This window comes from Schistocerca serialis, chromosome 6 (assembly GCF_023864345.2).
Source record: "Schistocerca serialis cubense isolate TAMUIC-IGC-003099 chromosome 6, iqSchSeri2.2, whole genome shotgun sequence".
Classification (NCBI taxonomy): Eukaryota; Metazoa; Arthropoda; class Insecta; order Orthoptera; family Acrididae; genus Schistocerca; species Schistocerca serialis.
In genome coordinates this window covers 387,532,344-387,676,522 of record NC_064643.1, presented here as the reverse complement: position 1 = coordinate 387,676,522, position 144,179 = coordinate 387,532,344, and the positions used below count along the sequence as shown (strand labels likewise).

The 144,179-nt window shown below is 41.2% G+C and overlaps 1 protein-coding gene across 1 annotated transcript; it reads left to right on the top strand.

Moving 5' to 3' along the window:
* The first annotated feature begins 75,805 nt into the window (after positions 1-75,805).
* On the top strand, positions 75,806-129,638 carry LOC126484435 (probable 39S ribosomal protein L24, mitochondrial). The gene is made up of 5 exons (XM_050107952.1): positions 75,806-75,997; positions 107,338-107,520; positions 109,599-109,801; positions 124,498-124,634; positions 128,955-129,638. The coding sequence occupies exons 1-5, from the start codon at positions 75,902-75,904 to the stop codon at positions 129,089-129,091; spliced, it is 756 nt and encodes a 251-aa protein (XP_049963909.1). The 5' UTR covers positions 75,806-75,901; the 3' UTR covers positions 129,092-129,638.
* Positions 129,639-144,179: the final 14,541 nt, after the last annotated feature.

The following is a 144,179-nucleotide window of genomic DNA, read 5'->3' as shown; positions in this document are numbered from 1 at the left end:
CATAATATTGTCCTCAAGTACATCTCCCTTGTACACCATAGACACACAGAGAAATCAGTAGCGGCAGAGTGGCGCATAAACCCAGACCGTGCATTTGACTTCGAGAAGGTCAAGTTTCCATGCCGAGCAACCAGCTAATGGGACAGCATTATTAAGAACGGATCTACGAGAACTCGCCAGTAGACACAAAGATGACCAACATAGTTCGGTAAAGAATCCCGCGTTAGTGCCAATAAGACGAGAGTGCGACCAGCACTGTTCAGCACACAACACGCACCCTAAATAGCCGTGGAGAGATTCGAGTGCACCCAAAAGCCCCCTCCCCCCCACCCCACCACGCACACCACTGCAACCCGAAACTCCTCCACACCCTTCAGTCGCTAGAGGCCCCAGCCAGCCGCCCGTGATATACTGTGTTCACATGTGGCTTCAGTCTTCTATAGGTAGGCGCAGTAACTTGTGTTTTGTTATGCAGAAGCAAGGATCTCAACTGTCACTGTCCGTGAAGGACGACAAGACATTCAAAAACAAACTAAGGTTGTCGTATCGAAGGTACTGAAATTTTTTTGCTGCTCTAGCCAACAGTGAAAAAGCCAGAAATAATATACGGCTCTAAGCACTATGGGACTTAACATCTGAAGTCATCAGTCCCCTAGACTTACAACTACTTAAACCTAACTAACCTAAGGACAGCACACACATCCATGCCCGAGGCAGGATTCGAACCTGCGACCATATCAGCAGCGCGGTTCCGGACTGAAGCGCCTAGAACCGCTCGGCCACAGCGACCGGCCAAAAATAATACAAATAAATAATATAATTAATAGATTAATATAACCAATATAAATAATATAAATCTAAACACTAAGGTAATTCCCAGTCGATTGGACTCCTTATTAACAGTGCAGTAAGAACAGCAGAATCACCAAGCGTGAGCACGTGCTTTGATTCTCCAAGACAGGGACGTAAACAAATAAGGAAGTCTACAGAATTTGACGATTTCAGCAAAAAAGCTAATGTGTAGAACTGTGCTTGGTTACTACGGCTGTGGAGAATATCCGACAGCTAGAAAAATACAGGGTGATCTCCGTGAAAATATTAATTACTCTGGCTCAGTAACCTTCGTTCTTTGTCTTCTGCGCTCGTTTAGTTTTCGGTTCAGACAGTAAGATTCGTCGATGACGGACCTGGCTCATCACAGCACTATGAATATGGGACGGTTCAAGACTCTTCTGTTGGGCTGCTGGTTCGTAGAAATGTTAGAGCCACACACTGGGTGGTTTCCGTCATCTGCGAGGCGGTACGGGCCATGGAAGTTGTAGCAGAACAACCACAGGCCTTCGAGTATTTCTTGTGTAACGTATCCGCATTTCGTGCTGGCGGTCGCAAGTATATGACACCGACATGCTGCCGTGTTCACTGTGGGAAAGTTCAAGAAGCTAACCGTCCGGATGATGTCAGTCACTCTCAGAGGTCATGAGGATTAGCACTATGGTGGGAATGTCTGAAACAATGAGTGGCAACACAGTTTACACAGTATAGCAACCTCTGGCCAGTTAATAGACGTACTGCAAGCGATAGTGGAGAAGTTTTGTAACACCCCACCCTTTGCTTGTCCGATTTTTGCGTGTGTTCGCCCCCGACAAACAACTTACAGAGAAACTGGGTGTGGAATTGTACGCAAAAATGGATAACACTAGATTTAAATGTGGCCCTGTCACCCCCAATTAATCTGCGGTTGTAGTGTTGACGATAAATCACACCTATTTTTACTTCCAAACATGAACGATCACGAACACTCAGGGCGTTCAATGACGTCAAACACAGACAGAAAAGAAAATAAAGCAAAAGGGTGGACTCAGGATCAACTACCGAAAGGAAAGGCTTTACCGAATCACAATAATTTTATTATAACCTTCAGATCACTGCTGAATAAAACAGAATGAACAATTTACAAATTATCCTCCTAACTGGCATTGGCATATAAGAAGAACCACTACACTCCAAAGTACCGTGAAACCTATGTGGAAACAGCAATTGCAATTGACCCAACTATTTAACGTTACTCCTAACACAGGCCGAAGTGGGAGCGATCTCACCGTAATATTCCTGTTGTAGCGGCGGTCTCCGACGGCGACGGCGCGGCCATGCGATCGGCGTGTGGCGTCTTGGAAAGTACAAACCTACAGTATTCAAACACCAGACTGCTGTCCGTAAACTTCTTTAATTGCGACAATGTTTCTGTCAGCAATGAGCTGGCGCGGCTAACGTCCTCTCAGAACGAAAGACCAAGAGGGGAGACGACTTGGCTAACGTCCTCTCAGTACGAGAGCCCAGAACGGAAGACCTCTACCGAGAGTCCAGCAAGATCGCTCTTCACCTTTGTTTTCTCAACTCAACTTTTACCGAGCGAATCACATCACTAGAAGCTCTCAAAATACCCAGTTTGCCAATGCCGACCAATGTACGGCCATGGAATAGAACTCTTTTCTACAATTCTTTTATTTCTACAAAATTTCACAAGTAAACTCCGCCCTCGCCGGCTGGGAAGAACCACAGCTGTGGGGAATAACACGTTTACTGGAAGTTTTCTCCCAAGAGACCACTCGAGATTTTCCCGGCAAAATTCCCCGTTGTAGCGAACACAGATTCTTGCATTGAAAGTTTGTTATTCGGAACTCCTAGCCTGCCCCACTTGAGTTACTCGAAGGCGTAAAATTAGTGTGACATAGGCGAGTGCACACACAGGAAAGCCCGTCCAGCTATCCACCGCTCTGTTTTGGTAAACACTTGAACACCTGCAGCCGCGCATCCCTCAGAGGTTGGCGGCCGCTGTGGCCTCTCTAAACGGATTACAGAAATGCCCCGGTTCACCATTCATACCGTCAGGCTGTGGCCTTCGGCGGCTAGGCAGGGACGTAGCCGAGCTCTGTCTCACCTACTGCCTTTCCGCAGAATCCTATAATTACAAAATCGCGGAATTCTCGCGTGCCGATGAGTTTCCACATAGATTTCCTACACCGTAATTTAGAGTATTACTCCCACAAAACCTAAAGTGTCACGGTAAATGGACTCATGTAAGGTGCAAGGCCGTTGCTACCGTACAGTTTTAATAGCCCTTACCAGTGTTTCAGCGTGTTGAGAGCGAAAATTGTCAATCCAAGCCATGGGTTTCTGGAGCAGAGAGGGACGAGGGTTCGACGGGAGACGGTATGGAGGCGCGTGGCCTTGAGGTCACGTCGAGAGATGGAGAGGCGCTTGGTCGCAGCCAGGTGCAGTTTTCGCTGAATCGATCGAGTAAGTGTCGCCTTTTAGCGCTAGCGCTGCCTTCGTTCTGAGCTGCTCACAATCTGCGAAGTCAGTGCTGCTACTTGTGTTGCTTTTTATGGTGTCTTAACTTATTTGGATTTTGGATCCGGTTTTAGCTCGCATTCGTGAGCTTCACGGATTTTGGAGAGCCAGTTGTAGTTCCTTAGAAGTCTTCTGCTCTGTCATGGGTATCCACCACTTGTTAGCAGAACAGTCTGTTTCCAAGTGAGCTTCGCTCAAGTAATTTGTGCTTTTAAGCATATCAGTGTGGCATTTCCACACCCATTGTGGAATTTGATTTGCTACATTCTTTGCAGAGACAGTTTGTTTTTTATTTGAGCATCAAATAAATGATTGTACGAATATTCATTCTGAGAAAACATTTATCTAATTGTGACACAATTTGGAGATAAGAAACTCGTGGTTTAAAAAAAAACTTTGAATTCACTTTTTTTAGTCCTACAACAAATTAGGCAACCCACAAATAATAAACAATGCTAATTTCTTCTCTATAACTAAATTGTATAATCACTGTGGCGGCGTTAAAGCAAGAGCCCTAACCACAGAACAGCATACGTGTGTTAGGAAATTTGATTAATTTGCATGACGAAAAACTGATGAGAATTGCTCTTACTTATATTTAGCAGTTTTGTGATTACAGAGCATTTTCAGTTACTGAGATTAGCAATTTGCTGAATTAAAGCAATATAAGGCATTCGCCAGTTTGCTTATCATCTGCGTGTTGAGCATGTTAAGTGTGACAGCCAGATAGCACTTTCCACTGCCGAACCCAGGACGCCACGCTCACAGCAACGATCTAGCACGCATCTGATTCGAAAGTACTCCCACACTGCCGTGCACAGAGTCTTTCGGAAAGAAGTCGCCTCCGTAGGCGACACGATAGAATAATGGTGTCTCAGATGTTACCAGAAACGATTTTATAATTTACTTAACAACTTTCTCGTTGGAAGTTTCTACAAGGTCAATAGAACACAAAGTCATCAGTGACAACAGTTTTCGTTACACAGGCGAAACAGTTTCACACCTCTTACAATGATTTATTTATCTCGGCGTACTTTTACGTTTTCACGACAAAATGTGTATCACATGCATTTGTAAACTTCGAGAGTGTGCATATATTTTTTCAGTCCAAATAAGTTAATGTTTCTTCTTCTTCCACAGATTGAAGTAAAACTACCTTTCTCCCAAAAATTTCTTGTAATGTTCCCAGAATGACATTTTCAATTTGCAGCGGAGTGTGTGCTGATGTGAAACTTCCTGGCAGAGTAAAACTGAGTGCCGGACCAAGACTCGAAATCGGTACCTTTGCCTTTCGCAGGCAAGTGCTCTACCGTCTGAGCTACCTATGCACAACTCACGGCCCTCCCTCACAGCTTTACTCATGCAGTACATCGTCTCCTACCTCCAAAACTTCACAGGAGCTCTCCTGCGAAACTTGAAGAACTAGCACTCCTGGAAGAAAGGACATTGCGGAAAAATGACTTTGCCACAGCCGGGAGGATGTTTCCAGAATGAGATTTTAACCCTGCAGCGGAGTGTGTGCTGATGTGAAACTTCCCGGCAGATTAAAATTGTGCACCAGACCGAGATTCGAACCCTTTGCCTTTCGCGGTCACGTGACTACCGTCTGAGCTACCCAAGCACGACTCACGCCCTCTCCTTACAGCTTTACTTCTGCCAGGACCTCGTCTCCTACCTTCCAGACTTCACAAAAGCTCTCCTGCGAATCTGCCAGTACCTCGTCTCCTACCTTCCAAACTATCGCAGGAGAGCTTCTGTGAATTTTGGAAGGTAGGAGACGAGGTACTGGCAGAAGTAAAGCTGTAAGGACGGGGTCTGGGTCGTGCGTGGGGAGCTCAGAGGGAGCCAGTACGGTAGCTCATCGAGTTCGGTCAAAGGATCACCTGCTATCTGCAATAAAAAGAAACTGAGTTAATGGACCAGCGACGCATTTGAACAAGCGTCATGGGACGTCCGCCCAGAACAAATACAACGAACAATGCGATCGAAATGAGATCAACTAAAGAGGAGAAAAAAAAGACGATAGAGCACTTGCCTGCAAAAGGCAGGGTCCCGATTTGGAGTCTCGATCCGGCACACAATTTTAATCTGCCAGGAGGTTTCTTGTAATGTTATTTTTCTTTTGGTAAATATTCTATCATATTCTAGATTAACAATAGAGATGTCTAATACCGTTTTCGTAATTTTTACAAACATTTGAAATTATCACTAACTGGCAGTACTGTAAGAAGGTGAGCTGATCTTGACCGTCTAGTTTTGTGACAGCCAATACCAATATTGGAACATCTACAAATCTAGACATTTCGTCAGAAGATGACGAGTATGATACTTCTCGAAAAGTCGCAATATCTTAACTCTGCCATCCGGCGGGAAACCCGAAAGCAGTTCATCGCTAATGTCTGTGTTGTTCACAAAGACCTACTCCTAGCAGTAAAAGTGATGAAAATTGATATTAGGCGAGAAATAATTTTGTTTCTTTTCAGCATCTGTTTTTAATATTTCGGTGAAGTAAGAGAAAGTTTTTCTAACACAGCCGGCTGTTTACAGAAAAAACGGCCTGTAGTGGGAATAATGTTATCTATTGTACAAGTAGTCCCACTAGAAATTACCCTTCGCATCAGTGAGCGAAGAAAAAAAAGTTAGCATGTTCTGTCTGAATACGACTCGAGACAGAAGGCTTTTTCAGCATTACTAGGCCCATTTTGCTTTGCTTTCGCCAAATAAAAAGACGATTTGCGAAAATACTGTAGCAATGGTAACACAGGAAACAGCAAATATGTTTTCCAAAGTTCTGTATTTTATAAAGTATTAAACATACAAATATGACTAATGCTTGAATAAAACTGTAAACTAGCCAAGTTGGATTTTTCACTCTGATCATACGACACACGTTGTTGCTACACACTAGTGAAATCAAGGACACAGTAAAACTTCTGCTCACACACACCTTTATTCTCACACGTCCATTTTACAGTTATCGTAGAAATATATCCGCTGCAGAGGGCAGCACAATGTACAGACTTAACAGAACACCAACAGATGGCGTAGGAGTCTTCATTCCCCGACATCCTCCCCACCCTGGTCCATCTCGAGGGGGATGACCAGCTAGACCGGTCGACAGATCTTCATACCATCTGGCTGGCGGAGGATGATGCACCGTATTTTAGTGTCTCTGCCATGCCGCACTTCTTCTACCACAGCCCTCTTCCACAAGTGCCGTGGTTTGCTGTCTTCTTGGAGCAGAACAACCTCTCCAATTCTCGGTTTCCTTTGCGAAGGATGTCCCTTCACCTCATGATATTGTCTTAGCAGCAGGAGGTATTCTGTCTTCCACCTGCGCCAGATTTCGTCATTGACCTTTTGTCTGAGTTGGAACTCCTTGGCAAGGTCCTTTATAGTTGCTGGCTCTGGCCCACATGGAATTGTTACTAATTTCCCACCATTCAGAAAGTGAGCTGGCGTCAATGCAGTGTCACTCTCTCCTTGAGTGATGGGTCGTGAGTTTACTGCGGCTTCTATGCTGATCAAGGTGGTGTTTAAGCTCTCTTCATCCACCTGGGAGCGACCAAGAACTTTCCTCAGGCAGCGCTTGACTGAGCCTATCATGCGTTCCCACCAGCCTCCCCACCAAGCCGCACATGGTGGTATGAATTTCCAAGTGATTCCATGGTGGGCACAGTAGAGCTGTATGTCAGTATGCTGCATGGTTTTGAAAAGCTCTGCCAGTTCTGAGTTGGCTGCATGGAATGTTGTAGCATTGTCTGAGTAGACAGTGACTGGTAGGCTCCTACGTCCTGCAAAGCGTTGCATGGCCATCAAAAATCTGTCAGTGGACATGTCAGTTGCAAGTTCAATATGAATGGCCTGTGTTGTTGCACATGTGAATAGGACCATGTAGGACCTTTTTGTTTGATGTCCAGATTTGACATATAATGGTCCGGCAAAATCGATGCCTGTTACTGCAAATGGTCTTGAAGGCTGAACTCTGTCCAGTGGTAGTAGGACCTCCATCTCTTCATACCGGCGACTGTGTATTATCTTGCATGGCAGGCAAGAGTGAAGAACTCTCCGAACAGCTTGTCGTCCTTGCAGAATCCAAAATTCTTCTCGCAGTTCCCCTAACACAATCCGCACACCGAGATGATGCAGTCTTACATGTGTGTGTCTGATGAGAAGATCAGTGAAATGGTGACGTCCATCCAATATAACTGGATGCTTCTCTGAGTGTGACAATGCAGCACATTGCAGCCTACCACCAAGACGAAGGATGCCATCCGATATAAAGGGATTGTATCGAGCAATCTTTGATTCCATGGGCAATTGTTCTCCCTTACGCAATGCAGACAGTTCACTAGTGAATAGTTCCTCTTGAACTCTTCTGATCCAGTAGGTCTGGGCATTTTGTAATTCCAAAGCACTAAAACTGCCGGAGATTCTATTTTTGTTTCTTGTTGTGCTGATAAATCGAAATACAAAGGCAGTTATATGCAATACTCGCCAATATGAACTAAACCTTGCAATGTCCAGTAGTGGTTCAGTGATGGTGATCAGAGTGACATTTGCTCTCGTTTTGGCTTCTGGCATTGATGGAGGTGGGGCTGAGATTTCCAGTGGCCAGAGCTGCTTGTCTTCTGAAAGCCATGGTGGGCCACCCCACCAGATATCAAGAGTGGCTAGCAGATTTGCTTCTAGTCCCCGCGTGAGATGATCTGCAGGATTTTGGCTTCCCGGACAATGCCTCCATTGGCTGGGTGTGGTGTATGTCAATATCTCTGTCACACGATTACAGATAAATGTTTTCCATTTGTTTGGATCACTCCGTACCCATTCCAAAGTGACTGTTGAGTTGCTCCACAAGGTAGCTCTGTTGGCATCAAACCCTGTTTCCTGGCAAAAGTAATGAAGGAGTCGTGATCCGACCAATGCAGCGAGTAACTCCAACCTGGGTAGAGTTACCTTCTTGATAGGAGCCAGTCTGTTCTTGCTACAGACAAGGTGCACAGTGTATCCAGTTTCAGTAGATGTCCTTATATACAAAACAGCGCCGTAGGCTCTTTCAGATGCATCACAGAATACATGCACCTCTGCAGAGCCACCTGTGCCCAGCGCCCCTATCCATCTAGGAATATGTAGTGATGACAAGTGATGAAGCTTTGAGACCCATGAGTGCCAACGACATGCAAGATCTGTGGGCAAAACTTCCTCCCATGTAAGACCCCTCAGCCATGTCTCTTGGAAAATTATCTTTGAAACGATCCCAACAGGAGTGAACACACTCAGGGGGTCATAAAACTGAGCAGCTGCTCGAAGAACATTTCTCTTGGTAGCCAGTTTGTCCATTAGATTTTCAGCTATCTTCTCATAGTCACTACAGATAGAGTCATCTTCTGTGTTCCAATTAATTCCTAAAACTTGGGTTGTGGTCTTTGTTTCAAGGCCTTTGACATCCCATATTGCCTTCAGATCATTCGAATTAGTCGCCCATTTGGACAATGGAAGACTTATCTGCTGGAAAAGTTCTGTCAGTTCATGGTAAACAGTTGCAGCGGTGTCGCTGTCTCTAACACTGGCTACGAAATCGTCCATGAACACTGACTTGTTTACAAGTCCTGAGGATAGTGGATATTTTTCACTATTTAGTACTGCTAGCTCCCTTATGGCAGCTGACAACAGGAATGGGCTTGGTGCAAGTCCAAATGGCAAATGTTTGAAGCGATATGTAATCACGTCATTTGTGGTCATGTAGGCACCACTTCCAGCTTGCTCAACACGATACCAAAGGAACCTCGTGAGATCTCTGTCTTCTTCTTTCAACGTTAACTGCAGGAAAGCTTGGTCCACATCACACACTAATCCCACTGGAAGTGTGCGGAATCGTAGTAAGATTGCTAGAATATCCGGAAGTAAATTTGGTCCCTTTTCGAGGGCATCTTTCAGCGATAGAGACTCTGGCTCATGTGAGGATGCGTTGAAGACTATTCTGTACTTCACACTTCCACTGATGCATTTCTTCACAATGTGGTGTGGCAGGTAGAAAGTGTTTTCAGCAGTACAGTCCTCAGGTGCTACCTCTACCTGGGTCTTCTCAATATATTTCGACATGGTCTCATGGTAAATGACCTTCAGCTCTTCATTCCCTCGCAGCTTGTTTTGTAAGGAGCGAAAACGCGCTTTAGCAGTTGTTCGGTTGCAGGAGAGAGGCATATCCTTCTTTCGAGGCAGAGATACAACTCTGCGGCCATATTCCACGCAGTATGATTCTCGGAATTCCTGGTAAATGGGGTGGTCCATGGGTTTTAATGCTCGCTCTTGATGTTCTGTTATCCCGATTGTCTCCAGGTCCCAAAATCGGCGCACTGACTCATCAGATATATCACTGCAGCTGCCCTGAATAAAGTTGACAGTTGCTCTGTTGACGGTGGTGCTAGATCTGTTTCCACTGAGAACATATCCAAAGATTGTTGGGAGAAGAACCAATGATGGTGATACCTTGATTGGTTGTTCCAAAGTCACGATTCTCCAGTAATAATCAGCTCCAATCAGGATCTCAATAGGTAGATCTTCAGTGTCTCCTTTAGGATCTGCGAGTGGTGTACCACCCCTCAAGGCCATATCTCCTACATCTTGTGGCACTGTTGGTTGCTGTGAAAAATTATTTGTGCTTTCAAAGGCTGTTACTGATATGTGGGAATTAGTGGAGCACCCCATCATATTAAACTGCACCTTCTTCCTTGAGAGTGATGAACTGTAACTGGATTCGAAAGTAGTTATCTCGAGAGTAGTGCTTCCAATGACACTTAGTTGGAGAGATTCGATCAGTGAATGGTGAATGAAACTCGATTGACTCCCTGTGTCCAGGTTGGCACGTGTCTGTTTGCTCTTACCAGTGGGTCCTGTGATACTCACACGAGCAGTCTGCAGGTATGTGAAGTTAGAAGTCATAGTTTCAATTTTATTTACTGTTGTGGTATGGCTACTGCAGATAGAAATGTGATGCTCCCCCTTACATTTCGCACAGGACGCCTTTCCCCATTTGAAACACTGATTTCTGTTGTGGCCACGTCTCAGGCATAGAAAGCAACGGTTCATAGTCTTGAGGGCGTCGATTCTTGCCTGCAAGCTTGCAATCTTTTGGCAGTCTTGGCCCCAGTGCCCTCTTTCGCCGCAATACACACAGAAGGGCTCTGAATTCTGTTGTTTCTTCTTGTCCCTCTTCGTTTTAACCTTTACGTGGAAGGCAGATGCTGTTGGTACGTAATTTTCGTGTGGTACAGTATCTCCACGAATTTTGCGTGTGTTGATAACTCCTTCCACCTCTTCATTTAAGAACTCCATAAGGTGGGTGAGGTTCCCTTCTTCAATCTTTTGCCTTCGGGCATGAACAAGCCAATTTTTGCAAATTTCTTCAGGAAAGGCTCGAAGAAGTTTGGGTGCAAGCACTCTCCCATAAGAGTCCACATTTTCTCCTAGTGCTCGTAGTGCTTGGATGCGCTTATGGCACTCAATGTAGGTGGAATTGAGAGCCTCTGGATTGCCTGAAGTCGAAGTGTTAAGATTCTCCAAGAAATCCAGGTGACTTTGGATAATTCTGTTCCTATCCCCATATTTGGATTTCAAAATTTGCTTAGTCTGCTGATATGTATCAGCTGTAACAGCAATGCCATCGACCAAGTCCTTAGGTTCCCCATCAAGGTAACCACGGAGGAATACATGCTTGTTCATTGTTGACACCATCGGATTCTCGTCTATGGAAGCTGTGAATTGCTCCCAAAATCGAGGCCAAGCTTCTATATCCCCTGAGAATGCGTGCAGTTTGATAGTAGGCAATTTTATGTACATACAGGCGTGTTGTTGAGCCGCTGACGTCACGTTTCTGTCTCCTGAGCGCGCTCCTCCTCGAAGGCCTTTCGCCTTTCGGAGGGCGCGTTTGCATTTATCAGTATATTCCTCACAAGCTTCCGTGTCGGCTTCGTATTCAGAGTCATCCAGCAAGTCCTGTATTGTATCGTTGAGTCGGGTCAACTCTTCTAATGTTTCTTGTAGGCGTTCCTGGAAGTGTTCTACTTCTTCTACAGCTGTAGAACCATCGAAGGCGTTTATTTGGTTGACGAAACGCGTCGCATTCGATCGCAAGGTCGTCCGCTTCCGGCGCAGCCTCCCCAAGTTCGTAGCTACTGCTTCTGCCATGGTGAGTTGGTGGTTTTGCTTTCTGTCGCGAGAGTGCGTTCAAGGTCAAGAAACCCCGTCAGTTGGATGCTATCGCTAAGGGATGGCGCTGTCCTGGAGTGTGAACCGTTAGCAGCCCCTAGTGATGTCTGTAGTTCTCAAGAGATGGCGCGGCCGTGCAGTTTTCAACTTCCGCGACCTTTAGTAGTGGTCGCTGTTGCTAACAGATGGCGCTGCAGTCTACCAATACTTCAGCAAGTCCCCTTTGTGCTTTGCAAATTATACGCCAACTGCCCTCTATTGCTCTGCCACCAACAAACATGCACCAAGTAACATCACATACAGATCAATCGCCCCGCAGTGTCCTTTGCTACAGTTTCAGAGCAATGCCGCAACTTATCTGTGTGAGCTGAACGTGGCGTGACGTGACCGGATTTTGAGATTGAAGTCGCTCAAAACTTCTCCGCCGGCGTCGAGTCCTCTTTAATGTGTAGTAGCACTCTATCTCTTCATGTTCTCCCGGGTTTCGGCACCAAAATGTTGCTACACACTAGTGAAATCAAGGACACAGTAAAACTTCTGCTCACACACACCTTTATTCTCACACGTCCATTTTACAGTTATCGTAGAAATATATCCGCTGCAGAGGGCAGCACAATGTACAGACTTAACAGAACACCAACAGATGGCGTAGGAGTCTTCATTCCCCGACACACGTCCCAACGGTAATCAAGTTCATCCTGTACGTTACGTATTAAACATCGTGTCAATGGTCACAGAAGTAGCACTGATGCGTTCTCTGAGCTGTTGCTGTAGTGTTGGCAGTTGGGGTACGTAATCACAGTCCTCAATGCACCCCCAAAAGAAAAAGGCATTAGGCGATACGTCAGGTGACCTGTGCTGGTTGGGGGGGGGGGGGGGGGGAGGGGGAAGAAGGGGAGGGGCAAGGGAACAGAGCTACATTATCTTCACCACTACGCCCAATACAGCGATGCGGTAGTGTCGAACTCGACTCTCCAATGAGGGGGTCCACCGTCTTCGAAGATGAAATTCTCGGAATCAGCAGTCAGATACATTAGAAAATTGTAGCGAAATGCAGGAAGATCTGCAGCGGATAGGCACTTGGTGCAGGGAATGGCAACTGACCCTTAACATAGACAAATGTAATGTATTGCGAATACATAGAAAGAAGGATCCTTTATTGTATGATTATATGATAGCGGAACAAACACTGGTAGCAGTTACTTCTGTAAAATATCTGGGAGTATGCGTGCGGAACGATTTGAAGTGGAATGATCATATAAAATTAATTGTTGGTAAGGCGGGTACCAGGTTGAGATTCATTGGGAGAGTCCTTAGAAAATGTAGTCCATCAACAAAGGAGGTGGCTTACAAAACACTCGTTCGACCTATACTTGAGTATTGCTCATCAGTGTGGGATCCGTACCAGATCTGGTTGACGGAGGAGATAGAGAAGATCCAAAGAAGAGCGGCGCGTTTCGTCACAGGGTTATTTGGCAAGCATGATAGTGTTACGGAGATGTTTAACAAACTCAAGTGGCAGACTCTGCAAGAGAGGCGCTCTGCATCGCGGTGTAGCTTGCTCGCCAGGTTTCGAGAGGGTGCGTTTCTGGATGAGGTATCGAATATATTGCTTCCCCCTGCTTATACCTCCCGAGGAGGTCACGAATGTAAAATTAGAGAGATTAGAGCGCGCACGGAGGCTTTCAGACAGTCGTTCTTCCCGCGAACCATACGCAACTGGAACAGGAAAGGGAGGCAATGACAGTGGCACGTAAAGTGCCCTCCGCCACACACCGTTGGGTGGCTTGTGGAGTATAAATGTAGATGTAGATGTAGATGTAGAACCAACCACAACTGCAACATATCAAGATAAGAGATATCCGTCACAGTCTTCACAGAAGAAAAAAGGCTCATACAGTTTCGTATGTGACATTGTACAGAAAACAGTTACCTTCGGCGAATGCGCCAAAATTTCATGAGGATTTTTCAGTGCCCCACACTTTCACATTGTGGCGATTAACCTTTCCGTATAAGTAGAAGGCTGCTCCGTCGCTGAGTATCAGCTTCGAGGCGAGATGTTCATCCCCAAGTGCTTGTGATTCAAAACTGAAGACGCAAGCCACAGTCCTTCGGGTTTTAATTGTTGCACGAGTTGGAGACAGTACGGTTTGAAATGTAACAGCCGTCGTCAAAGCTTCCGCGCAGTTTGCTGCTGTGTCCAAAGAGTTCCAGCCAAATAGTAGATACACGTGGCAAAAGGTGGGATAGAATGATTTTTTCTAACTCGTTCATTTAGTTGGATGGATTGAAAACCAAGTTTTGCCAACAAAATTTATGTTTCTGTATCCCCAGCATGCTTGGGTTGGAGTAGGTCCACAACCTTTTTGTGACTGCAACAACCGTTGTGAAAACCGTCTTAAGTTGCACGGGAAGAACATTTATTTATTAATGACCGCTTTCTGACTGCTTGTCCATTATCAAATCAGCCTACGGGATAAAAATGCAGAAGGTGTTACGTTATATAAGAATAAGGTTTACAGTATTGCATTACATTAGTAACACAGGCTCTACAATAGTACTACTATTCCAAAAATAGATGATATATCCCAGTCATCCAAGTGGACCATTGTTCATGAAATCAATAACTGTGTTAGTAAATAATGTAGCCTCCACATGTGCTCATCGCTGACTATCAGAGCGAAAACTGAATTGATTCTAATTACAAAAAAGCTTAGTCATCGCCCACTGACTTGTGCAACGCCAGTATGCCTTACAGGTTAACAGCTCTTTAAGTAGGTGTCATCCTTTCCCTACCAGGACTCCAAGACGGGCATGAATAACTATACGGCGTGAAGTACTTGATATAGGCCGACACAAAACTGTGTGGCACACGGTGCATTTCATGCGAACGACTTGTTGTGATCAAACGGGCATTTTACAATTTGAGGCCATATCTAGCGGGGACCCAGTCAGGACACTCTCAGATGGGGATGTAGAACTGAAGTAAAAAATTTATTTAATATAATTACTTTTTATTCAGGACACAATTACATGGAACTTGTTGCGGCAGAAGTAGTTGGTACACCATATTTTTCGGAAGATTTCACTTTTTTCAACAAATCTTTGTTCCCATTTCCGCATTTATAAAACTCCATACAGGTCAGCTAGTAGTTAAACTGGTGCAGAAGCTTGATTCCACAGTCCCTGGCAGCAGTCGGTTTGTTTCATCAGTCCACTGGGCCGACATAAGAGAAAATACTCTTTCTGAAGTAGCGTTTTGTGCGGGAATAGAAAACAAACCCATAATTTTAGCAGCTGGCATTTACGTTCAGTATTTTCGGTTTCCTTAAGAAAGTAAATCAATCTTTCTTCCGTGGAATATTTATATTTCCATTCTTCCGAGTCAGGCTTTGTTTCTCGAAAGCTCTTCGGATAATTACATTCACTAAAACAATATTGTCGCCTAAGATCTTCACACCATTTTTAGTCAGGTATATAGCAGTGTTTTCAATCATCAATCAGTCTGGGCTTTCAGCTAGCGTCATCTAATTAAATACATGATATTTATTAAAAGAAATAGCCCTTTTCTCTAAATAATCAGGTGCTGTGGTATAAAAAGGATTGTCACTTCCTTATATTTTGAAATCAAATTAATTGTTCCTTGGTTAGGGTTCTCATTCTTTAATTCGTTCAAATTCACCTTGGTTTGCATACCAATAAAAATGGAGTGTTCTTTCATTTAGACCTCTTTGAGTATCGATTAATATATTTCTCGTTTCAATTATCGAGACTTTATTCTTCTCCACTAACAGAGCCAAGTAGAAACATGTAGTAAATTTCGCAGATCGGACTACTGAAAAAATCTGAAATTAATTTAGGTGCCCTGTCTTCGGCGTCAAAAAATTGTTTTAGTTCAATCCAGGGCTTAAGATTCTCTCAGCTGTGGGCATTAACGACAGCCCTCTTGTCTTTAAGTGAGGTAGAAGGGTCTGATGATTGACATCAACGTATAAGCAGAACTCTCTCAGCTTCTCTGTCCGTACCGCGCATATTGAAAAGTAATTAAATATTTTCATGACGATTATTTCAATGTTGGCAGTTAAGACTCCAGCAGCGCTTGATACATTATTGCGGAGAATTATGGGCAGGACCTCCAATTCCTTCTACATTTTTTTCCTAGTTCTTCTTTAATTTGATGAAACACATTCCGCTGGACGCGCCGATGAAACCCTGCGAAGTTGGTTTAGGTACTGTCTCCACAAAATGCGATTAATTTACCTAATGTAATTTGCAGTTGCCTTAAAGTGTGTAGACAAAGTTCACAATTGTCTCCAGTATTTCGTTATTCAGCGAATCAAACTTCAATAGCTTCTATTGGATCCCGTCAGTTTCAGTAAGGTATTGAACAACCGTAGTATGAAACTTCTTGCAACAGTTTTATGCATTCGAACACGGCGTGCAGCGCGACAATATTTTAGCAGTCGTGTTATTAGTTCTGCAGCAGCAACGAGCAGTTATTCCTGGGTATTTTCTTTAATCATGAATGTAGATATAGGCTGTGATGTCGAATTCTACCGCGAATCAATTTTTTATGTTTCTTCGTAGAAATGTGATGCCTCACATCAGCATTACCTCCGTGAGTTACTGAGATGAAACAGCTACAAATTTCACACGTTTCCTGATCCGTACGGCCTTTCTTGACAAAAACCACTCTTTTCTGTAATCATACGAAAAGTAGCACTTCCTCTTGCCATTCTTAGGCATTTTCGTAAGCTACTATAAGTTTAATAGACGGTAAACAGTCGACAATAAACCCTCGTCATCGAGATACAAATCACTATACACTTCACGCCCTATATACCGCATTAAGCACTTCAAACATTACTACCTAGCACTCGTTCTTCGTATTACGTTTAGAAAGAACTGTTCCTAATGGGAACTGCCCGATTCTTCCTCGTGGCGCTGCCGAAATAGTTCCATTCCCTTACTACTGGAGAAGTCTGGCATTTTCTCGAATGATGGCGCTAGCTGTAGACGGTGCCTGCGCCTTCTATACAGGATATGTAACACGCAAGGCTATCTCTGAGACGACTTTGTAAGCATAAACTTGTTGACATAAATACGAGTAACTGAGGCAGCATTTGCGCTAACAGATGGCGTTACTTCAATACCTGAGCCAAGCTTGTAACAGTATTTTGAAAAATCGGAAAAAATTGGGTCTTATCGGGATGTCGGGACAAGAAGGTCCATAACGGCGACAGTCCCGATATGTCGGGATGGATGACAACATTACATGCAACCAATGTAAGTGTCATTCCTGCTACCCACCTGCTAGAATCCGCAGTGGAGACCTACAGCAAGTGAACAAAACATTTTCGGCAAAATTCGAGATATGTAATAGATTGCTTCCCAACGACAACGTGCAACATTTACGTGGACAATATTTTACCAGCATGGTGACTACAGCTGTTCTTAACAGATCTGTACAGACAACCAAAAGTGACAAGCTTCCTCAACCTTCTCCTATTGTCAACAATAGGAAAATTTGCATAGACAATGTTCGGTGCGACTTTAAAAATGATTCATTTCACATTCTACAGCTACAGAACAGCGTTCACGTAGACAGTTCTGTGTCTACTGGAAATTCACATAAATACAACTGCCTAGCGTATTTTTCTTAGTGCACACTCAGCAATGGCGGTGAATACACGTATATTATTAATGATGTGGTGGAATCTCCATCTGCCATGGCTAATTTGGTGTGGCAAAAGCAACCTTGACCCAACGATTAGCTGGGTAGCCGGAACAGCAGATACGGCAAGTGATATACACAGAAAAGCTGGGTAGTAGAACGGCTTCACTGTTTTGGAAACACGTGAACTGATAGACCCGCTGGCCGGAGTGTCCGAGCTGTTCTAGGCGCTACAGTCTGGAACTGCGCGACCGCTACGGTCGCAGGTTCGAATCCTGACTCGGGCATGGATGTGTGTGATGTCCTTAGGTTAGTTAGGTTTAAGTAGTTCTAAGTTCTAGGGGACTGATGACCTCAGAAGTTAAGTCCCATAGTCTCAGAGCCATTTTTTTGAACTGATAGATCCGGAAAACATCCTGGACAGAACCCTTTGGATACTTGGGGTAAATAAGTTAACACTACAAATTCAATCCGCGATGATTTCGCATGGAAACGGCACGTGGGAAATCAAATTACGAACGGCGGATAGAGCTTTTGCAATTCCACTACAATGGCAGTACTATTAAGGAAGGGACAACAATGAACAATGGCAGCAATACCCAGTCAACCTGTGGCGGCAACGAGTTGCCGAAGTGAACTGAGCACTCACAGAATTATACGATAGTGACATCACAGGTAAACACCAGGCTGCAATAACTATAGTCCATTCCACGAACGATGGCGGTTCGTGCAGATCGAAAAACGAATGGGGATTGCATTGTTGCCAGTACCAGACGACAGTCGCGGTACGTTCATACACGTGCTTTCATTTGATGTAAGTGTGTATCATGCAATTTATGTCTCTCACTTGTTTTTGTAGAATTTGACGCTTGCTACCACCATCAGCCATGACTGTTTGTAACAAATGGAACAAAAATTCTCTAAATAACTTGCTATGATCACGTTTAATGTTCGCATTGGGTACGACATTTACAGAAGAGCGCTCTGAACACTACCGAACGCTCATTGGCTGTCAAGGAAGGCGTGACGTAGATGCGCAACTACCCGGGTCTGCTGGGAATTGGCAAGTAAGGTGTTTTCCAGTTGTGTTAACCATACATATTGGTGTACGAGGTTCTCTTGGCCATCTATGGCACGGGACATGGCACGAAGGATGGCCTTGCCGCAATGGCTAGTATCTGAGTGATCAGGGATTCCAAACACTGCTGTAAGGAGAGCTCCTCCAACATGAAACATTGCTCTCTTCATCCAACGTTGAGGAATGACGTCGGAAGTGCTACGTAACTGTTCACAGATGTCGGTTATTACTTGTAGTAGCGGAAGGGATCCCTTTTGCCTGGAAAGTTTTAGCGCATGCTCACGGTCTAACAGTTGTTCAGCTAGGTACTCCAAACTGAGTTCCTCTTTTTTAAAGAACCTTAGATTAACCTCATCTCAAATCACGGCCTGGTGTGGCGTATACAATACATTGGTCATCCGTCCAAACAATACTCCAGACATGGTAGGTTGGATGTGGAATGGTGGTGTTCCGAAGACAGCGGTTAATAAAGCGAACAAGATACAATACCTTATTTCCAGCGAGCTGATGTGAGCCCGGCAGTATTAAAAAGCAGTCTGTGGTATGACAGCGAAAGCGATGAGACGGTCTGCACGTCCAAATATAGGGGTGATATCGCACTATGGTAGACACAGCCACCTAGAAGATTTCAAATTACCAGCACTATAATGTTGCTGAAGAGGTAATCCATACCATCTACTCTGTCAATAAAGAAAAAAATAAGTTTTACCTGGACGTAATGGCAGGAGTGACACCTTATAATTGCAAATGAACGCACAGTGACTTAAGCCTGTGTTCACTCAATTAACCAATTGATCATACTCTTCGGGACTTGGTCGTAGTGAGGGAGAGTGGGAGGGGATTGAGAGAGGGGGCGCTGTCAGTTTGGAATTCCTGACACATGCTAACTCGTGGATTTTTTGGCGTTTGTAATAAAACATGCGATTTTGCGAGCCTTCGGCAAAATCTGAATGGGTGGGGGAGGGGTCAGCATTAAACCTTGGGCTCACTAGAATCCAGAAGAGGATACGTAATATGAAACGCTTACAGACAGAGGCTCAATACGAAAGTGGGGTTTGCGACGCGGATTGACTGGGAAGGCTTTGACAGCAAGTATTAAGACCTTTTGTGCAAACTGTGCAATATAACGCGTACCGGACCAAGTGGAAGCGGGGAATTACGGTGAAGAAAACTGAATTTTATAGGAAATGTTAGGTAGCACGGGGTAGTTGACCACCTGTTGGAATCCTAAACGATCCAGACGACTCAACGTATTGCATCCCCCGGAAAGTTGCTCGCTTCGAAACGGCTATAGACAGGCTTCAACAAATTATTAGGTAGGGATTGGATTTGGTTTGTAGTGGATGGTACAGGAAATGACGAGTAGTGGGGAGCGGCTGAGTAAGCTATTAGCAGCACGAATGAAATTATCAATGTACAAAAGCATAAAATCAGAAGAAAAGATAGCACAGGTGCAGTCATAAGTATCAGGTGATCGATCTGTGTAGTAGATAGCCTTCCAATTTAAGGAGACCTGCCAAGAGCGTAGCTAGGACGCGACAGAGGACACTAAAAATGACACGATGGTCGGAAGTGAGGTACAATGTGATAAGCTTTCGACTACCTATCGGTTGGCCACTATGGGGGAAAGTGCACCTCCTACGTGACGGAAATGTACCATCATGTATGGGGAAATAAGGTGCGAGCAAACGCTAAGTGTTTAGTCTTCAAGCGATGATGAAAAGTTTACGCGGCTAGCAGCAGTGCTCGCTTTTTATACCAAAATAATGAGGTCACCGAAAAACGGTTCTACCGAAAGGTGGTGCAGTGAACTTCCGAGGCAAATGAAATAGTTGCAAGTGTAACGCAGCAACAAGAGGAACGGTAGCGGCTGAATTACCATAATATGGGGGTCACACAGGATTAATCTCACCACTAAAACTTGACGCAGAGGCTGTAAAATAGCGCCGTACTACGGCTAGTTGTCTCGTGACGGAAGATATAATTTTGAAGTAAAAATGTTATGCCACCAAGCATGGTTACGTCAAGGATCACATACATAAATCATAAAAGTAAGTGATGACAATAATTGCAAGTAACTATAAGGCTAAAATAACACATCACAATATAAATCAGATGTATCACAAGATTAAATAAATCAAGGGCATTCCATTACAAGTGAAAGCAGCGCACTCCCTGAATATGGAAGTTAATAGGAATATAAAAAAGGGAGGAAGGTTTATCTGTTTAGCAAGAGTAATAGAAGGCAGATTTCAGACTACCTAACAGATCAAAACGAAAATTTCTGTTCCGACACTGACAATGTTGAGTGTTTATGGAAAAAGTTCAAGGCAATCGTAAAATGCGTTTTAGACAGGTACGTGCCGAGTAAAACTGTGAGGGACGGGAAAAACCCATCGTGGTACAACAACAAAGTTAGGAAACTACTGCGAAAGCAAAGAGAGCTTCACTCCAAGTTTAAACGCAGCCAAAACCTCTCAGACAAACAGAAGCTAAACGATGTCAAAGTTAGCGTAAGGAGGGCTATGCGTGAAGCATTCAGTGAATTCGAAAGTAAAATTCTATGTACCGACTTGACAGAAAATCCTAGGAAGTTCTGGTCTTACGTTAAATCAGTAAGTGACTCGAAACAGCATATCCAGACACTCCGGGATGATGATGGCATTGAAACAGAGGATGACACGCGTAAAGCTGAAATACTAAACACCTTTTTCCAAAGCTGTTTCACAGAGGAAGACTGCACAGCAGTTCCTTCTCTAAATCCTCGCACAAACGAAAAAATGGCTGACATCGAAATAAGTGTCCAAGGAATAGAAAAGCAACTGGAATCACTCAACAGAGGAAAGTCCACTGGACCTGACAGGATACCAATTCGATTCTACACAGAGTACGCGAAAGAACTTGCCCCCCTTCTAACAGCCGTGTACCGCAAGTCTCTAGAGGAATTGAAGGTTCCAAATGATTGGAAAAGAGCACAGGTAGTCCCAGTCTTCAAGAAGGGTCGTCGAGCAGATGCGCAAAACTATAGACCTATATCTCTGACGTCGATCTGTTGTAGAATTTTAGAACATGTTTTGTGCTCGAGTATCATGTCGTTTTTGGAAACCCAGAATCTACTATGTAGGAATCAACATGGATTCCGGAAACAGCGATCTTGTGAGACCCAACTCGCTTTATTTGTTCATGAGTCCCAGAAAATATTAGATACAGGCTCCCAGGTAGATGCTATTTTTCTGGACTTCCGGAAGGCGTTCGACACAGTTCCGCACTGTCGCCTGATAAACAAAGTAAGAGCCTACGGAATATCAGACCAGCTGTGTGGCTGGATTGAGGAATTTTTAGCAAACAGAACACAGCATGTTGTTCTCAATGGAGAGACGACTACAGATGTTAAAGTAACTTCTGGCGTGCCACAGGGGAGTGTTATGGGACCATTGCTTTTCACAATATATATAAATGACCTAGTAGATAGTGTCGGAAGTTCCATGCGGCTTTTCGCGGATGATGCTGTAGTATACAGAGAAGTTACAGCATTAGAAAATTGTAGCGAAATGCAGGAAGATCTGCAGCGGATAGGCACTTGGTGCAGGGAGTGGCAACTGACCCTTAACATAGACAAATGTAATGTATTGCGAATACATAGAAAGAAGGATCCTTTATTGTATGATTATATGATAGCGGAACAAACACTGGCAGCAGTTACTTCTGTAAAATATCTGGGAGTATGCGTGCGGAACGATTTGAAGTGGAATGATCATAAAAAATTAATTGTTGGTAAGGTGGGTACCAGGTTGAGATTCATTGGGAGAGTCCTTAGAAAATGTAGTCCATCAACAAAGGAGGTGGCTTACAAAACACTCGTTCGACCTATACTTGAGTATTGCTCATCAGTGTGGGATCCGTACCAGATCTGGTTGACGGAGGAGATAGAGAAGATCCAAAGAAGAGCGGCGCGTTTCGTCACAGGGTTATTTGGTAAGCGTGATAGTGTTACGGAGATGTTTAACAAACTCAAGTGGCAGACTCTGCAAGAGAGGCGCTCTGCATCGCGGTGTAGCTTGCTCGCCAGGTTTCGAGAGTGTGCGTTTCTGGATGAGGTATCGAATATATTGCTTCCCCCTGCTTATACCTCCCGAGGAGGTCACGAATGTAAAATTAGAGAGATTAGAGCGCGCACGGAGGCTTTCAGACAGTCGTTCTTCCCGCGAACCATACGCGACTGGAACAGGAAAGGGAGGTAATGACAGTGGCACGTAAAGTGCCCTCCGCCACACACCGTTGGGTGGCTTGCGGAGTATAAATGTAGATGCAGATGTAGATAAATGTAAAGTAACTCCGTACAAGTTAAGTCAGAGGCATCAGGCGTATTGGAAGTAAGCTCGAATAGATATCCCATCGTTGAGTTGTGAATGGCTAACTCACTGCACCAGAATGTTCATAGGTGAAATCGATGTGCTTTTAACAAAGTTAAGTCCTAACCGACGTGTTATCGTTCTTCAATACTTTTGTATCCCGCCTGGAAGGCGGCGCGTGGGTAGGAGCAGGAGCAGGAAAATTACGGCGGTACTGCAGTGAGTAAAAGTGGTTTACTGGAGCAAGAAGAATATATAACTTTGTACAGATGCGAAATTTTAGACCCGTCGTATGTAGAGCAAAGCTGAAGCGAAGTTTCCTGGCTGTTTGCACCTGATGAAATGGGCAGAATCTGTAGTGATGCTCGTAGAGCTCTCCAGCGCCGGCTAGAGGGCGCTGTTGTTTGTGTCGGTGTCGTAGTGCCAGCTTAACTGGTACCTAAGCCGTGGCATCATAGCTATCGATACCACAAATACAATAAGTAATAGGAGCACTGGTGGTCGCTTTTGTGATGGTTTAGGGAACTTTGTAAGAACAAATACACGCTCTCAGTAATAAGTATATAGAATCTGGACTTAATTCGGTATCTCCGGCGGTTATCAGAAATCTGTCTCTAGCTATTCACCAAGTTTTGAGGCACAATATTTGGGTAGGATGGTTTTCGGCCAATTCACAAGGTTGTTGTTCCACGTTGTATATCATTGCCGACATGTTCCTATGGATTAACAGAGCTGCGTGAGAGGCGCAGGACTAACAGTGGGTGTGTGCTAATGCTCATATCACATACGAAAAACTGTTTCTTTATTCCCAGTAAGAGTTAACTGAAAGCTGGTAAGATTGCTAGTAAGTTTTGCGGCTACACGTCTCCATCATCATCTCAAAGATGACCTTGGAAAATGTTCATATATACAAAAGATCTCAGGCGGTAGTAACATGCGTTCGTCATAAACTGATCCAAAGGCCAAAATGGCTGCACCAAGTAATTTGGTTACTGGCAGAGTGAGTTGTTGGAGGGGACAGCGAAACTCATGATAGATTAACGGGGAACCAAACAGGTGCTGCTGTCTGTCTGAGTGCAAACGTGTCTCTGTATGTGTGTGTGTGTGTGTGTGTGTGTGTGTGTGTGTTGTGTGAATATTATTCTTAATATAGTTGGATCTTATGTAAAGCGCTGACCAGACGTGTCATGCATAAGAATATTCATCATGGGCGAAAAATTTGCTAGGTTCATTTCCGTGTAGAACTTAGAGGATTAACTGTAAGGACTCATTTAAACCAATAACTTTGTAAAAGAGAAACAAGTTCGGAGTGTTACTGCTTGTAGGCAGTGTGTTAATAAGAGTGTTGTTATTCTGTTGTTTTATAGCAAAAAACTTCAGTTCTGTGCTGATAAATCATTGGGGGGAGGGGGCTCTTGAAGAACAAAATTTGTTGTAGCTACTGGCGCTCAGTGCGTGGATATAGAGCAAGCAGCTCCCGCCTGGTTTCGGTTATCTGAGTACTCGCCGATGCAGCGCGTTCCTCGGCGAGTTCCACGTAGCGAGGCTGAGTGTTGAAACCACTATCATTCACTGGTTCTTTTCATTTTACTACTACGATGCAGTCACAATCGTACTATTGGAATAGCGTGCTCAGTTTAGGGTAGCCAACCTGGTCAAATTAAGGGAAGCGGTGTTCTCAGCAAATGCGAATGTCTTTGAGTTTTTAATTGTCCGCTCTGCTAATTCTTCTGGATTTAACACCCGGGCATTGTCAGGTGATACTGCAGTGGCATGTAGTAGCACAGCGAACAGCGTAGTTTGTGGCGATTGCAGATGCTCTCATAACCAGAGATTCTCGGCGGCTGGATCGTAATTATCTGCGTCGTAGTGCCAACGGTTCTTCACAATTTTTGTTTTCAGCAGAAACGACAGAAGGTAGTGCTTATGTTTTACCGTGGTGCAGGCGAATGCATAGAGTAAGCAAACTAAGCTAATAAAGATCGTTCTGTCATCACCTATCCACATCGAATTTCCTGTTACATACCTATTTATACCCTTTCAATCGGAGATATTCTGTGAGTGTACGTGTCACTGAATCTCTCTTGCGATTTCGTCAAACTAGTACACCACGTGAATTGCTAGTCTGACTTAAAATAGCGCTCTCGCTGAGGATACTGGAGAGCGAGATACTAAAGTCTCGGAAGGGGCACCGTTCTTTAGTGCGTAGGTGTAATTTGTTTAATGATTTTTTTTACTGTGATGTTTCCGGTAATTCCTCTTTGCATACGAACGGACGGGGTATGCGCAAGGGATCGCACGCTTTGTACGCCTTTTCTCTCCTAACAGTCCCCTTTTCAGGTCGCCCGGTCCGACCATAAACGTCAATCAAATAGGACTGAAAGGTGATGTCAAAAATAGAATGGCTGCTTTATTAGGGACATGAATAGGAGAACGCCGTAAATGACTGGCAATTGGTATTCGACAGTGGATGGAAAGCTTCTGGGTACACGTGTTTTTCGCATTCCTCTCGTTTTACCAGCTCTGACCTGACTACACGCATCCTAATTAAACCTCTGCATGGTCATGCCTATATGTAGCTACTGCCGAAGGAGCGTTCACCGAAGACGAGCTCACTTTAGTATGACCGCTACAATCCAAGTACCAGGTGTTGGTACGCGGCACGCAATCTAGGGAAGGTTCAAAACTGTTCAAATGGCTCTGAGCACTATGGGACTTAACATCTGAGGTCATCAGTCCCCTAGAACTTGGAACTACTTAAACCTAACTAACCTAATGACATCACACACATCCATGACCGAGGCAGGATTCGAACCTGTGACCGTAGCGGTCGCACGGTTCCAGACTGAACCGCCTAGAACCGCTCGGCCACAACGTCCGGCCAATCTAGGGAAGGTATCGCGTACATACAGTATACAGGATGTTTCGCAATCCGCGTTACACACTTCTAGAAGTTGTAGAGGGGACTTAGTACATCAAGTATTACAAAGGAACCCAAGTCCGGAAACGTCATTCAACGACGCTACAGAGCGTCAGTTACAGGCGCGGGCGCCTGTAAATGTATAGTATATCGGTGTGTGGAACAGTTTCAAGCATTAAAATTAAAACTGTAAGTAACTTTCATCTTACGAATTGTAGCGATGGGGTGACAATTATGCTGCTAACCACATCCGTGAAACAACAATAGTTTAGCAACCAAGCAAAGTGTGTTTTATGTTCCTGGACGACCTAGTAGAATACAACAATAAGGATGCGTCTGGGAGGGTCTTTCCTGTCCTTAAGAAGATGTAAACCAATCCATAAGTATGTGAAATGACTATGACATAGAAACAACACTATAGGTCCTTGTACAGACGCCAAAAGTGGATATTTCGTGTATCGGCGTGCATACCTACGTCTAGTAGAACGGCGTGTAGGTAAGTAGAAAATATGTGTCAGCGACTCGCGAGATGACATTAGGTGGGTACGGTGATTCCCAAAATTCCGTGGAGCCAGGACATGGAGGACGAAATTCTAGAGTGCGAAGGTACAAAATCTAATGATTAATAATATGGCGTGGTGGGAAAAAGCACAAAACGCCTCCAAGATGGAAAGAGTAAAACAAATCACTGCCACCTCTCGTGGCAACCAATATCCTAATCTACATCAACATGACTACCCTGCAATTCATACTTAACTGCCTGGCAGAGGGTTCTCCGAACCACTTTCAGACTATTTCTCTACTTTTCCACTCTCTTAACAGTGCGTTGGAAAATGAACACTTAAATGTTTCCCTAGGAGCACTGATTTCTTTTATTGTATTACGCCTACCATTCCGCCTTATGTACGAGGTGTGGCTAGAAAAAAACCGGACTAGTACTGGTGAAACAATAAAACGAATGCAATAAGGCTGAAAGTCGCGTGGCCTGTCACGTGACTCTCGCTCCGCCTACTGCTCGAGTTTCATCTGCCTCCTGCACTCAGTCTGCCCGTGGCGTCTGTTTTAAGTAGTTGACCTTTTGTCTGTGCGTCGGAAAATGTTGAGTGTACAGAAAGAACAGCGTGTTAACATCAAATTTTGTTTCAAACTAGGAAAATCTGCAAGTGAAACGTTTGTAATGTTACAACAAGTGTACGGCGATGATTGTTTATCGCGAACACAAGTGTTTGAGTGGTTTAAACGATTTAAAGATGGCCGCGAAGACACCAGTGATGACACTCGCACTGGCAGACCATTGTCAGCAAAAACTGATGCAAACATTGAAAAAATCGGTAAACTTGTTCGACAAGATCGCCGTTTAACAATCAGAGCAGTGTCTGAGTTAACAGGAGTTGACAAGGAACAAGTTTACCGATTTTTTCAATGTTTGCATCAGTTTTTGCTGACAATGGTCTGCCAGTGCGAGTGTCATCACTGGTGTCTTCGCGGCCATCTTTAAATCGTTTAAACCACTCAAACACTTGTGTTCGCGATAAACAATCATCGCCGTACACTTGTTGTAACATTACAAACGTTTCACTTGCAGATTTTCCTAGTTTGAAACAAAATTTGATGTTAACATGCTGTTCTTTCTGTACACTCAACACTTTCCGACGCACAGACAAAAGGTCAACTACTTAAAACAGACGCCACAGGCAGACTGAGTGCAGGAGGCAGATGAAACTCGAGCAGAAGGCGGAGCGAGAGTCACGTGACAGGCCACGCGACTTTCAGCCTTATTGCATTCGTTTTATTGTTTCACCAGTACTAGTCCGGTTTTTTTCTAGCCACACCTCGTATGTTGGCGACACTAAATCGTTTTCGCATTCAGAGAAGTAGGTTGGTGATTTAAATTTCGCCAAAAAACCTCGCCGCAACGAGAAACACCTTTGTTCTAATCATTGCCATTCCAACTAGCTTATCGTTTCTGTAATACTCTCTCCATTTTTTCGTGGTAATTATAAACGAATTGCTCTTCTTTGGACTTTTTCGCCGTCCTCCGTCAATCTTATCTGGCAGGGATCCTGTACCGCACAGGAGTACTCGACCAGAGGACGGACAAGAGTACTGTAGGTAGTCAGTCTCTTTAGCAGACCTGTTGCATCTTGTAAGTGTTCTGCCAATAACACGCAGTTTTGGTTTGCCTCGTGCAACATTACCTATATGGTCGTTCCAGTACAATTTGTTCGCAATTGTAGTTCATATATATTTAGTTGAATTGACAGCATTTCGATTTGTGTGATTTATTGTGTAACCAAAATTTAAATTTAACGGATTTCTTTTAGTGTTCATCTGAATGACCTCAAACTTTCTCTTATTCAGAGACAAATGCTATTTTACGCAACATACAGAAATGATGTCTAAATCGTTTTGCAACTGCTTTTTATCTTCTGATGACTTCACTAGGAGGTAAGTGACAACATCATCTGCAAATAAACTAGAGGTTTGCTCAGATTGTCTCCTAAATCGTTCACATACACTGAAGCGTCAAAGAAACTAGTATAGGTATGCGTATTCAAATACAGAGATATGTAAACAGGCAGAATAAGGCGCAACGGTCGGCAACGCCTATATAAGACAAAAAATGTCTGTCGATTACTGCTGCTGCAATGGCAGGTTATCAAGATTTAAGTGATTGAACGTGGTGTTATAGTCGGCGCACGAGAGATGGGACACAGAATCTCCGAGGTAGCGATGAAGTGGGGATTTTCCCTTACGTCTATTTCACAAGTGTACCGGTAATATAAGGAATCCGGTAAAACATCAAATCTCCGACATCGTTGCGGCCGGAAAAAGATCCTGCAAGAATGGGACCAACGACGATTGAAGAGAATCTTTCAACGTGACAGAAGTGAAACCCTTCCGCAAACTCCTGCAGATTTCAGTCCCGGGCCAGCAACAAGTGCCAGCGTGAGAACCATTCAACGAAACGTAATCGATACGGGCTTTCGGAGACGAAGGCCCCCTCGTGTCCCCTTGATGACTGCACGACACAAAGCTTTACACCTCGCCTGGGCTCGTCAACATCGGAATTGGACTGTTGATGACTAAAGACATGTTGCCTGGTTGGATGAGTCTCGTTTCAAATTGTATCGAGCGGATGGACGTGTACAGATTTGGAGACAACCTCATGAATCCATGGGTCCTGCATGTCAGCAGAGAACTGTTCAACCGGTGGAGGCTCTGTAACAGTGTGGTGCGTGTGCAGTTGGAGTGATATGGGACTCTTGATAATCCTGTCTGGTCACCTGCATCCATTCATATACATTGTGCATTCCGACGGACTTGGGCAATTCCAGCAGGACAATGCGACACAGCCCTGTAGGATTAGTAGTGTCAGTTCCCTCCAGCACTATTTCAGAAATTAGTCGAATCCATGCCACGTCGTGTTGCGGCACTTCTGCGTGCTCGCGGGGACACAAGACGATATTAGGCAGGTGTACCAGTTTCTTTGGCTCTTAAATGTAGATTAGGAACAGCAGGGGTCCTATGACGCTTCCTTCGGGAAAACGCAAGATATAGTATCATTTCTGTTTTTCTCAAAACGGAATGAATTTCTGATAGGAAATCACGAATCCAGGTGAACAGCTGGAACTCTACTACATAGGTAAGCAATTTGGTACGAAATCTCTTGTGAGGAACGGTGTCAAAAGCCTTGTGGAAATCTAGAAATATGGAATCAATCTGAGATAACCCGTCGGTCGCACTCATTACTTCGTGCGAATGAAGAGCTAGTTGTGTTTCGCAAGAACCATATTTTCTGAATCCGTGCTAGGTGTCAAAAGAAAGTTTCCTTCTAGGTAATTCATAATGTTCGAAAACAGTAGTCCTATCTGTTCAAGAATCTTACTGCAAATCGATGTTACTAATAAGGTGCTGTAATTCATCGGATTGCACCTATTTTCATTTTTGCGTGCTAGTGTGACCTGCGCAAATTTCCAGTGTTAGGCACGAATCGTTCGTCGAGCGAGCGGTTGTATATAATTGCTAAGTATGGGGCTGTTGTGTCAGCGTACTCGGAAAGGAATCTATCTGATATTCTATTTGGATCGAAAAACTTGCATTTACTAAGTGATGTAAGCTGCTTCGCTACACTGAGGGGATCTCCTTCTAAGTTACTCATGTTGGCATCTGTTCTAGATTCGAATTCTGCAACATTTACTTCATCTTCTTTGGTGAAGGAATTTCGAAAGAACTGTGTTTAGTAATCCCGCTTTAATGGAGACGTCATCGGTAATATCACCGTTGCTGTCGCGCAGTGAAGGTATTGATTGTGTCTTACTACTGGTGTACTTTACATACGACCAGAATCTCTTAGGATTTTATGCTAGATTTTGAGACAGTTTCGTAGTGGCGACAATGAAAGGAATCTTGCATTGAAGTCTGCACTAAGTTTCGAGCTTTAGTAAAACATCGTCAATTTTAGGGAATTTGCATCTTTTAAATTTGGCACCCTTTTTACGTTGCTATGCTTCACAAACAGTGTTAGAACCTGTTTTGTGTACCATGAGGAATCGGAACATACTTTTATTAATTTATTCGGTATAAATCTCTCAGTAGCCACCGATACTGTTTCTTTGAATTGAAGCCACAGCTTGCCTTAATTAGTTTGGAAGGAGTGGAGATTGTCTTTTAGGAGGGAGTCAAAGACCGCTTATCTACTTTTTTAAATATATATATATATATATATATATATATATATATATATATATATATATATATATATTGAGTTAATTTTTGGTGGATTTGGATGCTTTTTCTGGCCTGTCATAATATTCCTTATTTGCTCAGGATTATTATTCAGTTTCTAATACATAACCTCTCACCCTACTATCTCACAGGAAATATGTACTTCGATTCCGCTGCTACTTCTTACAGCAACAAACGTACCACCATCGTCTGTATTTAATCTATCGCTTCTGTACACCATTAGGTTCACTGTAAAAATTTCGAATGAACTTATCTCTGGTTTTAGCCAGCTTTCGTTACCTATAACGATTTGAGCATCAGTGCCTTCTATTAGCGCTTGGAGATCTGGTTTTTTTCCCAATACAGCTACAACAATTTACAAGTACAATACTTATTGTTGGTAAGTATACCTTCGTCCTATGATTTCCCTGTACTTTTTGAGACTGGAGCCCTTTCTGTATTTTCATGATGCCCTCTAACCTATAACCGCACAGTCCAGTCCACACAGCCCCACTGTCTGTGTAGCTGCCTCCTGTGTGTAGTGGAGCCCTGACCTATTAAGCAGAACCTGATAACCGACCACCCTATGGCGCAAGTCGAGAAATCTGCAGTTTACACAGTCACAGAGTCGTGTGAGCCTCCAACTCAGACCTTCCACTCAGCTCTGTACCAAAGGACCGCAGTCGGTCCCATGTATGATGCTACAGATGGAGAGCTCTGCCTTTCTTTACCACTTCTGCTAGCCACCCGAAACCAAAGAAAATTTCTTCTGATCCAAAGCGACACACATCATTAATACCGACATGGGCCACTACCTGCAGTTGGATGCACCTTGTGCTCTTCATGGTATCTGGAAGTACCTGTTCCACATCTAGAATGACTCCTCCCAGTATGCACACACATTGGATTTCTTCCCCTCCTTGGCAGCCATATCCCTAAGAGGCTCCATTACATGCTTCACATTAGAACTTCCAACTACCAATAATCGTACACTCTGTAAATGCCCAGATCTTTCCGACCGAGAGGCTTCTTCTGAAACGGTCTGTGACGGCATCTGGCTCAGGATATTTATAAGCCACAGATTGGGCCCGAAACTAGTTTCCTAGACGAATCGCAGAGGCCTGTCAATCGGTCCCCAAGACAGTCTTTTGCTACCTGCCATACCTCGAAATGACTTCCCTCTCGACCATGGGTGAGGTGTCACCCACAACGCGGGCAGCAACCGGTGCAGTCACAGCAGTGGACTGATGAGGAGATACGTGGAACGTGCTTGACATGCACTGCATTCTCACGTCTCGCCCACTACAGTGGTGCCCATTGACAACAGCCTCAAAGTGTATGACCAAAGCCAGCATCACCTGGAGTTGTGACTGAAGTCTGACCAACTCAGCTTGCCTCTGATCACAGCAATCACAGTCCATATCCATACTAAGGACGGCGGAATTATAGACTAGCCGGCTGCGGTGGCCGAGCGGTTCTAGGCGCTTCGGTTCGGAACCGCGCGACTGCTACGGTCGCAGGTTCGAATCCTGCCTCGGGCATGGATGTGCGTGATGTCCTAGGTTAGTTAGGTTTAACTAGTTCTACGTTCTAGGGGACTGATGACCTCAGCTGTTGAGTCTCATAGTGCTCAGAGCCATTTGAACCATTTGAACTATAGACTAGACAGTTATTGAAGCGGGGAACTCTGGCTACTAAACACACAGACACGCAAGAAATTTGAGAATTTAAACTAAAATGCTCGCGGAATATCAAAATAAGTCACTTATAGTTATTAGAAGCTCGTTACAATTCACAAACGTGCTGCCTAACTAACTTCATCCCTTAACGCGAGAAAATAAGTAGTCCTTAAGTATGAATGATAACCAGATGACGTCCCGTCGACGTCGAAGTACCGGAGGAGGAGCACAAGCTCGGACTGTGGCAGTGATGAGGTAGGAAATCGGCAGTGCGCTTTCAAAGGAACCATCCTAGCATTTGCCTGGAGCGATTTAGGGAAATCACGGGAAACCTAAATCTGGATGGCCGTAAACAGATTTAAACCGTCGTGTTCTCGACTGCGAGTGCAATGTGCTAACCAGTGTGTCACGTCGCTCGTTACTAGGTGACGTAAGTCGCAGCACGTCGGCAGTGGAGCCTAAGGGGTCGGTCGCATCTAATCATACCAACTCAAGTCAGCTGCTCACGTTGGTGCGGCTTCGGGCCTACGTGCGCGACTTGAGCGCATGGCCCTCAGAGTTCGGGTCTTGCGTCTGACGTAGTATTCTTTTGTACCGCTTTACACAGTTACGTGTTTACATTGAGGTAACATACACAACTTTTTTTTACCAGTCTCCGGTCTCCTCAGGTTAATTGCAAAGTACAGTACAACAAAAACCTACCACATAGTGTCACACGTAAATTAATAGTATAAGCGTACAAATTAGATCGCTACCAGTAAATGTCCCATGCATTCTGTACCAAAAAAAGTCTGTAAGCAAAAACAGAAGGGACGAAAGGAAAGAAACACAAAATAAGAACAGCTTTTATTTGGTTACAACGAAGGCAATAATTTTGTAACTTCTGCGGTTTCAAGAGATCACATTTACAAAACGCGTTCGCAAACAGAGTAGCCCAGCAGAACGATATGAAACACTGCCCTCTAACAGCGAGGGTAAGATCGACAAGCCAAATCGCTGTACGTGCGGCGAGGCAAGTCATCTGGTGACGTCTTATGCTCGACATTTGTCGTCCACTTTTTGCATATTTCCCGACGCTTCCGAGCCCATGTTCTTGAATTAAATAACTTGTCTCAACATCACCTACGTCGCTTCGGAGGCTTTTAAAAGTTAAAGACAATCACCTTGTATACTCAGTGTCTTTGTGTATAGTCACACGAAAGGGTATAGCAAATATACTAGTACAATTTGCAGGACTTACTGACATTAGTAACTTTAGTGTCTGTTTATTGACTAGACGGGTTACGGACCTCTATTCTTGCTGCCTCCGACATAATGACAAAATGAGGCAGCGGCGGAAAGGCTTAAATTATGGGCATAGGCAGGTAATATGTTGTAAACAGGCGGCGCGGCGTAGCAGGACATAGCAAAACATTTGATGATGTTGTATTCGCTCATCACTGAAAAGAGATGGCCAGGAGACCGAAATCGATACTATTGAGAAAGGAAACAGTAAGGCGGGTCTAGTTTTGTGACCGGAGCGCACAGAAGCGTTTAGAGCGCAGTCCGTGTCATAGTCCGGAGGAAGCGACAAATTCTTTCTTTTCCGTGCACCCTTTGACAAGGCGTGTTCTATTTCTGGGTGGTTGTGGGGATCAAAATAGGCTGGGATGGCGCAACTTGCCTGTGATAGGGTAAACTACTACAGGATGATCTGCTAATTGTATCTCTGCACTAACATGCGATGTCAGTCATGTTACCTGATACGGCCTTTCAAACAGCGGAGATAGCTACTTTCCTTTTCTTTATAGGTCGATAAAATTAAAGTCCTGCTGTCCAAAAATTAGTGGAATTCTGGAAACTGTTTCCATCGCTCAGATAGGCGTCTGATGTGACTAACCTAGGTTTTGCTCGAGTTCTGAGTGACGCTTCAGCCGCAATGAAACGGATACCACGGAAATTTCGGACTTTCCTTCTTTTTCAATAAAAATATTCAGAAACTAAGCATTTAATTGAGAAAGCCCAGATTACAGGAAATGAAAACATTAAATTTTACTTCGATTTAGTTCCAAATCTTTGTTATTTGATTATTTTTCCTACGAAAAGCTACGTCAGAAAACTGGATGATTTGATGCAAAATTTTTCAGGAGAAAATTTATAGAGCATAAATTTGTGTTTTCAAAAAGTCAAAGAAATTGATAAAAACCTAGCTGGTAAGTAAATATCGCCGTTATTCAGTTGTAGGTAAATCACGTGGTTAACGACCAACATCAGCTTTCTATTTCTCATTCAATGAATTTTTCCAGTATTCACGTTATTATTTTTATTACTGGTACATAATACCTCATCTACACGCTATCGAGGTAATTGTTTTGAAAACTATGAAATTCGGAGAATAATATTAATATATTATACAAACATCAAAAGAGTTTTGCATTACCCCGGTGGCCAGAACTCCCGAAGATAGACGTTGACTGTAGATATTGTATCACAGACACAGTCCCTTTGACTGGTCAGAGATGTCACTAAACCCGCCCAAAGATGTAAACAACCATGCATGAGCAGCGTCTATTAGACGGAGTGGGTCCGACAGCCGATAAGTTCCAGTCATTCCAACAGGAAGGAGGCACACGACTCGTGTTGTTTGTAGTTCAACCGTGCCTAGACGATCAATACCGCGGTTCGATAGCGTACGCATTGTTAGTTTGTGCCAGGAAGGGCTCTCAACAGGGGAAGTGTCCAGGCGTCTCGGAGTGAACCAAAGCGATGTTGTTCGGACATGGAGCAGATACAGAGAGACAAGAACTGTCGATGACATGACTCGCTCAAGCCGCCCAAGGGCTACAACCGCAGTGGAAGACCGCTACCTAAGGATTATGGCTCGGAGGAACCCTGACAGCAATGTTGAATAACGCTTTTCGTGCAGCCACAGGACGTCGTGTTACTACTCAAACTGTTCGCAATAGGCTGCATGATGCGCAACTTCACTTCCGACGTCCATGGCGAGGTCCATCTTTGCAACCACGACACTATGCAGCGCGCTACAGATGGGCCCAACAACATGCCGAATGGACCGCTCAGGATTGGCATCACGTTCTCTTCACCGATGAGTGTCACATATGCCTTCAACCAGACAATCATCGGAGACGTGTTTGGAGGCAACCGAGTCACGCTGAACGCCTTAGACACACTGTCCAACGAGTTCAGCAAGGTGGAGGTTCCCTGCTGTTTTGGGGTGGCATTATGTGGGGCCGACGTAGGCCGCTGGTTATCATGGAAGCGCCGTAGCGGTTGTACGATTCGTGAATGCCATCCTCCGACCGATAGTGCAACCATATCGTCAGCATATTGGAGAGGCATTCGTCTTCATGAACGACAATTCGCGCCTTCATCGTGCACATGTTGTGAATGACTTCCTTCGGGATAACGACATCGCTCGACTAGAGTGGCCAGCATGTTCTCCAGAGATGAACCCTGTTGAACATGCCTGGGATAGATTGAAAAGGGCTGTTTATAAACGACGTGTCCCACCAACCACTCTGAGGGATCAAAAATATGTTGTTCAAATGTGTGTGAAATCTTATGGGATTTAACTGCTAAGGTCATCAGTCCCTAAGCTTACACACTACTTATCCTAAATTATCCTAAGGACAAACACACACACCTATGCCCGAGGGAGGACTCGAACCTCCGCCGGGATCAGCCGCACAGTCCATGACTGCAGCGCCTGAGACCGCTCGGCTAATCCCGCGCGGCCTCTGAGAGATCAACACCAACCCCCAGTTGAGGAGTAGGACAATCTGGACCAACAGTGCCTTGATGAACTTGTGGATAGAATGCCACGACGAATACAGGCATGCATCAATGCAAGAGGACGTGCTACAGGGTATTCGAGGTACCGATGTGTATAGCAATCTGGACCACCACCTCTGAAGGTCTCGCTGTATGGTGTATAACATGCAATGTGTGGTTTTCATTAGCAATAAAAAGGACGGATATGATGTTTATGTTGATCTCTATTCCAAAAACGTTTTTGATGTATGTATTATATATAGGACAAAAATTTTATTTGCAAGAAGGATATTAGTGAAAAGAAACATGTTAGCTTTATAACTGTTTTATTGGGAGTAAAGAAAATGGATTTAATTAACATTAAATTGAGTTAGGTTGGTTGGTCGGGTTGGGGGAGGGGACCAAATAGAGAGGTCATTGGTCCCATCGGATTGTGTCAAGGATGGGGAAGGAAATCGGCCGTGCCCTTTCAAAGGAACCATCCCGACATTTACCTGGAGCGACTTAGCGAAACCATGGAAAACCTAAATCTGGATGGCCGGACGCATGTTTGAACCGTTGTCCTCCTGAATGCGAGTCCAGTGTGCTGACCACTGCGCCACCTCGCTCGGTATATAATTATGTAAAATTGCGTTGAAGTAATAAAAAAAAGAACAAAGAACCTTAGGGTAAAAGATGAATGTTGACCTATGTAAGTCTGTTTTTCTTAACTTTACAGAATTACTTTTTTACACGCTTGGATGATATGGATGCAATTAACGTTAACTCTAATTCTTCCATTTCTTCCGTAACCATATCCTCAATGGGTTCTCTTCCTCCTTCTTCCAAAATGTAGTTATCTATGTCACAGTCATCAACGTCAATAATAAGGATGTCAGTTGGAACTTTGGTGCAGGGTTGGCCTTTGCTTAGCTTGCCAGCGCTGGTACTTTTAGTGCTGATTTTCCTGCAGGAACAACCTTCTTGACACCCTGTGCCACACATGCAGTAAATGGTTTTCCACAGTTCCACACGTTTAGTTGTGGCAACTGGCAAGAGGCCGAATTCTGAAGGCTTCCAGCCCCATTTTAGTGGATCTGGTGGGTTATTTTTGCAAGCCTGCACCCCAAATACGCTCTCAGGGAATGCTGTCGAATAGTTGCTTCTAAAGGAGACAAAGAGGTGAGGTTGAATGACACTTTGATACACGTTTTACAGGGATTTGACAGCGAAGCACATTTTACAGTTTTGTTTCATCTTTGTTGTATCTTCTGACCAGATTCATCAATCTCATCAGCAGTAGCGCTAGAATAGCTGAAAATCTCTGCTGTTTTCTGTAGATTGTTTTTCGTCTGCAATGCCTCTAGGAGTTTCAGTTTTCCTGTGCCGAAAAACGACGAAATCGTATAGCAACAACTGCAGGCGTGTAGGAACAGAATGTTGTTTTTCGATACTAGAGACAACTTGAAATTTTGGGGGGTTGTAACTAACGTCTCCTCGTCTGCCTCTGCGTGGCTTTAGTAGAAAACTGATCGAGGGCAAATGTGATGAAGCAGTCAGAATCACAAGAGGTCGGTGTCCTCCCTAAGGACAACAACACACAGTGCTGAACAACGTCAACTACAGTAGTTAAATTACAGTATTGGCGTTCTTAGCAGCTTTCTTAATACTGAAGTGCTCATCCTGAAGTCGTGCAGTCGATAAAAAAAATGAGGCGCTGTTTGTTTTGTTCGTAGACAGAAACAAATCTTTTAACATGGTCACTGACGTTGTCTTACTAAGCGTAACGATTAGTGCAGTTCTTTTGGTGGTTCTCCGCAGTTACTCTACTGATTTCGTGCTCCTGTCACCTATCACATCAGGGTATCCGTCAAACACAATCATGACCTTCCTCCCGCACCAAAGCTTCATGTAATCAACATACTTCGTAATTGCGAAAGAAAATAGTTATTTTCACGTCCATGCCATTCTATGCATCAGAAATCCTCCAGCTACAACGAACTCTGCTTTCTTTAAGTCAACTGAGTCTTTAAAGGCATCAAACAACTTGTAAAACGCAGCTTTTGTGCTTCCCATATACATAAATAGGCAGAGAATGCATGTATTGAAAAGTAAACGAACAAGAGTAAACATTGGAGTAAACCATTCAGTCAAAAGTAGAAAGCCGATTTTAGTCATAAACCATGTGGTTTACACACACTGTGTGTCCTATTAATGCTGCAAATGCTTGAAGTTGAAAGTCGACTATAGTAGAAGCAAAAAAGTTAAGTAAGAGCTATGAGCTATGAGCACTTCCTCATCTTCGATGCTGTGAGACAAATCTCTTCTACTGCTAGCTCTTTGCTTTCCGTATTGGGAGGAGGCAGTATGGACCAAAAGAAGAAAAACTTACGCTCTGAAATGCGTAGAGGAGAGTCGTGTAGTATCGGCCGGCTTACGCTACCGGCTACTACTGTGATTTCCTTTTCCGCTTCCAATTGGCAAGGGCGAGCTTGTGTATCCATGTGCACTAGAATCGGATGCTTTCTTCCTCTCCTCAGCGGTTTGCCTGCTCTTCGCGTTTGGTAGTATTGTTGTAACTCTTGCCGCTCGGAAGATATTTTGAGGCCTGTGGTGTTAGTTTTTGAGGTGATTAGTTTCTTTGCTATACTTCGGTTATCCATGTCAACTGAGGAATGACATCTAACATATGTGTCATGATAATTTCTATAATAGTACTACAATGTGCGTAAATCTTACTGCGTGTTTGCCGTGCAGTACCGGCCACCCGACTGTCTTTCAGTGTCGGCGACAAGTAATTTCAGTTTTTAAACTACATTTTCTTCTTCTTACTTCATTTTAGATGAAATGGCGGAAAATGAGAAAAACGTAATAGGAAAATGCACTAAAATGGCTGTGAGCAAGATTATGTCTAACAAAATGAAAGCGAGGGAGGCAGTTGAAGCACTTTCAACTATTACAAAAGAAAAGGATCGCTATCGAAGAGAAGAGATTAAAAGCAGAAAAAACGAGGTTTGAAAGAGAGTTAAGGAAGAAAGCAGAAACTAAAGTCGGGTGCAGAATGAGATTTTCACTCTGCAACTGATATGAAACTTCCTGGCAGATTAAAACTGTGTGTGAGACCGAATCTGCCAGGAAGTTTCATATCAGCGCACACTCCGCTGCAGAGTGAAAATCTCATTCTGGAAACATCCCCCAGGCTGTGGCTAAGCCATGTCTCCGCAGTATCCTTTCTTTCAGGAGTGCTAGTTCTGCAAGGTTCGCAGGAGAGCTTCTGTAAAGTTTGGAAGGTAGGAGACGAGATACTGGCAGAAGTGAAGCTGTGAGGGCCGGGCGTGAGTCGTGCTTCGGTAGCTCAGATGGTAGAGCACTTGCCCGCGAAAGGCAAAGGTCCCGAGTTCGAGTCTCGGTCGGGCACGCAGTTTTAATCTGCCAGGAAGTTTTTTAAAGTCGGATGTTTCAAAATAAAACAAACATGCAATGGATGGCTATGGAAAGCCATTTATAAAGCGGCGAATAAAACTGGAATTTACTGGAAGTAATGTGTCAACAGAAGAGACTGAAAAGTGCATTCTGCGTTTGAAGAAGACTGGTTGCTGCGTACCAAGTATAGAGGGTGGGCTCATGTTGGATGTGTGAATCGGGATAAAGTTTCTTATTTTCTTACCGATTTCTTTAGAACAGTGAGCTAAACGTAGGGGAATTATGCTGAAACAGAAACCATAAGTTCCCATGCTTATATCACCTATTATTATTCAATAAGTATAGTGCAATGTATCGTTAACAACCGGTCTTAATACAGAAAAGACGATGGTCGACACTACAAGAGATTTTCTACACTCCTTGTAATTGTAGTTCTTTTACTTTCGATGAGATTCAGTAATAGAAACAAAAAATAACATTCGTCGCACGGCGACAGTCATAGCACATTTCTTGAAAGACAATAGTATTTTAATATTTCGATTAACCACCACAGTTACACAACAAAGTCAAGAAACTTAAGTCGGCCGATACTGTAGAACTCTCCCCTACTTAAAAAAGCAGCTTTAAAAGCATCTTCGTTACTGTCAAACACATCTCTTCTATTTAACAACTGCCCGTATATCCTAAACTATGCATTTCAGAGCACTTGTTTACTGGAAATTATTTTCTTGTTTTGATCCATAGTACCATCGTACAAAATATGGAAAGCAAAGAGCTCGCAGTACGTGAGATTTGTTTCACTGGATCGAAGACGAAGAAGCGCTCATAATTCGTAAGGAATGCATTTTAGAGCCGTGTACTTTCAGCTATATGCTTTTACGCCATTAATTATGATACAGCCTGCGTAATTGAACAAGGGTGATATTTACTTACCAAGTAACTTTTTGTCATTTCGTTTTACTTTTTGAAAACAGAATTTGATGCTCTGCAACTTTTCTCCTACAAAATTTAGTATCAACTTGGCCGATTCTCAGATGCTACAAGTTTCACAGCTGCAAAATGATTGTTTTTCGAAAAATGTGAAAAATGCCGTGTTTATACGAAAATTTAATCAAATAGTAATATTTTGGTACTCAATAGGAACAGAATTTAATGTTCTACATTTTCGGTAACTTTGGCTTTTTCGATTAAACGCTTAATTTTGGCGGAATTTGGAAAAAAATCAGAAAACATGTGAAATTTTTGTGATTTTCTTTTCATCAAGGCTGAATCTCCACTCAGAAGTTGGGGCAGATACAGATTATTCGTCTCAGAGGTCTACTTGAGTGAATAAAACAGTTTCCAGAATTCCACTAATTTTTGGAAGGAAACCCCATTTTAGAGCTAATTTTAGTGACCTATTCTTCATTGTTGAGTTTCGCGGCAAAATCCAGTCGCTGGCTGATACGAAGGTAACACCATTTCTATGTTCCCTCTCCGTAATTGTTTAACCATAGCTGTAATATTTGAAACTTCCCCTTTTAACAATTATCCAAGACTGTCCTTAACGTGACACACAATATTTTGTTAGCGCAACGCAATCTGACTTTCAAAATTCCCTACAAAAGAATGGCCCTGACTAACATTAAACTATACCTTTCACAAATCACTAAATCACTTACCTCACAATAATCTTCGTTTCTCCCACTACTGCAATACAGCAAGCGCCACTAATGCCAGCTAAATAAAAGATTCAAACTACTAAAGGCACTAACTACTGATAGGGATAGTTAGCAAATGAAAGATATTAGTAGAGAACAAACAATGTATTTACCTTGATATCATCATATATAAATATAGCAGTTCATGACAAATTACAAATCTCCGCCATCTCTCTCCCCACATCCACCACTGCTGGCGGCTCACCTCCAACTGCGCAACGCTACGCGCTGTTCACATCCAGCTGCCCCTCTACAATGGCAGACAACAATGCAAACTAGCCACAGACTGCACACAGCACAGTGATTTCATTTTCATATTGAGCGCTACGTAACGTTGCCAATAAGAAAACATAAACAGCCTACTTACATAGAGAAAACATAAACAGCCTACTTACATAGCCCCCATGCTCCCCACAAAAAATTTTTTACAAATGGTGTTGGGCACTGGCCAATACAGATTTGACAAAAATTTTTCACAATTACAGTAACAAAGAAATCAAATGCACACACTTATTGATACAAAGTTGGTCAAAAGCTAAAATTTTGTCACAGTCCATAAAGACAGTCCTGATCATTCATTACGGTAAAATATAGTGTTTTTCTCAAAGTCTGAGCAGTAGAAGAAAATGCACACGGAAGTAGTGGATTTCCATGCAGTCTTGAAGAAGTAGTGTGGTCCTGCCAACGGAAAGACAGTGCTGACTCTCGACATGCAGACAAGTAATGGGTCACAACAGAGCAAACCCACAGCTGAGTCATTCGAAGTTTTGAAGAATGTTGGTAGGTAGGTCATCACAGAGCAGACCCACTGTAGTCCTGGTAGAGATTACGGTATTGGTGGGCCACCAGAGGTGCAGACCCACTGCAGGCCTTGTAGAAATAATGGCGTTGTTAGGTCATGAAAGATGCAGACCCACTGTAGTCCTTGTAGAAATAATGGCGTTGGTGGGCCACCAGAGGTGCAGACCCACTGTAGTCCTTGTAGAGATTACGGTATTGGTGGGCCATCGAAGGTGCAGACCCACTGTAGTCCTTGTAGAGATGGCCAGCAGCCATCTGTTGCGATTGTGCAGGTGCACATTCACCATCGAAGAGTCTTGCGGAGAATATAGCAAGTCCATAAACCACCACTTGTGCACTCACAAAGTTTTTGGAATTGTCCTTAGAACCAGCAATGCTGTTATCCAGTCTCTTGCTGAATTATTAACACACGTGCAAACACTAACAGTCCCTACTTCTCACATATTGTCCATATACTATGACCAACAGAAACGTGTGCAGTGAAATGTAACTAACAAGTTACTTAATTTGATGAAGTGGTCTCAATTACAATATTATAACATGAGAATACAATAACAAAGGTACAAAACACATCATTAAAAACATAACAATACAGATAACATTTGTAGTAAAACAGGCGTTACAAAAGAATAGAAATAGACATATACGTCAGTGTTACAGGAATTATGACATGAGTACATACATAAAAGATCAGAATAACTTTCGAAACATCAACTTCACACATGAGCATTAAACAGAACGGAATTAATAATGTCTAACATCTTTACAAAGTAAATAACATATTATTAATGCCAATTATATTCGAGGATAACAGTATTCCTCATCATAGTGAATGTAGCTTAATATTAAAAGAGAAAAAAGTTCTATGAAACAGTACACAGAGACAGGAAGAAAACAAATACACAAGGGTACACAAACGCGTACTGGGATAACACAAAAGGAAAGGACAGGGTTCGTTTTCAGTGTAACATTTGGTACTGCAGTCCAACCCAAAACTTCATATATCTTTCCTCTTATTTCATCCTTTGTTTCCACCAAAAAAATTCTATCTAAGCATGCTTTCTGTGTTTATATGTTCACACATTTCTTACCTCATTTTTATTTTCCATTATCTTACCTCATCATTTATTTCCAAGAAAATCCTACCTAAAATACTTTTTTTTTTTTTTTGGCCAAACCATTTTCTTATAGCGTCTAAATGCATTTCTTCCAATTCATCATAGTTAGTTTCTGATATAGTCTACCCCTCTTAAGCTAACTTAAATCTACTGATCTCAGATGCTAAACTAAGGGACGAGGCAATGCAGCAGCACAAAACAATTAACACAAACATCAATGACAAAAACACAAATGCCAAAGCAATTGCAATATTACAACTAATATAGGGCACTGTGCAGCAAAAAAAAAAAAATAAATCTGGCTTAGCAGAGTAACACAAATTAAAGTTCAGTAGCACTATGCCTGGCAAACAGCAGCTTATATCGAAACATGACATAGCTCAAGCAGAAAAAATAGTACACTAAAGATAACAATGCAGATAAGGGAAATGTATAATCACATCTTAATGTGTAAGTAATTAAAGTGGTGCACCACAAATTATTCTACAAAAGAAATTACCAAGTACTTGAAAAGAAAATTATAGATGCAGTTACTGGTATTAGTCCCTTCTTATTGTTCTCTCCATTCCAAGAGCTCCTTTTTCGAAGAATGTGGATCAGAAAATAATTATTTAATAAATCTGTTGACAGAAAGTGTTCACATTAGCAAATGCATTTAATTTTATTTTATGAAACCAATGCTGCAACACAGCTGGAAAACAGGTATCAAATGAAATAAGCAATTACGCAAACCAAAGCATAAAAATATCATTCAATAGTCATGCGACATTTCATAAGTTAGTAGAAATTCTCTCAACTCTCGTAGAAAGACGCTTGTCGTAATCAGGTGTGCAGATGTAAAAATATTTCCGAGGATAATGGCCTCCCCTTTTTTTTTGTTCTACTTGTGCCGCTGAAAAGGGCTCTCAATAATGGCTTTTTCTCCAGGCGTCTGACACAGCTGGGTGCCCGCGACGCATTACGTGCAGGTGGTCACTTAACTTTCGTACGGAAATATTTACCGCTACAGTGACAGTCTCATATAAAAATATTTCACAGGTCAAGAATTTGCGTTACAAACATGTAGAAACAAAAAGCTATTGATATAACAGTGTCCAAAAAAATTTTCGTCTGCATTGTAATACATTCACGAATATACACACACATTTCATAACTCTTAAAGTACGTTTCTTGGTTTCCAACATCCTTGTCATAAATCAGAGTCCCTACCCACTATTCATTACTCCTTACCTTATTACACATATACGTATCCATCGACACTCGTCAATATTTCGTCATTATAAATATGAAGCATAATCAAATAACTCATATAGCCTCAGCCTATTAATCATAAACATACCTCAGCAGCATAATACACATCGTCGTCGTAAAAATAACATCATAACACCTCAGTCAAATCTCAAAATCGTCGTAGCTTCCTCCAATAATTAAAAAAATTCTCTGCTCATGTCAAAAGTGTCATCTGCCTCAAACGTACTTTAAAAATCATAATCCCTTTACCAAATACATCATTCAAAGCTCTCATAGTATCACAATGGTTCTAAAAAAATATGAACAGATCACACAGTACAGACAAAATACAATTTCGTAAGTGTGAAGTAATCCAACTCTGTAATTGCGTAAACATATGTCACTGATGTAATAAAAAAAGTTTATCTCTCAGTTACATGATCAGATAGCTGTGTAATTTGTGTGTTAGAGAAATATGGTACCGATGTGTAAAGTTGTATAAGCAAATACCATATTAGCTAGGGTTCCTTGTGGTTGCCACACACATGGTACACAAAGTAAGCGTGTACCCCCCTGAGGATTAATGTAATTATACCCTCAGGTGTTACAGATTACACCAATGGAATGAAATATATCACAGAAAACTTTGTATCATTGTATTTCAAATATCTTTGAAAATAAATGTTTTTAGTACAAAATTGATCACTCAAATACGTGTCCTGTAGCGCTAAACATGCGTCTTGCTGTAAGATAATCACTGTGGAAGTGTCGTAGTTATCGTCCCCCAAAGCTAAGTTCTGCAGAAGTCAATGTACTGACCTCATGATAAACAAAGTGAAATGCTTTGCGTATAGATATCATACTTATTACGCTTATTGCCGTGATGAAGAAAGTACTGTGCTGTAACGTATTGTTGTGCTACAGAAAAGGCTGTCTCCTTGTAGCTATACCATAAAAGTTACTACTAAAACATGTTTTACTTTCCAGAATAATACAGAAAAACTGTGCAGATATAAAACAGATACACCGCAAAATCAACATTGTAAATTGTCACTCATTAGTAGCGTCGTGATAAAATCGTGTAGCTGTCACATAAACTAACTATTGTCTCATCTGGTATCTCACAGAAAGTACTTTAAATCCGGAATGTATGTTCAAGTAAACCAAAATGTTGCATTAAAATCTCATTAGCAGTACCGGTAAATGTTCTAAGTATGTGAGCCTTATAGTCGTTACGTAATTGTGCAACAAACAAGCAAGAATGTACACACACAATAACACTGTGACGTCTGTTCACTATAACAATGCATTCGTCATTTCTGTTTAAATAAGTTCTCTTGGTTCTTGATTGGATATTTAACTTCAAACATTGTTACATGTTAACAGATTCTAAATCTGACAAAGCATACTAGAAATGTGAAGTGAAAAGTTTGATGGCAAAGACAAAGTTAAAAAGCAGATTATCTTTCAATAAACGGTTTTACATGTGAAATGTGGTGTAAACCTTTACTCTTCCTAGTACGCAGACTTTCAACTGCAAAGCAATTGTCATGTTTTACACGTCGGTAAGGAATGCTAAATCTTTTCTCAAGGTTCGCGTCTTTGTTATTTTTCTCTGAGCCAGCCGGCGCACGTGTATGCCTGCGGTGCGAGTCATTGTCTGTCTCTTTGTTGGCGCGCGTCGTTATTGGGATTTGGAGACCTAACTTCTACAAATTCACCGTGAGGAGAGGGCCCTGCCCTGTTTAAATCCCGCCAGTTCTGATGCAATTCAGGTCTGTCGTTACGATCACATCGTCTGTCGTCATGTCGGTAGTTCCTGTAGAGTCTTTCTTGTCGGTTAAGTGGTGGAGAATTTCTCCCTGAATCGTAACTGCGCGCTGGACCGTTGCGTCTGAAGTTATTCTGTCTCCCTTGATAATAATTATTTTGGTTCCCATATTGTCTGTTTCTGTGGTTATCTCTGTCATATTCATTACTACGGAAATGCGATCTTTCTCTGTAACTATTATTACTCTGCCAGTGGTTGTCATATGGGTGGTGTCTGTTTTGGTCACGATTTGTGTGGTGAGAATAGCCTTGTCGCGTCCAGTTATCGTTTCTGTCGTCACGGAATTGTGACGGATGTGACCTGTAGTGATTGTTTTCCTGTTTTCGCATCCCGCGACTGTCTGTGTCAATTTCTAATTCTTGCAACAGTCCCTGAAAAGCTTCAATGTCGTCTTTGCAACGTCCTGCTAAAATAATATGTCGTAAATGTTTAGGCAGTTTGATTAAGCAAATGCGGATGAGTTCTGAGGGGCTGTATGGGTTTGACAGGTATTGATTCTTGTGCAACATGTCTTCAAAATATTTCACAAGACTGGAAAATTCAGATTGTTCGAAGTGTTTCATCATTATGATGTTATGTTTTACACGGTCTTGTGTAGCTTGAGACCAATATGCTGAGAGGAAGGCATGGTAAAACTCTCCTTCACTGTGGCAATCGTGAATTACCGATCGCATTCTTACAGCTGGTTCATTCTCCAAGTAGCCACACATAAATTCTAACCTGTGCTCCAATGACCAGTTGGGAGGGAAACAATGAGAGAATTGATGGAGCCACGCTTGTGGATGAATGTCGTTGGCAGAATTCTTAAATGTTTTGAATTTACGTGTAGTAATGAACAGCTTATAGTCAAAATCGTCATGTCGGCGAGTCGCATATCGGTCATTGTTAGGTCGTGTCGGCGGTTCCATCTCAAAATTCGGTGTACCTTGCCAATTTCTTTCATAATTACCGAAATGCCCTGTGTTATTATTTTGTGGCTTTTGCGTATTTCTAAGTCCCTCTTCCCGTGTTGGAGCGCGAGTGTCTTCTGAAATACGTAATTCTTGTATTACCTGTGTCAGCTGATATTGTACTTCCCGGATTTCTCTTTGGTGTTGCGTATCAATTTGATTCAGATTTTGTTTCAGTTTCCTAATTTGTTCGCTCTGTTCTGTGTCATTAAAGACTACCGGTTTTGCGTCATTCAGATTATCATCTACCTTCGTAGATAAATTATTTAGCTGATCCGAAAGTTCAACTACTTTCTCTGATAATGAACACATTTCCTCAGTGTGTTTTTCTGAACCAAGTTTCAGAGTGTCCATTTGTGTTGAAATCGAATCTACTGTGTCCTTTAAGTTATCCTGAGTTTTTGCAAGTTGCGTAACCGAATCGGTAGATGCAACTGAGTCAAATTTAGCTTGCAAGGTCTCATGATTTTCATGAACAATGGTTTGCAGTTCTTTTATGGCTGCTTCGTGATTCTGTAATACATTTTCATGCCGCGAAAAAATAGGTTGAAAATGCTCACAAATTTGTGTTTTTACGTCATTACAGACTTTTTGACATTTCGATTCAATGTTATGTAACTCAGTAGTTAAATCTTCACGTGTTTGTTCAAGCGTGGTGTGAAGATTTTGTTCCATTGCGTCTAACTGTTGCTGTGTTTGTCTCTGATGTTGTTCCATTGTGTCTAACTTTTTAAGATTTTGTTCCACTGTGTCTAACTTTTGAAGATTTTGTTCCATTGTGTCTAACTTTTGAAGCTTTTGCTGTGTTTGTCCCATTTGCTGTATTAATTGTAATAACAATGCACTGGTGTCTGGAACATGTTCCTCAGTGCTTTTCGGCAGTGAATTTGCACCGGCAACATTCACATTTTGACAAGCAGAAAATGTGTCTTGACTTATTTGAGAAAACGGTGAGGAACCAAAACCTGAATCTACAGTATTTGCGAGATTGTTTCCTGTCATTTCGGATTCCTGAGGCGAGCTGTTGCCGACCGATCGTTCGATAATGCGTCCCTCTTCACTAATTGTTTCACTGTCCACGCCATTGTTTACCGCCCGCTCCATTTCCCTATGCACAGTTACCAAATTACTACTTTGAACATTAGTAAATTCATTACTCTGCGGCGCTGATAAGCTACGCTCGTCGTCACTATTATTTCTCAGTTTAGTTTGGAGCCTAGTGTTACGTTTTTCACACGCCATAATTGTCACAATATTTCACACGATAACACAGAAAAACACAATTTGAAGATCAAAAATAAGAGAACACATTAACATAGCACTGAAAATAATATCTAGTTAATTACCAGCGCAGCTGCGAAATACTTGGTGCAAATCTACATGCATGCCACAACTGTTTTACAGTACAACAATGAAAGACTGCAACTACAAAGGAGATTCTCTCTACAATTACTCGCTAACAATAAACAAAATCTACACTAATTACACAAACTACAAGAAAAAAAATCAGAAGACTCCAGTGAGGTATCCTAGGCCAAGGGTCGACATATGAAACTTCCCCTTTTAACAATTATCCAAGACTGTCCTTAACCTGACACACAATATTTTGTTAGCGCAACGCAATCTGACTTTCAAAATTCCCTACAAAAGAATGGCCCTGACTAACATTAAACTATACCTTTCACAAATCACTAAATCACTTACCTCACAATAATCTTCGTTTCTCCCACTACTGCAATACAGCAAGCGCCACTAATGCCAGCTAAATAAAAGATTCAAACTACTAAAGGCACTAACTACTGATAGGGATAGTTAGCAAATGAAAGATATTAGTAGAGAACAAACAATGTATTTACCTTGATATCATCATATATAAATATAGCAGTTCATGACAAATTACAAATCTCCGCCATCTCTCTCCCCACATCCACCACTGCTGGCGGCTCACCTCCAACTGCGCAACGCTACGCGCTGTTCACATCCAGCTGCCCCTCTACAATGGCAGACAACAATGCAAACTAGCCACAGACTGCACACAGCACAGTGATTTCATTTTCATATTGAGCGCTACGTAACGTTGCCAATAAGAAAACATAAACAGCCTACTTACATAGAGAAAACATAAACAGCCTACTTACATATTATAGCACTGCACTTGGCGCCATATTGTTTTCAGTCTGTCTGTCAAGCTCTTCAATTCCTTCGCGTCTATATCCGGCAGTAAGACATCTTCTTCAAAAGGTGAACTCTTGGAACAACCGTGTACTGCTTTGTAGGGGGTTTGCCCTGTTGACTTGAGAATACTGCTGTTGTAAGCCGACTGTTCGTATGAAATGTAATGGTCCCAGCCAGAACAAGTTTTGTTCACATAATAGGACGACATTTTAACGATTGTTTTATGGATGATTCAGTACGACCGTTGGCTTTAGGGTGAAAGGGGGTGGTTCTCCACTTCTTAATCCTTAATGGATTACATACTCACACAAACAAGGCAGACATGAAGTTTGCTCCCTGGTCAGTTAGGATAGTGTCGGGGCTTCCAAATGGTAACACCAGCCGACTGACAACATCTCCCACAGCCATACCCACAATTCGTACCAACATCAAGTGCTGGGGAAAGTGATCAGTAATAGACAGGGTATATTTATCCTCTTGCTGTGATCGGGTGAGTTGTCCCATTATGTCTGCAGCCACAATTTGAAATGGCTTAGAAGCTTCTGGTAGAATTTGCAAGGGGATATGGGGCTAGTACGCTGGTCCCTCTATTTGCACAGAAGACAGGTGCGTATGTACATCTCTATGTCGCACTAGTGATTTTTCCACCAGTAATGTGTAGCAATGCGAACATTGGTAGCTCTTTTGCCAGTCTGATAGGCTTGGATGCTGTCATGGCACTGGGCACGAATACAAGTTTGGAATGCTTTCTGTATCACTATCCGAGTCCCAAAAGTGATCTTTTGATACAATACGTCGTAAGCAGTCACAAAATCTGGAAGTGTGGCATACCGACAGCAACAGGCATCCTTTTGCTACATTTCTTTCAGTTCCTCTATGATTACCTCTTCTGCCTGTATTATGTGGACTTTCTTGCTTAATGTATAGACATTCAGATGAAGTTTACCTGGTTTATAATGTACAACATACGTGTGCCACTCAGTTACAATACTCATTGAGCCAAGTGACTGCTTGTGTCCTTCAAATCTAATAGCCAGAGCAACGCAGCATGGTAAGTTACCATTGTGAATGGTGTGTCGAATAAATAACACTTACAGTAATTCACTCCAAGCACCAAAGCTAATAGTCCCTTTTGCCGGCCGGAGTGGCCGAACGGTTCTCGGCGCTACAGTATGGAACCGCGCGACCGCTATGGTCGCAGGTTCGAATCCTGCCTCAGGCATGGATGTGTGTGATGTCCTTAGGTTAGTTAGGTTTAAGCAGTTCTAAGTTCTAAGGGACTGATGATCTCCGAAGTTAAGTCCCATAGTGCTCAGAGCCATTTGAACCATAATAGTCCCTTTTTTTCAGTAGTGCTGTAATTGATTTCAGCCTTGTTGATTTAGTGGGAAGTGTAACCAATAAGGTTTTCTTCGCCATTCTGACACAACCAACCGCCAAATCTGAAACATCATGCAGTGATATAAAGGTCTTTTCAAAGTCATGTTATATCAATAAGAGTGAAAGCGTCAATGCATCTTTAACATTTTGCACAGCCGTTTCACATTCTGCGTTCCTTTCTTTAATAAAACGGCAATGAGTTTGGTGATTGTGGCATAATCTGTTAAGAAACGATGATAATAATGCGCTAGCCTGAGAAAGCTCTGAAACTCTATGACATAAGTAGTTGTGGGAAAAGTATCTGCTGCTTCTCTCAAGCATAGATCTATCTTCACCCTAGTGGATCTAAAAATGTTTCGTAAGTACTAGCGTTGTGATGCCGCAAAGGAACATTTTTTCAACATTAAGCTTAATCTTGCCAATCCATCACTGAACCACTCAGCATGTTTCTCAACAGTTCCAGAGAACAAACAGAACTAGTAAATAGTTGTAGTTCAAGAGAACGAACAGAACTAGGTGAACCAAACTTATGATGGATTCCATTCCTCGTAGTAACAAATCAGCAAATCTCTGAAATGTGGTAGGCAAGACAACATGGTCAGTTACCGATGCGAATTGCCTACAATGTAAAATACATTTACAGTAATTCACTCCAAACACCAAAGCTAATAGTTCATTTCCAGTAGTGCTATAATTGCTTTTAGCTTCACTGAATTTGCAGGAAGTGTAACCAATCGACTTTTCTTCGATTCTCTTATTGGCCCAAGAAGCCAAAAGGCATCAACAGAAACTCATTCAACCCAGAAGGTACTATAATTTTTGGTCGGTCTTTGCAAGCTATTGGAATTTGGTAATATCCAGAAGTCATGTCTATGGGTGTGAAACATTTGCTGTTTTCTTATCTGTCCAGGATTTCACCAACTTGTGGCAAGGAATAAGGGTCAGAGGGACTGGCTTTGTTTACAGCCCTCATTCTACATATAACCGATAGGTCTTCTCATCATTGATGATTTTTTGGGGGGCAACCTGTATTAGTGAAGTCCAGGTACTGGCAGATGGTTGAATGTGTCTTGCATTGAGTTGTTATTGGATCTTCTCTTCCTAAACAGACTGTAATTGATGCCAAATTTGGTATGGGTCCTGCACTATTGGCCTAGCATCCCCAGTCAGGATTTTGTTGTGAACTAGATCAGTAGTGAGCAAGTACTTTCGGTGTTCAAATTGCAATGAAAATTCTTCAAACACTGGATACAACAAACTTTCTTCAGGCTTGGTCAAATGTGACAACTTTTTTCATAAACAGTTCTTAAGGGGTGGTTTGATCCAGTATATTTCTTTGACAGGTAAAAACTTCTTACTTCCTTTCCTTGGACATTTTTCTGCTTTTGTGGCCACTACCTCCTCTCTACTTGGACTCAGTTTCTAGTATTGTCCCACAGGTTATCGTAATGTCTCTCACTCCAAAATTATATAGACATATAGAAACACTGGTTCTTTCATTCTTAAGCTCGGCATTACAAAGATTTCTCTTAACATGCACTTGGAGTTGGTGCAGAACTTCATTCTGAGCTAGCGAATCGATCAGAAATGGATTTCCGTTAAGGCAGTGGGTTGTAACTGTTACCCAGTGAATCCTTTCGGTGTCACAGTCTATTGTTAGTACAGGGTGACTTCCCCCAACACCAAAGTAAGAGGATTGTCGAAATTCCCTGACACCACACCTTTCCCCAGAGTTCCTCGCATTTATAAGGTGCTGTCACAGCCAAAAAAGTCAGTCACACTCCTGAAACTGATGAGAAAATGGCTTCTTAGGATAACATCCGACTTTCAACCCTGCTTTCTTAGGACTTCGATTTCAAACCTCTACTTATTTCGATTGATCAGTTGGTGTGGTGTTCGCCTGCTTAGCTGAGTAATGATGTGCTTGCCTACCATGCAGCGGGCCCGGTTTCGATTCCCGGCCGGGTAGAGACTTTCTCCGCCCGTGGACTAGGTAATGTATTGTCCTCATCATCAGCTCGTCATCACCGACGCGCAGGTCGCCCAATGTGGCATTAGCTGAAATAAGACTTGCACCTGGCGGCCGAACTTCCCCGAACTGGGCTTCCCGTCCAACAATGCCACACGATCATTTCATTTCATTTCTAATTTCATTTGTTGTTATGGTGTTTTGTCAGTGGCCGTCCAAACTAATTACTACATGTGTACTATTAGTTGCCGATATAGCGAAAGCGGCTGTTCACTTCAGAATCAGTAACAAATGCACAAGGAGTTGGTTAATGGTGAACTTTAGATCAAGGCGTTTTACGTGGGAATAGGATCGACCCGACAACTAGAACGTGCAGTAGTCAAAAGCAACCCCATAACTAGTTAACAATCGAACAAAAAATTATTGCAAGAGTAAGTGTACAAGCATCATGGAATACAGCGCCTCTGATGGCTGGCGCAGAAGAATTTTGACAGCGTTACAAAATTACGTGCGAAAATCACACAACTTGAACTGCACTGTAGTGACACTTCTGTCTGCTACAGAGCTCTAATGCAATATTACAGGCTCCAAACTGCTGAATCATTTCAGTACTTGAATCGCAGATACAGCAAGGGGGTGGCTTCAGCACCTACTTATCGCCAGGGTGTAGAAAAATCATGTTCAGCTAGTCTCCTGTACCTGCTAAAATCCATATCGGTTTCCTTTGCAAGGAATTATTAGCAGTCACATTCGCCACCGCTTGTGAGCCACGGAAATTCATATGGTTAATGGTTCTTGCTGTTGGTGGGTGGGATGTCTACACCATCGCCCTGACCACTTCCTGAGTGAAATCTCCCGTTCCTTCTATTACTGTGAGAATCATTATGGGCTCAGTTTTGCCTGTTCTGCTGCATAGCGGATATGCATACCGTGGTGTTCTACATGTTAGGGCCGGCCGCGGTGGTCTAGTGGTTCTAGGCGCGCAGTCCGGAACCGCGGGACTGCTACTGTCGCAGGTTCGAATCCTGCCTCGGGCATGGATGTGTGTGATGTCCTTAGGTTAGTTAGGTTTAATTAGTTCTAAGTTCTAGGCGACTAATGACCTCAGAAGTTAAGTCGCATAGTGCTCAGAGCCATTTGAACCATTTTCTACATGTTGGAAATTAGGGCAATATGGGGTCAAAGACTGTTCTGCCTCATGACCGGTTTTCTTATACCCCCCACATCTAACCTCATTTATAAACACAAGCTGTGGTTAGATGAACAGCTTCTTGCAGTGAAGAGGGGGATGGTACTTTCGTTTCTCCACCAATCTGGTAAACAGTTTCTCTGATAAAGATTTCTATTATGCATATCTTTGCTTCTTACAATTAGACCTCATTTTGCATCGCATCTCTGGATACATTGTAAGTGCAGCAGGAGATCCCATCAAGAAACACATCGAATTCTTCTCCTGTATTGTGCCAGAATACGGACAGTTTGTCCATCTAATAACTGGTTCCATGTTTATCTGAATAGCTCTCTGATAATTCCCTAATCAGGGTATCAAGTTTGTCAGCATTCTGCAGTGTGTCGACAGATTCGACGTATGTGTGAACATCCAGGGACAATTTAAGTCTGGACACATTCAATAAAAAAACCATCCACCCACCCACAAAGGTGACCCACGTCTCGTATGTTTCGCAAAAACGTGTTCACATTTTCGGATGTTTTTCTAGTCTTAAGCAGAATAAAGGTAAACACAGAGAAATCTCTATGAGTTTCTCTGAAACAGTCTGTGCACCAGCCTCAGATTTAGGTACGGTGACCTGCAACCAATACCATCTATATTCGTCCTGTATTTCTGGCTGCGAGTTTATACATTTGCTGCTGTAGGGATTCGTCAGGATTGGCGCTTCTACGCCTAGCACTGCTTTCATGTGGGTTAAGTTTCGGATACATGGTTACAAATCAGAAAGGCCTACCATTTAACAATGAATAATTACCTGTGATCTAAGGAAGAGGAATTCTCAAGCTGTGGTACTGGTACACTGGTGTGGAAAGTTGCTGGCAGATCAGTGGCAGTGAGCAGAAGTGTGGTTAGTGACACTCACGTTACAATGACGTGGAGACGGCGGCGGCAGTGCAGGACTCATGACACTCACCGTGGCACCAGCAAGGCGGCGACCCTTATATCTGGAACAGGAACAGGTAGTGGAGTGCCAAGTGTAGCTTGACATAGACAGCAGAGAGGACTGTCAAGAAGTGACTGTCTGGTGGCAACACAGTGTCCCACAGCTGGCAGCAGCTCCATATAGCTTATGTACACGCTTAGCACCCTTGTGCATGTGGCGAGCAATCGGTGTTCAAGAATCAGCCACTGGCTTGCTGGGCTGGATAGCCCAATACTGCTACAGGCCATGCAGCAAGTCACAGCTACTGATCATGACAAACATGCAGTTGCAAATAAGAATGGACTATAAGGAGGTTTTGCCCCACAATCGCACACCACATGGTGTGGGATGGCCTGAGGGTGACAAATGAGTGGGTATCTTGGATAGTTGCAGGCTTGCATTGAACTGAAAAATTCAAAAGGTTCATTTGTGAAATATCATGGGTTTATTCAAAGAAATGGCATACAGGTGATTTGGTTCACCTGGGAAGCCCACCAGCCTGTTTGAAGGGGCCACATGGCCAGGAATCTAAAGGGTAAGCTCTGGAGGGCAGGAAGGGAGAGCATGTTAGTCGATCAGCGACCAGGATCCAAAAGAGCATAACATGGCCGCTACGGCTCCCCATCTGCAGTACCCCATGCTATCCTCACCTACGCTCTGGTTGGTGGAAGTTTATTGATGAGGTCTTTCCAAAGCGTCCTGTAATCAGCAGCCCTCACAGTGAGAATGATGATGATGCCAGCAGCAAATGGTGACATTATGCACTGACTGAAAGCTCCTCACAACATAGGGACGAACTTAACCCTGTTGTCAAGCTGAATAATAATATTTTCAAAAAATTATCCTTTAATCCACCAAAATGTTGGCCGACCGCACAGTGCCCTCCAGTGGTCATCCTTCCTCCTTCTTATCGAGCAACTATGAAGAAAATTCCTTTCTGGGCGAAAATGCACTTCAAAGCTGGATTGACAACATCTTCAACTCTGAATGAGTAGATTTCAACATGCATGGAATCGGTGACCTACTGGAGCATTGTTAGTTTTAGACAACATTAGAGAATATGTTCTTAAAGATCAATTTCTCTCTTATACTTACTGTCGTGTTCAATAACTTAGTTGAAAAACGCTATTAAAACATCCATTGCATTAATACGAAAGAGTTACAACTTACCACAATAAACTTATGGTGAAAATCTATTTTAACAGAACATAAAGTATCTGTAACACTGACATTCATTTATCAAAACAAATTAGTGAGATATTAACACTTAGGAATTTAAAATGGTCTACATTTATCTACTGCTCAGTTTCACTTTGAAGTCGTATAGAAATAAGGCACTTGCAGTAAACACATAAAGAAGCCTAGTTACTAAATTATTCAGTGCCACAATTTCATAACTGGAATTGCGTATTCACAAAAGTAAAAAAAATATGTCAATACAAGGAGAAAAAGGCATATGTAGTCTGCAATATCGTAAGTATTTCGCCCTTTCACTATGGGGTACTGGAGATAGCAGGAATGTTTAGAATGGAGATGTTTTACTTAAGGTTTCCTTATTCATATTCGATCTGTTTGCTTGTAGCTCTGTCACAGAAGAGAGAAATACTGGCCTCCAGCAAGATTTGAACTGAGAGCAAACGCAGCCTTCACTTTATAGCGAGACTCCGTTACCCCAGAACTGTTAGATGTCTGGGACATAATCTCTTCCTTAGTGCCCCAATGCTGGTTAGTACAGCTAAACTGTAACATAAGAGTAGATTAGTTACAATTTCTGTGTTGAATGACATTCCTAAACACAGAATCATAAATTGATAACTTGACGTTTCATCTTAATTGAAACTCATCCAGATTGTTCAATGGAAATGATAAGAAAATATCAAGTTAATCTGCAAGGATATTTTTGTGCTCTCCAAGAGGCTGTCAATGATCACATAGCTGCCAAACACATTCCAAATTGTTAGCAAGTTTCAGTTATGCTGCCAGCTTCTCAAAGACAACCGCTGAGGACTGGAATACTGGAATACTGAATGTATATGGGAAGGAGTTTCATTCCCATTTCTGTAATTAATTTGAGGGACTTAAGTATAGTTACTGATAATAGTCAAATGTGTTAACTGCAAAGTAAACTTCATAAATCAACACTTCTCACAATTATTTTTGTTTTTCTGCCTGAAGCGGACTGAGAACTGAGTAGCTCATTCGTCAGACATGAGGCACATTTTACAGCATCTCCAGTGGTTATATTGTAAACATTATGAATAGGTACTACGTCTCTCCGTCATTTTAGGTCTAGAAAACGTTTGTCTTATAGATTCTTAACATTGGCAGCAAACCCAAAACAAAGGAACCTAAGCGAAAAAAAAGCAAAACGGGACTGATTGCAAAATGTGAACTTACTCAGAGAGACTTTATATACTATGGATAACATGAAGTTCCAAATCAGAAAAGTCTACTGTGCCAGCAAACCATACGGAATGACCGAGCCGGCCGTAGTGGCTGTGCGGTTCCAGGCGCTACAGCCTGGAGCCGAGCGACCGCTACGGTCGAAGGTTCGAATCCTGCCTCGGGCATGGATATGTGTGATGTCCTTAGCTTAGTTCTAAGTTCTAGGCGACTGATGACCACAGAAGTTAAGTCGCATAGTGCTCAGAGCCATTTTTTTTTTTTTTAATGACCGAGAAAGCCGGTTCAAAAAGCTGCAAGGAAACTAAAACGAATGAATGAATTGCAGCTTCTGTTAACTTGCAAGGAGAAGCACTTGTCGTCAGAACGTAGAACAGGGAGCCTAAACTGCTGACAGTACTGTCTAGAATAGCTGATTCTTAAGCAAAACGGTCGTTCCATCTATGAATACTGCAAGAACAATTGGTATCATCTACTTTAATGATTACAACCGGCACTGTCGCATTGTCAATAAAAGCGAACAGCACTTATGTTGAAGTGCTTTTCAACTCGCAGTCCACTTAAGACGGAGAGAACCTAAAACAATAAGAAGTTCATCAAGTTAAGTGTGGTACTGATTTTCTACGCAGCGCCCCTCATTTGATGCACCCTGTATTAATGAAGTCCCTGATGACTTCATATAAAAACAATGCCTGTAGGCTACCACAACATTCATATGAGAATACTTAACAATGTTCAGTGCGACAACGCATTTGGGTAGACATTTCTAGAATTTGCAGACAGTATCTGTATGCTGTTGTCTCATGATGCCAAATTAACACTGTGTCATTGTTAGCTGGATTATAGTATATATGTAAATTGGAGTGCAGCATCATTAATTCTGATAAGTAATTCTCATTATATTTCAGAACAGTGGAAGTAGAGTTGCAGGAAGCTGATTAATTACTAAATGTAGCATATAGAACCTGCGTAGTGACTGTCATTTCAGTTTTTTTAACAGAGGTAATATTTATTATGCAATATTATTTATTATGCAATTATCTGCAGAATTAATGTAGTTTCCACAACAAAGAAACGTGTAGTCATTTCTGTATCACTAGCAGCTCATGAAGCGAGAACTACGTTCGTTAAATCGGATTATTCAAATTGATACCGATACACGCACACCTGTGCTACAGATATTTTATGTTTTATTAAAGCAGATTTTCGTGATAAGGTTTTGGAGTAAGTTGTAATTCATTTGTATTTGCACAGTGCCTATTTTAACAGCGTTTTTCCATTAGTTAATTGAATGCAACAGTAGGCTAACAGTAAGGAAGAAATTAACCATCAAATATATATTCTCTAATTTTGTTTAAAACTGACAATGCCCAGGCTTAAAAACTGGCAATGCCCAGGCATTTTACCGATTCCACGCCTGTGGAAGTCAATTCATTCGGAGTTAAAGATGTGGTCAAACCAGGTTTGAAGTGCATTTTCGACCAGAATGAAATTTTTTTAATTCTTGTTCGATAAATAGCAGGAGAGGTGACCATTTGAGGAGGGCATAAGATAGTTTTGTTTGTGAAACCAGCGGAGTATGTTATCTAGTAGTAGCATCACAGTTTTGTTGGTCAGTTTTCTTATGTCGCGTCTAAAAGGAGTGTTAGTTATTGACAATAAATGCCAGCAACAATAGAAGGTGAGAAGGGTTCGCAGTGCACGGTACCCTTTTTGAGCAACTAGATGCAAAATATTTTTTGGGCAACGAGATGCAAAATATTATCTGTCAACACTGCCCTTTGTTAGAGTAGATGTTTCTTGTTAGGCCTCAGCCATTAATTTTTTTTAAAGAAGTTTACATGAAGGCATCATAATTCACCACCAGTAACAATAATATATAAGAATGCTCAATCGGCTAACTGATGACGTTTAAACATAAATGTAATAATAGCCACCCTTTCATTTTTGTTGCTTTTGAATTAGAGCATGCAGCACTCTCACACCCAAATTCTAAATCTTGCCTGTTGAATCCAAATTTTACACGAGGGTTATATGGCCACAATTCATAATATATGTCAATTATTAAGATTTTGGGAATGTGGAACTCATTCATGCCAGAACGATCCTTTCCTGACTTGGTTTGTCCGATAGCACTCGTCCCCAACACAACACAAATGTTTCAAGCTGCATTGCTGCCTTCATCCCTCCATTAAACAGGAAGCAAACAGCATGTTCCAAATATTGCAGCTTTTCTACTTGCGACGCTTAAACAACGTTCATGAGGTTCAAGTATGCAAAATTCGATTTTGAGCTGCAAAACAAATTCTAGAACTTCAAATAAGAGAAAGACAATTGAAGAATGAACTCACAGTAACGTATACATGCTGCGTTATGGCAAGGTATTCACTCGGTTTACCGAAGATATTTCATGTGAAAAATGAAACTACAATAAGAAACAATTTTATGTTTACCAATGCGTGAGCAGAAACGTGCATAATGTGGTCTGAAACTAGTTTATCAGGTTGGACGGTAGCCGGACTCAATCGGTCGGTGTAGGGCGATGAAAGTGTCGAGCATAAACTGTTCTGATCTTGACTTAGCCACAGGGTCACTCGCAGAATGTTTTGCTATTACTAGCTGGTTAGAAAGTGAGGTTCCATCAGACTGATGTCTTTAGCAGACAGCCTAAATGTGGTAAAAAATAATGGAACGAGTGGATTTGAACTCGCCACTTCGCATCTACATTTCGCGATTTTTACCACTAGACCGCTACTAGATACAGCACTGTAACAGTTCAAGCGGAACACAAAACTTTCTCCAGACACTTCTGCATGCAACAGTGCGGGCAGATTGGCGCAACTGGTTAGAAATCGCAGGGGTGGTCAGTTATTGTTCTATCAAATGTACCTTCGTCAAAAATAATGTCCTCGCTTTTATAAAGCTGTGGTGATTTCGTTCAAAAAGCCTGTATGCTTCTTAATATTCACATCATCCTACGAAGATACGCCTAACAATTCTTTGTCCCATTTTTTTCGGCTGGCCCTCGGAATGCGAAAGTAGGCCTTACTTCCAAATATTTTGTGATGTTGAAGATTGGTCCTCTTGTTTGTCCAAGCTTCTGTTGGAGTTTTGCTTTTAGTTTCTTGGATAGGGATCTGTCAATTAAGAACACTGCAGCGGAGACTGCTTCTGCCCAGCATGTATTTGGAAAATTTCCTTCGGAAAGCAGACGTCTAGCTTTTGGTGGACCAAACTGCGAGCTCATCGGTTCCATCAGATTAGAGAAGGGTGGGGAAAGAAGTCGGCTGCGCCGTTTGACAGGAATCATCCCGACACTTGCCTAGAGCGATTTAGGGAAATGACGAAAAACCTTAATCATGATAGCGGGTTTGAACCGTCGTCCTCCCAAATGCGAATCCAGTGGGCTAACCACTGCGCCACCTCGCTCGATCGTCTAGCTTTTCCTACTATTGCACGAATATAGCGCTCAGCTACTCCGTTTTGTTCTGGAGTATATGGTGTTGTAGTCCGATATCGGATCGATTCTTGTCTGAAAAAAATCATCAGATTATCAGTCACATATTCTCTGCCATTATCTGTGCATAGACTGTAGACTCTTTTACCAGTTCGCCTTTCTACTAGGCTCTTCAAATCACGAATTCACTGTGTGATATGACTTGTTTCTCTGAGTATACACGGTGAATCACCTAAAACTTACATCGCAAATCTTGCGGAAATGGAAATGATGTACTGTTTTAATGAAATGGATTGGTAGTCTGGAGCTCGTATTGTTAACCAGTCAACAGATTGTTGATTGTAATAATACTTAGAAAGTGTTTTTTTGCCCATACACTTTTTAAATGAGATAATACCTATTGACATTAACAAGCTGAAAGTAAGTTTAATTAGAGTGTCAGTGGTATTTGTTGCAGGATTGTAGTCTGAGTCCTTTACGAGATATCATATTTTGAAAAGTACCCACATCCGACATTTGTATAATACTTGAGGTAGCACACGGTAAAGAACAGCACAAGTGATACAGTAGTTTGATACAGTAGTTACGTGGCTTCTGATCAATAACAAGGCAACTGACGATCTAAGGTTGTGTTCAAAATGATCATCGGCAGCGGCAATACACGCTTCCAGTCTGGTATGGAATGACTGCTGCACATGTGCTAGTGTTTCAGCAGAGATATCTGAGCAGGCTGCAGTAATACGTCGTTACATACACTCCTGGAAATGGAAAAAAGAACACATTGACACCGGTGTGTCAGACCCACCATACTTGCTCCGGACACTGCGAGAGGGCTGTACAAGCAATGATCACACGCACGGCACAGCGGACACACCAGGAACCGCGGTGTTGGCCGTCGAACAGCGCTAGCTGCGCAGCATTTGTGCACTGCCGCCGTCAGTGTCAGCCAGTTTGCCGTGGCATACGGAGCTCCATCGCAGTCTTTAACACTGGTAGCATGCCGCGACAGCGTGGACGTGAACCGTATGTGCAGTTGACGGACTTTGAGCGAGGGCGTATAGTGGGCATGCGGGAGGCCGGGTGGACGTACCGCCGAATTGCTCAACACGTGGGGCGTGAGGTCTCCACAGTACATCGATGTTGTCGCCAGTGGTCGGCGGAAGGTGCACGTGCCCGTCGACCTGGGACCGGACCGCAGCGACGCACGGATGCACGCCAAGACCGTAGGATCCTACGCAGTGCCGTAGGGGACCGCACCGCCACTTCCCAGCAAATTAGGGACACTGTTGCTCCTGGGGTATCGGCGAGGACCATTCGCAACCGTCTCCATGAAGCTGGGCTACGGTCCCGCACACCGTTAGGCCGTCTTCCGCTCACGCCCCAACATCGTGCAGCCCGCCTCCAGTGGTGTCGCGACAGGCGTGAATGGAGGGACGAATGGAGACGTGTCGTCTTCAGCTATGAGAGTCGCTTCTGCCTTGGTGCCAATGATGGTCGTATGCGTGTTTGGCGCCGTGCAGGTGAGCGCCACAATCAGGACTGCATACGACCGAGGCACACAGGGCCAACACCCGGCATCATGGTGTGGGGAGCGATCTCCTACACTGGCCGTACACCACTGGTGATCGTCGAGGGGACACTGAATAGTGCACGGGACATCCAAACCGTCATCGAACCCATCGTTCTACCATTCCTAGACCGGCAAGGCAACTTGCTGTTCCAACAGGACAATGCACGTCCGCATGTATCCCGTGCCACCCAACGTGCTCTAGAAGGTGTAAGTCAACTACCCTGGCCAGCAAGATCTCCGGATCTGTCCCCCATTGAGCATGTTTGGGACTGGATGAAGCGTCGTCTCACGCGGTCTGCACGTCCAGCACGAACGCTGGTCCAACTGAGGCGCCAGGTGGAAATGGCATGGCAAGCCGTTCCACAGGACTACATCCAGCATCTCTACGATCGTCTCCATGGGAGAATAGCAGCCTGCATTGCTGCAAAAGGTGGATATACACTGTACTAGTGCCGACATTGTGCATGCTCTGTTGCCTGTGTCTATGTGCCTGTGGTTCTGTCAGTGTGATCATGTGATGTATCTGACCCCAGGAATGTGTGAATAAAGTTTCCCCTTCCTGGGACAATGAATTCACGGTGTTCTTATTTCAATTTCCAGGAGTGTATTATCGGGTGCAGTTGGTATGTCCTTGTAGACAGCATCTATCAGCTTTCTCCACAGAAGAAAGTCTACAGGTGTCAAATCTGAGGAAGACGCCGGCCAAGGTACAAGTCCTCTGCATCCATTCTAACAATTTGGGAACAATTCGTGAAGACTTGTTATAGTACTTCGTGCACTATGGGCTGGACGGCCATCTTGTTGGTACCACACATTCCTCCTGGTCTGCAGAGGAACATCGTCTAACATTCATGGAAGATGGTTTGCTAAGAGGCTGCGATACTTTTGCCCATTCAATGTTCCGTCTACGAAAAACTGGTCTATGAGCTTATGGTTCACTGTCCCACACCACACGTTTACACTGCATGGACCCTGACGTTCCACCTGACGAAGCCAACGGGGATTATCAGCAGACCAAATGTGCATGTTTCGGCTGTTTACGGCCGGAGTGGCCGAGCGGTTCCAGGCGCTACGGTCTGGAACCGCGCGACCGCTACCGGCGCAGGTTCGAATCCTGCCTCGGCCATGGATGTGTGTGATGTCCTTAGGTTAGTTAGGTTTAAGTAGTTCTAAGTTCTAGGGGACTGATGACCTCAGACGTTAAGTCCCATAGTGCTCAGAGCTATTTGAACCATTTCGGCTGTTTACCTAGCCAAGATTGATAAATATAGCTTCATTACTAAACAAGGTACATGATGCATCTGGAGTATACTGTCTTAATCCCCAGAAGTTAACACGATTCTCATGATCGTTTCCACGCCGCTCATGATAGAGAAAGATGTGATAGGGATTGAACGTATGTCGATGGAGAATGCTTAGGATGCTTTCCTGACTCACGCCACTTCCTCGTGCGATTGTGCGGCAGCTAACATGCGGATCAACTGCTACAGCAGCAAGAACCTTAATTTCCCCCTCTTCTACAGTCACTTGTTTCCTTCTGTCACGTTGTCTATGAGTTACATTACACTATTACATAATTGATTGAAGAGGCTGATAAATAATTGCCGAAATGGTTGACGCCTATTGGGATATCTTGCCGAATACACCATTCAAGAACGAACTGCATTATCCCCACACTCTCCATACACCATTTGGTCGCTGTGTATAAGAATCAAGCGCTGAGGCTCTACTATGCCTACCACAGTAATAACACGTACACCAGAATATCTTCAACACAACAACGGAAATTTATTTTTTCGTAGAATGCTAAATACAGAGTTCACGAGTATGAACGCTAAATATCAGGCTCGTGAGACTAGGAACGCGAGAAAAGATCAAACTGCTCTTAGTGAGCTCATTGTTTATTTGGGTTACTAGGAGTACTGTACATAAGAAACCATACAACACTAAAGCCAAAAAAAATATAGAATGACCAGCGAACAAAAAATAACAAAGCAAGGAGTAAAAGCTCTGCACATTGTGCGAACAAAACACAGTGCCCCCAGCGGAACGTGTAGAACTACTTGCGCGCACGCAAAAATTGACACATGCACTCTGGTTGACATCCGTGCACCTGATACACCACGCGCCTGATGATGCCTATGGTCTCTACAACAACCCATTCGGCGAGAGTGGAGCGCCATCTAGAGAGCACGCCGTGAACTGCACGTGACGGCCCGGTCTCTTGGTTCGATTTGGTACAGAAGCTGCTGGTGAAAGTGGCGCAGTTGTCCAGGTCGCTTCTGGGGTACAGCTGGACGCTGGACCAGTTAGCAGTGGAGATAGTGGTTATCGGACCACAGGTGGTGGCTGTTCGTGGAACATGTAGGCCAGCTTCACTCGTTGTATGGTGACTTGTTGAAGAGAATGTCCATGGTACAGTCTCCCCTGATGACTACCTGGTGTGCACCAGTAGAGACCGGCTGTAGAGCCAGTCTGATGCCGTCACTATGTAGCAACATACGTGAGCACAAGCTGAGGTCTTTGTGTGCAACCCGTGGACTGCTAACATATATGGACGGTTGTGGGGGACGTATCTTCTCTACATGCCCTCTGAGACGCCCAACGAGTGTAGATGGATTGACCTCTTGTCGCGGAATGGCTTCTACAAAATCGCAGGGTAGTCTCAGTGTTTCCCCATATACTAGCTCTGCCGAGGAACTACCCAGGTCTAGTCTGTAGGTGTTGCGATGCCTGAGGAGGACGACTGGCAGAGCCTCAGTCCACCTGGCTCCATGGCTAATCAGGGCGGTGCCATCGTTCCACCATTCCATTGCTGGAAGGATGGTGGCTGGTTGTCCGATGATGGCTCATGCTGAAAAGTGCTGCCAGTTTTGCGAACAACTTGGACTCAAATTGTCTGAGTCTATCGGTTGTGACAGGGAGAGGGCAGACAAACTGTAATATCCAGTGTGTCAAGAAGGCCTGCGCCAAGGTTTTGGCCGAGGTATTGTCGATCAGAATTGCTTCACGTCAACGAGTGAATCTGCCGAAAATGGTGAGCAGGTGACGCTGTCCGTTCAGGAGCGATAGCGGTTCAACGACGTCGACATGGACATATGTAAAGTGCACTATGACATTGGGGAAAATACCTGCTTGCGCAAGAACGTGCCTGCTAAACTTAATGTGTTGGCACTGTGGGTAGCACTTCGTCCACTCTCTGCAATCCCTCTTCTCCCCTGGCCACAAGAAGAGAGCTAGAGCTAGACTGAACGTAGATCTCATACGTGGGTGGCTCAGGTTGTGCAGGGATTCCAACACTTGCTGACAGAATTTCAGAGACAGGTATGGACGTGGCTTGGCCGTGGACACTTCGCAATACAGTTGTTAGCCAATACCAGAAATTTCCACAAGCTGTAGTTGTAGTGATGACCACATGTCTTAGCTGCGTGGAGTGGCCGCGCGGTTAGAGGCGCAATGTCACTGATTGCGCGGCCCCTCCCGCTGGAGGTTCGAGTCCTCCCTCAGACATCGATGTGTGTGTTGTTCTTAGCATAAGTTAGTTTAAGTAGTGTGTAAGACTAGGGACCGATGACCTCAGCATTTTGGTCCCTTAGGAATTCACACACATTTACATTTTTACTATATGTGTTGTAACAGGTCTTGAAGCTCTGGATCTGACCTCTGTGCTTCTGCGAGTGCCGTATAGTACATTTTAGAGATGCTTCCGATGGAAGAGGGCAGTTTGCCACAATGTTGCCCATACTTGAGGTATGCTGGACGTCTGTGGTGAATTGGGCTACGTACAGCAGCTGATTGTATTGTCTCGGCGAGCAGCTCAGGTTATTTTACCAGAAGGCAAATGTCAACAGTTTTTGGTTCAAATGGTTCAAGTGGTTCTGAGCACTATGGGACTTAACATCTGTGGTCATCAGTCCCCTAGAACTTAGAACTACTTAAACCTAACTAACCCAACGACATCACATACATCCATGCCCAAGGCATGATTCGAACCTGCGACCGCAGAACAGTTTTGGGTCAGTAAAATATATTGTGAAGGTGCGAGCTTAGAGATGAGGACAAATGTACTTGGTGACTTTGTACATCGCCAGTAATTCCTTGTCATACACGCTCACGCTCCAATACCTCTGTGAGGCGGCCAGTGTTTTGAAAAAGAAAGCTAGCGGCGCCAGGTCTCGTGACATGTTGTTGAAGTACACTGCCTATTGCCGTCTGACTCGCATCTACTATCACAGCTAACAGTACACTCGGTTCAGAGTGTGCCAACAGTGCTGCATCCGCTATCGCTTGTTTAGTCTTCTCAAATGCCATCATCATCTCATTTGTTCAGGTAACGGCTAAGTTGCCTTTAGCCTTTGGGTCCACCAGCGCGGCTGTCAGTGGCTCTTGAATTTCAGCTGCATGTGGCAGGTAACGTCGACGAAAGTTCAGTACTCCTCAATTGCGCCTTAATTCGTTGAATGTGGCCAGCCTGGGTAGCTAGGGATAGCCTCAACCTACTCTGGCAATGATAGCGAGCCTCAGGAAGTAATGCAGTGGCCTGGAAAGTCTATCTGCTGCTACCCACTTCGCCAAGTTCAGCACGATTCTGTGTTCACTCAGTCGCTGGAAAACCTAGGCGAGATGTTGGCAGTGCTCTTCTGCTGACGCAGAGAACACTAAGATGCTTTCCAGGTATGTGAGGCAAAACGACTGACCATGCAACACTGAACTGACGAAACCTCTGACACATCTGCACCACGTTCCGGAGGCTGAAAGTGATGAACTTGCTCTCAAATAATCCAGATGACTTAATAATGGCTGTTTTTGGGATGTCCTCGTCTGTCATCAAAATCCATAATCCATATGTAGGCCTTGGCGCAATCTGCTTCAGTGTATACACAAGTGTCACTCAACACATAATTATAGTCGTGGAGCAGAGGTAGCGATTTTCTGTCAGGAATCGTGCAGCATTCAAAGCTCTGTAGTCTCCGCAAGACTGCCATGCACCGCACTTCTTAGAAACGAGGTGCGGTATCGAAGCCTAGGGGTTTTCAGGCAGACGCATAGTGTCCTCTTTGATCTTATTATCGAATTCGGCTTTCGATATCTTCAACTGGTCCACCGTTAATCTTCAAGGTCGGCAAGAGATCAGAGGCCCCTCAGTCGATGTGATGGACAGTATTGTGTCGGACGTCGTTCAGTACGCCTGATGACTTCGTCAGCGTCAGAAAGTCTTTCAGTAGCGTCGCATATTCGTCGTTCACAATGGTTATCAGCCAGGCAGGCCGGTTGGGTGCCTGGCGTCGGAAGCCTGCGGCTGTCAGCTTGGTGGTCTGGTCTACAAGGTAGGCAGCAGACATGTCTGGCAAAATATTATAGTACCCAAAGAAATATGCGCCTATAATTGGTTCAGTCACGTCTGCACAGTGAAATTCCACGGGAAGGCGTGGCGGAGGCCGAAATCCAGCTCTATTCTGTGCAGGCTGTACGTGGAGATAGGAGAGTTATTCGCGACAGTCAGGGAGAATGTCATACTCAGTCGGCAACTATGTAGCAGCGTGTGCGAATGGATGCATAACTCGCAGCTGGTTCTATCAGTTACTTACGGCCGGTGCGTTGATCGGTGATGAATAGGCACTGTGACGTTGGCTGGCAATCTGACGAAGACCCTACGGTCGATTGCCGCTGGCGTTTGGATAGGCGCGCAGCTTGGTGCAGCGTTGCGCACGTTCCTCGAAACGCCGATGGTACCAGCAGAGATCCTTCAACGCATCAGCTGTCTGCACAGGCGAGTGAGAGGCGGTCCTCCTGCGAGAGCGCCTTCCATCCCTTTGTCGGCTACGACCTCCACCGATGCTGCAACACGTCACTGGCTGGCTAACCTGCTGCGTCAGCTAATCGACTTTCGCAGCTAACGCCTCGTACTAACAGCGCGCTACTGTGGTGGTTATACTTACGCACTGCGTAGCCGATACCATAATGGGCGCAGGCGATGCTGCATACAGTACCTCAACGGCCAATTCTGCCATGGCGTCTAGCGACATCTACGACTGCGTCGCAATAATCGCCTTGATAGAGGGAGGCAACCGACTGCTCCAGATAGCCAATTGGGTACCGTGTGTGCGACGATTTTGCTTCTAAGATGCCGCAGGTACTGTGACGGTCTTCGGTCGCCGATATCCTCTTCCACCTGTCTAATATGCTCCTCTAGAGATGCGGAAACACGGCGGATCGGGTGGTTGTATGCATTCCCTTCAGCTGGTGCGAGAATGACGTCTTGAACTTCTGCTGCGTGCTGCTGTTCCAAATGGTTCACGACCAATGCGAATTTAGAAGCATTTGCAATCACAACAGAAAAGAAAAAAAAGTCTGTGCCTGAGCGAACCACAAGGCCGGGTTGGGCGGCCAGAAAGGTGGCAGCCTCGCGGGTAGTCTGGACACAGTCAGGTTCACAGTCTCGGCGTTTCCATCCATTGTGTTGTTTAATTGTGTTACTTATGCGCAGGTGATTTGTCATGTCGGGGTCACCAGTCTGGCCACTTGTATGAGAATCAGGTCTTGAGATCTACTATGCCTGCTACAAGAATAATACGTACAACATAATGTCTTCAATACAACAACGGAAATTTGTTTCATTGTAAAATGCTAAATACAGAGCTCACGATGATGAATGCTAAATATCAGGCTCGCGAGACTAGGAAAACGGGAACAGATCAACTGCGATTAGTGAGCTCGTTGTTTGCCTTCCATACTAAATACATTGTACACAGGAAACCATATTAGAATAAAGATGAAAAAACATAGAATAACCAACGTACCAAAAGTAACAAAACAAGGAATAAAAAGAAATACCCTCAAGAAAGGAATAAATGCTGTGCGCTTCAGGAGGACAAAACACACTGCTCCTAGCGGAGCTGGCCGCTGTGGCCGAGCGGTTCTACGCGCTTCAGTCCGGAACCGCGCGACCGCTACGGCCGCAGGTTCGAATCCTGCATCGGGAATGGATGTGTGTGAAGTCCTTAGGTTAGTTAGGTTTAAGTAATTCTAAGTTGTAGGGGACTGGTGACCTTCGATGTTAAGTCCCATAGTGCTCAGAGCCATTTGAGCCAGCTCCTAGCGGAACGCGCGGAACTGCTTGGCTCACGAGCGAAAATTGACACTTGCACTCGGGCTGACACTCGTGCACTAACACAAAACACGCCAAATGATGGCTGCGGTCCTACAACCAAGGGTATGTCGGCTTTTTCCGCACTGGTAAATCCCATCGTACACTCACGACCTACTACATGGACTGTCACACACTAACTCACCATCAAGTCGCAATGCATTTAAGGAACACACAAGCATACTGTACGCAAACATAACATGTCGTACGTGGCAACTACGCAGGCTGGATGGCACAAAAAAGTACGGTGTGGATACTTCTCCAAATACGATGTCTCGTAAACTCACACTAGAATCCTGCAACAAACACCACTGCCATTCTGATTTGCCCTACATTTAGTTTGTTAATGTCAATAGGCATTGTTCCGTTTAGAAAAGTGTATATCTGCACAAAAAATTCACTTTATAAGTGTTATTACAATCCGTTGATTGCCTAAGTATACGAGGGCCAGACTACAAATCCATTCTGTGAAAACTACACATGAAAAGCAGTTTCCACTTCCGCAATATTTGCAGTGCAAGTTTTATGTGATTCACTCCACTCTGTATATAAGTACTTACTTGGAATAGTCGCAGATTAAAATAAGGAAGAATTTAACTTCTTCAACTGACCAAGTTTGCATCGGCCCACACAAAAATGAGAATATACTATCTCGAGAATTTACGTAGTTCTAGAGAATGATCGTGAATAATGAATTTGTATTTGTTTGCCCTCTAAGCAAATTGTGCATGGAGTATATACTAATCAGTCATATAAAAAGCTTTCCAATCACTTGGTTGGTCTTGTTGGTACATTCCGTTCTCTGGTAACGCATTACCAACCATGTTTTTAGACGTCTCGTAAATACGACAGCATTGGCTGTCGCATAAAATCGAATGGCCTTTTTCTACTATATTTTACTGACAGATAGTAGATTTGTGCTTAGTTGAGGTACATGCGAAATAACTTCTCCTTTAATAGTACGTTGTTGCCTGTGAGAATTTTTACATATGAAGATCCTATTCCTTTTTCAGGTAAGTTGCTATTATTTGCTAGTTACAGCTTGCAATCCTATTACTGTTTAAACAATGTTTCTTCACTTGATATTTGACATACATGTTCTCATGTGTGCTCAGTTGTGTGCACTCAAGAATATGTGTTGACGTCAGTAGTAGGAGAGGAGGCATTGACCTGTGCGCATGTGTGACAGACTGGCAGAAGGCACAACCAAATAGGAATGTGGTATGTACAAATACCTAACTTAAATACAAAGTAAACGGAAATACGAAGCAATTACATCTTCTGTCTAAGAACTAAGGAACCTATTGATATATGTACACAGAGATTTAATTAAATACTAAGCTATATACCACATATTTATAAACAAAAGAAAGCGTTATGAAGAAATATACAGCACCTGTATGCTAAGAAGAAACGATAAAATACCGTAGGGAATGTCAAATAATTCTTTTTGCAGGGTAAATGATCATAAAGGGTAACAGAATAAACGAATGTCTATGAATTTAATCAAAGTGTGGAAATATCTGCAGACAGATGAAATGACCAAATGTATCAGTGGCCACCGAGCTATGTAATGCAGTTACCTTTAAGTTTTTTCTTTCAGCGACTAGTGCATTGTCATGGCACAGAAGAAGAGATTCACATCAAGAGTAGCAAGTACCAAATGGAGAAATGGACCACACTTCAGGTACACAGGTTAGTTATAAGGATATTTATACAATGGTCATAAGGCAATGAATAATAAAAAAAATGCATTGTCACAATATAGCTCAGGCACATTTACCAGTACCAGAGTACACATACACATTTAAGTATGTGATTTTATAAAAAAAAATTAATTTTTATCATGTCATATGAAAGCATGAATAATGAGATTTCCAGGTAATCAAGAAAGATAAGTCTAAGATGGTTGAAACTCCTTCATAATTAACACTAAACTACATGCAAATTGAAGTAAGCACCACAAGAGCATGAAGGAACAAAGTGATAGTACATGAATGATTAGTACACCTCATTTCCATAAAATAAGAGTTCCTTGGCAACTAGTCCATGATTGTATGAGTAACATACCTCATAAATCTTTAAACCAGTAGTTTAGTACTTCCTTTCTTCCTCCCAAACAAAGGAGGTGGCACCAAGCATAGTTATAGGCCAGTAATGCATAATGTATTAGTCCTATTTTGAATGTTTTCTCTCTCCTGTACCTAAGGAATAAATGAGCTCCCACAAGTGATAAAGGCCTATCTATAAAATGAAGTATAAATGTATCATACGCTTATTTTAAGCATAATAATGTGTTATGTAATTAATTTGTATATGTGATGTGAGTGAAGTTGAAACTAACAAACAAACTAGTAACAAAACCCAGCTAATGAAAAATTTATGACGTTTTAAAACTTAAGATATTTATGTTCATAGTATAAGCAATTGATGGAATGTCAGCCATAGGTATAAGCTATTTGGTTATATATATTCTTGCAACTCAATGCTTGTATGAATTTTCTTTGAAATCCAAACTCCATGTAAAGGGGTGAGCTTTAAAGACAAGCAATTTCTACAATGTTTTGAATGGATATCTATGTCTTTCAACAAAGTGGACGGTGAAGTGTGGTGACATTAACATATGTGTGCAATGAAGTAATCTCTGAGTATTGTTTCCCACAATGCCTGATAAATTAATAAGTGAACTATGGTCGTTCAAATGGTTCAAATGCTCTTAGCACTACGGGACTTAACATCTGAGGTCATCAGTCAACTACAGTTGTTCAAGCCAGTACTTACCTCATCGATGGATGCTGTTGGCCAGGGTTCTGTCCAATGAAAATGCACTTACGACGGGTAATAACGACGCCCGGGCCGTAAGAATGGAGATCTTCTGCCACAGCGTTGGATTTTGAACAATAAGCACACACACACTGCACCCAGAATGAAGACAATTTCCACAGCAGTTCTTTAATATGTAGTACTCGGGCGAAAGTGTGACACTCAATGTGAAATTAACTCTAAGAAAACGAGTGCATGCACGTCTGACAGTAGCAGCTAGCATGTTGACCATTTGCGGCTCGTGTTTAGCCACCAAACCTGCTAGTGCGCAAGCACAAAACCCTGCAGTGAGGCCGAAGCAAACTGGACATTATTGTCGGTGCATTAAATTCAGATATGTAATGAACTATCACATTATGTACAAAATCTTTCAATTTCTTATAGAACTTAAACATACATAGGATATGCTGACATATCCATTCTATTAAATAAAGGAGAAGTCGACAAATAAAGGGCATCGATCCCTATTGGCAAATGTAAATATAAATATGTACCTGCAAAAACACTGTACATCTCCATACCATGTCAATGTACAGTGTGGGGGCAGTTGTGTAGGTACATGACGAAAGACCCTCCAGATATGGTACAGTTAAAATTTATGTAAAAAATGAATGAAACAGTGATAATGACAGAAGCAAGGACCGACCGTAAACGTAGCCAAATACATTAATTATGAATGCTCGGTAAGGCGCAGATAAATGAACAAGAAATATCATTCAATTTTCTTTGTACATGATTTTGTTTCACTGTCTTGTGTGTAGAAGGATGGTTAAGATGCATTGCTCAAAGTATGATGTGCCACGGGTGTTTTGTATTATATGTGATTCTGAATAAGAGAAGACTTAAGGACAGTATTAAATATTTTTATTGAAGTGAAGTGGAGCCAAGTTGGGAGGATTTCCTTCATCTTGAGAGGCACTGGTGTCCTTGGAGTCGGCTGCCTGCATCTGTAATTGTAATGTAGGAGAAAAAGTCGGTGGTCCTATTTCGTAAGATTAACAGAAGTATAAGAGCCTTCAGAAGATGACACATATAAACAAAATATATATGTAGTGATGGATACATACACAAAAAAGGAAGAAGTGGTGAATGGTAAAGTGAATGAAGAATAGCACAGTTTCGTACATGCAGAACATTTACTAATAATGCATTTGTACTATCCTTTAATTTTGTCGATTTTAATTATGTTTCATTTTTGTATTATTATAATACAACTACAGCAATGATTTTTAAGGCTTGGCCACGTAAACTGGTGTATCATAAGTTTCACACTTGGGTGGGCTGTCCCATGGGTGCTGGCGAAAATCGGCTTCCATTGTCCCTCATGAATGAAAGGTCTAGGATCATCTTGTGACATGTCACACCACATGCTAACCCTCGCTCATGCCAACCACGCTTTTTTTAGCTGCTGTCTTGTAGCGATGTCCTGCGGATATGCCTGTAGCTGAGGGTCCATGCCTTGTGCCACTGCCATTTGTTCATAATCGATCATGTGAGAGATGGCTTTCACGCTTGACCAGAAATCGGCAACGACGCTTACAGCTCTCTTAATACGATACAAATCCTTCATGAACTGGCTGTTGAATTCTAATTGTTGGCAATGTTGTGGAGAGTAGTTGTCCTTATGCTTGCTGAACACGAACATGATGGGTTTGTGGTCAATATAAATGGTGAAGGCACTGGCTTCTACTTACATATGAAAATATTTCACTGTTTCGTGTATCGCTAGCAGTTCCCTGTCATAAGTGCTCCATTTTATCTGTGTCACTGTGAACTTACATGAAAAGAAACCGAAAGGTTGTCAGTGATTTTCAAGATTTTGGTGGAGGGCTGCTCGTATTGCATTGCTTTCTGACTGGCATCGATCCCTGTAGCTGTTGGTACTGGGTGCACCAATAGAATCATCTTTTTCAGGTTTACCTGTATTTGGTCGAATGCCTTCTGCATTTCTGGTGTCCATTGCAGTGACCATCTGGCACTCACCTTCCTGCCTGCATGTGCTTCTGTCAATGGTGCCTGCAGCTCATCTGCCCTTGCAGATGTTGACAGAAATCTATGTATCCTAAAAACCTACTGAACTAGTGGTAATCAGTTGGTGGAGGTATCTCTTTGATGATGGCTATTTTATCTTTCAGGGAGTATATCCCAGCAGCCGACACTGTGTGATCCAGGAATGCCACCTGTTGTTGTTGGAACATGCACTTCGCCGCATCAATTACTACTCCATATTTGCATTATTTGTCGATACGCTCTAAAACGGCCTGGAGGTACTCTTCATGCAACTGCTCCGACTTTGAGAACAATAATATATCGATCAAGTATATGAAACAACACTGCAATCCCTTTAGAATCTTGTCAATAAACCACTGTCAAGTCGGCGCCACACTCTATAGGCAGGACCACATTCTCATGTACTCAAACTGAAGGGCGTTGTTACTGTCTTTGTTATAACATTTTGCATTACTAGTACCTGACGATATGTCTTCTTGCAGTCAACTAACGCTAAATATTGTCACTCCTGCCAAAACATTGGTAAAATCCGTGATTTTGAGGAAAGGGTCCTGGTCTGGCACTGTTCAGGTGTTTACCACCCAGCAGTCGCCACAAGGCTTCTAATTACCATCATTCTTATACTATGTGCAGTGGCGAGGCCCATGGTCTATCAGTTCTATGTAGCATACTTATCTTTAACAAACCACCAAATTATGCTTGTTTCTGCTATGAAGCAATAAGGGGCTACCCTCATGGCTGCTGCAAAGCTGGATGACTTGAAGCTGTCCTAATGTGATACATTGAGGTGTGTGACACCTTCAGCATATGCACCATGTTGCTGTCGCTTTCGTCGATTACCACCAGACTGTGTTTGTAGCTCATGGTATTTGTGTTTTTTTCCTAGGATACCCATGACGACTTTTCCATCTTTCCTAGTTTGTGTAGTGCTGATATGTACTTCTGTTACCATGTGGCACAGGAAGTTGGCTTGCAGTATGCCCCCTGTCACCCCTGTTAGTACAAAAGTACATTGGTAACTCTGTCAGAACCCTAAATCTACTTCCATTTCACACTTTCTGAAGATTGGGCTTCAGTTCTACCATCTCTGATAGGAAGTACACTAACAACTGATCCTGAATCAATGAGACAGTAGCTTACTGGCCTCACATCTTTAACATATAACTCTTGTGATGGAGTAAGTAAACTTGACAAGTTATTCACCATGCCAGTTTCCTTGGCGTGCTCACCTCTCATTTGAAGGCACTCCTGTTGATTTCCACAGCCTGCCACGAATACTGGCGGCTGCAGTAACCAATTGGGTGCACACATTGTTTTGTGCACCTCGTTATTCTGTTGCCAAACCGCTGGTGATACCAACAAATTTCCCCTGTTGGCTGTTTCTGGCAGCTCTGATGTTACTTGTTTCTTGTCCAGATAAGTTGTTCTTGTTTTGCAGTTACATGATACTTGCCTCTGTAGCACAACAAATTGTTCTGTAAGCTGGTGTAGTTGTTTAGTAATATCGAAATACTGGTCCTTCCGTGTTGCTATTTTCTCTTGCAACGTATGCAACTTCAGAGGCGCCACTTGAATGGCTTTTCTATTTCACATATTATAGAAGTGACCTCTCGCAAAAATCCGTCATTTTTGCACTGTAAATATTGTGAAAATGTGATTAAATCAGCCGCCAAAATGACTACGGTACACCGTACAACTGGCTCTCGGCTTAAATAGGTTGATAGGTTGTTGTGACACCCTGATTTGTGGCCTAGCCTAGGGTGTAGATTGAGTTGAAATATGATAGAATAATTGTGAACTGGTGAAGTTAACGAATATGAATGACAGATAAAGGTTGTCGTAACATATTGAACTGTAGCGTTATTTAATGTTTACGTTAGCGCCATATTTAATATATCGATTGCAGCCCAACGCCAGCTGTACTGTACTCATTTTAGTTGTTTACAGTTGAGACAGAGTACATATTTAGTGTGATTTAAATTTGGTTAGATTTTATTGACAGAACAGAAGCTGCATAGAAAATGAGGTTCACGTTGTTGCTGTTGAGTAAAGTTGGAGATTTAACCAAACAGTATTCGAATTTGCCGGAGACGTACATCAAAAGGGCTATGGAGAAAGTGAGTATATGTTGACAATTAGTCGTTTCGATGTTTACGTGTTATTAGGCGTCAGGATGCCTGACAGCGTTAAACACACGAATGTTTATTGTATTCAAAAGAGCATTTACCCCCACGAATATGCTTGCTATTAATTTTGTTTGACTGGTCAGTGAGGCACCACTTTCAGTATCGCATGAATGTGCTTCATGCCTTGGCGCATTACGTATTTCAAAATAACGCCTTCAGTGATAAAGACATTCATAACAACAGAAACCGACTATTTGGTGGAGTTGTGTTCTCTTCATATTTACGTTTGTATGGCGTCACACGCCACCACTTTACGTCGTGGGACGAAGTCGCCATCGGGTATCGGTGGGTTCAGCTGACCCGCAGTTTGTTCATGGATTACCTATAAAATGATGACATTATTTGCGTTAATAACAGAATCATTACATTGTTTTACTGGTTCTTTGAGGCACTTTATCTTTAAAGCTTGAATTTCATACAGTATACGAATGTTTTGTAAATCTATGTGGAGTTATGAGAATGGGAACTTTACTTGGATGAATTCATTTAAGGCAGAACTGTGTAGATGTCTATGGCATCCAGGAAAATATGAATTTGCAATAGACATTTTTTGTTTACCACTGTATGTTGCCGTTCAGTAGGTTAAAGTTTACTCTGCTGCTACTATTCTCAACATAGTTTATCATCTAGTAGACTTACAGCTCAAAGTGATGTAAACCACAGGCCAATAATTACAATTAACACAAATGCGTATGTAAAACTGTGAAGCAGTTGGGCTTTTATTTGGACATGAGAATATACTGTTATTAGTATCTGATGGATTCCTTATTGAAACGTATGTTTTTGATTGTGTTTGATAAGTTTAACTGTTTGTACACCAGTACTGCATATCTATCTTGTTTAGGCTATTTCTACAGTCTCTCCAGGTTAGAGAAAAAATTTTTAAAAGCATTGTGTTGCATATGAAGAGAAGTGGCAAGTGCAGTAATTGTTCATTGTTCGAATCATTATTGAACACTTGCTGGTTTTGTACACAAACGTTTATGATGAATAAAATGAAACTGACGGCTGTCCTATCCTCAAAAATGGGCCCGGTATCGCAGTCAGGCATACCACTGTGATATGTTGGCTGTGGAAAGGGTACATGCACAGAAGTGAATATTTGAATGCAATCAACAATGAATATTTTATTTGTTCATGAGTCCTGATGCATGGAAGTGTACTGCATCACTAATTATGTGAACCAGTGTGGAAGTGGGCTTCATTGTAAAACTCATTGTGAGACCTTTTTCATTGGTCAGTTGTCTGTTGGAATGCTACACAGTTGACTTTGTCATGATCATAATCCTTTAACCACAACTATTTTGCAGAGATGACAGTTCAAACTCTTGTGAAATATTCTAGAAACAGAGGTATAAATTAACTAAGTGGTGACTTCTTGAGAGTGATGAGGGCTGGTTGTCAGTAATTGTCTCACTGAACCAAGTTTGCTTTTCAGTCAGTCGAGTGATTTCTTGGAAGTTCTTCATCTGTAAGTGTCTTGTATTGTGGCAAAATTCAACCATTATATGAAGTATTGAAATAGTGATGAAGTAATTGCTGTTTCACAAAAGAACACATTTAATAATAAAGCAACTGTTCAAAGTCACTTTGTCCAACCTACAGGAATTACCAGTGTATCATGTTGTTTTAGATCACTAATTTAGTAGGCCTATGTCTCATAAAATGTGTAAATGTTTGATAAAAGAAAAATATAGTTTTTGAAAACATGATACTGTGAAGACATAAAAATGTGAAAAGAAGAATACTAGTGACCATCAACTTCCACACTTAATATGGTGTCACCATACCTATGATAACTGCAAACTGCTGTCTGAACAGTGTTTGTTAGTGAGAGCACAGAAATTGCACCAGCTGAAATTTCATATATTTGAAGCATTGTTGATGTAGCTGCAGCTCTGTGGTACAAAAAAAAATCATCAAACCTCCCACCTTTGCTGGGGCCAAGCAGTGTTAACTCCACAGAACACGGAGTGTTCCAGTCAGTCCTCTTTAAACTACATCCAGTATTGTGATGTTCATTGAGGGAATAAATTGTACCTCTTGGGGTAACATGACAGTTTATCATTGCATTGTGTGTCAAGTTTTTCATTCCCATTGTAGTGTGTTAAAATCATTGCTAAGACAAATGTGTAGTTTATTTAGGTATGTTTAGCTAAATGTTGTACATTCAGACAAGAATGCTCCATTTAAATTTATAGATGAAAGTCTATGCGAGGTATTAATAACTGATAGACAGAGTTTATATCTCATAAAACACTTGGAATCTGCACAATAACACAGAATTATGCTGCTTTACATTTGTGTTCAATTTAAGCATTGTATTATCAGTTCCATAAGTGTTTCCATTGTGCTCATCCTTCACTGTGTTTCACAAGTAATAAGTTTATCACATTCTATGATCTGGGTCATTTCCATTTGATGAGTGCCAGTATTAGCGTGTTCAGTTGAAATACTCCTTTTTTTTATGTATGCTGGTTCTGTTAAATCCAATCTCATTAGGTTCATTTGAGCAGTTGCCAGAGCACCAGACAATAGGCCGTAGTGCGCATGCGCAGCTACGATGATGTAAACAGCCCGTGCTTGGTGCTTGCTCTGCTCACATGCTTTTCGTCACATTTCTGCATAGAATTTCGTATGTGGTGGGGCATCACATGACCGCGTGCAGCTCTGTGGCGTGTTGTTGAGAGGACCTAGGGAGTTGTACCTGGAGCAATTGTTTTATCAGTTCTACCCAGATAAGGAATGCAAATAAGGAAGCGGTTCTTGGCATGTTATTCATTTCAAAACTATACTCTACAGCTCGAAGTACCATAACATTTTGCTATGTGGTGACTTTGAGAGATTTTTTTATTTTTATTATTCATACTCTGCAATATTGTTATATATCATTTCCAATCAGGTTTACATCTACACGGCACTGCAAAAAGATAGTAAGAAGGAATAAAGATTTCTTGGGGGGGGGGGGGGGGTGGAAGAGGTTCCTTGTGTAGCTTACACCAGAACAAAGGACAATAGATTTCATGACCATTTCAAAATGTGTAAAAAATTAACAAGGTTGTCTGCAAGGCAAAGAAACTGTACAACTAACAGTTTATATTTTACTCTAGGAATAAATATAAAGCCATGTGGGGAGTTAAAATGATAAAACACGGTATGCTGCCAGTCTACAATTTACCATAGAACAGCATTGCATAAATTCATCATGTAAACAACACAGATTAAGAAATAACTTCAGGCCTAGAGGAAGTACTCGACAAGTGTCTTGTGATCGAAAAACACAGTTTCACGGAAGACAGATTTGTAAAATTCTGCTACAGCTGTTAACATATTTGAAACAAAATATTTTGTTCAAAACTACTTACCAAATTTGCCTGCTTAGTCAGCTTCAAACCGATTAGCACCAATAGTGCGGAACAAACCACTTCGTTTCAATTAAACTAACTGCCTCAGCGGAAAAAAATTAATATAAGCAAATTTATCCACAAAACTGACAGCAATAGCTTCATTAAGACATTAATGGTTGATTGCTAATAATGTGGAAATAATATAAAATCAGAAAATTGAAACTAAATTATTTTAATCTTTCATGATTATGAGAATGTATATTAATTCACTTCATGGCTCCCGGCCACAGAAATCTGTTTTGTTTTCATTTGACATGAGCTGTAAACAAAGAGACACCAGCAATATCACAAAACATACACACAGGTCACGTGGAGAATGACCCCCCCCCACTATAACTCAGCTTGCTCTGTGTGTGCGTGATCTGGCAGCTTGGATGTGCCAGAAAAATTTTTCAGGGTAACTTCTGACTACTTGCTGCTACTGCTCTTACAGCAAACAGCCACATTTCGAGTAGCCAGAAGCGGGAGAAGGCACTGCTCATACACGAATTCAGCTCTGTGCATGCATATGAGCCCGTTGGCAACTGCTCAAATGAACCTATTGACACATTGTTTAGTAGACTTCTGCATTTAGTGTTGTAACCCTCACTTTATGGCCAACAAATTAGCAGTGTGTAACAACAAATTAAATTGTATGCTGGTCCACAAAAACAAACAATAAAAGTACCTGATTGAAATTCATTTAAGTCCAAACACGGCTACTTCATTATAATGTTAAGCATAGTTCCAAATATGTCCTATGGTGGTGGAAACAACATGGTTGTCAAAAAGAAGTACTATTTTTAAATGGTATACCAGCTCGTGGAGTGCAGGTAACTATTCCATCACATACAAGAGCCTGATCTACTGGAAGACGAGAGACTGTATCCACATTAGAATGTCGAGCAGAAGTGTGGTAGTGAATAGAATATTGGACATGTGTCAAAGAGAATGCCCATAGATGAATGTAATTTGCTCTGGCAGTTTTGTGTTCGAAAATTGATCAGAGTGGTTTGTGGTCAGTAATAAGAAGAAATTTGTGGCCATACGAAAAAATGCAAAATTTATGAACACTAAACATGATGGCCAGTGTTTCCTGTTTGATTTGTGAATTATGTTCTTGGACTGAAGTAAATGTTTTTGACATAAATGTGGTTGTCTTCTCTGTACTATCTGTTAACTTATAAGAGTCAACAGCCCCAGTGCCATGTTGGATGATTCTGATACTAACACCAGTGGCAAGTGGGGATGATAAATTATGATAAGATGTCAACCAGAGGGCTGATTTTAATTTCTAAAAAGCCAAATAGCATTCTTCTGACCATTGAAAGGGGATACACTTTCAGTGGAGACAATTTACGTGGTGGTCATAATAAACATAGCATACATAGTAATGTGCTTTTTCTGGAAATACTTGAATGTCTTTATGGATTTAGGCACAGGCATGTTCTAAATGGCCTCTACATATTCTTTGGTATGCTAAAGCCCTCTTCACCACTGCGTGCAAGAAGGTGTATTTGGAAAAATTACACTTTATATCTTTCTGTGCAGAGGCTGCAAAAACGAGATGTAGATTGTGCAAACGTTTTTCCATCATGCACCCAGTGACCAGAATATCATTGAGCTAATTCTCACAATATCAAATCCCTGCAATAGCCATTGTAAGAAACATCTCAAATATGGCAGGGGCACTGAGGTGCCAGAAGGCATGATTTTTTAAAGAAGTAATTGAAAATAGCCTTCACAAGATAGATTTTAGAAAATAATCTTCCTGAAAGGTTATAAAAAAGCTCAGTTGGACAATGCAAGGGATGAGAAGCAGTATCTGCTTGCACAACTAATGGTTTGCCTTATGTCTCCACACAACAACAAGAGCTGCTAGGCTTCCTAACCACTACCATGACAAAGCCCACTTACTATAGGAAATTGTGGACAATACCTGTTCTGTTTCAAATCCATCTAGATCAGTCTCATATTTAATGGCCACTGAAATTGGACGAACTTCGCAAAATAATGGGCTCCATGTCATCATTAAGACATTGTGGACCTGAAAGCCTATTGCTTACACCAAACCTGTTTCAAGCAACAGTGCAAATTGTGTACAGAATGTATCAGTGGCTTCACAGGATACTGATGAGCTGACGGAGGGCACTTCATTATGCAGTAAAAATCCAAAGATTGAAAATGCATTGTGATCACCGTCAGGTGCACCACAACGAAAAAGAACAATGTTCGAGAGACCTGCTTACATGTGAGTGTCTGTTGCACACAACCTAAAAGTGGCACCTCATGGTAATCATTTGCCCACAACTTCAGTTGCACTTGGCTGAACGAAGGAGCACCCATATTGAAATACATGGACTGATTCATGACTGAGACCACTTTGGACTTCGTTACAGAAACCCACTGCGCTGTATGACGATGACTATGGCTGTGGTCACATGTGAAAAGTCAAAAGTACTGAAAAAGTTTATTGTGTAGCTTGTGATATTTCAAATACACATACAGTTTGTAACACTTCAGCCGGGGAGGGTTCAGAATGTCTTAAGGCTTGCTTGTGGACATCCTTATCCAGCACTAAATGAATCGCTACATCACATATTGAATTTTTCGCATATGATCTCTCTCTCTCTCTCTCTCTCTCTCTCTCTCTCTCTCTCTCTCTCTCTCTCACACACACACACACACACACACACACACACACACACACACACACACACACACAAAAGTCCTGTTGACAATTTGGAAATATAATATCCCATTTAATAATCACTTGCCTGAAAGTGCAGTGCAAGGAGTTTTTGATATATGGCCCAGTCTTCTTGCTTCTTGTTAAATGGCTAAAATGCTGGGATGGGTGACTGCTGCAGCATAGAACTAATTAATGTAAATGACCAACTCCTGATTCTAGTTTAGTTGTTGCTGCCTATGCATGCATGAAAAAAATTCTTATTCCTATTAGTGCTTGGCTAATCAAAACTCGGACCATCTCATCACCAATGCTATAACCCTCTCTTTATGGCCAACAAATATTTATTCAACAGAAAATTAGCATCCTGTAACAAAAGACTAAATTGTCCATTCAAATAATGAAAGTTCCTGATTTAAAAATTACTGTAAGTCCTAGCACAACTGCTTTGTTGAGCGTGCATATTGGAATATTATAATATTAAGCACAGTTCCAATTGAGTCTTATGGAGTGCAGATAACATGGGCACCATTCTAAGCAAGCCAGATAGTGTCTGGGAAACAGCAGCGGTGCTTGTAGTTCGTAGGGACAAAGTTGGGTAATAACAATTAGTGAAGGAAAACCCGAGGTGAACTAGCTGCCAGGCCTGTAACCATATTTAATGTGACTGGCCCACGATAACGGTGACTTCCCTTCATAGATCTCGGGCAACTCCACAGGTTCACCTGTCACCAAAGCCAATTTTCTTCTATTCACTTTCATTGCCATCACTAGCTCACAACCAAACTAACATTTGAAATTAACTTAGACTTTGGGCTACAATGTGGATCATTGTTTTATGACATTAGATTCTATACAATCCACAAGAGGCACTATTGCAGCTGCCATTTAGTGTTGCAAACTTTACTTTGGTCCAGACTTAGGTTTAACATTAGCCCAAACACCCAATCCAAAAGACTTCGGATGGTCAGTCTTCCTTGAGATGCTGCAGAATAGTTGTAACATAGCACACATAATTAGTGAGGGTATGTTTTTAACTGTAAAGCATGAAGAAAGAACAACTGAGAAGGATGGCTATTTCATAGACAGTATGTTGTACATGTAATTAAAGGAACAGTTTAACCCATGAAAGGCTGTCAACTGAAATATTCCTCATAGAAACTGCTATGCCTACTGCATTTAAGAGCAGAATACGTCTGTCACTATCTGATGGTGACCAACTAACGTAGTGTTCTGAATTAGAACAGAAGCATTGTGATCTTCAAGATACTGTAGTCATGGAAATAATAAAATCAAAACGAGATTGGAAAGCAGTTAGCCCTACTGACATAGTGAATATTTTAAGAAAGGTAACAAGGGAACCACAGAAGAAGCACACCAATCTTCCCGGTGTTAATTACTTCAGGTTTCATCTCCTTTAAAGTATTTTGCATTTTTGTTGTATTGTGCTGACATCTAAGACCCAAGAACGTTTGGTAATGTGTAAATTGTTAGTCTCCCCATGAGATGGTAATGTCATACTAATTCCCAGACATTGTGTGAGTTGCAATGATAAACATCCTGCATGGAGCTGAGTGTTCTAAATTTATTGAGAACAACAGGATGACAAAGAAATGAAAGGCTTGAAATATGTGCAAAATGCTGAAGCACAGAGGAAATACTGGGCTTTATAGCCACATATCTTAGAACTTCTTTGCAGTGACAGTGAAAAAGTTGACACAGAAGATGTAAATGATGCTGGATCCAGTTCATCTAACTGTAAAGCCTCAAAGTCTATTACTGAGGCCAAATAATCGCCTTTACCTTAGACAGAGCATGCCTTAGTGGTTCTGTCCGAGGCATCAAATTGCGGCCTTCCAACTCAGCATATGAAATTTGAAGTTCTCATTAGATAACTTTAGTGGTTCTGTCAGAGGCATCAAATTGCGGCCTTCCAACTCAGCATATGAAATTTGAAGTTCTCATTAGATAACTTTAGTCGTTTATACTGTTTCCCCAATTACTCATTTTTGGAAATTTTAATTGTGTGACATGCTATGGATCTCTCCCTCCCACCTGCTCAAAATATCAAGGTATTGAGAACCTTTTAGAAGCAGAATTATGCCATCTGAATGGAAGGCAGAGCACATACTTCATCTCTGCTACAGGGTCATTCTTGGGCACCAATCTCTCAGGATAGTCTCCCACCCTCACTGACACTGCTCAACAGGATATGGCCTACAGTTTGCACTCTAGTGACTACTGTCTGATGGATACACCGACAATTTTAACAGAACCTGAAACGAAACAATCAATATGGATGTTAACAAAGGCTAACTGGACGCTTTAAACCAGCTGGTTGTTTTTCAGTGTTTTGACTATGTCTTTGAATGGGTGGAGAATATTATGATTGTGGTCCTCCAGACTACTGACCTAATTCCCTGGTGGAGTGAGAAGTTTGGCTCTACAATCGGGGTTATGAGGCAACTCCGTAGATTATGAAATGTTTACTAACTGCAGAGAATTTCTCAGCTTTGTTACTAGTAAGAGCCAAACACTGGTGAATTAATGAAACCAACAAGGCAGCATGATATGATTTCTGGTACACTATCCGTAGTTTCATAAGGTATATGATACCATTAGGTGAATTCCTCAATGGGGTGGGAGCTGCCCAGTTACTGATGTAAGACACAATTTATTTTTTGTTATTGACTAGAGAGACTTTCTTTGGATAGTAAGGAAAGATTTCACTCAGCTGTCATCATCAACCAGGATACCTGCTTTCACAACTACAGGCAGTTACTAAGATGATTATTTTGGACTTCAACTATAACAATGAAGATCTATACAGCTACACTTTCCCCATGTGGGTTATGGATTCAGCAGTGTTATGGTGTGACAAATACAATCGTGTTCAGAAAAAAAAACAGAACACCTGGAATGACTAGAGATAGCATGATCATATTCACAGGACATGTAATTAGTATATTTGGCATAAATGATTAGCAATTGAACCATGTCAGCCCGCGGGTTCAAGGTTAACATCGATATCACGACACAACACCACCAACTGGTAAAATGTGCCTGCGGCTCTAGTTGTCACTATAAACTGAAGGTAACTGATCAGTGTGACTTGAGTAGACATATCAGAATGCCTCACAGATATATACATGGACCATACCATCAGATCAGTGAGTTTGAAAGAGGGCGCATTATTGGCATGAGAGAATGTGATGCATCCATCTGGGAAACTGCTGCTTGTGTGGGACAAAGTGTTTCTGCAGTGCAATGGGTGTGTGCCAAATGCTTCATGGAAGGCTCTAGAACACGCCAAAATGGGTCTGGTCACACCACCCAGACCTCCTGCTGAGAAGATCAACACCTCATCTGCGTCCTCCTTGGCTCTGGTGCAACAGTGGAACAGTGTTACACATTGTACGCTATCAGGGGTGACAGTCCATCGCCATTTGTCATGGCATGGGTTAGATGTGTGTCATCAACTTCTCTGCCTATCTTTGACAAATGTGGAGAAACATGCTAGATGGCAATGGTGTATGGACCAACGTCACTGGGCACAGGAATTGCATGAGATAGTGCTTACGGACAAATCCAGATTCTGTTTGTTTGAAAATGATGGCTGTTTTTTGGTTCACAGCAGACAGAAGGAGCAGCACCATAGTGACTGCATTTGCACAGGACATACAGTGCCAACTCAAGGCCTTATGGTGTGGGGTGCTGTTGGGTATGCCCACAAATCGCACTTGGTGCGTGTCCAGGGCACTCTGACCAGTGTGACGTACATGAATGACATCCTGCAACCCGTAGCCATTCCCACTCTGCATAACACCCCAGATGCCATTTTTCAGCAAGACGATGCAAAACTACATGTTGCTGCATGAACATATGCCTTCTTGGTGTCACAGGATGTCAGCCTTTTGCCCTGGTCCATCAGGTCACACCAGATGTGTCGCCAATTGAAAGTGTGTGGGATGTGGCAAAACGATGGGTGCAGCACTGTGACCCAATACTAATCTCCACAGATGAACTTTGGAACCAGGTGAATGTACCATGGATGGCTATACTACAGGACATCATTCGCACCTTATTCGCATCGATGCCATCATGCATGGAACAAGTTATCCGGACCTATGGCAGATCCTGTGCCTATGAGGCAACAGGGCACAAGCTGAACCCAGGTGACTGCAGAACGTACTAATGTACACATCCTGTGAATATGAACATCTTATCTTTGGTTGTTTAAGGTGTTTTGTTTTTTCTGAACATGAGTGTAATTCGTCTAGAAGCCATGATCTTTTCCACCTGGATGACAAATTAAGGGTAAAGAATAATTTAATGAACACAATATGTACTGTCTTTACTTAAGAGATTGTATGTTGTATTAATAATGAAAATTGAATTATGAAGTTCCGGCAAGCTGGAGTAGTTTGGATCAACAACTTCTGCTGATCAGTAGAACGAAAAACCAGTCCAGGTTGCTACTTTTTATATTTTATACATTTGATGACAAGTTACGGGCTGAGAAAATGGGTGTCGGGCCAAGTCTAGTCATTGAATCACTAAAAAGTAAGAAATTTGCAGGTTGGTCTGGTTTTTGGTTCTACTGAAAATTTAATTGTATTTTATGTGGACTGCATAGATGATGTGACAATGTGTTTGCGTATGCGGTGAGATAAGCTTGGCAGCTGATAAGTGTTTTGTGCTAGCCATCAACTGCAAGAAGATGGAAGCCCTCTTGTCACAATGATCTGCACAGACTATAAATAATACTGAAAAGTTAACAACTATTCTTGTTAATAATATCAGTGTAATGTAGTACTGCAAACTGTCAGTTGCTGTTAAGCGGTATTGGTATGAAGTTGACTTTTATCTATTAGAATGTCACATGTACTTCATATATAAGCCAGTTATTGTATGAAACAGTGGAAAATCCAGGTTGGAATATCAACAGTATAATGAAAAGGATAGATTGCTACTCACTGTAAGGATGACACATTCAGTTGCAAACAGGTAGGACAAAGCACTGAGCTTTAGACCGTAGCCTTCTTCAGAAGAAGACGACAAAAAAAAAAGTGTGTGCATGCATGCGTGACCACTGTCTGCAGCTGCTCTGACCAAAATGCCACTGAAATGTGTTGAATAGGTGCATCAATCTGGAGTGGGTCAGAGAAGGGAGAGGGATAGCAGGGTACAGACAGCAGAAGAGAAATCAACACTGCCTGGCAGAGCATGTAGGGGCTGGAGGTGGCAGGGAAAGGTTACGAGCTGCAGCATCGTGAGGCTGTGGGGAGAAAGGAAGTGGAAAGGAGAGGAGCGGGGAACAAGAAAGATACCAGTCAGTGCAGTGACAGAGAGCAGTACACAGTAATGATGAGAGGACATGAATTGGGAGGAGGTGATAGGGTAGAGTGGGCAGAAACAGTTAAAACAATTGGGTGGAGAGTTTGGGGACTGTAGGTTACCGTAAGCTGAGACCAGGATGATTTCAGGAGTGGAGAATGTGTTGTAAGGATAACTCCCATCTACGCAGTTCAGAAAAGCTGTTAGTGGAGGGGAGGATCCAGATGGTGCGGGATTTGAAGTAGCCATTGTAGTTGAGCATGTTACATTCAGCTTCATGTTGTGCTACAGGGTGGTCCACTGTGCTCATGGCCACAGTTTGGTGGTGGCCAATCATTCATGTGACAGCTGGTTGGTAGTCATACCCATATAAAAAACTGAGCAATGTTTGCAGCAGAGCTGCTATATAATGTAGCTGCTTTCACAGGTGGCCTGGCCTATCATGGGGTAGGGTAAGACTGTGACAGGACTGGAATAGGAAGTGCTGGGTAGATGGATTGGGCAGATCTTGTACCTGGTTTTTCCATAAGGATATGATCCCTATGGCAAGAGTTTGGGATTGAGAGTGGCATAGGGGTGGACTAGCACATTGTGGAGATTGGGTGGTCAACAGAACACCACATTAGAAGGGTTGGGAAGGATCTTGAGTAGGTTGTCCCTGATTTTTGGGCATGATGATAGATGATCAAAGTGCTGATGAAGGATGCGGTTCAGTTATCCAAGTCCAGGTTGGTACTGGGTGACAAAGAGGCACTCCTTTTGAGCTGGTTCTTGGGGGATAGTGGGAGGATTGGGGTTATGTGGGGATACAGCATGTGAAATCTACTTGCAGATGAGGTCTGGGGGATAGTTCTTGTCTGTGAAGGTCTTTGTGAGACCTTCAGCATACTGGTTAAGCAAGCCTCATCACTGCAGATATGCAGGCCACAGGTGGCCAGGCTGTGTGAGAGGGATATTATGTGTGGGAGGAATGGCAGCTGTTAAAATGCAGGTGTGAGTAGAGCCATCCGAGTAGAGGTGGCCAATGTCCAGGAAGGTGGCACGCTGGGTTGAGGAGGACTAAGTGGATGGGAAAGGCAGTGTTGAGGTTGTGAAGGAATGAGGATAGGGTGTCCTGGCCCTGAGTGCAGATCATAGACTTATGACCACAGCAGTTGAGTCCCATAGTGCTCAGAGCCATTTTTTGCAGATCATAAAGATATTATTGGAGAACCTGAATGAGACCTGGGATTTTGGATTTTGAAAAACTACAAAGATTTCCTCTAGATAGCACTTAAACAAGTTGGCTTAGGAGGGTCCAATGTGGATGCCCATGACTGTGCCACAGACTTTTTCTTTTTGTATGCCTCCCCTTGAGAGGAGAATTAATTGTTTGTTTTAGTACGTTTGGAGCCTGAAGGATGTTGGGAGAGGTAGTGTTCAATAGCAGCTAGGTCATAGATGTGAGGAATGTTGGTGTATAGGGAAGTGTAGTCAATAGTGACAAGTAGGGATCCAAGAGGTAAAGGGTTGAAGGGTTGGGGATGGTGGATAGTGGCTGAAGAAAGTGGTTGGTGGCATCATTGACAGCATGCCGTTTCATTATCAGGCATGTATCACTGTCAGAAGTGGTTACACCCCATACCAAGCACGATAACATATTGTCGGAATGTGTGCGCAAATATGTTAAGCTGGAAAAGAACGTTTTTGTCTACTGTTACGCATGTTGCAGTTTTTTATGTTCTTTATATTGTTTTATTTAGAAGATTGCAGTGGTATTTTTCAAGGAAAATACATTAATGTCTATAAATATTGAATCCAATTTGCAGCACATTATTACTTGTCACACAACTTAACAAACACAGCAGCTTCTCATGTACCTAACAGAAATTTTAAATCCCTGAATCTAGGTATTCAAATAATTTGTAGAATGAGTAGCTAATGAGGTATGTTTTTAATTTTCTTTTGAAATGACAAAGATTTTCAATTTCTTGCTTTACATTAGACAAAGGCTTGAATACCTTACTGCCAGAGAACATAATTCCATACATGGAGGTAAAGTCTACATGAATCTCTTATATTTTTACTATGAATATGTATCACTGTTTTAGTCAAAACTGATTTTTATTGTTAGCAACAAAAACGATTAAGAAGTAAATGTATTGGAAGACCAGTGAGAATTTTAGGAACATTAAAGAAACTTCTGATAGGTGTATGATTATCTACTTTACACAGTAGTCTTACTGTTCACTTCTGCTTTACATGCACTGCCTCATAAGAAAATATAGAGTAAAAATATGCAAAATAAGCATTTGCACTTACCTTTAGGTTAACACAATGGAAGATGCTTCTATGGACATAACATGCTGAACTGAAATTCTTGACTAATTTATCCCAGTGTTGACTTCATTTTAAGTTGTTATCCATCAGACACTAAGCAATTTTACATTCTGTGCTTCATTCAGTTTCTGATTGATAATGTCTGCTTCTGATGCCAAAAGGTCACTGTTAGATGGTTTGGAATTGCACAATATCAGTCTTGGTAAGGTTAAGATTTAAACTGTTGGCTATGAACCCCTTGTAGGTCTATGCAGCTATCATCTTAACTTTGGCTGCTAGGCTGAGTTTGGGCCTTTGATTAGTATATGCCTGGCCTTCGCATACATTACAATTCCTGAACTGTCCTTTAAGGTCATTGGAATTCTTTTATGTTGAGTGTGGGCCCAGTACAGATCACTGAGACACTAATCTATCCATTGTACACCTGTAGTCTGGCCGGGATTTCAATAGAGGTTTGTAAAACTGAAGCAAATGTGCCTTGTATAACACACAGGACCTGTTGGTAAGAATATTAAGATGTTGTATGCCTTCAAGGACCCCACCTTCAGGTTTATTAGGTGCTGTAATGATGATGATATGTAATCACATGCAGGCTGTGAAACTTCACTAAATCCTTAATATTTAGAGTGGTGTCCCTCATTTGAACTATCTCTCTCTCTTGCCTCCCCCCCCTCCCTCTCTCCCCCCTCCCTCTCTCCCCCCTCCCTCTCTCCCCCCTCCCTCTCTCCCCCCTCCCTCTCTCCCCCCTCCCTCTCTCCCCCCTCCCTCTCTCCCCCCTCCCTCTCTCCCCCCTCCCTCTCTCCCCCCTCCCTCTCTCCCCCCTCCCTCTCTCCCCCCTCCCTCTCTCCCCCCTCCCTCTCTCCCCCCTCCCTCTCTCCCCCTCCCTCTCTCCCCCCTCCCTCTCTCCCCCCCTCCCTCTCTCCCCCCTCCCTCTCTCCCCCCTCCCTCTCTCCCCCCTCCCTCTCTCCCCCCCTCCCTCTCTCCCCCCCTCCCTCTCTCCCCCCTCCCCTCCTCTCCCCCCCTCCTCCCCCCTCCCTGTCTCTCTTTTTCCCTCTCTCTCTCTCTCTCTCTCTCTCTCTTTCCCCCTGGATGAGATTAGTTTTTCATTCCATAGATCCATGCTGAGGAGATTCTTGTGGATGTGGAACATGCAATTTTTTTAGCTGGAATAACAATACTAATAGTATGAGTATATACAATACATCATTTGTTTCTATTAAAAAATGGTCAATGGAGTAGAATGAGTTGACCACTAGTAAGTCTTTCAGGCTCTTTTAAACTGATCTTTATTTGTTACTAAATTTTTTATGTTTGCTGGAAAATGATTGAAGATGGGTGTTCCTGAGTAGTGGACTCCTTTTGGAACTAAAGTAAGTGCTTTTAAGTCCTTGTGCAGATCATTTCTGTTCCTGGTATTGTATGTATGAACTGAGCTGTTTGTTGGAAAAAGAGATGTATTATTTAGGACAAATTTCATTAAGGTGTAAATATACTGAGAGGCAGTAGTTAGTATGACCAGTTCTTTGAAGAGGTTTCTACAGGACATGTGTGAATTTACTCCACAAATAATACGTATTACACGCTTTTGGACTCTGAAAACTTTTGTTTGACTTGAAGAGTTACCCAAAATATTATACCATACGACATTATGGAATGAAAGTAGGCAAAGTATGCAAGCTTTTTCATTTTTATGTCGCATATGTCTGCTAACACTCGAATTGCAAATACAGATTTAAGGCGTTTCTGCAGTTCTGTGGTGTGCTCCCCCCCAACTGAATTTATTATCAAGTTGTAATCCCAGGAATTTAAGACTGTCAACCTCTTCTATCTGCTCTTCTTCATACTTTATGCATATGCTGGGTGGAAACTTCTTACAGGTTCTGAATTGCATACAGTGAGTCTTTTCGAAGTTTAATGTCAGTGAGTTGGCTTTAAACCATTTATTAATATCCATGAAAATATCATTAGCAAATCTTTCTAGAACTACACTTGACATACTATTTATTGCAATACTTGTGTCTTCTGCAAACAAAACGAACTCTGCTTTGGCAGTGTAACTGATGAGACATCGTTAATGTACACAAGAAAAAGCAATGGCCGTAAGATGGATCCTTGTGGAACACCACATGTAATTTCTTCCCATTCTGATGATGACTGATGACTTAATTCACTAGTCCCTTGCACTGACACCCTTTTTTTCATGTTAGCGAGGTATGACTTGAACCATTTTGCAGCACTGCCTGTGACACCATAGAATTCTAATTTATTTAAAAGGATGTTGTGGTTCACACAATCAAATGCCTTTGACAAATCACAGTAAATACCTGCTGCTTATAATTTGTTATTTGATGAATTAAGTACATTTTCACTGTAGGTGTAAATAGCCTTCTCGATATCAGAACCCTTCAGAAATCCAAACTGTGTTCTTGATAATATGTTATTTGTGGTCAGATGGTTGTAGAAAACTCTCTGCAGCCCATTTTTTCCACCTGAAAATAGTTACAACTGCTGTGTTATTTTTTCGGAGTCAGAAGAGGGTCAGAGAACCTGCAAAACTGTGCATAAATAAGGAACATTGTACTAAATGTCTTATCATGGATGTTGTGCTATTTATAGCAGTGATGAGGAGTGTTGCAGTTCTAGAAGTACACCATTCTGCTTTTACAATCTTTCAGACAAAAGTTTGTTGACACGGTATCTGCAAGCCATTGGGATTGGAAGGAACATATGAGTATAGGCAGCCAACCAAGCCCCATTGCTTATGCTGTGCGAATGTATTGTGCCTTCAAGCTTCAGTAGGAAAGCCTGTTGTGTAGATGACCAGAAGGACCAGGTTGTTGATCGTAGAGCAATAGCTCCTGCATTTTCGTATTGTGAGGAGTTAAGTAGCTACCTGGTGTCTTGTATCCAGACTAGGCAGTGGTTGACTGTTCATTCTGAGGTTTTTTTTCCACATAGCTCATTAAGGCAACACTTCTGTAATTACTGGGGCACATTTGATCCTTTTGCCTGCTTCATTTACTGCATTTTCTCCTTTCATCAATTAAATTCAATATTTCTTCTGTTACCCAAGGATTTTTACTAACCCTCTTCTTTTTACCTACTTGATCGTCTGCTGCCTTCACTACTGAGACGTTGACTGGAATACTCTCTTTCAAATTCTAAAGGTGGCAGGGGTAAAATACAGGGAGCGAAAGGCTATTTACAACTTGTACAGAAACCAGATGGCAGTTATAAGAGTTGAGGGACATGAAAGGGAAGCAGTGGTTGGGAAGGGAGTAAGACAGGGTTGTAGCCTCTCCCCGATGTTATTCAATCTCTATATTGAGCAAGCAGTAAAGGAAACAAAAGAAAAATTTGGAGTAGGTATTAAAATCCATGGAGAAGAAATAAAAACTTTGAGGTTCGCCGATGACATTGTAATTTTGTCAGAGACAGCAAAGGACTTGGAAGAGCAGTTGAACGGAATAGATGGTGTCTTGAAGGGAGGATATAAGATGAACATCAACAAAAGCAAAACAAGGATAATGGAATGTAGTCGAGTTAAGTCGGGTGATGCTGAGGGTATTAGATTAGGAAATGAGACACTTAAAGTAGTAAAGGAGTTTTGCTATTTGGGGAGCAAAATAACTGATGATGGACGAAGTAGAGAGGATATAAAATGTAGACTGGCAATGGCAAGGAAAGTGTTTCTGAAGAAGAGAAATTTGTTAACATCGAGTATAGATTTAAGTGTCAGGAAGTTATTTCTGAAAGTATTTGTATGGAGTGTGGCCATGTATGGAAGTGAAACATGGACTGTAAATAGTTTGGACAAGAAGAGAATAGAAGCTTTTGAAATGTGGTGCTACAGAAGAATGCTGAAGATTAGATGGGTAGATCACATAACTAATGAGGAAGTATTGAATAGGATTGGGGAGAAGAGAAGTTTGTGGCACAACTTGACCAGAAGAAGGGATCGGTTGGTAGGACATGTTCTGAGGCATCAAGGGATCACCAATTTAGTATTGGAGGGCAGCGTGGAGGGTAAAAATCATAGGGGGAGACCAAGAGATGAATACACTAAGCAGATTCAGAAGGATGTAGGTTGCAGTAGGTACTGGGAGATGAAGAAGCTTGCACAGGATAGAGTAGCATGGAGAGCTGCATCAAACCAGTCTCAGGACTGAAGACCACAACAACAACAACAACAACAACATTTGATCCTTACAGGTTTGAGGAGGAGTAGTATAATTGTCTCCTCTAAAGAGTTAGGAAATTGTCCTGTTTGCCATATTATACTACAAAATTGTAGAGCCATGTCTTTTGTTTCATCAGCAAGCTGAATGAGCATGTCATACGAGTACTTGATGTAGTCCTGACTGGGCATGGTACACAAGTCTCATAAGTGTTAAATCAATTTCCCTATTAGGAAACAAACAGTAATAGGGCTTAAAATTGTTGGATCTTGAGTCTGGTCCATCCCTCTCCACAGTCACATAATGGTGGCATGATGTTGAGTCCAGTCAGACAGCGGGGGTAGTGTTGGCTGTATGCTGTACCAAAATCTCATTGCTTCTGGATAGTAGTTTGTGATATGTCTTCCAGTACAGTTGCTATAAGTGTGCAACTCTTTTTATCTGAAATCTTTCAAACAGCTTTCTACATTTGTGTTGAGTTAGTGAAATAGTTTGGGAATACTTGTCACAACCTTTCGTAACCCTGGTCACTGGTTCATTGCACCTATGTCCACACGACCCAAAACACTGGAAGGTTCTCTGCATATAGGAGGCATTTGAATCATGGCAGAGTAGTGAGCCTGTCCCTGGTGGCTGAGTGGCTCTCAAACTCCACCAGGGAAAAGGATGTTTATGTATGTGGCTGATGGTAGTGGAAGTGATAAATGATGAGGTGAACCGCATTTATAATGTTATCCATCCCCTCCTGGATGTTGTTGCAGTGTTCAAATACAGTCAGTTTGCTGTACAGCATCCCCTTAGCCGTGCTAAGATTCCATTTTGAAAGCTTTCTTCATAGACACTGTTAAGTTAGTTAAATGTATTCTGATCAGTAAGTACTCAATGGATTGCAGTCACACCTGGCTGGAGGTGGCTATACAGTGGACTTTCATGTGCAAGAAACTCAGCATTGGTGTATTTCGACATTATGAGGGCCCGTGATATCAATTGGGGCTATATAAACCTCGAACAGCTCCATCAGTGGAACATTCAGGAAGAAACTGTCATACATTTTCCCTGAATTGCAGACTCTCCAGATTTGAAAAGGAAAGTGTTTCTCATGGTAGTACCATAAACATAAGCATTTATAGTTTCACACTTGTTGGGAGAGGGAGAGGGAGGGAGAGAGAGGGAGGGAGGGAGGGAGGGGGGGGGGGGAGAGAGAGAGAGAGAGAGAGAGAGAGAGAGAGAGAGAGGGGGGGGGGGCGGGGGAGAGAGATAGACTTCACTAGGAAATAAATGACAGAATCATCTGCAAACTATCTAAGATGGCTGCTCAGATTGTCTCCTAAATTGTTTATGTAGGTAATGAACAGAGATAAATGCCAAGATTCTATCCTTGTGACATGTCCATAACTGATTTCCTATCTGTATGTTCACTTAGCCCTTTCCACAGGGGGTGTAGGTGAATAATTTTCAGCTCACTTAAAGCTGACAGCAGAATAAAATGATTTTCTTCTGGGATGGTTCCTTTCAGATTTCTTACTCTGTGTTGACAAAATGAGATATGAAATATATTGTTGAAAATCACCAAGAGGATCCATTGTTGATTGTACTGACACATCTCAATAACAGTTTTTAAAAAGGGTTATTGACCATGAGTACTTTCCTTGGTGTCGCTAAACATATGTATTGGATCTAATGGCAACAGATAGACCTCACCTCTTTGATAATATCCACATCGAAACTGGTGTCAGTGACCATGATGTGGTTGTGGCAACAATGATTACCAAAGTACAGTGGACAACTAAAACTAGCAGAAAGGTAAATATGTTCAGTAAACTATATAAAAAATCGATAATCATATCTCAATGAAGAGCTTGAAACTTTCAGGGCAGGGAGAAGCATGTAGAGGAACTCTGGCATGAGTTTAAATGAACAGTTGATGATGCACTGGATACAACAGTTCATAATGGGAGGGAATCTCCATGGTATACAGTTACTGTAAAGAAGCTTCTGAAGAAACAGTGATTACTGCATAATAGGTATAAAACAAAACGTAGCCCAGTAGCTAGAGAAATGCTGACTGAATTGCATTTGGCTGTCAAGAGAGCAATGTGTGATGTATTCAGTGACTGCTGAAGCAGAATATTGTCAAGTGATCTTTCACAGAACCCAAGGAAATTCTGGTTGTATGTAAAGGATGTTAGTGGCACCAAAGTTAGTGTCCCGTCCATAGTGAATGAGGGTAGGAAAGCAAAAGCTGAAATGCTTAATTCCATTCACAAATGTTCTTTTATAATGGAAAACCTAGGAGATTTGCCCCAATTTAATCCTCATACCACTGAAAAGATGAATGAAATAAGTATTAGAGTCAGAGGTATTGAAAAACAGCTGAAGTAATTAAAATTGAATAAAGCTCCAGGATCGAATGGAATCATCCCTGTCAGATTCTATAATGAATTTGCAGTTGAGTTAGCCCCTCTTCTAACTATAATCTGTCATAGATACCTCAAACAAAAAACCACACCTAGTTCTTGAAAAAAGGCACAGATCACACCTGTCTACAAGTGCAGTAGAAGTGATCCACAAAACTATCATCCAATATTGTTGATGTCAATTTGTTGTAGAGTCTTCAAACACATTCTGAGCTCAAAGATAATGAGGTATCTTAAACAGAACGACCTCCTCAATGCCAGCCAGCCTGGATTTCGCATACATCGATCACTTGAAACTCAACGCACTTTTCTCACATGACATACTGAAAGTTTTGGGTCAAGGCAGTCAGGTAGATGCTGTATTTCTTGATCTCCAAAAAGTGTTTGGCTCAGTACTACACCTATGCTTATTGTCAAAAGTATGATCATATGGTATATCAAGTGAAATTTGTGACTGGATTGAGGACTTCTTGGTAGGGAGGATGCAACATGTTATCTTGGATGGAGAATCATAACCAGATGTAGAAGTGAATTTTGGTATGCCCCAGGGAAATATGTTGGGAACCTTGCTGCTCATATTAATGGCCTTGCAAGCAATATTAATAATAAAATCTGGCTTTTGGCAGATGATGCACGTATCTGTAATGAAGTACTATCTGAAAGAAGCTGCATAAATATTCAGTCAGATCTTGATAAGATTTCAAAGTAGTGCAAAATTGGCAACTTGCTTTAAATGTTCAGAGATGTAAAATTTTGCATTTCACAAAATGAAAAATCGTAGTATCCTTTGACTATGATATCAGTGAGTCACTGTTAGAATCGGTCAACTCGTATAAATATCAGGATGTAACACTTTATAGGGGTATGAAATGGAATTATCACATAGGTTCAGTCATGGGTAAAGCAGGTGGCAGACTTTGGTTTGTTGGTAGAATACTGGGGAAATGCAGTCAATCTATAAAGGAGCTTGCTTACAAATCAGTCGTGTGACCAGTTCTAGAATATTGCTCAAGTGTGTGGGATCTGTACCAGATAGGACTAACTCAGGATATTGAACGTATACAGAGAAGGGCAGCACGAACGGTCACAAGTTTAATATGTGGGAGGATGTCACATAGATACTGAAGGAATGAACTGGAAGGCTCTTGAAGATAAATGTAAATTATCCCGAGAATGTCTTTTAACAAAGTTTCAAGAACCAGCTTTAGATGATTACTGTAGGAATATCCTACAACCCTGTACATATCGTTCACATAGGAATTGTGAAGATTAGAGTAATTACTGCACGCACACAGAGGCATTCAAACAATCATTCTTCCCCCACTATATACATGAATAGAAAAGGAAGAAACCCTAATAACTGGTACTGCCATGCACCTCACAGTGGTTTGCAGAGTATAGATGTAGATGTAGATCAATGTTTACATGCGCAGGGAAGATCACAAGTAAATGCTCTATTGTGGTTCTACTGATCAATAAGTAATTGGCATTATTGATAAGTTAGCAAAGAGAGAATCTGTGGTAAAACTTCCTCATGATTATAGGATAGGTACAGAAACAGCGAGAAACGCTAAAGAAACAACAAGAAAAACTGTTAAATTTTGTGTTCAAAAATGACAACCAAGCCTGACTTTCAAAGTGTAAATACCTTCAAATTGAAAGTAAGTGAAGTAGTGCACCTGTGATTCCAGCAGAAGAGGGAAGGAGTTCCTGTATTAGGTTTGATGTTATTGGCAGGAGAGTTGCGTGAAATTCTGAAGATTGATGGAAAATTCAACACTTCATCTTGGTTGCTGACTTGTTCTAATATTGCTGCAGGAGTCAAGCAATTACCATTCACGTCCAGAAAATTAATGTGGACAAAGATGTAGCTAATGCTACTTTTGATGATGAATTCTTCAGTTGCATTGAACAGAGTAATTTTCTCCCTGAATGGTGAACAGCAGTTTGGAACTTTTTGCTGATTATTCTGTAGTGTGTAAAACATATCATCCTTGAGTGAATGTAGGAGAATAAAGGATGGCTTGGACAGAATTTCTGTTTGGTGTGATGAACAGCTGCTTGAACTAAATGTGGAAAAATGTAAATGCAGACAAGTGGCGGATACAGAAAAACCTCAAGGAGGGGGTGCTCAAGATATCTTGAGCTACCTTTACTTTTACTGTAATAAAAATTAATCAAGTCACATGAAAAGTTTAAAAAAAATTTTTTTAACTGATTAAACACATATACAAGACAATGCCATCTTATGAAATAAAAAAGTTACAGTTGTGGTTCTCTTCCTTAAATGATGACTTCTACGCGTCTATTCTTCCTGGCAAACTGGCTAATTACATCATCAAATACGATGATGTGGGCACGCGTGCTACATAAGAAAGTACAACTACTCAATAACTCGATTCAGTTGAGTCAACTGACGAAAGAAATGAATGAATAGTGTGCGGACTAACTGGCGGAGGCGATGCGCGCACACGTGCCCCCCATATGTATCCGCCACTGATGCAGATGAGTAGAAACAACAATCCTCTAATGTTGGAATACAGTATTAATGGTGGATTGCTTGATACAGCCATGGTGATTAAATATTTTGGCTTAACACTGTAAAGAAACATGAAAGGGATGATCATGTAAGGTTCATTATATGGATGACGAATGATTGACTTTAGTTATTGTGAGAAGTCTAGGAAAGAGTAGCTCATCTGTGTTCATACAGAACACTGATGTGACCAGTTCTTGTGCCTGCTTGAGTACTTGAGATCACCAGGTCAGATAAAAGTAAGACATTGAAGCAATTCAGAGGTGTGCTGCTAGATTTGTGACCCGTAAGTTTACTCAACATGTGAGCATTATGGAATGCTCCATGAACTCAAATGGAAATCCCTACAGAGAAGACAATGTTCTTTTTGCCAAACACTACTGAGAAAGTTTAGAGAATAGGTATTTGTGACAGACTGCAAAATGAACCTACTGCAACCAGTGCACATTTTCTTAAGGACTGCAAAGACAAAACAATAGAAATCTGGGCTTGTGCAGGCGCATGTAGACAGTTGTTTTCCCTTGTTCCATTCGCAAGGGGAACAGGAAAGGGAATGACTGGCTGTGTTACAAGGTACGCTCTAACATGAACTGTATGGTGGCTTGTGGTGTGTGTGCGTGTAGATGTAGATGAAAGTGGACTATACTGGAAGTGCATGTCCACACAAACTTCAGCCTCATTGACTGAAGTGCTTGCTACTGGGCATCAGCCTCAACTGAAGGACGCAAATTGAAGCCACTTATTACTGGAAAAAAGGACCAAAAATTAAGTTATTTCCACCCTCCCACTATTTGTTGATGTCGCTACTGTTGTCAATGGTAAAGTATCTTTTTTCAGAAATATAAGATGAGTAAGATTTACAATAAACTTTTTACTGATCTTCTTTTTTTGTAGTTAGCTCCAGTTCTTCAAGTCTAGGGGCTGATTCTTGAAGTTGAAATTTTTGACATTTTAGGTTCTCATGGTTACAACTAACATAATAACTTTGAAGAATAGCTGTGCTGTATTTTAGTTTTCATGATAATTTATTGTATCACACTGTCTTTTGAATTTTTACATTAACAAAGCCAAAATTACATTGTTCTTCCAAAATACAAAATCACATCCGATCACATCAGAGCCATGCTCACTAGTACTTCACTCAGCAGTAACACAGTGTAACAATATTCCAAAGGATGTGTAACAAATAAAATAAAGTAATTTCTTTTTATAGATTTTAGCTTGTAGTATAACACATTGTATACAAAATCATACGTAATTTTTTTTAGGAAAACAGCTGCGGCAATATTGACCTGTTCAAAATTAGAAAATTAGTTGTGGTATCGACTACTTCTGTAGAGGAAAAATAATGCTAGAGGAGGGTGTCCCTTTACAATATCTCCCTCAAAAAATTTGGAGACATTGTGTTTACACTATTTTGTGGCCTACTATAAAGTTTGCCAAACGGTGTACAAAATGACGCCAAAATATAGAATACAGATGTGTAGAAGTATCTGATACATATCATATTTCAGAAAAAATTAGAAAAATAACTACTATACAAGTCATAATTTATATATATATCAGGACATGGCATTCAGATTTTTAGATATGTGGAACATTCCGTCACAAGACAAACAAGTCAAAGTCAAAACTACAACATTACAACACTAAACTATAGAAATAAGTGCAGAGACAATGTAAATTACTAGAATTACAGATTGCAAGTTTACGTCTATAGAGTTACACCTTCAAAGTCTTCAAAAGAGAAGAAAAAAATGTAGAGCCTAAATGTACGGCGAGTGAGCCGACTCAAAAAACCCACAACAATGGGTACAAGCTAGAAGAACATAATCAATCATGCATAAAAACATAGTACAAAATTAGTCAGCCATATCAACCAGAGTATGCAAGGATAAGTTGACTCATGAAAGGGCAAAATAATGAGAAAATATTATGACCTAAACTTACGATGTGGGGGGCCGACCCATGAATCCGAACCACACTGGGTACAGATCAACAAAACTGTTTCGACACAACAAAATGAATAAAGTTCACAATCATATATTAATAAGTTCAACCATATGTAAAGAATAATTATAGGAAGCATCTAGCCTCAATCAATAGTTGCATGCTTTCCTCGAGTTCACACACAGTCGCGATGACCAGGGGTACCCAAAACGAGTATTAAGCATGAGTTTGCCCACAACGCAAGTTCCAATGAGATACAATATTACCGTACTCAGGATAAATACAGGTAATCAGTCATAAATATCTTTGAATGATGACAATTGACTAGCTTGAGGACCAAAATCAGTGTGTGAAAGCAGAACTGTATACATCTTGTTATACTGTCTATACTCGTAAATGTCTTCCATACTATTTCCTAATTGTTCACACAAACTAACCTACATACATAGAGGCCTAAAAGATACATTTACAGTTGATAAAAAAAGACACGTACTAATTTAAAGTCACATACTGTATTGGGAAGTTCATACCCCTACTTGAAAAATCATACATCTATGTGGAATAACACTGTCCATACCAGTGATGATTTTTTTCTAAACAAATAGTTCCATGAATTCTTCATATAGGATAATTTATTGACCAACAATTTACAAATCTGTCACATCACTGATGTAGTTGACAGATGCTTGAGTACATTACCCAGCATCTAAGATCTCTTTTAAGTCGACTGGACCAGCAGGGTACAGCCATACAGCAGTGTAGGAGTGGATCCACCCACATCTTTCAGTTTCCTGCGTAGATTTCTTGTCACACGGTCCAAGGGATAGGTAACTTCCTGTCTGACATTCACATAAAATCCTGTTCTAAAAATGCTGTTCAGTACCTTCCTCGCATCACATGGCATATGCTCGTATATAGGGTTTACATCAGACTGGATTAAAAAGCATTCATATATTAAACTTTAATAAACAAAATGCAATGGAAAAAAATGAACCAGTAAGGTGATTCACACAGATATACTAAGATACTATTCCTAATTTTTACAGGACAAAATATGAAAATTTATTACTAGATATTTAATGGCATTGTCCCATTTCAAAATTGTAAAAGGATCTACTCATAGTCTCATAGCATATATGAATCAAATTCTAAATCACAAATCTATTACAAAACATAATTATATAGTTGTATGCAAATATAATGTATCATAGATTTAAACTGAGTCCCCTAGATAAGAGAGAAATTTAGAAATCACACGACCTTACATACTAAATTCCTGACAAACAAAACACAGTTATGTAGTCATATGAATCTGCAAATATAGTGTGTCATAGATTTAAACTCAGTCAATAAATAAGAGAGAACTTAACAAATCACATTATCTTTCTTATGACATTCCTGACAAACAAAACACAATTATATAGTCATATGGATCTGCAAACTTAGTGTATATTTTCTTCTAGATTAGGGAACATTATGCATCCATGTTCAAAGGACTTGTCTTCTATACCAAAAGTTAACTGTACCTGAGATTTTACCAATTTGCTTTGCTTACCAGTAGCTCGTATTATCTTTGTGTGTTCAATGGGCATTTCCACAAATTTCTTACTACACTTGATATTGTCTCTAAATTGTTCAGATCACAAATCAGGCTATCCATGTATCAGCAGTCACCTTCCCACTGATAAATCTTAATTTTTATATAAGGACGCCCAAAATATGAATCATCTTCTCTGTTGTCAGACACTTTATGCAAAAGATCACTGAATTTCATCAAATGCTACATCCACACTGTCTTTATAGGGTTTTAGCAACTTCACTGGTATCATAGCATTACTTTGGTACTCATGTTGTCAGATAAAGACTGAACACAATCAGTGGAATTCACGGCACAACTAACATCACTTGTTACAGAAGGAACACAAAATACATTTCTGTCAAAATTACACTTTCTGCTTAGATCTTCTTTCACTTCATTCCACCTATTTGGATACAAATTCTGACTAAACATATCTAACTTATTCCAGAACGCACATTTATCTATGTTATCAACAATCTGGTCCCAAACTTCAAAATGTTTTCACCTTTATTCTGTAGGCTCACAGATAACTCGCCTTTACTATTTGTAACATTGCTCTGCATGACATTAATGAAAAACTGTTTTGACTGGACTGGTCTTCCATGACTCTCACTTTACATCATCATATAAATCACTTACATTACCTGTGTTGTCAATATCATTCACAAATAACTCTGAAACTTCATTATTCTTAAACTGCACAAATACCTGATGATGATTTCACAGCTCTTAATCACATCTACATAAAAAATATCACCTAGTTCAGATCCAAACAGACGTCACCTGATTTACATACACCAATAACACTGTTTAATGACCAAGAGAAGAAATCATTAGTATGTATTACATCAAAATTCTCACTACTCTCACATTCTGGTTTGTGATTAATACCTACATCACTAGAATTAAACATAGTATCCCAAAACTTTTGCTCAAAACATAAATTAGGCATCTGATATTCCTCCTGTTCAATTTCAGATACATGTGCCAGGTCATTGACACTGTTATCATTGTTTAATGGCAGATGTAGCTTGGGGGTCTGTGCTTATTGTGTTTTCTTGCCCAAAAACTGTGGACCTGAGGCAATTTGCCATTTCCTGAGTAGTTACTTCTATAATTGTTACTTCTATTAAAATGCCCTTGGTTATCCCAATTATTCCTATCCTGTTGATGTTCAAAATTTCTCTCTCTATTTACACTCTGATCCTGATAAAAGTTATTATCTCTGTTTCTGTAATTACTCCCATTGTGATTTCTATCACTCCGATTATTATGGTACATACTTCTTTCTACTGCCCTATGCAGCCTGTCAACATACTGTAAAAATTGTTCAAGACAATCATCAGTTCTGTGTACTAAATCCCACTGCAACCTTTCTCGTTATCTCCTTTAAGTACATCAATCATTGTCATTTCGTCAAGTGGTTTGTCAAGGTGTGTTAATTTTTTAAGTTATTTCTTACAAAATCTTTCAAAGTACTGTCCCTATTCCTATAAGTAGAACCATTCAAAGCTTCACTTTTAATTCTCCCCTGCTCAGCTTCCGAACAAAATTTATTTAAAAAACCTTTCTCAAAACTTTCTCCCCCTTGTCTTAAATTTAAATTTACTCATGATAGAGCTTCACCTTCAAGACATATTTTAACAAATTTAATTTTGTGAATGTGATTCATGCACGGCACAAAACTATCTCTACAGTGATGCGGAAAATCCACTGGATGTAAATTGTCTGCTGGAAAACCTTTGACAGGATTGTTTGACCATGCAATACCATTGTTTGCACACAGATTTTTGTGAATGCAATTTTCTTGAACTGTTGAAATTTTTTGATCTAAAACAGTTAAATTAGTTTGCATATTGTTTTCAAAATTTAAAATTTTTTGATTTAAACTGGCGATTTTTTGTTCCATTATTTCCACTACGGCTTTCCATTCAACTCTGACATCATCAACATTCTTCGACTGTCTCACTGATTCAACTATGTATTCATTTTCCAAAACAATAAATTTATTTTCTAACACAGTAACTTTTTCATTCACACTTTTTAACCCCTGTGACAACCCATTTTTTAGTTCTGAAACTTGATTACTAAGTTGGTCCATTTGATCTAGTACTTTGTCTAATTTACTATTGTTATCTGTCTTCATTTCTTCTATCTTTGCCAAAATTAATTGCAAAATATCATTTTGTACTGTTTCTTTGCTGACTACGATTTCACTCGGCCCAGACATGTCCTGACTGGATCATACAGCTTTCACTTCTACCCCGCTCCTACCCTCGTCTCTATTCATTTTGTTAACAAGCACAAGTCCACAAACAAATTAACTTCACAAATAGTTTGTACTTACCTTTCCTTTTTGATGTCCCTGGTTGTAGTTGTAAAGTCCTCTTTCATTCGATCCGGTCCATCATTCTTGTTAGTACCTTTTCACTATTGATATGATTTACTTGATTGGGTGGCCCTCGGTCATCTTTCTTCGTGTGATCTGAAATCCATTCATACATAAACTGCAAATGACACAGATCTTTCTCCCTTCTCCTGCAACAGACAAAACTTCATTATTAGTCAACTATCCCAGACAGCGCCACCACTTGTAATCTACCCTCCCTTCTCTGTTGATGTCACTACCATTGTTGATGGTAAAGTATCTTTTTTCAAAAATACAAGAGGAGTAAAAGTTATAATAAACTTTTTGGTTATCTTCTTTTCTTGTAGTTGGCTCCAGTTCTTCATGTTTAGGGGCTGATACTGGAAGCTGAAATTTTTGACATTTTAGGTTTTCATGGTTCCAGTTGACATAATTAACTTTGAAGAATGCCTGCATTGTATTTTTGTTTTCACGATAATTTATTGTCTCACATTTTACTGTATCACACTCTCTTTTGAATTTTCACATTGACAAAGCCGAAATTACATTGTTCTTCCAAAATACAAAATCATGTTCGATCACATCATAGGCATGCCCACTACTACTTCACTCTGCAGTAGCACAGTCTAAGAATATTCCAAAGGATTTACATATTTTTTTGACAAATGAATTTCTATTAATTTATATTATTATTTTGTAAATGAATCTAGAAATAAACATAAGAAATAGCACCAAATTGTGTAATTAATGAGAGAAATTTTAAGTGCCAAATATTTTGTAATTTCAAATGTTTCTAAAAACAATAATTTGAACTGTACATTCAGAGATAGTACATATTGATTGTAACAAAGAAAATAAAGTAATTTCTTTTTATAGATTTTAGCTTGTAATATAACACATTGTGTACAAAACCATATATAATTTTTTAGAAAAACAGCTGAGACAATATTGACCTGTTCAAAATTCAAAAATTACTTCTGGTATCAACTACTGCTGTTGAGGAAAAGTAATTCTAGAGGAGGGTGTCCCTTTACAATGTGCATCCAGAGAAATGATGACATTACCACTTTATTACATGTAACAGAAAGATGCCTAGATGGACAATACTATAGTCAGAGATGGGGCCTGTTCTGTGTTTGTTCTTGCCATGTACATGTTTATGTGGAGGGGAAAGGCTTACCTGAAAGAGCTGTTCTTTTACACACATCTTGACATCTTGCTGAAGATGTGCTTGTTTTGGATAACCAAATGATTTTTGAGAGATACTTTTCATCTGGTGTTACGTGCTCATCCAGGACCAAGATGTGACACATTACCAGTTGAATCTCATAAAACAGGTTGTTTTTCAGTTGCCAATGCAGTCTCTAAACTGCATTTATCTGGATAATTGGAACTAGCTGTAAGTCAATAGTATCTGTGTATCACAGACCAAGTCAGACTTTCTTATTGATGGACTCTGCAATAGGAAAAGGATAGTCATTGTTGACTGTCAAGAGGATGGAAAATGAATGATGCACAATTTTTTTCCTGGAGAAAACTGTACAAGGAGCATTTACTACCCACCAATACTGTTCATGAAAGACACTGTTGTGAAGGTGAATGATGTAATCAGATTTCGGTGTCTTATATTTGACAAGAAGCTGTTTTTACCATATTTTGGAGTTCTGAAGGCAAAAGCCTCAGGTACTTATCTTAAAGTGCCTAAGTCAGAATGTCTTAAAAGAGGAGACTGAGTGCGTCTACTACAATTCGATAGAGAATCTATCCCATCCTGACTGGATTCTGGATCAACTGAAAATCATTGTCACAGTGCACTGTGAGGGACTTAGATGCATGTGCATCCAGTCCATAACCACCCCACTTGCTGAAGCTGTGGTCTGCTTCCAACCTGCTGACAGCAGCTCTTCATGATGTAACAGGTATAAGGGGGTTTGACCTGCAGTTACCAGTATTCAATCTAGTTGATAACCTCACCATTTAAACATAAATTGTCCATGTTCTATGAAGTCTTATTGGTGTCTATGTGAAGGAAAAATCTTGTGACTCTCTGTGTGGACTGAGTTACAGTCTTTGCTCATGGGTAGAACTTCCTTCCATTATGGTTTCTCAAAAGGGCCAGAATTATTTTTGCTCTGCCGAAATGCAGGAAGGAGAGAGAACATAACCACATTTGTGTATTCACAAACATATTATACAAGTAATTTATGCTGATGGGTCCTAACAGGATTTGCTTCAATTGCGTCTTAAAGTATTGTTCTACCTTATTATTACTATGATTTTTCATTAATTTATTTTTTAGAACATATAAATATTGGTGTGCACCATTAGGTGTACCAACAACAAACTTCAATCCATTGTCCAGATGCCTTGTTTAGATATTACCCATGGAAATGTGTAAATTTTTTGATACCCTCCTTGCTATATTACAATTCTGAGAAATCTGAAGTGTTTACAGTTAACTGAGGTTTAAGGAAATGAAATATTCTAATAAAACAACTATTCATTTTTAAAGGTATATTGGCGTACACCACGGGGATTTCCTCAGTACCTGCCAAGGACTGTTGCAAAGAAGAAATATCGATTTACTACTAATCGACCATGGACTGGTCAATTTGAACAACAGAACATGTCTCGGCAAAGGAAGAAAGTTTTCTTAGAGCCTGTACTTGAATGGAGCTTCTTCAGAGGAGATCGTGTGAGTAATATGTTATTCAGTTATGGGAGTTAAGTTAGGGAATCTTTTTCTAATTTCTATATAACATTTTTTGACAAACAGTGAATAATATAATGAAGAAATAAAGAATTCATTATAAGCCTAATATGCTGAAACTGTCAGCTTTTTATTTTATTTGGGTAAAAGCTATGTTCCACATAATAAATAAATAGCATAAATAACAGGATTTGTTAATGTTTTTATGTACATGAGTAATTGTAAACCTTAAAAAATTCTGCTCATTTAGAGATATTTGTTCTGAAGACACGTTTCTCATACTGCCACAACATTGTAGCCATTTTGAAAGTTACAGGGAACTTAAGAAGTACAAAATGGAGTTATTCTAAAATTGCTTTAGCTGATATACATGGAGAATTCAAAAAGTATCTGCACATTCAATTTATTGAAAACACCACAGAATTTACAGTTACATCATTTTCCAACACTTTCACTCTACTTTTCAATGCACTTGATCTATCACTGCACAATACCCTTAGGGGAAAATTTTTTTTTTGGCTGAACAGAAGGCAATGTACGCACCACTTCCTTCATCTCTTCAAGTGGACCAAGAAAATCGACATCCGGCAAGGTGAAATCGGGACTGTGTCCCAGATCTTCCAACACCTTGAAATGCATAGTCTCAGGAGTTTGTGTGGGGTGACAAGTTATGTGAAAACATGCACTGTCATGTAAAAACAAGAATATTGTTTGACAATAGAGTTTGTAGTTTATAATTTTTGAAGTCATGTTAGGTGTTTATTTCAAAATGCAGGCTTTAGCTTGTTGCAAAGCATTGGTCATCTACTGTTTACCCCTTCCCCAGTTAATATTCCAGAATTTGCCCTTGTGCAGTGTTTGATCTCTGGTTAAAAATAATGAGCCCATGTTTCATCTCCAGTGATGATACAAAAAATATTCACCTTCATTATCATGATGGTCCAATAACTGAGTAACTGCTGACAGGTTCTCATTTGATTAAATTTGTTCATTGAGTTGTTTTGGGGCCGTCTTGACTTTTTGCACTTTAAGGCTGTTATTGTTTGTGTCATAAGCAGAACCACGATATATGTGAATTTGGTTTCCCACATACCAACTTGTTCATTATTCAGTATCATGCACTTGCTCAGTGTTGGCATTAGTGGTGAATTTGACTGGACGTCTTACTCTTTCCATGTCCCTCACGATTGTTCAGTCACTTGAAGTGCTCAATTCACTGATAAACTCTTTACTGTGGTAAATATTGACCCTAAATCATTCTGGAAGTTGTCTATGGATTTCAGCTGCTCGTGCTCTTTCAGACCACACTAAATGGAATATAGAACAATTTTTCATTGGTACAAAAAAAAAAAAAAAAAAAAAAAAAAAAAGGGGGGTGATGAGGCCATGTTTACTTTTTAGTGCAAATTTACTGACGTGATGATGCTGAAACCTAGCACAGGTGAAAAGAACGATGCCATTTAGTGGCTGGTGAGGTCAATAATCAATGCCGCCAACCTAAAGATGACTAGAATGAAAGTGTTGATTCTTATTGACTTTGTCTACAGTTAATATGATACTATCTCATGAGACTGTTGTTGTTTAATACTCTCACAGAGATTCTTTATTTTTGTAGATCATTGTGTACAGAATGAAATAGCACTTCAGTTTTTATCGTTTGTTGATATCACTTCACTCTATTTCAGTACCCCTGCAGTCTCAACCATATATTTCTGGTATATGGAAATTTTAGTTCCTTTATACCACTGTGACAGTAGGAGAGCCTGCTCTGCCTGATGCTATGGATGTCTTTCTGTCATAAAGTCAGTTGCAAATGATGTTCTTAATGTAACACTGACTGTTTGCAAAGGTTTATTACTGACGGATGCAAATGAAGAATGTTGAGTGTTGTGATCACCATTGGTAGTTTGTTGCAGATGAGCCTCCAGTAATACAGTGTGGAGTTGTTTTCTATTTAAGACCCTTACAATATACCATTTACAGTTTTCTTATCATTTTATTCTCACTTGTCTGTTTAACTAAAATATTTTTGATTTGATAATATGTATCTGAAATTGTTTCAGGTTGAAATTCTTGTGGGACCAGACAAGGGAAAGCAAGGCATTGTTTCACAAGTAATACAAGAACGTAATTGGGTTATTGTTGAGGGAATGAACTGCCATTTACGAACCATTGGAAAATCAAAGGATTTTCCTGGTGTTGTTATCCGGTCAGAGGCCCCACTTTTGGTCACAGATCAAGTTGCTCTTGTTGATCCATCAGATTTGTAAGTACTAAACATGATATTATTTCTCTGTCTTTCTGTTTTGAAAATATGTTTAAGGACAAAAATTGCCAGTTGGTGAGTGTGACGTGTGTTGTGCGACCTCATGGTGGCAGGTACTGTGGTGGTGTAGCCATCGATGATATCACAGAAGTAGACACAGGAAAGTTATTCTGATGATTTCTACTTTCTTGTTAGATGTCCCCCTGTATATTTTAATGTTGATTGTTTCTACCTACAACTTTGAACTTCAGCATGTTAATGAAATGTTCAAGTGGTACAACTTTGGACTTCACCACCTCTGCAGTAGTTCCTATGAATGGAAAGTACTACTTATTTTTAAGAACAATTCGATTACATCTCCAAATACAGTTAAAATTATGTAGAGAAAGATTGCATATATGTAAAGTTTTAGTTTGTACATTCCACTCTGTCTTTATAATAACAAGTGACATTTTGACAGTTCTTGCTTTGTCTTCCGTTTGCTGTGACACAGTCAGCATTGTCACAGTGCATTGCTCACTTGGTGGTGCACCTCATTGTTCCAGTCATGGAACAAACGCAAAGCCCCGCAGGTATTACAGCCTGCAACAGTAGGGCAAACCCCGCCCTACCTTCAAGTCGGGTGGTATCCATCTGTTTCACCATGCAAAAATGAATTACAGAAATGTCCAAACAGTTTTGTACTCTTAACTGTTTAACTAATAAATTGTTCCATTTATCATGATCATCATTCTTCAGCTAGTTACAGGTAAGGTTACGCATCACTCTACACGAATGATATGTTCACAAAACTATCCATTGCACTTCAAGTAAGTGGTCATCAGTACACATTCATCATCATCATCTTGGACAGTTTCCAGCCACTGGCTGGGTCTGTCGGGAACACAAGCCTCTCCATCGTGTTCTGTCTTTCCACCATTCCCCCTCTTCCACCTTCGTCCAGTTCTCTCCTCTTCTCGTCACACATTCCTTCACTCCCTTCACCCATCTATCTCTTGGTCTTCCCCTGGGCCTCTTCCCCTCCAGTTGCAGATCAAACATCCTCTTTGGAATTCTTCCCTCATCCATTCTCTTCATGTGTCCATACCACTGCAGTCTTGATTTTTCTATCCTGTCCTGTACTGGTTCCTCCTTTAGTCTTTCCCTCACATACACATTTCGCAATCTGTCTCGCCTTGTTACACTCAACCTGCTCCTCTGGAACTTCATTTCACTAGCTTGTATTCTACTTTTGTCGCTTTTGTGCATTACCCATGTCTCACTTCCGTATGCCAATATGGGGACAAAGTAGGTTCGGTATATAATTCCCTTGGATTTCTGTGGCACCTCCTTGCTCCAAATAAGCCCCCTAATGCATTTGAAGAACTGCCCTGCTTTTCTGCACCTTTCATTTATTTCCATTGCGTTTCCCCCCTTACTTTCAATCATGCTTCCCAGGTACTTGAAGTTCTCTACCACTTGTAGTTTTTCCCCTCCACAAGTTATATCCACATTTGGCCTATTCTTCTTCCTTGTTGTGACAATTATTTCACTTTTCTTTGCAGAGAAATGCATTCCATATTGTGCTGCCGTTGCCTCCCATACATCTAACTGCTCTTGCACCTCCTTCTCGCAATTTCCCCATAACATCAGGTCATCGGCAAAAAGCACTGCTTTCATTTTATGATCTCCAATTGCATCTGATACTTGCTGTAGGATTTCATCCATAACAATAATAAACAATAAAGGCGAAAGTGCACTTCCCTGTCGCAGCCCATTTTCCAGCTTGAACCATGCAGTACGTTCCCTCCCCACTTTCACACAACTCTCACTTCCCTCATACATTTTTCTGACTTTTCGTGTTATCTCTTCATCTATCCCTTTTGCGTTCAGCACATCCCAGAGCTTGTCCCTGTAGATATTGTCATACGCCTTCTCAATATCTAAAAAGGCCATGATTAAGTCCTTCCCGTACTCATAGTGCCTTTCCTGCAGTTGCCTTACCGCAAATATGAGGTCCGTTGTTGATCTTCCCGGTCTGAAACCATACTGCTCCTCTTGCAGTCTACTTTCAATACTGCTTCTTATTCTCTTCTCCAGGATCTTTTCACAGATTTTTCCACAGTGGCATAGCAGGATAATTCCTCTGTAGTTCTCACATCTCCTTTTATCCCCTTTCTTGAAGATCGGGACTATAATTCCTTTCTTCCAATCCTCAGGAATTCTGTTCTCCTTCCACACCACCCTCAGAACTCTGTATAGCCACTGGGTTCCTACTTCTCCTGCTGCTCGTATCATATCCACTGTTACTTTGTCCCAACCTGGTGCCTTGCCCCCTTTCATCCTCTTTATGGCTTCTTCCACTTCATTCCAAGTTAGATCATCAATTTCCCCACTATTATAATCGTCTGCTGCCTTAGGCTCTCCATCGCTGTTAGTTACTCGCTTGACGGCATTCAACAGGTCTTCAAAGTACTCCTTCCAAATCTTTTTGAGCTCATGCATTTCCTCCACAACTCTTCCATTATTATCCATGATCCTCAGGCACTCGCTTCTGTCGTTCCTCTTATTTCTTACCATGGTGTAAAGTACTTTTTTGTTCCCTTCACTGTCCTCTTCTAACATTCTTGTCCATTTTTCCATCCACTTCTTCTCCGCCCTTACTATGGTCTGTGCTGCTTTCTTGCTTCCCTTATATTTTACCCTAGCTTCCTCTGTTCGGGTCTGGAACCATTCTCTGAAGGCTTTGTTCTTTCGAAGTACTGCCTCTTTACATATGTTGTTCCACCATGGGGTTTCCTTACTTCTCCTCTTTGTGCTAGTTCTTCCGCACACAGTCTCAGCTGCCTCAACTAGAGCCCTCTTAAAATCTCCCCATTCTTCTTCCACTGTTCTCTGATCTTCCTTTGGCAGCTTCTTCCTGATCAGTGTCTGGTACTGGGTCCTCCGTTCATCCTTGAGCATCCATGTCTTCAACCTTTTCTCCTGTATGTCTGTTGCCCTCCTATCTTTTTTCTCTCTCAGGGTGGCTACCAACAGCCGATGGTCACTGTCTAAGGCCTCAGATCTGTGAGGCTGCTCATCATCTGCCTATCCACTAGTACATAGTCTACTACTGAAGTTTGGGACCAGTCTCCACTGTACCAAGTTATTTTGTGGCTACTTCTCTTCTTGTACCAGGAATTTGCGATCGCCAGCCCATTCCTCTTGCAGAATTCCAGCAACAATTTTCCTTCTCTATTTCGGTTCCCCCAGCCCTCTGGTCCCATTATCTCCTCGAATCCTTTCCTGTCTGTGCCAACATGTGCATTGAGGTCCCCTATTATAATCTGATTACCTCCATTTAGCTGCTTTTGCATGTCATCTTCAAATTCCTCCTTCTCCTTTTTTGTACACCCCACCTGTGGGGCATATGCTTGGATGATTTCAATGTTTTTTCCTTTCACTCGTACTCTGGCTTTTATCATTCGATCATTGATACCTTCCACCTCCTCCTGCAGACCCTCTCTGACCACTATTGCCACTCCATTTCTTCCCCTCTCATTCCCTATCCAGTACAGTTTACATCCTTTACTTAGTGGTTTTTCATCAACTCCTCTCCACCTAGTCTCAGCAAGTCCCAAGATGTCCAATTTCCTCCTTTACATCATTTCTACAATTTCTTCTAACTTCCCAGTTAGAGTCCTTACGTTTAAGGTGCCCAGTCATAAACCATCTCATAATCCTTTTCCATTGCTTGGTCGGTTTCCTTTAAATCCGTTCCGTGATCCGAGGCATGTTCCCTTTTTGAAAGCAGTTGATTTATCCACTACTGGCTTGCTAGGCCTATCACAGCTTCACCAGAGCCCCGTTAGCCGTCATGTTTCAGGGTTCCCATAGGGCCTTCCCAGCTACCGTAGCGGTCCTGGGGCACACGAAGTCCCCGCTGTACATCGCCCCTATAGGCAGTCCCCTACTTTGTGCCTTTGCCCATCTCCCACGACTTGGACGAGGGGTTGGACTTATGGGAGACATCAGTACACATTCAAAGATTTTAATTGTTTGTGGCTAGAAAAGTTGAGACAGCAGCACCAAGAAGTCGGGCAGATTCTTTCATTAATAGCTGTGTAATGTCAAAACTCATGACTAGGTCATCTCTTCATAATTGAATGTCCTTAAGTATTTTCATGAAATCAGCAGAGTTCTTAACATGGTGGTTACAGTGTTCCACAAGGAGTTTTACAAGTGTTGCCAGACAGTTGGCCAATAGGTAATTGTGTGACTTCATGATGTTGAATATTGGCTGCAGAGACACCCCTCCTTCCAACAAGGATGCGAATAAGACCAGAGGTATTGTAAATTTAACAATTGAAGTCCTGTATTCAGCAACAATTTTGGTTCTTGCGAAAGGACTGGACTTTGCATCTGTCCCAAGGATCATACCAAAATGAGACATTATTAGTGGTCTGGAAGAAGCAATCTGAGGCCTGCCAGAGGAGGAAGCAGAGGAGGTTGGCAGGAAACCTGCAGAGTCATTGACAAGTCCTGGCTTCTGAAAGTGAACTTGGCAGCAGGAGAACAGGAGGCTATCCGATCTGTGAGATATGAAACTGACACTGTGGTTCTTCCAGCAGACAAAGGGAATGATGCTAATATGCACTGACAGTTACCATCATAAAGTGGGCTTGCTGCTACAGGACCTGGCCTACAGGAAGCTCAAGAAGGATTCAACCTCACTGATGACCAAGAAAACCATGGCCCTGCTGAAGAATTTAGTTGTACCAGAGGCACTGAAGAAGTGGTTGTATCCCGGTGTGCCAGCGACATCATACCTGTATGAACTGCTAAAAATTCACAAGAAAGGGGTGCCTCCGTGGCGGATACTCGTCACCATCAGTTCACACACTTATGGACTGGTCAAATATGTGGCAACGCTTCTAAAACCCCTAGTGGAACACTAGACATCATGATAAGAATTCAACCAATTTTGTGAAAATACTAAAGTATATGCAATTACAAAGAGATGACCTGCTTGTGAGTTACAATTTTCCTTTGCTATTTACAAAAGTACCTCTGCAAGAATTCTTGGTGCAGCTGTCCCAACATTTCAAGCTGCAAATGGACATGCATTAACAACCACTTACTTCATGTGCAACTGAGAGTCTTACGAACAGATGGATGGGTGGCTGTGGGATACCCGGTGGCTTCAGGGACCACAACCATCTACATGGAACACTTTGAGGAAGCGGCTCTTCAAACCATTCATCAGAAACCCAAGCACTTCTTCTGCCACGTTACAATGTTAATGATACTTTTGTGGTATGGGAGCATGGCAGACAGGCACTGGATGAGTTTGTGGACTACCTTAAAAGCATTCATCATAACATTACTTTCACTGTGGAAATAGAGGAGAATGGTTGTCTCCCTTTCCTGGAGATGCTAATATGGAAGAAGGCAGACAGTGCTCTAGTCCATTAAGTATATAGGAAGAAGACACACACAACCTATACCTGCATGCAACAAGCTGCCACCATCCAGCACAACGGCAGACAGTGCTGACCACCCTGGTACTTCTGCAAAAATGGGTATAGTTATGCACAGATTAGTACATCATTTGAGAAGAGACAAGATGTTGGAGACTGGAAGAGGAAGAAGAAGACAAGAGTCTCACTTTCCTTCTGTACCTGGGATCACTCTCAGCCAAAATTGGAAGGCTACTTGAAAAATCCAACACAAAAACCATCTTCTGACCATTGTCAAATGTGAATGTGTGTCTTGGCTCTGCGAAATACCCACTAAAATGAATGTACCATGAATATGTTGCATTTACTGTAAATGTGGCCAATATTACGAGGGCAGTTCAATAAGTAATGCAACACATTTTTTTTCTCGGCCAATTTTGGTTGAAAAAACCGGAAATTTCTTGTGGAATATTGTCAAACATTCCCGCTTCATCTCGTATAGTTTTATTGACTTCCGACAAGTGGCAGCGCTGTATGGAGCTGTTAAAATGGCGTCTGTAACGGATGTGCATTGCAAACAACGGGCAGTGATCGAGTTTCTTTCGGCGGAAAACCAGGGCATCTCAGATATTCATAGGCGCTTGCAGAATGTCTACGGTGATCTGGCAGTGGACAAAAGCACGGTGAGTCGTTGGGCAAAGCGTGTGTCATCATCGCCGCAAGGTCAAGCAAGACTGTCTGATCTCCCGCGTGCGGGCCGGCCGTGCACAGCTGTGACTCTTGCAATGGCGGAGCGTGCGAACACACTCATTCAAGATGATCGACGCATCACCATCAAACAACTCAGTGCTCAACTTGACATCTCTGTTGGTAGTGCTGTCACAATTGTTCACCAGTTGGGATATTCAAAGGTTTGTTCCCGCTGGGTCCCTCGTTGGCTAACCGAACACAATAAAGAGCAAAGGAGAACCATCTGTGCGGAATTGCTTGCTCGTCATGTGGCTGAGGGTGACAATTTCTTGTCAAAGATTGTTACAGGCGATGAAACATGGGTTCATCACTTCGAACCTGAAACAAAACGGCAATCAATGGAGTGGCGCCACACCCACTCCCCTACCAAGAAAAAGTTTAAAGCTATACCCTCAGCCGGTAAAGTCATGGTTACAGTCTTCTGGGACGCTGAAGGGGTTATTCTGTTCGATGTCCTTCCCCATGGTCAAACGATCAACTCTGAAGTGTATTGTGCTACTCTTCAGAAATTGAAGAAACGACTTCAGCGTGTTCGTAGGCACAAAAATCTGAACGAACTTCTCCTTCTTCATGACAACGCAAGACCTCACACAAGTCTTCGCACCCGAGAGGAGCTCACAAACCTTCAGTGGACTGTTCTTCCTCATGCACCCTACAGCCGCGATCTCGCACCGTCGGATTTCCATATGTTTGGCCCAATGAAGGACGCAATCCGTGGAGGCACTACGCGGATGATGAAGAAGTTATTGATGCAGTACGACGTTGGCTCCGACATCGACCAGTGGAATGGTACCGTGCAGGCATACAGGCCCTCATTTCAAGGTGGCGTAAGGCCGTAGCATTGAATGGAGATTACGTTGAAAAATAGTGTTGTGTAGCTAAAAGATTGGGGAATAACCTGGTGTATTTCAATGCTGAATAAAACAACCCCTGTTTCAGAAAAAAAATGTGTTGCATTACTTATTGAACTGCCCTCGTACATTTAGCAAACACAGCACTATATTTTGAAATGCTGCAAGAAGCACATCAGACATACGTGACTGGGACAGACAAAAGAATCAGTGACTGGGACAGCGGCAATATGATAAGTGTGTGACCAGCACCATCCTACTTGAAAGCTGCTGCCAGAATGCCCACACAGAGATGTAAACGGAACACCTACCACCCACACCACTGCAGCCTCACTCCATCCCCACCCTACCAGCTGGATGGTATGTGACTGCCTGTAGCCAAGTGGAAGGGGGCACTCCACTATTTTAAATATCGCAGCAGCCACATATTTCAACACTTCGCTAGAAGATGATGAGTGTGACACTGGTCAAAACATTGTGGCATTTTAACACTGCTACCCGGCTATAAACCTTAGAGCTTCTCACTAAGGTATGTAATGTTAATACCTGAGAGAGAAGGAGACATACTACTGAGACAGATACCCTTCCCATCCCCATCCCCATCCCTTCCTGGCGGGATGTTCACTGGTGAGCCAGAGGGCAAAGATCTTTGTCAATCCTATAGAACGGACTCCACCAGATTCACCTACACAGACACCCGAAAACTGGTTCTCACACCCTCCTATTGAAAGCATATGAAGAGTCCAGGGGACAAAATTTAAAGTTTCAAGACTAATAAAATTTTAGTTTTTCGAGTTATATTCTTCATTTTTGTTTTAGACCTTAATATATCTTTCAGAGAAAGAGTACTGCTGAAATTATACACATCTGAATAGAATTTACAGTAATATGATGCATTTGTATTACGATGGCAGGTTGTACGGAGGAAAAATATGTGAAGTCCATAATATATTGCAGGTAACTACAAGATATAAAAATCGTGTTACAACAAATTATCTCATATAATCATTTAATAATCTTCTATAAAAGGTCCTGTGCTTTTTCAATGGTGGATTAATGCAAAAGACGATCAAACTACACTTGCGCTTCACTATGGCAAAATCTTTTCAAGTCTTGTAAATCTCTGTATTTCTCAGCAGATATTTTAAGATCACCTGCAAAAAATAAGAATCCCCTGATTTAAAAAGCTGTATTCGTAATACTAAAAAAAATACTTATTTCAATGAATAAAAAAAAAACTTTCAAATCATATTGCTGTAAAAGAATTACTAATACCTTCATATGAAGCTTGCTCATATGCTCCATTGTACTTCCTCTATATCGAACCAGTGCTGCATGGTGTCGTGTGACTTGCGATTCTCTTATTGGCCTGGACTGGAAGCAGAGTTTCTTCTTGTATACTGTATTATCAAGATGCTCTGTTCAGCATTCGATTATTTCTGGTTGCTCCTCAACATCAGTGATGACAAAAGGCGAAGGGTGTGTGCGTGAATTCTGAAAAACCTGACACCAGTCCTTTGGAATTTGACATTCCTGAGTTTGGTCTGTTATACCAATCTTTTTATCACATTCGAGGTACGAACTCTTTTTGCTTTCTGAGGTGCAATTCATGGGCTATTTCATTGGATCAAAGTTTGTAATGAAGCCTTACTTTATTTTCAATAGGTGATGTTAAAGTCAGTTCCTGCTCCAAATTTTTCTTCTTGGATCGATACTCATCACAGGAGCCCCAAGTATCAGATCGTGGATATCCAAAACTTATATTGAAATCTGAATTGAATATAGTGTGGTATGTTTCATCGACACGTTCTGATCCTGAAACTTCTCCTTGAACATATGGAACATTTTTTTAATATACAAAGACTCTGGTAGGTAAATTTTTTCTGACTTCATCAAACTGTAGTGGCTGTTGCGACCTTTAAATGATTTAATGTGCCCTTTTGTTATTGCATGTGTTTTATCTTTCAAAGCCTGTGGGCGGGATCTGTTTTTCCCTCGGCCGTCTCTTAGAGGTTGGTCTCGAGATTTAAGTTTCTTCAGTAAGTGATCTACCTTGCCCTTCTTTATTCCATGTAACAACATAAATGCTTGCTTGCACACATGTATTTATTGGACACTTCCATTAATGGTAATACAAACACTGACTTTATATGTTGCATCACGAAACTTTCCTTCCTGCTCCTCTCTTCTAGGACGCCTGCGCTGTACAGGGACCACTGTGATTAAACCACTTAAATAGAGGTTTATTTCATCATGATTTTGAAAGTGGTTCATGTTATTAATAATATTCCTTTTATTTTCATCACTGACAATATCAAAAAAATTGTTTTTGCGCTTACATGTTTCTCCTGTTTCATGTGACTGCAATCTTAAACGTTTAGAGGCATCTATAACACGACCATACTTCTTCCTTTTCTTTGTCAGCTTCTTTGATGATATTCTATAGTTTTCTTCGCAACTAGATGAGTCACTGTCTTCTTTATTCATTTTACACTGACAGAATACAATGCTAGATCTAACTTCCTTCACAAACTCCACAAAACTAACAACAATGGTCAACTTATACACAAAAATGACTGTGGCAACTGATAAAACAATGATACAATTAGTGAAAACAGACCTCTTGGGCTGCGAATCATTAAACCATAAAATTTTATTGTTGCATTCTCTGGACTTGTCAGAATATTCCCCTGTTTTGTGTGGACTTATAATGTTTTTCACCTGCACATGCTTACAAGATATCAGTATATCTCTTGACTCATCAGGTTTTTGACCAGTTCTGTAAAACCAGCTAAAACTACACTGGCTGGTCTATTAAATTATGAAAAAAAAAAACAGAAATTTTTGGAATTTTGGACTTCACAGGTTTTTCCCCTGGACTCTTCAAATGGAGAGAGCAGCAGTGAAAAAGCAATGAAAATAGCAAATTCCATATGATGTGAGTAGTATACTACAAAGAGGAATTACTAGCTATTTACACATTTTGGTCACTCTCAAGTTCTTTAGTTAAATCAGGGTAAAAAATGAGCTCAAATAATCAACAGTAAGATATTAACCAGCTATGCCTTTTACTTGCTCACTAGTTTAGTTAAATATAAAAAAGTTGGAAATCATGTTAAAAGGTTCAAAACTGTAATTCAACTCGGAGAAGTCAAGGGACACCCCTATAGAAGTGACCATGTAACAAGTTTCCCTACATTGATATCACCTGGTAGGTATCTTTTTCTGTCGTGAGGAAAGTTGCACTGTCACATGGAGGCATAATACCTTCAAACAGCTCTGTAAATGTATCTTTTTTGCACAATTCTTCCTGTCAGGTTACTACTGTGCTTGCTTACTTATTTGTGGAAGGCCTCTCAAACATGTTTGAGCAGAATAGCTGCATTTCATAGGGGAATGTCTTAAGTGTGACAACAATTGTATTGGCTAGTTCATGCTTGTCCAGCCATGGATGAATTTGTGACAGTTCGCTCCTCTAAGTCCGCAACTGCTGTGCAGCAGAGAGAGTTGATCAACAACTGGCTGGAGGTGTGAATGGTGAGCACACGTTTCTGTTTTCTCTGAAGAAAACAGTATGCATCCATTTTCACCATCTAATTCGTATTTACAGTCAATCAACACTGATTGTAATAGACACTGTCCTCAAGGAAAATGATTTGGTGATGATATATTTGACAAAAACGTTAAATGTCAACATCATTTGAGGAATCTTAAGACTAAAAGCCTCAGGACACATACTATGTGTAAGTGTTTGGGAGCAGATACACTACATTTGGTGCAGTTATATGCAGCATTCATGTGATATCTGTAGGCTTGTTGATTGCAAGTTTGTGAATCAGCAGGTATTGTGCTCAAAATATTTTACACACTGTGTACCATGAAGGGATATGGCTGACCCTAGGTCCGTATGTGGCCAGTCCCCTGTGTTGAACTGGTGTGCTGCCATTACCCATCTGATGGATTCTGCTGGTGAAACAAGACATATAGCCTTCTGTTAGATATAAAACCACCTGCATTACATCTGGTTGACAATACTGTCTAGGAAATAGCTAAAAATTGTCCATGTTTTACTAAGTCATTTAGGATCCACTCAAAGCAAGATATTGTGGCTCTAGATGGTGACTGAATTTCAGGTCTCCTGACTGATACCAATGTGGTTGGTCTAGAAGCACAGGATATCTTCAGTTTACTGTATTATAAGAGGTACAATACTCAAAACTACATTTTAAAACTGACCTTTTATACCAACTTATGTCAGTGCTGCATTTATATTCCAGTTTACTCACAGAGGGGTTCAGAAAAATGTAGACACTCTTTGAAAGGTAACATATTTGGAAGAAAATGACATTTCATTGCAATTTTGCGTGGTAGTGCAGTCTCCCTTTTTTTTTTTTTTTTTTTTTCCTGAACAGATCTCGATGCACATTTTCCAGCAGATGACATTGCAGCAAATAATGAAGTAAGATTGTTATTTCAGCAATGCAAGTTTGTATTGAAATGGTACAAAAACATGGGAGGTACAAGTGACAACGGCATAATGTGTACGGAACTCAGCCATCAACGCTTATAACATTTTATCGTATTTGGGATAAATTTTAAGTTGGCAGTACTGTTCAGGATGTGCATAAGAAAGTACATCAAATCCAGCTTCTAGTGCTGCTGTATTGGAACATTTTACTAGATCGCCTTAAAAAAAATCTGTGAAGTAAGGTGCACGTGAAAGCAGGGTAAGCTGATCAAGTGTACAACAAATTCTGAAGGCTGGAAGGTGGAAGTGGAAAGTGTACGTTCCAAGATTGCTGCATGCTATGAACAAGGATGACCCACATCGAAGGATGGAGGACTGTGAGTGGTTTGAAGTCATGCTTCATGAGGATGAGTGTTTTGCAAGGAAGGTTATCTGGTCTGATGAGGAACAATTCAAACTGAATGGTACTGTAAACCACCGCAAATGCATGTACTGGGCTCCTGAAAAACTTCATGTTCATGTGGTCAAACATGTTAATCTACTGGGTGCTAATGTGTGGTGTGATCTTTCATCCTGTGGTTTGATTGGCCCGTTCTTCTCTGAAGATACTGTAACTGGTGATTTGTGTTTTCCATGTTCTGCAAACATTGATTTTTACCTGTCATCCATGAGGTGTTGGGAAATGAAAGATTTTACTTACAACAAGGTGGTGCTCCTCCTCAGTACCACAAAGATGTCAAAGCCTACTTGGATGAAAATCTACCTGGACGATGGATAGATCAAAGAGTAGCTGCTGAGTACCCACCACAGTCTCCAGACCTTACACCTCTTGACTTCTACGTATGGGGGACCTTGAAAACTGAAGTTTATCAACAGAAGCAAGCTACACTGAATGAGCTATTAGAAACCATCGAGGCATCCTGTGCTGCTATCACATTGGCAGCACTGACAGTCATGGTTTGGTCAACAGCTCAGCAGCATTGACGTTTGGCTCCCAGTGCTGAATCAGAGCCACAAATCTTCAACACATTCGCTTTTGAAGCAAAAGAAATTATATTTACAAAAATATTTGTGTATTAGAAAGTCAAGTGAAGTGTAAGAAAGGTAAAATCATTGGACTTCATAAAAAAATTTGTAAGTGTCATGGAAAGTACCAATGATGTTAACAACAGAAATGTGTGCTACGCGAGCATGAAAGTGTTTATAGTCTCTTGCTTTCAGCAGAATAAGCTAAAAATATAGACATATTCAAAAGTTGTGGCTATGTCATTGAATCAGTGTGATTCGTAACACTATTATGAGAAGGAAAGTTGCTACTCGCCATATTGAGGAGATGCTGAGTCACAGGTAGGCACAACAAAAAGGCTCTCACAATTAAAGCTTTCGTCCATTAAGGCCTTCGCGCGCGCGCGCGCACACACACACACACACACACACACACACACACACACACACACACACACACACAACTGCAGTCCAGGCAACTGAAACCACAGTGTGAGTGTAGTTTCAGTTGCCTGAGACTGCATAATATTGTTACATTCCATCCTGGATTTTCCATTGTGCAATCAGTGTGATTCGGCTGTTTTTACACGTATTTCACACTAATTTGTCTCTCTTGGTAGCTTATTAATCCGTGGAATGTACAAATATTACAACTATTTCATTACTTAAGTAGAAAATAATAAAAACAAATATTATCCTTTCAGTGCATGTAACTGACTGCTTTCTCATCACTTGGAGCTTGGAGTGCTAGTGTTGCTCCAGCTGCCAAATGATAACAGCTTTCTCACCAGCGAGTGCTATGACTGTATGTATTAGACTGCGGTAATATTAGACGTGCAAGCAATTCTTTTCTGTTATATTTTGTGTAATCTTTGGGTAGTTGTCTGTAACAGATACTTCATGCATCTACCTCTGCATTATGTTATATTTTTGACATGGTATTGCTTGTGTATTTTACTACAATTTTCAAATGTCATTTTCTCGTATCTGTGACGTGTGCAGTAGAGGCTGGAAAATGGTCTCTGTCTGAAACCATCACACAGTAAAGAGTAAATTAAACAGCAGGTTAAGGCCTTACATAATGTTATTCATACAATTTAATTTCGAGTGTTCAGTCACAGAAACTCTGTTTCTTTGACTAGTACTTCAGCCATGTACCTTTTAGCAATTTCCAAGTGAGCTGATAGAATGAGTGTACAGTATTTGCCTGTGTCTTTTTAAATCTAAGGACTGTGCCTTTGCACATGTAGCCACAGATGCACAAGAAGCTGAGATGTTGTTTTGACTGCAAAGAACTCCATACAAGTGAGTCTTTCATTAGATGCTCGATACGTGCTGGGATATCGATGCATCACTAGGATCTTCACAGCAGGGATGTCATTATGAGCTGGTCAAAGAAAGTGCTGGATTTCATACTTTGTCCAGACTGGAACTGCTATCTCTATTAATTAAAGGCTTTGCTAAAGAATTTCCACTGTGTCCTTCACCATTGAGTCTCAGAATGAGGACGTCAGTGCTAGAATTTCAACATCGTCATACAGCACAGAGCGGCTAGTGTCAATGCAGTGCACTGCACAGCCAATTTATTGGGCTGTGAGAGCCGTGTGTAGGTTTGCTGTTCTGTGCGTCAGTCATGGACTGAATGCATCGTCTGATGGTTTTCTTCTGTTAGTACCAGTATGATGTACAAACTGTCCTGACGTAGAAGCAACATATGATGTGTTCAGTAATTCTGAGGATAGGCATTAGTTTTGCAGATTTTCAGTTGATAATTTTTGCAACTAGTGTGCCATTTTTATACATGCTCTTTCTTTGAAATAGTTGCAAGTCATAACCATGTGCTATAGTCACTAAATATGGAAATTCGAGAGGTATTGCTAAGAAAACAGCACATTTAGTTGATATGTAACATGCATTTGCTGTTGTTCCCAATGACTACTATGTTATTTTTAATATGTATTTGGTTAAAATCTTATTCGGTAATCTTGTACAAGGCAAAACCCATACAAAATAAATGACTCATGGATTTGTTGAAATTTAGAAATGTCACTTTAAAAAATTAATTAGATAGGGAAGTTTTTCTTGGTAAAAAAGCAAAAGTGATGTTTGAAAACTACAAGCTGTAGTATTTAATTAATTTCAAATATGAAACAAAACTGTTGAACTTATCTGACCAATTTAATGTGCATTACCTGTGTTCAGACAACCAGCAGCTGTGGAGTGGCGTTATACGGAAGATGGAGATAAAGTGAGAGTTTCCGTCAGGACAGGAAGGATAATTCCCATTCCAAAATTGGCAGCAGAAACTCATGATTATAAAACAAAGAACACTTACAAAGGTAAGCATGTGACTTAAAAAATTATTTGTTCAGCTTCCAGGTTCTGAATGGTTTCTTACTGTGCATCACACTGGTCTTGTAAGCATCTCCCCTTCTGCTGCCACATTGTTACCTTAGTGTGTGTGTGTTTTTTTTATGTTCAGGGAGATGTTCAGGGCAGAAGATACGCATGACTATGCAGTGACCTTCGTATTACTTCAAGCCAATGTTCAGGACTTTCTTTGATTCTATACTACAGCTGTTGGATGTTTTCAGGCTTTTTCCGCCATTGAATGACATTAATGATTTAGCTTTGTGTATGAAAGTGTGCTAGAAGGTAATTGATTGTTGTCTAGTGAAGGACTGTTTGCATACAGACATGACAGTAATCTAGCCATCCTAATATGAATTTCCCTGAATCACTTGAGGCAAATGTCAACAAGACCATTTCTCATGCCTTTTGCAGTATTTGTCCAGTCTTAGTTTTTGCTCTATATCTGACAACCTCAAAGCTCAAGTTAGACTCCATCCATCCATTCATCCTTCCTTCCTTCCTTCCTTCCTTCTTTCCTTCCTTCTTCTCTGAGGAGGATAGTGAACCATTACATTTCTGGTGGCAGTTTCGCCTAGAGTAATGGTGAACAGTTGGATTTGTATGCAGAAGGAATCAATTTCAGTCTCTGATCCAGTCATCCATGTTTGTTCTATAATAGAATCCTCCTTTGTGGTTAGTACATTGAAACTGGGATTTGATTTTAAATGAGACCACTGACAGTGGAACTTTATAATTAGAAGTGAGAGTTTAAAACAGAATTTTCTGGAACTGACAGTTAATGGAGGTCTTTGTAGTATACATAATGTTCATTAAAACATGGCATTGAGGTTGAATCAAGTTCTTCCAAGACATTTATACAACCCAGAAAGTTATTTTTTATTTCTGTGAAACATAAAACTCAAGAACTTCTTAGCATAAGTTTTTATTTCCGTGATGCAACATGACTGCGAGGTTGTGTTGCTTTTTTAATGATTTGCAATGCAGTTTTACAGTTTTGAACTGAAGTGTATCAAATTTTACTTTCCATTTAATTTTCAGTTGTTTAAGAAATAGCATTTTAAATGAATGACACAACTTTATAGTTGTGTGCTCCCATATGAAAAGTGATGATTACCCTTGATAGTGTGATAATTTTTCTTTTAAAGTTATCTATGTTTCATTCAGAGTTCCATGTGATCCGAAGAGCACTACGACAGATAACAGATTAGATATTAGACATCATGATGGTGATAAGTTATATTTTCTTATATTATGAGTGTTATACTGAAAGTCATGAGCAACCCCTCTTAAAATTCAAATTCCAACAGTGTAACCAAAGTGCCTAAGAGGATCTTAGTTCTAGGGACTGTCCAGCACATGCTGCCGTATTGTGATATCTTTAGCGTCTATCTCGTGACCACAGGCAGTACTTCCAAAATGACGGACATTGATATTTTGTTTCGAAAACATGCCGTCATTGAATTCCTTGTTAAAGAGGGAAAATCTACTGCTAAAATTCAGCTCAAACTTCTGCTTGCATATGGACATTCTGAATGGGTGTAAGCAGTGTTAGGAGGTGGGTGAAGCATTTCAAATGGGAAAATGAGCATCAAAGATGAGCCCCCTAGCAGTCGCCTGCAAAATACCTCCATAGAAAGAGTTGGTGAGCTTATTAAACTAGACAGGCATGTCGCAGTGAATGACGTCCTGCTAGGCATGCAGTAGGGCGAAGTGCTGTGCAAGAAATGATTCAAAGCTCATGTTATCAAAAAGTTTGTGTCTGCTGGGCCCCATGTTTATTGACTGAAAACCACAAACTTCAGCGAAGACTCATCAGCCAGAATCTTGTTCAGAGATATCAGAATGAAGGTGATTATTTTTTGACAAATGTTGTGATAGGCGATGAACACTAAGAGATGGAGGATGTTCAGAAAGCAGGGCCTCAATGTCTTTGTGCAGCTGGAATGAAGTTCTACCATAAGGGCATTTTCAAACTTGCAGAACAGTGGGAAAAATGTATGCAAAGAAATGGAGACGGTGCTGAAAAGGGAGAGAAAGGTCTGTTATGACCTTTTCTTATTGAAAATTATTTTAATTTTAATGTAAAATAGGTCTTTTTCTGTCACACAAGCAGTTCTCAGTCAGTCAAAATTTCAGATTGATAACCAAAAAGTTCTCACTGAACATGTAATTGCTTTGAAATATAAAAGCAAAAGTAGAAACAACTGTTTTACAGTGTAGGTCTCTGCAGATAATTTTAACTAGCATGTGCATAATAGGGACAAAGACCTAATTACCTTCAAAATGATTTTTGGAATCACTTTTGCTTTGTAAGGCAGCAAGCAGATTATCCCAGGATGTGTGTGTGTGTGTGTGTGTGTGTGTGTGTGTGTGTGTGTGTGTGTGTGTGTGTGTGTGCGTGTGTGTGATGCCAAGTTAGATGTAATAATAGTTGACATACACTGAAGAGCCAAAGAAACTGATACACCTGCCTAATGTCGTGTAGGCCCCCCAAGAGCATGCAGAAGTGCTGCAACACAACCTAATATGGACTCAACTAATGTCTAAAGTAGTGCAGGAGGGAATTGACACCATGAATCCTGAAGGCTGTTCATGAATCCGTGAGAGTATGAGGGGGTGGAGATCTCTTCTGAATAGCACGTTGAAAGGCATCATAGATATGCTCGATAATGTTCATGTCTGGAGAGTATGCTGGCCAGCGGATGTGTTTAAATTCAGAAGAGTGTTTCTGGAATGACTCTGCAGCAATTCTGTACTTGTGGGATGTCGCAACAAACAGAATGCTTACGAACAAGTCCCCTATCAGTCATATTTAGACATATCAGGGGTCCCATATCACTTCAGCTGCACACGCTCCACATCTTTACAGAGCTTCCACCAGCTTGAACATTCCCCTACTGACATGCAGGGTCCATAGATTCATGAGGTTGTCTCCATACCCATACACGTCCATCTGCTCGATACAATTTGAAACGAGATTTGTCTGACCAGGCAACATGTTTCCAGTCATCAACAGCCCAATGTCAGTGTTGACAGGCCCAGGCAAGGCATAAAGCTTTGTGTCGTGCAGTCATCAAGGGTACATGAGTGGGGCTTCGTCTCCGAAAGCCCATATAGCTGATGTTTTCTTGAATGGTTCGCACACTGACTCTTGTTGATGGCCCAGCACTGAAATCTGCAGAAATTGGCGGAAGGGTTGCACTCCTGTCACGTTGAATGATTCTCTTCAGTTATCGTTGGTCTTGCTGCAGGAATGTCCGAGATTTGATGGTGTATTACCGGATTCCTGATATTCATAGTACACCCATGAAATGGTCGCACGGGAAAATCCCCACTTCATTGTTATATCGGAGATGCTGTGTCCCATCACCTGTGTGCCAACTATAACTCCATCATTCAGACTCACATAAATCTTGATAACCTGCCATTATAGCAGCACTAACCAGTCTATCAACTGCCTATATAAGTGTTGCCAACCGCAGTGCCACGTTCTGCTTGTTTATATATCTCTGTATGTGATTACACATGCCTGTACCAGTTTCTTTAGTGCTTCAGTGTATATTTTTTGTGTATGGGCTGTTATGATAGTAATTTTTCATGCTACAGAGTCTTAGAGACATACAAACAGCTTTGCTTTATTAATCTTGTACAAACTTCAGTTTTATCAATGGCAATTAATTTAGTTGTGTTCTGTTCAGTTATCTAATATTAACTCTCTTTTTTAATCTTCCTCTTAGAGTTTCTATGTACTTTTCACTTCCTTGCATTTTCGCCCTATCATTCCTTTGTGAAAACAGTCTCGATGTATTCCATCGACTATTGAATTAAATTTGTGTTACTGTGACCCTCAATACTTTGTATGGTATTGATAAGCAGTCAAACAATTGTTAGATGGTTTATTGACAGTTTCGATTGTCAAGTTTCAGTATTTTCACAGATTTGTGACTTTTATTTCAAGTATGAAATTGTGAAGAGCGTGTTACGGTTGATGTTGATTTTAGTCAACCACAATATTATTTCACCTGGGCGTGGCGGCGTTTCAGTTGGCTTATAGTGAATTGATATCTCATGAAGACAAGCTGAACTACTGGATAATATATAGACAACTGTCTTGAAATCATTTGAAATGCGATGCACCGATGTGTTTCTGATAATGGCCATGGGAGGCCAGTTGCAATAATATTGTGGTTAGGAAATACTAGTGTATGCCTTTGTCAGCAGTGATTGACTGTGTACAAGAATTGATTTGTTAAGAAGTGTCTAAGTTTTCGTGTCTTTTGTTTTAGAGTCTGAGAAGGATACAGGAAGAGATGAAGTAGCAGAAATTACATTTGAACCAAAGCTAAAAACTTTTGAAATGGACATAATGGATTCAATGGGTATAAAAGAAGACAGGGTTCCAGCAAAGACGTATTGGTACTAGTTCTTTGAGATAGTTATTAGGGTCAGAACACACTAACAACAAAAGGACTTCCTTATGGACATCAGAGATGTTATTTATTTTTCCTCCTAGCTTTAAAAAAATATTTTTGTTAAATGTGCAGAGTTATGTACTGTTTCATAAACAGACCTACATATGTTAATAGTTTCTAAAGAAAATATAATGAGCATGCTTTATTGATTTAAGTCACTGCATCAATTTTGTGATGATGTGGTTCAGTTTTGTGTTCCACTACATAAGCTTTTGTATATCTAAAACCTTAAAGCAGATATGAGTGTATGTGAGATTGTTTGTGATTAGTCAGTCATCCTGATAAAGTGTGTTGTAATGTACATAATTGTATTTACCTTCACAAAATTAAAAAGAGTAATTTTTTTTGCTTGTGTAAAAACTGACCGGTTTTCTAGGTAATGATAGAGATGTGTCTAGGTGGTACAAAGGAATACATGACAATAACATGTCTACTAATCTTCCACATGTATGTTTTGTATGGTGCCAGCTGTGATGAATATGTTTCTCATTGACTTCATTTCTGTTATCTATATCACTTACGGCTGCAGCAGGAATAGACTATTATCACACATATTTCTGTTGGATGCCTGAAATATATACATTAAAGCACATTAACAGATTCCTCACAGAACATAAAGTTAAAAAGTATTAGAAATGTATCCATACTAGTTTGAGAGATTTCATAAAATTCTCAATGCTGATGAGTCTAGAAATTGAAATGTGAAACATAAATTGGAAAACACAGTTTTTTTAAAGATAGTTGCATTACACAAATAAGATAGGCAAACACATACAAAATTCTTAGAACGAGCTCATCATGCAGTTTTTGAAAGTTCTTAAAACTTAATTATGAAATGCAACATCAACATCATATGCCGCATAGGGAGATGAAGCTTCTAGATTCTGCAAGTATCAACAATGAGTCGCTCTCGGCATAGAGTTGTTGTCAGTGTATGTAGTTCCTGAACATTCAAAGGCTGTAGCTCTTGGCTATACAATGGAGTTTCATCTGCACTGTGGAGTGTTTGCCCCAGATTGTCTGTGAAACATTTGGTTTGTTACAAGTTATTATACAAGTATAATACTTATACATAAATCATTCTTGGTTTCAGAGAATCCTTAGTTGACATTATTAACATGTTAAATGATGCGGATGTAAAAGTCATGATCTTTGGTCATCTGACGTAATCAATTTAAGTAGACTGTTCAGTTCGAAGCCATCTGTGCTTAACACAAATTGGCTGAAGACGTTACTAATAGCATAAGAAGACTTTTTGGGATAATTGTAACAAATATGATCAACTTAATGAAGTCTGTGAAATAATGTTCCATTCCAGTAAAGTATCATCAGCAAAACTGAACAAAAAGAAGCCAAAATTGTTACAGCAAGTAGCAGGCTTCCAAATGTAAATATGGAAATAGGACAGTAGACAGGATAAACACATTAGAAATTGGAGGGTGCAGTTCCGTCGAAACAATTGCTAAAGCCTGGTACACTAAAAACTTACAATTAACTGGAACAAAAAATGAAACACGAGAATGCTCACAATTTCTTACCCCCTATTGGAAGGTTGGTGTACTATCCAAATACATATGATAACGAAATCAACAGCAAAATCAATCCTGTTAACCTTAGGGTGGTTGCTACGACGGGAAACATAGGTATTTATGGTTAAAAAAAGGGTGTCACAATAGTTCCTACAAGCTGAGAACTTATCTTAATTGACTGAAAAGGCACAGAAAATGTGTTGCTACTAACTGAAACTTGGAAATTAAATGAGGATTTTCCAAAAAGTCTAAAAAATTCTCCAACCATTGATGCCACCAAGTATTGCAGTACACATAATGTTAAATCACATTCACTGCAAACTGGAATTTGCAGAATTTTTAGCAAGAGAATTTAGTGGAACCTGGAGTAATTTCAATCAAATATGATACATATATGACATACTATCTGGAAAAATATACTCTTGAGGTAAGATATCCAACACACCCTTAAAAGTGGAGTGAGGGTGTGAATGGGGTGATATGTAAAAATTAACAAGAGCAACTGCATTTGTGTTGAACCCATTGCTGTTGCAATTGCTGGGCTAATTGTTGACAGTCCTTACGCCATCTATATTGTAGGGTAAATAGTGGTGGTTGAGAAGGATGACCTGTGTAGCATATTACTGGAAGGCCTGGAGCAATGTGAACCAAATTTGTTACACAAGTCTTACTATGTGGGGGGAAAAAAGGATGGGTTTATGATAACATTATTGAAGGAACGTCATTTTCTTCCTTACTCTTACGAGAAAATAAGTACCATGTTAACAGATTACACTGGGGGGGGGGATGCATGGAATGATTGGCATTCTCCCATGTGTGTAGAAATGAAACTTGGGTTGATTTTTACAAAAGTAATCCTGACTTTATTCCAGGGATCTAACAACTACAACAAACAACATACATGAGCAGATACTAAATAAAATAACTGCAGGAGGTATTGCTGGACCAATGTTCAGTATCTTACAGTGCCAAAGAAGAGTCTACAGAATACTGAGTTGAGCTCACTGCATGGGACCTGCTGCTTCAGGGTTGGATGGGAAGTTTACTGGCGTGTTCGTACCTCGCATCTAACCAAAACAAACAAAAGGGAGATATCTGAGTTGCTATATGAGTCTAAATTAAGACGAAAGAGAAGACTTGTCTTGTGGTGAATGGAGTTAGCATGATCAGGAAACAATTTGCGTCTGGGCACACTTGGCCGTAAAGCGGTGCCAAAACGGCCAGGCACGAGACTGGTAAAATAGTTCGTGTGGTACTTCTGGCACTCGCTCATCATATCAATGAACTAATGATCACTTCGCATGCTTAGTAATCCAGCACTGATACCAGAGGGATGAACCAGGCATCTGACATGAGACTTCGTAGAAGTGTGAGAATCATCTAGGAAAACGCAGGTCTAAAATGACATGCAGGAGATGCAGTAGAAGTCATCTTGCTTGCTGGGGCGAAAGAAACTGTGGTAGCTGGTGCTGAATATGAAACTTTAACAGTAATGCAAATTCTGTTGAGGCATGGTGGCTAAAGACACAAAACATGTCACATTGTGTGAGCTGAGTTTTCAGGAGTGTGGCCAGGACATATTGCCTTGCCAAAATGGAAACAAATACTGGTAGTGATGGTTACTCCTGGAAGATGTGGAGGTCAAAGATATACCTGAAGTGAAAGTTACCAGTGTGGGTGGTGGAGGAAAGTGGTGGTACACTAGCTCAGAGGAGCCTTTCCGGACATCAGTGTTAGGCAAGCATAGAGCATCGTCTGCAGCTGACACTGGAGACAGTTGGAGGAAGTCGTCTCATTAGCCCTCCTAGAGGCAGAGATTGGGGGGAGGGGGGGGGGGGGATAGGAATGGGATAGAAGAGGTTGACATGTAAGTGTAACTCTTGGATACAAGGACAAATTTCGCCAAAACTTAGCTGTACCTGGCCTATTAACTAGGGAAAAAATACTGTAGGAATAAGATACTCTTAATATCACTAGGAGCGTGGCTGGTGGTGGGTGGGAGGTGACATGTAAAACTATACAGGGTATTTGGAAATTTCCATTACAAACTTCTAGGACCTGTAGAGGAGAGTGAGTACATAATATTTTAAGTAGGAACTCATATCCAGATGTGTATTGTTTCCATTCTATGATGATTTCAATTCAAGTGTTTAACTCGACCACTTCTGCTTGAGAAATTAAATTAGCTATGATGCAGTACAATTATTAGGTAACAATTCAAAAGGAAACACAATCAAATATCCATCTATCAATTAAGCACATTTATATGTTTTAACACTTAGACATTATGTTCTGTACTTACAGTGTGCTGGGTTCTTTTTATTCTTGAATAATGTAAACGTGTACTATTTAAGTTTTAATACAAACAAATGTGCTTAAGTGTTTCAAAATGTTACCTGTTAACTGTACGCCTAATTCAGTTCCTCAAGCAGAAGCAGATAAGTTGAACATTTGAATTGAAATTGTCATAGAATGGAAATGGTACTCCTCCAGATGTTGGTTCTATTCAAAATATTGTGTGCTCACTCCCCTCTACAAGTCCTAGAAGTTTGACTCTAAAGTGAGTTGACTATATGAGGAAACAGAAGGAAACTTCGGTAGCTGCTAGCAGGTTGCACAAGTAAGGTTCGGAAGGCGGACTTGAGTAAATAAAGTATCTGATTTGACAACTGTGATAAAGTGGTTATGTTGGTACGACAATTCTGGTTCATTTTGAACAGTCACAGCAAAAACAACACAGTGTATAGTTGCAGTACCAAAAAGAAATCAAGACCCAGTTGATCAAGTCACATCACTGTCAGTCGTAAGATTATGTTTAAAAAAAGAATACACACAAAAGATTTTGTACAGAACTTTCATGTTACTTATCGGTTACTGCTAATTGTGCATGATATTTAATGCTGCACAAATTAAGGAGTACCATAATGTTCAAAAGACAGTTTGTGATAGGAAAAAAGGGAGGGGGTGGGGGGAGGGTTCTGTTGGTTGTTGATTGTCTGGTAGGTAGTATGTGGCTGTAGCAGCTGTGATGTCAGAGGAGGAGTGACCTGCATTGTGAAGACGATGGTGTAACTTTTCTTTCCCATGTGGTACTAACTTCTTTTCCTTTGCATGACTGTTCTGTCAGACTACTACTACAGATTTGTCATAATTGCTGTACAATCCAGAACTGATATTGCTGCTATTCCCAACCATAGGGAACATTGTCTTGTTTTCACACACTATGGTTTAGTGCAAAAGTTACTAGTGATGGTGGAACAAAGATATGTATGTACAGACTGTGCTGTTTTACGATATACATGTGTGTTTGCACTACTTAGCAGCATTATGAATGAATGTATATAACAGCAAATGACAACATATAAATGTGTCAGCTTGTATAAAGTAGATGTGGCTTAAAGCCAAAACATCTGCACTTGATAATGGCCTAAGGCCTAAATTGCAATAGTGGAAATAAAAAGTCAACAGTCACTGGCATAGACATGATGTCTGTCAAGAAATACCCCCGATATGTTGGAAAAATTATACGTTTAATCTGGTGGCAGGCACAAAACGTCATCCGAAATTGTTCTGAATGCTTTCTCAGAAAATTATTTTGAACAATTACTTCATGAGCCCACTCGAAGCCTGAATGTTTGCGAAAGCATACTTGACCTTTTAGCAACTAAGGGAATATCATGATGAAGACAGGGTTAGCGACTATGAGGTAGTTGCTGCTAGGCTGAACATCGTAGCACCTACAACCATCAAAAATAAATGCAAAGTACATCTATTTTTTAAAAAAGCTGATAAAAATGCTGTTAACCCCTTTTTAAGAGACAGTCTTCACTCCTTCCGATCTGATCACATAAGTGTAGAAAAGATGTGGAATGATTTCAAAGAGACAGTATTGACGGCAATTGAGACATAGATACCCCATAAATTAGTAAGTGATGTTCTCAATCCGCCATGGTACAAAATGGGTGAGATCAGTGTTGCAGAAGCAACGAAAAAAGCATGCCAAATTTAAAAGAATGCAAAATCCGCAAGATTGGCAAAGTTTTGTAGAAGTTCGAAATATAGCGCATACTTCAATGCGAGATGCTTTTAATAATTTCCGCAGCGAAACTCTGCCTCAGAACCTGGCAGAAAACCCAAAGAGATTCTGGTCATACATAAAGCACACCAGTGGCAAGATGCAATCAATACCTTCACTGTATGATAACAACGGTGAAGTCACTGATTGATGACAGAGCCACTAGAGCAGAGTTATTAAACACGGTTTCCCGAAAATCCTTCACCAAAGAAGACAAAGTAAATATTCCTGTATTCCAATCAAGAACAAGTGCCAAGATGAGAAACATAGAAGTAGATATCCTCGATGTAGCAATGCAGCTTAAATCACTTAATAAAGGCAAGGCCTCTGGTCCAGATTGTGTACCAGTCAGTTTCCTTTCAGAGCATGCTGATACAACAGCACTCACAGAAAGACTGGAAAATTGCTCAAGTCGCACCAATATCCAAAAAGGGAAATAGGAGTAATCCGCTGAATTACAGGCCCATATCACTACTGTCGATTTGCAGTAGAGTGTTGGAACATATACTGTGTTCAAAGATTATGAATTACCTCGAAGAAAATGATTTATTGTCACATAGCACTAATTCAGGAAACATCGTTCTCGTGAAACACAACTAGCCCTTTATACTCATGAGGTAATGAGTGCTATTGACGCAGGATGTCAAATTGACTCCAAATTTTTAGATTTGCAGAAGGCTTTCAGCACTGTCCCTTACAAGCGTCTTCTAATCACATTGCATGCCTATGGAATATCGCTTCAGTTGTGCGACTGGATTCGTGTTTTCCTGTCAGAAAGGTCACAGTTCATATTAGTAGATGGAAAGTCATCGAATAAAGCAGAAGTAATACCAGGTGTTTCCCAAGGAAGTGTTATAGGCCCTCTATTGTTCCTGATCTATATTAATGACATAGACAATCTGAGCAGCAGTCTTAGATTTTTTTGCAGATGATGGTGTCATTTACAGTCTTGTAAAGTTATCAGATGACTAAAACGAATTGCAAAATGATTAAGATAAGATATCTGTATGGTGCGAAAAGTGGCAATTGACCCTGAATAAGGAAAATTGTGAAGTTATTCGCATGAATACTAAAAGATATCAACTGAATTTCCATTATGCGATAAGTCACACAAATCTGAAGGCTGTAAATTCAACTAAATACTTAGGGATTACAATTACAAATAACCTAATTTGGAACGATCACATAGATAATATTGTGGGTAGAGCAAACCAAAGACTGCGATTCATTGGCAGAACACTTAGAAGGTGCAACAGGTCTACTAAAGAGACTGCTTACACCATGCTTGTCCGCCTTATTCTGGAGTACTGCTGTGCGGTGTGGGATCTGCAGGTGGGACTGACAGATGACTTCGAAAAAGTTCAAAGAAGGGTGGCTCGTTTTGTATCATCGCGAAATAGTGCCACAGACATGGAGATGTGAATTGGAGTGTCAATCGTTAAAACAAAGGCTCTTTTCGCTGCGACGGGATCTTCTCATGAAATTTCAGTCACCAGTTTCCACCAGCGATTGTGGAAATATGTTGTTGGCACCCACCTACATAGGGAGAAATTATCATCACGATAAAATAGGAGAAATCAGGGCTCGCACAGAAAAAAATTAAGTGCTCGTTTTTCCCGCGCGCCGTTCGAGAGGTGGTTCATTGAATCCTCTGCCAGGCACTTCATTGTGAATAGCAGAGTAATCACGTAGATGCAGATGTAGAAATTGCGCCAGCACTAAGGACTGTGTTACAAAAGGTGACTGCTATCAGTTATTTCTTGCATTAGAAGACCAAACTGTGATAGTTTTGCCAAAATTAATCTATTTCTCGTGAGGGGCTAAAGGGTACGTATTTTTGAAAGTAAAAAGTAATAAAGTGAAGATGAGCCTGTCATATATCGTTGCATAGTCGTTTGCTGCTGCACGGTAAAATAGCGTACTATTTGAAGCCGGCACAATCCAGTCCCCGCGTTCTCCTTTAAAATAATTCTAAAGTTTAACGGCGAGAGTACTGCTGCTTGTCTTCGTGTTTGCCAAACTCTTGTCTTGGCAGCAAGGTTGCCGGATGTCTCCCGAGCACTTACGTTTGGTATATTAAGGGCAGGGCCCTCCAAACAGCTCTCCCAAGCACTTACGTTTGGTGTATTAAGGGCAGGGCCCTCCAACCAGCTCAGGATTTTTAACATCTAAAGCGCCAACTCAACAAAATTTAGCACTATATGTCTCAGGAGGACACCCAACAACATCAGTCATTGCAACCCGAATAATTACTTGCACAGGGGGCAGAGGTTAACCAACACGTTACTGATTTGTTTAATTTATGAAACTGTCTCTCTTGGATAAATCACCCAGTTTTTATGAAACTGTAAACATTTGTTTGCCTGTACAGGTAAGTCATCTCTACCGATTTCCGTCCCATTCAGATAATTCCTTGTGGTGCTTCGCGTCTTTTTTTTTCTGAAGTTTACGTCAGTGGCAGAACTAGGCACCGAAATCTTATCTTTAAAAGTACAAACTAACATCGAACTTACTTGGCTAGGATAAACAGATTTACTGATTTCGCTTAACGATATTGCTTTGTCTCCTTTTATAGGTTATAATTACATTTCTTGCTAGGAAAAACGAATTTATAAAGTTAATTTCTAATTTGGGTGCCTAAATATTACATTTTTATTTCATTTTGCTTTCAAATAAAATGCATAGAAAATGATCGGGTCTCTTTTAAGTACACGGCTAAGGGACTGAGAAGTATGATCTTAAGAGTAAGATGGAGATCGTGTGGCAGGACTTGATGTGTCTCCAGAACGTCAGACTTGCTCTTTGGAAACACCTTCCGAAAACAAGGCGTAAAGTATTAATTCTAATCAAGAGCGTCATGCATTATCTCGATCCTCAAACCCCTTCACACACAGGCTTAAAGTTACTTCTCGCCAACGTAATATCGAAGAAGCGGAAATACTGATGGAAAGTGGCGCAGGTGAGTGAGCTTTTGTATCCATAATCCTACTCATTACTAACAATTTGCCAATAGCTTGAAAAGCCTACAATTACCAGTGAGCTTCCGTTATGCCATGACCATAAGCAAAGCACAAGGTCAGACGCTGCATTTTGCGGGCGTGGACCTTAGTGACAGTTACTTTTCACACGGCGATCTCTGCATGGCTCCATCCTGTGTTGATATTTGTTTCAAATTAATTTGTATTGACGAGAAAACATCCGTCACGTTCTTCTGTTCTCATTAATCTTCAGAAAGCCTGTAACACGATGACACCAACAGTTCATCTGCAATAGTGGCGGCAGCAGGTGGAAAAGACCATTCCAGTGATTTATCTAAGGTGCCCAACATATTTTTTGCATCAGGTAAATGAACTCACATAGACTTTTACGAAATTCAAAGAGCGTTAGAATCAAATCATTTAACGAATATGAATGACTCAAGTTTAATACATTTTGCTTTCTGTCAAGTGAAAAACTTTTCCCATGGTTAAAAGTTACACTACCTAAGTGGACTGTGAATACATTAAAACTTAAACGCAAAAAACCACACTGAACATCTAATGCGACATGTACCAGTAACACTGTAATTATGGAGTTTTTTTGTTTCTCTAAATACATTCATTTGCAAGAGCTCTGGTTCTCTTACATTAATGAGGACAGGGCATATGACAAGATAGTATATCTTTTACTATTTACCGTTTGAGCTTTAAGATTTTAAAGTCGTTTTATACATTCCAATGAGTCGTGCTTATTCATACATCGTGCACATTCACATACACGGTAACACAGTTAAAAGTAGTTCGTCTCCCCTTCTTCTTCTGTTTCTGATCTTAAACAGCTACAATGGACAGTTTTGTGCAGTAATCGTTTGTTAGCATTCTTCTGTCAGCATTTCCGTTTATTTCATCAGTGAAGTTAGACGTTTCTCTTTGCAGTCTGCAAAAATGACCTTATCGATAGAAGAAATAATTGAAATTGTGGAAGCATATGTGAAAACAAGTTCGATTAAGGAAACTCGCGAAATTTTCGTGTTCAAGTATCCGGATAGAAGACTATCAACAAAGAGAGCAACGCAGAGTCTGCATAATAAATGGCGCACCTACGGATCTGTGCAAAATGTAAAACTGCAAAAAATTCCTTCGGTTCATACACTGCAGACATTCACCGAAGAACTACTCACAGCCCAAGGAAGTCTACATGTAAATTGGTCCAACAGCAGGCGTTGCTAACAGATATTGAAAAGTCTTAATTTGAAGCCGTATCGTGAGATGGGTGTGCAGCAATTACGGTAGGATGACAGTCAGAAACGGGTAGATTACTGCACATGGCTTTTGAATAACATGAACGATGGTTTTGTTAGACCCTTTCCATTACATCATGACTTGTGGAGCATGGTTTCATCTTTCCGGTCATGTGAATTTACAGAACGAGGTACTGGGCAATGGAGATCACTAACATTGTGTGTGAGCAACCACTCCATGATTAAAAAGTCGGCGTTTGGTGCAGTTCAACAGGAAATGCGTCATTGAACCGATATTTTTTTACACTAACCTCAACACAGTTGAATTGATGGAAATTTTTAGTACATTTTGTGCTCAAATCACTGAATGTGAAAGACAATACAACTTCTTCCAGCATGATGGGGCAATACACCATGCATCTAAGGTATCCTTCGAACGAGTCCATGATGTCTTCACTGAGGAACAGTCAGCAAACATTTCCAGCCACCATGTTCGCTGGATCTAACAGAATGTGATTGTTTTCCTGTGGGTCGCTTAAAGACCAAGGTCTCTGAAATAAATCTGTACACAAAACAGGAACTGAAAGGCAACATCAGGCGTGAAGTTGCCACCATCGGTATGGAACTTAATGCCAGTGTATCTGAACATGCTTACGCGTGCACAGCTATGTATTGATCTTGCAGGGGGCCACTTTCAGCATCTTCTAAAAACGTATTGTTCCCTGTATGTTTCATAGTAAAAATGGTAAGTCCATTTCACTGCATCTCCTTTATACTTACACAGGCTACTTTTATCTGTGTCACGCTGTACAATCAATATTTTGACAGACAGCGCTTATTACTACTATTATTATTCAGAATAGTATGTAGCATACATATTAATCAGTATTAACCTCTTTACTTCTGCATGCATTGTGATGGATGTTTCACCACCCGGCCAGGAACATAGCATCAAGGAATGAGACTGCTGTGGCCACTGGCGGTCACATGGAAATCAATGTGTTAATGGCTGACTTTTATTTGCACCTTCTTAGCGTCATACCATATAACACTTACTTACTATACTTACCACAACAACATTTTTCAAGAGAATCTAGCCAGCCGGAGTGGCCGTGCGGTTCTAGGCGCTACTGTCTGGAACCGAGCGACCGCTATGGTCGCAGGTTCGAATCCTGCATCAGGCATGGATGTGTGTGATGTCCTTAGGTTAGTTAGGTTTAATTAGTTCTAAGTTCTAGGCGACTGATGACCTCAGAAGTTAAGCCGCATAGTGCTCGGAGCCATTTGAACCATTTGAGCCCAGAGAATCTAGAGAAACAGTCTATCTTTCAAGTGAGGCAAGTAGCGAAGACGTTCTACAGAAGCATCAGCATAATATTAAGTCATTTCGCTGAGACTAAGGAAAGAGTAAGGCGTGTCATTTTGAGATAGCTGTACAGAGCACTGAGCAGCAGCAGTGCAAGGTGCTTATGTACCAATACTTGATAATAGCACGTCAGATTTCAATCGTTTTGGTTTTCTATAGACAGAGAAGAAATAGCAGTAGGAATTTTTGTCTATTATTAGAGTCACTTACCAATGAATGGGTCAGTTAATACCTGAAGAAATAAATAATAATACAGAAATATGTGTTTTAAAGCCACTGTAATTCTTTCTACATTATTTGATCTCAAGTCTTCAAAAGCTATGTTTCACTCTTAACACTGGAATCTCTACGTTTTCTGTAGCAACTCATCTTTCTTCATCTATTTCATCATCAGACAAGTGGAGGAAACAGTGTGCTCTTTCTACTCATCCATTCTCTCCTGTGCATTTGACACTGGAATTTCTGCCACGTTCTTAATGTTGACAACTTTGCTTTTAATTTCATCGAAGGTTGTATTGACTTTTTTTATATGCTGAATCAGTCTTTTCGATGGCCATTTATTTTTCGATTTCACGCATTTTTTATGTAGACATTTCACCTTGAACTCCCAGCACTTCCCTTTTATTTCATTCCTAAGTGACTTATATTGCAGTATTCCTGTCTACACTTGAAAATTTTTTAAATTTGGACAGAAACGTGCAGAGTAGAAAGTAGATTGCAGCAGCACTGGCTGCAGGCAAGTGTGCATGTTATGCCTTATAAAATAAAACACGACTTCATAATGTGGAAACAGCTGACACAGCAATACCTAAGTGGAAGAAGGCAGAAGCCTTTCCACCCTAGCAGCCACGAAAGTGTTCAGCATGTGTGCCCCAAGGCACAGCAAAGACCAAGCGAGCACAGCCCAAAAGTATATAAATATATATCCATTTTGTACTAAAGTCACTCGTGTTAGTACCACAGATCCACAACTAAGGAGATTTGATACTCAGGGCAACATCCAGAATTTTGCGACAGGGCAGTCCGCCAATTTGGGCTGGAGCCACTGCAACTTCCATTACATCACCTGCTCGGCTGATGCTGCACACACACACACACACACACACACACACACACACACACACAAGGGAGCCGTTCGGCGCCTCAGCCATGCTGCAGTTGCCTGTATTGAACCGTGGCGGGGAGTCGTAATTAAGATATTTTGGGACTTCTGGCTGTTTGTCTCTTGCTGCACAGCATCGCCCTGCACCTCTCTGACCCCAGTCCATTACAACTGGAGTTAGACCACTACGCTGGTGTCAGAGTACCGACGTCACTTTTTCAGCACACCACCTGAATCTACGGCCACGCTACTCAAAGTCAAGGATTTTAATTGTTGTTGTCAATGTGACTTGGTCGGGAAAAGAAGCCTTACTGCCATGCTCCTGGTAAGGTGAATTTTAGTAAAAGTAATGAGCCAGCAGATTTTTGTCGCACTTAAGAGGTAATGGGGGTTATGCTTGTCTAGTCGTCTCAGATGTACACAGTGTTCTTGGAAGGTTATTCAGCATCATGTGCAGGATTAGTAAAATACCAGTAGCGTGTTTCATGTGTAATCATTGTGGGCTTATGAATAGACAGTGCTGAGAATCAAAATGACTAATGATTAGAAGTAAGAGATAATTTAATGTATTTTATTTTGTGTGTCTTGAAATTATTGGTGTTTCAAAATGAGGTGGAGAAGGGCAAACCTTTGGTAGAGTCAGGGTTGCAAGGAGTATCAGAACGAGAGGCAGCTCATATATCATCAAAAAGGGCAGTGCAACTGTTGCTGTTAATACAAAGTTACATAGTCTGGCAGAGGTGCAGTCACCAAAGCAAAATATAGATTTGTCAGCTGCAAATTTAGTTGCTCCCTTCTCTGATAAGTCAGCTGAGGATGTGCAAGAGTTTGAGGAGGATCTTAGGAATCTTGCAGAGATGAAAGGGTGGACTGACACAGAACTTATGATGGTAGTAAAACGAAGCTCAACTGTAGAAGCAAAAGGTTATGAGGGTTGCACAGAGGCTCTCAAGGAGCTGGAATATTTGAGGAATTTGAAAAGGGGTTAGTTCAAACGAAATACAAAGCAAAACAGTATGCCAGATACTTTAGGAAACAATTGGACATGGTAATGAAGATGTGTCCAGAATCGGTAGAAAAAATTGTGGATAGAAGAAGAAAGGTTAATAGTTGTACATATGAGTTGGACAGAACGCTATGGTGAATGAAGTAATTTTATGGGAGGCTGAGCAGAATGCACTTAATGTATTTTTAAGAGGGTTGCCTTCAGAAATGTCAAGCTTAGTATGGATAGGCATTCTGATTAATTTACAGTCAGCTGTCAGACTGGCAGTAGAATGTGAGGAAGAGACATGTCAGCTAGACTGCATGCCTGACAGACAGTGTTTCCCACTAATGTAAGGTCATAGATGGGGGCAATTGGTGTCTGTGTGTGTGTGTGTGTGTGTGTGTGTGTGTGTGTGTGTGTGTGTGTGCGGGAAGTAGAGGCAGAGGTCATCGCAATGGTAATGGTAGTTTCAGTGCGCCCCTCAAGACCAGGAAGGAGGTAGATGTTAAATGCCATTGGAAAATGGAGGTCCACCTTCGGGCATTCCCAGTGAAATTAGATGTTATGAAGTCATATGCAGAGGTGGATTGTGCAGTCAGAGGAATAGTGGGCAAAAAGAATTGCAGAATATTGTTGGACGCAGGGGTGCATGTATCGATTACCAGTGGAGATCTGGTGGAACATAAGCAATGGAACCCACCACTGTACTGATTGCATGGAGTGGGGGATAGAGATGTCACACCATTGGGATCAATTGACATAGATTCAGGTCATACAATGAGTAGAGATTTTGCCACACAAGTGCCGGCTATGACATGATAGTGGGGTCGGATTTATTGCATCGGCATTGTGGTAAAATTTATCTTCATGAACACAAAGTGGAGCTTGATGGGAAAATGTTTCAGTTGGGCGAAACTGCTGCCAGTGTAGCAATATTTTCTAGGTGGGCCTATTCAGCACGACAAGCCATTTAAACCGTGAACAATCACTCTAAGACTTGCGTCACACGATTGTGTATCTAAGGGCACCAGGAAATGGCCTTAGGTTAATGTTGAGTCTAACTTAACAGTTGGGATGTTGTTTTGGTGGAATCGTTGGAAGTAAAAGAATTATTGGATCAGGCAGCTTATTTAGTGAAAAGAATTGTTGTACATATACAGGAGATAAATGGTAAAAAGATTTAGTGTCTATGATTTAAGGTTAATTAATGGGTTGTAGATCGCTAACATAGAGATCCTGGGGTATGAAGAGAGGGACACAAGGGGTGTCAGTCGTGAACAATTGCCAAGCGCTATTAAAACTCCATTATAAGGGAAAGTTAAACACGACAAATATTATGCAGCACCGAATACCAACAGAAAATGAATCACTGGCTTACCACAAACTGGGTCGCGAGGTACTTGCACCTAATTCTGGAAGAATTAGTCGATCATCTGCTGAAGGCTGGGATTATTGAGCAAAGTAATTTACTGTTGGGGGCTGGAATTGTCGTTGTGCCCAAGAAATCAGCAGACTGATCTCAAAAAGATGTTTTGTTGCAAGTATCTACAACTGAATGTCTAGACTATAATGGATGCTTGCCCTTTACCGAATATTATGGAAACCATAGATTAAAAGACCAGCGCAAGTATTTTTCACTGATCGTCTTAAGCTATGGCTACTGTCATCCAGATGTCGGTCTGGAGGACCAGCCAACAATAGCGTTTTCTTCGCCGTGGGTCAGTATTAATTCATGAGGATGCCTTTCAGACTGAAGATCT

Excerpts from the sequence above, each read along its gene's own strand:
- LOC126484435 (XM_050107952.1), top strand. The coding sequence starts at position 75,902 with ATGAGGTTCACGTTGTTGCTGTTGAGTAAAGTTGGAGATTTAACCAAA. Across the intron at positions 107,521-109,598 it reads GCTTCTTCAGAGGAGATCGT|GTTGAAATTCTTGTGGGACC; the intron begins GTGAGTAATATG and ends AAATTGTTTCAG. Across the intron at positions 109,802-124,497 it reads CTTGTTGATCCATCAGATTT|ACAACCAGCAGCTGTGGAGT; the intron begins GTAAGTACTAAA and ends ACCTGTGTTCAG.